Raw genomic sequence first — 144,179 nt, forward strand, 5'->3', positions numbered from 1 at the left:
AATCAAAATACTCTGAGAACAGTCAGAAAATAAGAGTAGGAAAGGAAGGTAAAAATCAGGAATCTTGAGCGACAGTACTTTATGGTACTTACTAAAGTAGTGAGGGATGAAATGTGCTTATCAAAAGCCAAAGACGGAACCTATTTCACTAGCTTCTAATGTGGCTAAAACTGGAAGATGGGCTGTAAAATAACATTTTTTACTCAAAGAGAGACCTAGAATGCCTTATTGTTTTTAATGCAGGGTTTGGAAAGGAATGGTTAAATGACTTAATCTTCTCTCAGTTCGAAATGTATTTCTGCTGCATATAGTTTTTATTTTTGTCATAACTCTTCTAGTTTAGCCTCAAAACTCAAAGGTCCAACAAATAGATTTTTCTTTATTTCTCTCCAACTGGTATTTCTAACATGAACTCTAATTTCACTTGGTGACCATCCCTCTACTCACCCCAAAAATACTCACTCCTCTTTCTCTGGGACTGACTCTGTGTTTCAAGGAACTTACAGAGTGCCAAGTAGTTAAGAATGGCTTCTGTCTTGGGTGGCCACTCTGCATCTCCTGCAGCAGCCTTCTGTGTTGCCGCCTTTTCTGGCCTTTGTGTGTTGACCCATGCTGATTGCTGTTGTGACATTTTAAAATATTGACTGTAAGGCTCCATGGGTCATGTTATGACCCAGTTAATGCCTGGGCCTTTCTTCCATGCACAAGTATCACTTTATTATTCTTGTCCATCCTGAGACTACAGAAACCCAATGGGGCCTTGTCTTAGTCTATTTTGTGTTGCCATAAAAGAATACTTGATGCTGAGTAATTTATAAAGAACAGAGGTTTATTCTACTCATGGTTCTACAGGCTGTACAAGAAGCCTGGAGGTGGCATCTGCTCAGCTTCTGGTGAGGGCCTCAACTGCATCCTCTCATGATGGAAAGCAAAGGAGAGTCAGCATAAGCAGAGATCACATGGAAAGAGAGAAAGTGGGGAGGTGTCAGGCTCTTTTTTAACAACCAGCTTTTATGAGAACTGATAGAGTGAGAATTCACTTGACCCCAGGGGAAGACACTAATCTATTCAGGAAGATTTCACCCTCGTGACCCATACACTTCCCACTAGGCCTCTGATCCCAACAATGCCACACTGGAGAATAAACTTTAGCATGAAATTTCGTAGGGGCAAACATCCAAACCACAGCAAGCTTCATATAGCTCAGCTCTTTACCTCTTCCTATTTACTCAGGAAAGGGGGAATTATCTATTTCTGGTATAAGAAAGTTCTATTTTGAAGCCATTGCTACCTTGAGGAACTTTCCCTTTCTTCATCTCTATTAGGAAAAATGAGGCAGGTGTTCTCTCTACTCTTGTTTTCCACAACAGATCGAGAGTCCTTCTGTCGTCTTCCTTCAAGACTTCTCTCAGCAGAGTGTGGATGCCCTATCCCAATAGCTTACAGTATCTATTTACTTATAGATTTTCTTCCCACTGTCTCCTTCTCCCATCTTTTGGGGTTGCTTTTTATCTTGGGATGAGAGAAGAGAAGGAAGGAGGGGACAGAAGCAGAAAAATTCACTTGAGTCATAAAATATCTATGTCTTGAGTTTCTTTGTGGGCTACATTTTCCTAATAAGAAATAGGGGCTTTTGATCCTCAAAAGACTGTTTTCTGTTTCTGTGAGTACATTTTTTTCTAGGAGTCAATGGATGCTGCATGATTTAGTTGCCTGCTATGGTTTGAATGTTCCCTCCAAAATTTGTATTGAAATTTAATTGCCATTGTAAGTGTTGAGTGGTGGGACCTTTACAAGGTGATTAGATTATGAGAGTTCCACCTTCATGTATAGATTAATGTCCTTATTATAGAAGTAGGTTAGTTATCATGGAAGTGGGCTCCTAATAAAAAGATGATTATGGCCTGATTTCCTCTTTCTGTCTCATATGCTTGTTTCTGCTTTCCACCCTTCCCCCATGTGATGGTCCTTGTCAGATGCTGGTATAATGCTCTTGGACTTCTCAGCCTCATGAACTGTGAGAGATAATTTCTTTTCTTTGTAAATTATCAAGTCTGTAGTATTCTGATACAGCAGCAGAAAACAAACTAAGGTAGAAAATTGATATTGGGAGGTATTTGTTTCTATAACAAATACCTAAAAATGTGGAATGGCTTTGGAACTGGGTAATGGCTAGAAGCTGGAAGAATTTAGAGCAGCAGGCTAAAAAAAAAAAAAGCCAGATTGCTGTGAATGGAACATTAAGGGTGATTCTGGTGAGGGCTCAGAAGAGAGCTGTATGAAAAATCTGAATCTTCTTAGAGATGGCTTAAATGATTGTGACCAGAATGTTAATAGAAATATGAACAGAAAAAGTTATGCTGATGAAGTCTTAGACAGAAATGAGGAATAAGGTTTTGGAAATTAGAGTAAAGGTCATTCTTGTTATAAAGTGGCAAAGACCTTAGTGGAACTTCTTTCACGCCTGAGGGCTTTAAGGAATACAGAATTCAAGAGCAATGAATTAGGATATATGGCAGAAGTAATATCTAAGCAACAAAGCATTCAAGCTGATTTCTGGATACTTTCAATTGTATTCAGTGAGATGGAGATAAAAGGAATGACTTAAAGGAAGAATTTATCATTAGAAGGGAAGTAGAATAAAAAGATTTGGAAAATTCACAGCCTGGCCACATAAGCAGTAAAAAGGTACATTAGGGAGAGAATACCAAGGGTGCAGCCAAGTGCCCCATTGCTAAAGATATTAATATGGATAGAAGACAGCCAGATCCTATTCATCAGAACAATGAGAGAAATACCCTTAAAGGCATTTCAGAGGTCTTCAAGACTGCCCCTCCCATCACAGCTCAGAGCACTAGGAAGGCACAGTGATTTTGGGAGATGGGCCAGGGTACCTTATGCAGGCTCACTTCCCAGTGCTGTCTTAAGTCTCTGTTCCCCACATTTCCACTCAGTGTCTTTTGGCTATGCCATCCATGGCTCAGGTGGACTCAGGTGCGGCTTGATCCACTGCTCTGGAAGGTATAAGTGACAAGCCTTGCCAGCATCTGTGTGGTGCCAATTCTGCAGGCATACAGAATGCAAGAGCTGTGGGGGCATGGAGCAAAGGATGTTAGGAATTGCCTGGGGGTCTGAGCAGAAACTTGCCACAGAGATGGAGCCACTGCAGAGAGCTACCACTAGGGCAGTGCCTGGTAGGGCCATGGAAGCTGGGCTACCCGTAAGAACCCAGAACTATAGAAGATGCCAGCATACAATGCTAGCCTGGAGAAGCTGCAGGCGGGGGACTCCAACCAATGAGAGGTGCTAGGTGGATAAACCCAGCAAAGCCATAGGGGTAGGGCTACCCGAGACCTTGAGGACCCAACCCTAGCCCCAGTGTGCCCAGGATGTGAGAGATGGAGTAAAAAAGATTATTCTTCAGCTTTAATACGTAATGTTGTTTTCCCTGTTGGATTTTAGACTTTCTTGGGATCAGTTACCCCTTTATTCTTATCTGTTTTTCCATTTTGGAATAAGAATGTCTTTCCTATACCTGTTCCACCATTGTAGTTTGGAAGTAAATTACTTGTTTTAATTTCACAGGCTCACAGCTGGAGGAATTTGCCTCAAGATGAATTATGCCTTGAGTCTCATCCATATTTGAATTACATAAGAATATGGACTTTAGAGTTGATGCTTAAATTAGTTAAGATTTTGGGGGCTATTGGTATAGATAAAAAGTATTTTGTAAATGAGAAGGCATAAATTTGAGGGAGTCAGGGGCATAATGCTATGGTTTAAATGTCTCCTCCAAAGTACATATTGAAATTTAATTGCCATTGTAACAGTGTTAGAGGTGGGACCTTTAAGAAGTGATTAGATAATGAGGGATCTGCCTTTGTGAATATATTAATGCTGTTATTGTGGGAAATGGTTAATTATCATGGGAGTGGACTCTTGATAAAAGGATAAGTTCAGCCTGATTTCCTCTCCCTGTCTCATGTGCTGGCTTTTGTCATCTGCCCTTCTATCATAGGATGATTCTTGCCAGACATCAGACCCATGCTCTTGGACTTCCCAGCCTCCAGAATTGTGAAAAATAAATTTCCTTTCTTTATAAATTACCCAGTCTGTGGTATTCTGTTATAGTGGCAGAAACATGCTCAGGCATTGCCCTAATGTCAAAGGGTCACAGGGTAACATAAAATATAGAAAATGACCAGTTAGCTAAACTTCAAATATTATTTCACCACAACACTGAATTCTGCAACCCAACGGAAAGCCAGCTTTATGTTAATATGACGAGAGGGGAAAATACTAGGTTGGATTGTAGGAAATTGCTGATAGTTGACAATTTTTCACTAGAAGAGCAGAAGAAGATTTCAATACAGAAGTGTGGTTTCTAATGCACTTTTTCACATGATGTGATCCAAGTAACTGTTCTTCAGAATTACATATGACAGGTGTAGTTGTGGGGGATAAGGGGAATAACAAGGTTACAAAATTGGCACTAATTTCAACCATTTTCCAAACTTTTTAACTAGTAACTCTAGAGGTGAGGTGCATTAATTTGATTTGATAACCAGCATATCAAATAATTAATTATTTAGCATATCAGATGATTGATTATATATATCAGCCTATGCTTGTGTGTTTTCTATCTTTCAATGATGGTAATGAATAATCAACCTGAATCAGCAGCAAATGAGAAAATATATTTTATTCAGAAAGTTATCATTCTCTCTCATTAGCCTCAGCCATTGCGGGCTTATGACACTTTATCACATATGCTAACAAAAACTTAAACTATATTTTTACATCATTTTGTGATGAGTGATTTGTTTTACTTGCAAAGCAGGGGAAGTATTCCTCCTTAGTAAAGGATATTTACACCAAAGAAATACACAGTGGGATCAAGTAAAGAGAAACTCGAGGCTGTAATCACTGTTTGTATAAATAAATAGAAATGCGTCTACATTTAGCAAATAGAGCAAAAAAATGGAAAATGTAAGTTGTATTTATGTAAAATAATACTAGGATTAGAATTCCTGTTTCTAAAGCTGAAATTATTTTATAGCGACAAAGAGAAACATATACATAACTACTTATAAAAAATATTTGAGTTTATATTAAGTGTCATCTGATAAATTAGACTTTTACAAAATGGCTATGCTAACCCAACTTTTTATATTAAAATTTTAATAATATAGAAACAAAGCTAATGAAAAATTTCATGCACTTAACTACTAATTATGAGTTGTACATTGGGGAAAACATTTACTTGAATTTAATTATAGGAAAGAAGAGAAACCAATACATTACTTGGAACAGCAAACCAAGGTGCTGTGTAAGCTAGCCATGTATCAGCAAACAAAATGCTGAAGAAACTGGAACTTACAATTAAAATAATGTTGGCAAAAGAAAATTGTCATTTTTTTCATGGATTGGTTATTTAACCACTGACTTTTAAAGTCTGTGGCCTCAAAGAAGATGACTGAGTTTATGTGTACCGTTTCAAGAGTTTTTGTTTCAGCATGGCGAAATTCTGATTAAATTTAATCCATATGACTGGAACATTGAATTAACTATGTTTTTCCTCAAAAAGCCAAAAAAATGCAGTAGCACACAAAAAAACAGGCTTATGTCAAGATCTTATTTTACAAAATTCCACCAAAATTTCTAGAAGCACAGTTTGGCGTCAGTACCTATTCAATAGGAAAAAAAATAAAACAAAACAAGCCGCAAAAACAATGTTTCCATTCCACTATTCTCTTTATTATATGATGCTTATATATATCCTCTAATTGTTGATCCTAGGCTATGTTAAATCCTCATTTAAAAGAATCTGTTGTTTTCAATATATTCTACTTCCTAAGGCAACAAAGTAGGCCAATGCATTCTTCATTGTAAAAATAGAAACATATAGAGAACGCCAAGAATTATTTTCTTTGCAGTTAATCAGAATGCTGAAGTAATCTAGAATAATCCATTTATTGAACTTTTTGATTGATGAAGTTTAAACTTTAATAGCTGAGACAACTTATTGAAAACTCACAGGAAGGTACCAAGAAGAAGAATGAATGATGACTCTGACAATGGCACCTTCTAAACTGGAGCCAGTGACCTCTCTCTCCAAACACCCTGAGGGGAAACTGAAGTCACCCATATGTATTCCTGCTCAATCCAACCTTTAGGATGGAAAAGAAATAAGGGGTGCAAGAATAAGAAAATAAATAGAAGGAAGGATGATTAAAAGAAAATGAACAAATTAGATGAGAAAGTGAAGGAATGTTCCCAGAAACTACCTTGGGTCACATTCAGTGGTATCTCTCTACACATATTACACAAATTACTACTTCATGTAAGAGGTTGTGATTTCAGTGATGTCTATAATATTTATCTTTATGATATAGTGACTTCTCAGACCAGGTATTTTATTGAGTCATTTAATATACCCTCAGTTATGTTATAAACATACTAGGAAATAAATCTGTTGTTTTCATGGTGCCTACTACACAGTGATGTACCAATGGTGATATTAACTGGGAGAGGATGGGAAACTAACAGAATTTTAAACATAGCTTATGCTGTGAGCTACTAAAATAATGTTAAACAATATAGCTATCTCCTTTCTGTTTCTAATAATGATGATTCACATAGCTTTTAGGTAGGTCACAGAGAAGTATAAGCAAAATAACTTTGTTCTAAATGACCTTGCATTTGTCATTTATATACATAAGACAAGCATTTCTGCATTATCAATAAAAAACCTGAAATAATTTAATTGCAATTTATAGAGCTACTGCTACTTTCAAAACCCTGAGCTAGCTATGTTGAAGACATAGAAGAAAGATTCTTCCCATGTTCTGCAAGAGCTCACAAACCATTTCATCAAAACAGAGCAATTATATTTAAGATAGAATATGGTGAGCAAGAAATTCAAATTAAGTGATGTTAGAGTTTGAGGAAGGGAAAGATTAATAAGAAGAAAAGACTTTTTAAAATGAAAAGCATTGTGTAAAATCAAGTTATAGAGTTGAAAAGGTAGAGTAGACTTCAACAGATACAAATGGTGGAGAGCATGTCATTTTAGGAAGAAACAATATATTAAGCCAAGGTTGAATATATTAGAATACACACAGAAAATGTTTGGGGGATGGCTGTGGCTGTGATTGCAGAAAGCTAAACCTGGTAAGGGAGGTAGGATTCAAGAAATGGAAGATTTGGTTGTGAGATCAAAAACCTGGAGGACTCAATTTACATTTATGCTCATAGTAGACATGGTTGGACAAGTAAGTAGAAGAGGAAGATGTGAATTGGGATTGGGCTGTTTGAGTGAGGGATTTGGGGAGTGGAGCAATTAGAGATGATGGCAAAATCTAAGGTGGAATAATATGTACCTTTGGAATCTGGGAAAAGTGAAGAAGATGAATGAAAATACTTCAAAGCCACCTTATATTAATTTTTTCTTAAGATTCCTAAGAAGTGATTTTTGGGGGTGGGCTTATATGAGCCTCATCCTGCAAGGAAGGTCTTATGTGCAGTAAAAATAAGAGAAACACAAGGCATAACTTGTGAAGGCTCCAGAGAAAGTGAGAAATCTGGGATCATGCTGGGATCCTCTTCTCTACCATCTCTTCAGGGAACACAAAGAATGTAAATTTGCCAAGAGGTGCTTCATCAGCCATCAGTCTTCAAGGGCCTCAAACTGAAGCAGTGTAGATATAGGGTGGTATAACTGAAATGTGTGGAGTATGGTTGGAAAGAAGCATTATTGTTTTTAATTCTTTTTACCTTCTTATTTGTTGAGAAGAGTCAAATAGCATAACCTTTTAGACTGCATTAGTCTGTTCTCATGTTGCTATTAAGAACTGCCAGAGACTGGGTAATTTTTAAAGGAAAGAGGTTTAACTGACTCACAGTTCCACAGGGCTGTGGAGGCCTCAGGAAACTTACAGTCATGGCAGAAGGAGAAGCAAACATTTCCTTCTTCACATGGCAGCAGGAAGGAGAAGTGCGGAGTGAAGGGGGAAACATCCCTTATAAAACCATGAGATCTCATGAGAACTCACTCACTATCATAAAAATGGCGTGGGGGTAACCACCCACATGATTCAATTACCTCTCACTGGGTCCCTCCCATGACACATGGGGATTATGAGAATTACCATTCAAGTTGATATTTGGGTGGGGACACAGCGAAACCATGTAATAGACTGATGTGAAACACCATTTAAATTTCTTTTTCAGGGGTGGAGCCAAGATGGCTGAATAGGAACAGCTCCAGTCTACAGCTCCCAGCGTGAGCGACACAGAAGACGGGTGATTTCTGCATTTCCAACTGAGGTACCGGGTTCATCTCACAGGGGAGTGCTGGACGTGGATGCAGGACAGTGGGTGCAGCGCACCATGCATGAGCCAAAGCAGGGTAAGGCATCACCTCACCCGGGAAGCGCAAGGGGTCAGGGAATTCCCTTTCCTAGTCAAAGAAAGGGGTGACAGATGGCACCTGGAAAATCCGGTCACTCCCACCCTAATACTGCACTTTTCCAACGGACTTCACAAACGGCACACCAGGAGATTATATCCTGCACCTGGCTCAGAGGGTCCTACGCCCACGGAGCCTCGCTCATTGCTAGCACAGCAGTCTGAGATCAAACTGCAAGGCAGCAGCGAGGCTGGGGGAGGGGTGCCCGCCATTGCTCAGGCTTGAGTAGGTAAACAAAGCAGCCTGGAAACTCGAACTGGGTGGAGCCCACCACAGCTCAAGGAGGCCTGCCTGCCTCTGTAGGCTCCACCTCTGGGAGCAGGGCACAGACAAACAAAAAGTCAGCAATAACTTCTGCAGACTTAAATGTCCCTGTCTGACAGCTCTGAAGAGAGTAGTGGTTCTCCCAACACGCTGCTTGAGATCTGAGAACGGGCAGACTGCCTCCTCAATTGGGTCCCTGACCCCTGAGTAGCCTAACTGGGAGGCACCCCCCAGCAGGGGTGGACTGACACCTCACACGGCTGGGTACTCCTCTGAGACAAAACTTCAAGAGGAACAATCAGGCAGCAGCATTCACAGTTCACCAATATCCGCTGTTCTGCAGCCACTGCTGCTGACACCCAGGCAAACAGGATCTGGAGTGGACCTCCAGTAAACTCCAACAGACCTGCAGCTGAGGGTCCTGACTGTTAGAAGGAAAACAAACAAACAGAAAGGATATCCACACCAAAAACCCATCTGTACGTCACCATCAGCAAAGACCAAAGGTAGATAAAACCACAAAGATGGGGAGAAAACAGATGAGAAAAACCAGAAACTCTAAAAATCAGAGCACCTCTCCTCCTCCAAAGGAATGCAGCTCCTCACCAGCAATGGAACAAAGCTGGATGGAAAATGACTTTGACAAGTTGAGAGAGGAAGGCTTTAGAGAATCAAACTACTCCAAGCTAAAGCAGGAAGTTCGAAACAATAGCAAAGAAGTTAAAAACTTTGAAAAAAAATTAGATGAATGGATAACTAGAATAATCAATGCAGAGAAGTCCTTAAAGGACCTGATGGAGCTGAAAACCACAGCAAGAGAACTACGTGATGAATGCACAAGCCTCAGTAACTGATGCGATCAGCTGGAAGAAAGGGTATCAGCGATGGAAGATGAAATGAATGAAATGAAGCATGAAGAGAAGTTTAGAGAAAAAACAATAAAAAGAAATGAACAAAGCCTCCAAGAAATATGGGACTATGTGAAAAGACCAAATCTACATCTAATTGGTGTAACTGAAGTGACGGGGAGAATGCAACCAAGTTGGAAAACACTCTGCAGGATATTATCCAGGAGACCTTCCCCAGTCTAGCAAGGCAGGCCAAAATTCAAATTCAGGAAATACAGAGAACTCCACAAAGATACTCCTCGAGAAGAACAACTCCAAGACACATAATTGTCAGATTCACCAAAGTTGAAATGAAGGAAAAAATGTTAAGGGCAGCCAGAGAGAAAGGTCGGGTTACCCACAAAGGGAAGCCCATCAGACTAACAGCTGATCTCTCAGCAGAAATTCTACAAGCCAGAAGAGAGTGGGGGCCAATATTCAACATTCTTAAAGAAAAGAATTTTCAACCCAGAATTTCATATCCAGCCAAACTAAGCTTCATAAGTGAAGGAGAAATAAAATACTTTACAGACAAGTAAATGCTGAGATATTTTGTCACCACCAGGCCTGCCTTAAAAGAGCTCCTGAAGGAAGCACTAAACATGGAAAGGAAAAACCAGTACCAGCCACTGCAAAACCATGCCAAATTGTAAACACCATCAAGGCTAGGAAGAAACTGTATCAACTAATGAGCAAAATGACCAGCTAACATCATAATGACAGGATCAAATTCACACATAACAATACTAACCTTAAATGTAAATGGGCTAAATGTTCCAATTAAAAGGCATAGACTGGCAAATTGGATAAAGAGTCAAGACCCATCAGTATGCTGTATTCAGGAAACCCATCTCACATGCAGAGAAACACATAGGCTCAAAATAAAGGGATGGGGGAAGATCTACCAAGCAAATGGAAAACAACAAAAGGCAGGGGTTGCAGTCCTAGTCTTAGATAAAACAGACTTTAAACCAACAAAGATCAAAAGAGACAAAGAAGACTATTACATAATGGTAAAGGGATCAATTCAACAAAAAGAGCTAACTATCCTAAATATATATGCACCCAATACAGGAGCACCCAGATTCATAAAGCAAGTCCTTAGTGACCTACAAAGAGACTTAGACTCCCACACAATAATAATGGGAGACTTTAACACCCCACTGTCAACATTAGACAGATCAACGAGACAGAAAGTTAACAAGGATACCCAGGAATTGAACTCAGCTTGGCACCAAGCAGACCTAATAGACATCTACAGAACCCACCACCCAAAATCAACAGAATATACATTCTTTTCAGCACCACACCACACCTATTCCAAAATTGACCACATAGTTGGAAGTAAAGCACACCTCAGCAAATGTAAAAGAACAGAAATTATAACAAACTGTCTCTCAGACCACAGTGCAATCAAACCAGAACTAAGGATTAAGAAACTCACTCAAAACCACTCAACTACATGGAAACTGAACAACCTGCTCCTGAATGACTACTGGGTACATAACAAAATGAAGGCAGAAATACAGATGTTCTTTGAAACCAACGAGAACAAAGACACAACATACCAGAATCTCTGGGACACATTCAAAGCAGTGTGTAGAGGGAAATTTAGAGCACTAAATGCCCACAAGAGAAAGCAGGAAAGATCTAAAATTGACACCCTAACATCACAATTAAAAGAACTAGAGAAGCAAGAGCAAACACATTCAAAAGCTAGCAGAAGGCAAGAAATAACTAAGATCAGAGCAGAACTGAAGGAAATAGAGACACAAAACACCCTTCAAAAAATCAATGAATCCAGAAGCTGGTTTTTTGAAAAGATCAACAAAATTGACAGACCGCTACCAACACTAATAAGAAAAGAAAGAAGAATCAAATAGACACAATAAAAAATGACAAAGGGGATATCACCACCAATCCCACAGAAATACAAACTACCAACAGAGAATACTATAAACACCTCTATGCAAATAAACTAGAAAATCTAGAAGAAATGGATAAATTCCTCAACACATACACTCTCCCAAGACTAAACCAGGAAGAAGTTGAATCTCTGAATAGTCCAATAACGGGCTCCGAAACTGTGGCAATAATTAATAGCTTATCAACCAAAAAAAGTCCAGGACCAGATAGACTCAGAGCCAAATTCTACCAGAGGTACAAGGAGGAGCTGGTACCATTCCTTCTGAAACTATTCCAATCAATAGAAAAAGAGAGAATCCTCCCTAACTCATTTTATGAGGCCAGCACCATCCTGATACCAAAGCCTGGCAGAGACACAACAAAAAAAAGAGAATTTTAGGCCAATATCCCTGCTGAACATCGATGCAAAACTCCTCAATAAAATACTGGCAAAACAAATCCAGCAGCACATCAAAAAGCTTATCCACAATGATCAAGTGGGCTTCATCCCTGGGATGCAAGGCTGGTTCAACACATGCAAATCAATGAATGTAATCCAGCAGATAAACAGAACCAAAGACAAAAACCACATGATTATCTCAATAGATGCAGAAAAGGCCTTTGACAAAATTCAACAACCCTTCATGCTAACAACTCTCAATAAATTAGGTATTGATGGGACGTATCTCAAAATAATAAGAGTTATCTATGACAAACCCACAGCCAATATCATACTGAATGGACAAAAACTGGAAGCATTCCCTTTGAAAACTGGCACAAGACAGGGATGCCCTCTCTCACCACTCCTATTCAACATAGTGCTGGAAGTTCTGGCCAGGGCAATCAGGCAGGAGAAGGGAATAAAGGGCATTCAATTAGGAAAAGAGGAAGTCAAATTGTCCCTGTTTGCAGATGACATGATTGTATATCTAAAATACCCCATCGTCTCAGCCCAAAATCTCCTTAAGCTGATAAGCAACTTCAGCAAAGTCTCAGGATACAAAATCAATGTACAAAACTCGCAAGCATTCTTATACACCAGTAACAGACAAACAGAGAGCCAAATCATGAGTGAACTCCCATTCACAATTGCTTCAAAGAGAATAAAATACCTAGGAATCCAACTTACAGGGGATGTGAAGGACCTCCTCAAGGAGAACTACAAACCACTGCTCAATGAAATAAAAGAGGATACCAACAAATGGAAGAACATTCCATGCTCATGGGTAGGAAGAATCAATATCATGAAAATGGCCATACTGCCCAAGGTAATTTATAGATTCAATGCCATCCCATCAAGCTACCAATGACTTTCTTCACAGAATTGGAAAAAACTACTTTAAAGTTCATATGGAACCAAAAAAGAGCCCACATTGCCAAGTCAATCCTAAGCCAAAAGAACAAAGCTGGAGGCATCACACTACCTGACTTCAAACTATACTACAAGGCTACAGTAACCAAAACAGCATGGTCCTGGTACCAAAACAGAGATATAGACCAATGGAACAGAACAGAGCCCTCAGAAATAATGCCGCATATCTGCAACTATCTGATCTTTGACAAACCTAACAAAAACAAGAGATAGGGAAAGGATTCCCTATTTAATAAATGCTGCTGGGAAAACTGGCTAGCCATATGTAGAAAGCTGAAACTGGATCCCTTCCTTATACCTTATACAAAAATTAATTCAAGATGGATTAAAGACTTACATGTTAGACCTAAAACCATAAAAATCCTGGAAGAAAACCTAGGCAATACCATTCAGGACATAGGCATGGGCAAGGACTTCATGTCAAAAACACCAAAAGCAATGGCAACAAAAGCCAAAATTGACAAATGGGACCTAATTAAACTAAAGAGCTTCTGCACAGCAAAAGAAATCACCATCAGAGTGAACAGGCAACCTACAAAATGGGAGAAAATTTTTGCAACCTACTCATCTGACAAAGGGCTAATATCCAGAATCTACAATGAACTCAAACAAATTTACAAGAAAAAAACAAACAACCCCATCAAACAGTGGGTGAAGGATATGAACAGACACTTCTCAAAAGAAGACATTTATGCAGCCAACAGACACATGAAAAAATGCTCATCATCACTAGCCATTAGAGAAATGCAAATCAAAACCACAATGAGATACCATCTCACACCAGTTAGAATGGCCATCATTAAAAAGTCAGGAAACAACAGGTGCTGGAGAGGATGTGGAGAAATAGGAACACTTTTACACTGTTGGTGGGACTGTAAACTACTTCAACCACTGTGGAAGTCAGTGTGGCGATTCCTTAGGGATCTAGAACTAGAAATACCATTTGACCCAGCCATCCCATTACTGGGTATATACCCAAAGGATTATAAATCATGCTGCTATAAAGACACATGCATATGTATGGTTATTGCGGCACTATTCACAATAGCAAACACTTGGAACCAACCCAAATGTCCAACGATGATAGACTGCATTAAGAAAATGTGGCACATATACACCATGGAATACTAAGCAGCCAAAAAATGATGAGTTCATGTCCTTTGTAGGGACTTGGATGAAGCTGGAAACCACCATTCTCAGCAAACTGTCGCCAGGACAAAAAACCAAATACCGCATGTTCTTACTCATAAGTGGGAATTGAACAATGAGAACACGTGGGCACAGGAAGGGGAACATCACACGCCAGGGACTGTTGTGGGGTGGGGGGAGGGGGTGGGATAGCATTAGGAGATATACCTAATGCTAAATGACGAGTTAATGGGTGCAGTGCACCAACATGGCACAGGTATACATGTGTAACAAACCTGCACGTTGTGCACATGTATCCTAAAACTTAAAGTATAATAAAAAAAACTTAAAAAAAATCTCATAACAAAAATAAATAAATAAATAAATAAATTTCTTTTTCATGTTTGGGTCTTTCTCACCCACATTCTTTTGAGTTTTTTATATTGGCTTCCTTTATGTTTCTGGGCTTTTTTTTTTTTAATGTCAGTCTACCTATATAGGACTCTTATCTAATCATTTTACCATATCTTTCTTAAATCAACAAAATCTAAACCATATAGTTTGTCTACGCTGTCCAGTATCACATTCATACAGATGATAAGTATAGGGGTTCAGATTCAAACCTGATCTTTTAACTCCAAGCCCAATGTCTCCAAAACACTCACAACTGCCTCAAAATATTGTTTTATTATGTGGCAGTTTTGAGAGTTGTGGAGAGATTGGGCTTGGAGTTAAAAGATCAGGGTTGAATATGAACCCTTATACTTATCATCTGTATGAATGTGGGACATTTTCTTAACTTGTTTTAGATCCTGTTTTATTACTTCAAAAAGAAAGGTGGTAAAATGATTCTGACAGCTATTGAAGAATCTAATCATCTCAAAGTGCCTAGGACTTAGACATGCTCCTTAGATGAATCTTTTTTTTTTTTCATTTCAACTGTAAGTTTAGAGGAAACTTACCTACTTTACCCACTTTATGTGATATTAATCACACTGTGTGCCTACAATGGTTAGCATCTCTCATCCATTAATAGATGGAGATGACATGAGCAACTGGAGAGAGTTCTCATCAGGAATTGCAGAGAGAAGACAGAAGTACTTCTTTTGCTGTCTATGTGAGGTGTATGAACTTCTTACTCTTTTGTACAAGAAATCCAATTTCCTAAGAATTAAGCAAAGCAGTAGCCCTTATTTTTCTAATATGAAACATTTTTTTTTTCCTGAGGAGCTGTGTCATCAGAAGAATATCCTTCCATGTCTTCTGATGGTGGAGTAATTCTATATGGAGGTGAATGTAATCTAAGTTTTGGAAGATAATTTGAGAAATAGTGCTAATCTAGTGTACCTATTTATTCATTCTCCCTGAATAAAATTACTAACCTAAGTAAAGTAGATGTGTGTGTATGTGCGTGTTGAGATAAGTAAAGGAAAAGAAGTGATCAAGAAGAGATCATAGTTCCTCCTCTTTTAGAAATAATGCCTGAGAAAATAACATAGAGATAAGAACAATACACTACAGCATATATAAAAATGACAATATAACTTTATTCAGCGTACTGCAGCAGTGCACACTTCATAAGTGATCATGGTCCTATGGAACCAGTGAGACAACTCTTTCAGAGAAAATACATCTTGAATGAACCTTTAACAGGGGAATGATAATGGGTTGAAAGACACAAGAGAAAGCTTTCTAGACAGAAGTCTTAAAAAAGATTGAGTATGTGAGAATTTAAGCAGATTCGCTTGCAGGAAAAGAGAGGTGGGAGAGAAAGACTGATGTGATTGGAGAGCTGGAGAAGACACAGTCAGTGGAGGGGTAGAGGACCTTGCAAGGTTTGTTTTTGACACAGGGAGGGACAATACTGTTTTGGGGTCCCTGCTGAATTCTTTCCAGAGAACATCATATCATTTAGGCTCAACTTTGGGGTAACTATGCTGTGACACTACCCACTATTTTGCAAGTGCTAACAAATGCCAAGTGGTTCCACCGGTCAGACCACTCAAGTTCGCATGACTTGTATCACTGTTGTTTTCTCAAAAGGCAGGGAGAGAAATTCAGGAAATCTTAAATCTCTTATTCCAGTGGAGTCCTGGAAATATATTTAAATGAGACTGTGCAGTTTTGTATCTTTTTCTACTTCTTGCACATAGAAAATTATATTTTCCCGGCTATTAGCAAAACGTGTCTATAACCTATATGTCATGGACAGATTTAGAATAATCTGTATTGACACTTACAAATATTTTTCTCCCTCAGAAGATCTGCCTTCACTCAGCATTACTCTGCAGGCAAGGTGTTCCACTTGCAAATATTCTTTCCATAGCCAAAGTGTACTATAGTTTCCAAGCTATCTGCCAAACCCATTACCTTTTTTTTTCTTACAGTTAATTTATTCCCCAGGCAATTTACTCTTTATTGTTCAGTTTAGCTTCCTATTTATTTATCTTTCTCCTCTTCTCCTTACCTCTCTCCCTAACGTCCTCCTTCCTTTTCATTTTGAATCATTGAGTCTTGTATTTGTGCCCACTTTCCTGCTCCAGATGTAGCTCTGGTGGGGAGACAGAGAAGGCTGACTTTGGGTTTGTAAAGCCTTTGTCTTCTTGGATACAACCTTTTACGGATTTGTTCTTTGATCTGCAGTTTCCACTTTACCTGACACCTTTCCAGTTCTTGACCAGTTCCACCTGAATCATATGTCCTGATCTAAATCCTGAAATTCCAATTTAACATATTTGTATGTCACCTGTTTGTCTAGGTCCAGAATTGAATGAACACTGCAAATGCTGTCTGAGCCATTAACAACTCAGTGGGGCTATCACTTCCTGTGTTCTGGACACACCCCAAATATTGATGAATTCTAAAGGTTTGCTAATTTTGAACAAGCAGATTATACAACTGGCTCATTAAATTTGTGATTATGTAAAAAATAGATTTTTAAAATCAATGTAAGTCACCTAAGCATTTATTACACATAACTTAAAAAATATAATTTGTAAATAATTATTGATTCAGGGAATATTAGAGAGTATCTAATTGAAATTATGTAATGCTGTCATCTTACTTTATTAGAACTGGAACCCTAAGTGATCTAAGATCATACTTTGTCGCTGGTGGAGCCAGGGCTAAACCCAAGTTTTTTAACACAGTGCTCTACAGATTATGGAACACGTTTTGAAACTTGCTTCTGCTTTCTTTCACAGTCTCTACTTTCAGGGAGAACTACTACCTTCCATAAAAAGCACTCTGGACTCTTGGTTAAATCCGTGGTCCTTGGGGTCTAATCAAGTAGAGGTCTACCACTTGCTGATTGTATAACCTTGGGTAACCCAGTTAACCTAGCTGAGTTTCAGTTTTCATATATTTGATAAAAAATAATAACATTTCTCTTACAGAATGTTTGTAGGGATCAACTGAAATATGGTACCTACCACAGAAGGAACAATAAAACTGTCAGCCATTATTATATACATCTCTAAATTTAGTAAGCATTTCAACTACATACTCATATAAATTCTGAAGGATAAGATAAACATTTTAAATCTAGAGATCCATCTGTATATTTTATTTGACTTCAATAAGAGAAAGAGTGAATTTCCCAAGTATTAGGTAATCATATGAACACTTCTATTTGGAAGCTTTGAAAATTATTTTATTTCTGAATTTTGATTCCCTATTATGCAATTTGATAGAATGTATAATAAAATGTACGATCACTGGTTATTTAAGCAGTCATATTACTAATCATAAGCAAAACATCAATAGAACATGGTGGAAGCATGTGCCCACTCATTTACCTAGACAAACAATCGTTACTCAGGGACACACTTTCACACTCTTCAACATTGCAGTTATGTGACAGCACTGTTTATAGATAAACTCAATATAGTTACTGTAAGGAAAAAAATTGCCACCATTTCATCAACTGGACCTATTTTAGAAAGGATAATTGTCAAGGGATTAACATTTACTTCTAAATAAATGAATTACAATTGAGATGGAGGAGGAATAGTTTACCATAGATAAGCAACAGATTTAAACAAAAAGTAATATGGCTGATATTGCTGGTTGTCACTAATAGCTGTTCTCTTCTTACATGGTTACAGTGTACCTGATTTTTAGCTGACTACATGGTTGCCTGGGACAAGTAATACATTTTTCACCCTCATCCGTAGTTAAATATCAACATGTGACTTAATTTTTTGGTAATAGAAGGTAAGCAGAGGTTATATGCAACTTCTGGGAAGTGCCCTTGAATGAAAGAGGCATGCCTTTCTTTGTCTCTTCTTCTATTCTGTCCACTGAAATGAGATGTGATTGCTGTGCTTGAACAGCTGTTTTGGACCATAAAAGAGAAGCCATGCATTGAAAATAGGAAGAATAGGAAGATATAAAGTGCCTTAGGTCATTATGGGCCAGGACCGCTCATATCCAGAAATGAACATTTATCTTATTTAAGCCACTGCTAATTTGAGCTTTCTGTCCTTTCAACCTGAATTTAATCTTAGCTTGATACAGGTTGAAATAAATAGGCTACTTTGATAAATAAAATCTGCCAGGGATGGGTCCTAAGATTACTCTTTGTAAATTTTAAGTTGACTTTGATCTATTCAGTAAAATCTCAACATAGCTCACTTATACATAGCTTCTTTAGGATATAAAGATGCCAACTTAACAATATTTTATGTAAAAATATTCTAATATTTGAAAAGAATTTAATCAAATGTTGAAGGAAAAAAGTGAAACAAGTTTTGGTGGCTGTTACTGGACTATTTCTAAATAAATCTGGAAGGATTTACTGTTGAATAATCTACTCCTACAGTTTTCATCTGTATTTCCAGATGAAAGGACTTGATGTAGTTAAATAACCAGTAAGTTTTGCATCCTTATCCTTAGCAACTGATTGAGGTTATTCCCAAAATGCCATTTATAATGCCATAATTAAAAATCTAGATGAAGAGAAAAACTTCACTATAAATAGCCTCATTTCTCTCTTTATGCCTCAGCTTGTAATATTTCCATTAAATGATGTAGAGGATTTGAGCTAGAGGGCATAAAACCACATTACGTTTAAATTACTGTAAGTATTACAACTGGTAACTATAATTACAAGGCAAATTCAAGGTAATAAAAATGTAAACATAGGACATTTTCTGCTTTTAAATTAGAATTTGAGTTATACTATAATTGCTTTTGGATTGACCGCCCAAAACTGTATTAGTCAAGTATTCTGAGAAAATATTATTCTGTCTAGTGTGTACCCCACAGTCACAAGCTATTGGCTTCAACTAAGGGACCAAACCAATTGCAGCATAGAGTGCCATAGTAATAAAAAGTCAAAACTCTTTATGATTATAACAAAATTCACTGTGCTAAATAGGAAATGCATTACACCTAAAGGATTTGACTTATATTATGCCTCAAAATTGTTTAATTATTGCAGTTAGGTAGAAATTATTGAAACATACAGGTACACAATAAATGTAGGCTGTACTGACATGAGAATTAGCCTCCAAAAACTATTGGGAAAAATTAGAATATGAAAGTTCTCTCCCTAAATTCATGTACATATGTACATATGTATATAGGTATATACAAAATCAAATTATTACAAATACATAAATTAAATCCTACATTTTATAATTAGTATTCAACTGAAGAAGATAGGTAAAAGCATGTTGAAGGGTAAAGGGGAATAAGAGGCTTTCTGTTCAGTTCCAGATAGTTTTAAGGGAAATTGGTAATATAATGTTAAGACATATTCACAATCAACTGGAAATTTGATAGCAGAAAGTACACATTAAGTTTTTCTAATTCTTTATAGTTACAAATGTTTCTGTAAGGATTTTAGTCACTTAAATGGCTTAGATAGCATGAAGGCTAAGAACATAGACTTGTTAGGAAGACCTGGCTCAATTTTAGGCTTTTGTACTTATTAATTGTATAATCTTGGGTATATGACTTAACTTTTCTAAGCTTCAATTTCTCATACGTAAAATTGGAGTAATCACATGATCTACTTCATAAAGTTTTGCTTAGGATTAGATGAGCTAATACATCTAATAAAGACTGAGTATGGTGCCTAAAGATTGTTAAATATTAGCTACTGTTATTGTTCCAGAGATAATCCTCAAGAATTTTTGCTTCAAATATGCCATTAATTCTTTAGCCTAACCTTAACCTTGACAACAAACCTGCACATTGTGCACATGTACCCTAAAACCTAAAGTATAATAATAAAATAAAATAAAATAGAACTAAAAGAGAAGAAAAAAACTTATGCTTTAACCTTAGTTTAAGGTTTGCCGTCGATTTGAAAATAGTGTTTGCTGGAAAATTGAAAGCATTATTATATTATAGACATCAATTATAAGACACTGATTTTGGAAAGTTGAAATTGTAAAAAAAGAAACTCGAAGACATTACATATAAAATTTGTATAAGTTCTATCTTTAAATTTAATAAAAATGTAGAATTGAATGGAGGAAAGTAGACTATAGAGTTGTATAAATTAAAAAAAATTAAAAAGCAAAACCTAAATGCTTTAGCTGACCCCAAGAGCAGTAAAAGCCAGAGTTGTGATTTAATTACTAAAGTTGTCAACTCAATCAAGCCACACAGTAGATGGGATTGACTGGCAGTGACCAAATCAAGGACTCAAACTCGCCCCTCGTTTTCATACTCAGTTCCCTTGGCTTCTGTGACTCCACATGCCCTTTGTTTACCTTCTACCTTACTGGCTGCCTGCCCTCAGTCTCCTCTGTTGACTCCTCTTGTACCTAATGTGTGATGTTGCATCGTGCTAAGGCTCCACCCTTGGTCCTCATTTCTTCTCTATCTACATTACTCTTTTGATAATGACTTTCAATGCCATCTATAAGCTAATGACTCCAGAATACACATCTCAGGCTCAGACTGCTATTTTGTATTTCAAACTCATATCCAATTGCTTATTTGGCATATCCACATGTCAACTTTACATGTCCAGGGGGAATTCCTGATCTTCTCATTTCTGATTAGCTTTTCCAAAGGTGGCAATCAGACATACATTTATTTCAGTGAACAGAGGAATGACTTTGAATAGAATGGGAGGCAGGTTTCACTTAAGCAGTTCCTGACTTGACTTTTCCCTTTAGTTTAGTGATTTTGGGGCTCCAAGATTTATTTTTCTTTCACACTAGAATATATCTGCATATAATGAGTGTATATAAGCCTGATTTCTTATGACTTGCTTTGATTTATAGAATATGAAAGCAGTGATAATGGACCCATTCTAAGTGTAGGTATTAGGAACCATACGTGCTTCTTTTTTCTCTTCTGTATCTTGGCCACCACCATGTGAAAAAGCCCAAGCTGGCTTGCGGGAGGATGAGATACCACAGGTTACAGAGAAAAGAGCTTGCAACAAGTCTCCTCAGCAGAGTTCATCCTGGATCAGTTCAACCCCAGCCAATCCACCAGCTGACTGCAGATTCAAGATTGAATCCAGCTGAGAAGAGTAGAAGAACTACTCAGCTGATCCACAAACTTATATATAACACATGCTTATAGTATCAGGTTGGTGCAAAAGTAATTGTGGTTTTGCAACTAAAAGTAATTGCAAAAACCGCAATTACTTTTGCAGCAACCTGATATTAAGCCACTAAATCTTGAGTTCTTTTTAACGCAGCAATGGCTAAATAGCACACACCAAGATGCTCAGCCAGTATCCTAGCATCTCTGAGCAACTGAACCCCCTTCCAGACCTGTGTAACTCCAACTTTCCTATTACATAAAATAATTACATGTCCATACCATCTCAGAATTGTTAGTAGGCTAGTGTGTCATTGGGAGCAGAAGGTATCCTAACAAATAAGATGGCTCATTCTGGCCAGGCACTTTGCTGGATCCTAAGAATACAAAAGTGAGCAAAACACACATGGTCTCTCTCTTGATGGTACTTTCAGAGCAACGGGGGAGACTAGAACTTAAACAATAAAAATAGAATTGAAAAATGTGAAAAGTGTGATTAGGGAAAACACTATGTGCTATAAGATTGAATAGCAGAGAGACCTTATTTAGCATTGCATTACTAAACCCCCTTTTATTAGTAATTGAAAAGACAAAAACTCTTTGGCTGTGATGTGTAATTCTAAAGGTTCAGACATGTCCAGGGCCTCTTTATAAGTTTTTTTTTTTAATTTAAAAGAATTATCTATTTTATTTAAAATTTTGAATTTGATGAAGTGGTTAATTGTAAGCTCTGAAGTTCCATAACCTGTTATAAAATCACTTCTCTTGTAATTACTACCTGGGCAAAATACTTAGCCCCTCCTTGCATAAGTTTTCTCATTTGTAAAATGATGTTATCAATATAGTACTGATGTTACAAGGTTGTTGTATGGTTTAAAAGGATAATATAATTTTTTAAAAACTCATCAGAGAGCTTGGTGCACAATATTACAATGATATTATTATTTTTTGTGAATTCTGCAAAATTACAGGATTATATGAAAATATCTTTGGCTAATAGCAGCATAGCATTTTATGATATTGATAAAAGAAAAACTTCAGCCAAATTAAATTTAAAGGAGTTTAATTGAGCAATTAATGATTTAAAAATTGGGCAGCCCCAAGAATCATAGCAGATTCACAGAGCCTCCAGGAGTGCCTCATGGTCAGAATAAATTTATAGACAATAAAGGTAACGTGATGTACAGGAATCGGAAGTGAGGTACAGAAGCAGTGAGACTGGTTACAATTCAGTGTTTGCCTTATTTGAACACAGTTTGAACATTCAGTAGTCTATGAGTGGTTGAAGTAGGGCCACGGGGATTGGCCAGCACTCAGCTATTGTTACAGGTGCATACTACTAAGTTAGGTTTTCAATTTTGTCTGACTATTAGGCTAGGTTACAGTCCATCCACAAGGACTCAAATTATAGAAGTACAGAGTCCTTCTCAGGCCATATTTAGTTTGCTTTAACAATATGTTATGAAAGTTTTAAGAGTCATACATTCTTTTTATATTCTAAAAGTATTCAATATTAGATTATTTAAAAGCCACATTTTAAAAAATTTTTTGATTTTTTTTTAAGTTCTGGAGTACCTGTGCAGGATGTGCAGGTAGGTTACACAGGTAAACGTGTGTCATGGTGTTTTGCTGCACCTATCAACCCATCACCTAGGTATTAAGCCCAGCATGCATTAACTTTTTTCCCTAATACTCTCACCACCCCTACTCTCCCCTGACAGGCCCCAGTGTGTGTTATTCCCCTCCCTGTGTCCATGTGTTCTCATTGTTCAGCTCCCACTTATAATCGAGAACATGTGGTGTTTGGTTTTCTGTTGCTGTGTTAGTTCGGTGAAGATAATGGCTTACAGCTTCATCCATGTCCCTGCAAAGGACATGATCTCATTTCTTTTTATGGCTGCATAGTATTCTATGGTGTATATGTACCACATTCTCTTTATCCAGTCTATTATTGATGGGAATTTGGGTTGATTCCATGTCTTGCTATTGTGAATAGTGCTGCAATGAACATACATGTGCATGTATCTTTATAATAGAATGATTTATATTCCTTTGGGTATACACCCAGTAATGGGATTGCTGGTCAAATGGCATTTCTGGTTATAAATCTTTGAAGAATCGCCACACTGCCTTTCACAATGGTTGAATTAATTTACATTCATATCAATAGTGTAAAAACGTTCCCATTTCTCTGCAACCTTGCCAGCTTCTGTTGCTTCTTGACATTTTAGTAATCGCCATTCTGACTGGCATGAGATGGTATCTTACTGTGGTTTTAATTTGCATTTCTCTAATGAGTGGTGATGTTGAGCTTTTTTTCATGTTTGCTAGCTGCATGTATGTCTTTTTTTGCATGTATGTCTTTTTTTCTGTTTATGTACTTCGCCCACTTTTTATATTTTTTTGTTTTTTCTTGTAAATTTGCATAAGTTACTTATAGATTCTGGATATTATACCTTTTTCAGATGGATAGATTGCAAAAATTTTCTCCCATTCTGTAGGTTGTCTGTTCTGCTCTGATGATAGTTTCTTTTGCTGTGCAGAAGCTCTTCAGTTTAATTAGATCCCATTTGTCAATTTTTGCTTGTGTTGCAATTACTTTTGGCAATTTCATCATGAAATCTTTGCACATGCCTATGTCCTGAATGGTATTGCCTAGGTTTTCTTCTAGGGTTTTCATAATTTTAGGTTTTACATTTAAGTCTTTAATCCATCTTGAGTTAATTTTTGTATACAGTGTGAGGAAGGGGTCCAGTTTCAATTTTCTGCATATGGCTAGCCAGTTCTCCCAGCACCATTTGTTAAATAGGGTATCCTTTCCCAATTGCTTGCTTTTGTCAGGTTTGTCAAAAATCAGATGGTTGTAGATGAAAGCCACATTTTAAACTATGCCTTGCAATGAAGATAGGCAAGACAATTTGGTTTGTATATTGAAATAAACATACATCACACATCTTGATAAAGATGTTTTGATTTTTGGTATATAAATAGAATAGTAAAACCAATGAAAGCAGATTAATAATTGAAATATCACATAAAATCACAACTAGAATATGTACACAAGGCTGCATCTTTGAAATCAGAAAATGTTAATAGATTTCCAATGATAAAAAAAGCAGAGATTTGAGGATGTATTTTTGGCTTGGTTTAATATTTTATCTGTTTTATTCATTTCATTTGTTCACTAAAAATATTTCTATGTATGTAGTGAATAAAATAAAACCATTAGTGCTTCTGAATTTTTTTTAAGTCTTAGTTCTTTATACAATAATGTAGTTTAACTCAAGTGAAAAATAAAACAAAAAATATTCTAGGAACTCAAGTCATCCTTATTTTCAAAAGTCATATAAAAGAAAATTCACTTGTGAATAATACTTTCAGTTCATTTTATTTCTATTAAGTTTTCAAAAACAATTTGGTTTTTATGTGAACCAGAATGATTTTGTCAAGTCAATTTATAATTATAAGGGACAAATAACAACATAGAAATGCGTAATGTAAATGAACTAGCCAAACATTTCCAAACATACGACAACCTTGTGAATATATGCATGTAAACAGACTGAAACAAACAGGGAAAAGCAATATCAGGAAAAGTATTAAGGAGGGATATTTAATCTATTCCATTTAAAATAACCTTTAATGTCATTATGTTATGATCTTGTAACAAATAAAACATACATTCAAAAAGATTTTTTAAAAGTCATTCTGTAGGAGACAATATGATTTTCAAGTAGTTTGTCATCTAATTATGGTTTTACTTCACCATGGAGTACTCTGACCTCAACCTTCCCCAGAGGTTATTTTGTTGGTTTCACTCTGCTAAACACAGTTGGATGACCCATTTTTTTTAATTATTAGGTTTTATTTTTAGAACAGTTTTAGATTTCAATAACAATTGGGAAAATAGTGTCAAAGTTCCATATACACAGCTCCATCTATTATTAAACTTTCACATTAGTATGATACATTTGTTACAATTAATTAACAGATATTGATACATCATTGTTAACTAAATTTTGTACTCTATTTTGATTTCCTTAGTTTTTACCTGATGTTTTTTTCAGATGGAGGATCCCATCTACGAAACCACATTCTATTTAGTTATCATGTTTCCTTAAGATGTGTTGTGACTGTAACAGTTTCTCAGATTTTTCTTTTATTTAACGGCCTTAATAGTTTGGAGGAATACTGGTCAGGTATATTTTAGGATTCTTTTCTATTGGAATTTGCCCAGTGTTTTTCCCAGGGTGATATTGGGATTATGGATTTTGGAAGGAAGACCACAGAGGTAAACTGCCATTTTCATCATTTCAAATCAAGAGTACATACTATCGACATATTTATGGCTTCTAATATTAATCTTAATCATTACTTTTGGCTTAAGTAGTGTTTGTCAAGCTTGTGGATTGTAAGGTTAGTCTATTCCTACCCCACACCCTTCAATCTTCTTTTTAAATGAAAGTCGCTACATGCAGACCATGTTTAGAGACTGAAAGTTTTGCCTTCCCTCCTTAAAGGTGAAGTATCTAGACAGTTTATTTGGAATTTTGCACAGGAGATTTTCCTCTTTTCCCCTCACTTATTAATTTATTTAGTCATTTGTTTATAGCAGTGTGAACAAATAGGTATTTATTTTATACCTTGCATTATCATCCAATACTACTTTCTTCATTTTGTTGCTTAAACTATTTCAGCTTTGGCCATTGGGAGCTCTTCCTGTTGTCTTTTGTGCCTTTTCGACATACCGTATCGCTGAGTTTTTAGAGGGCCCATTTTTAAATGTAAACTTCATTCTAATGCTAGAACATGTCTAATTTTTTCTGGGCATGAAAAGACACTATGCAATAAAAATAAAAAAAAAAACTGTCAAAATGTTGCAATGTTAGAAACAAGAGGGGATCATTGTCATAATAGCCAGACCTGAAAATTTGGGGGCTGTATAAGAAGGCTAGAAGTGACAAAATCGGGGTCCTCAGCATTATGAACACAGTAAACGTCTTTCACTGACAAGGAATCTGACAGTAATGTTACATTTTCTCTAAATCCTTTCTCCATTGTGCTGTCCATATTTAGCAAAATAAGAAGCTAAAACTAGTAAGTCTTAGCTTTTGCCTAATGTATGAATTAAAAATAGTGTAAACTACACTCAGCCATTTTTTGAATAAGACTTAACAGGAAGCCATCTGTATCATGCTTTAGAAATCACAGAAGTTTCAGTTTTTTTTTTAATTAGTCTTAGATTCAGAAATGCTTCCTCTCTGAGGGAAATGGAATACTCAAAATTTTCAAAACCCTGTTAAGTAAAATTCTTCACAAGTTTATAGGTGACATTTTTAAAGAAAGAGTTGGCCTGGCTATTCCACTGTTGGAGGTGAGTAGTAATGAGCTATTTCTTGAAAATTCCCAGGTTTTCAGAAAAAAGTAGATCAAAAGTCAAGTGAGGGAAAACCCTACAGAAAATAATATAATTTCCTGCCTTGTACAAACCCAAAAACAATGGAAATCTTCCATATTTCATTCTTAATCAATACAACTCTAACCATAGAAGCATACTATTGCCAGAAAAAAAAAAATGGATCTAAGGATAGTCTTACATGCACTTATTTGTAAAGTGAATTACTGCTCCACTCTAAGCACTAATCACCATGCCACTTCTTAGGAGCAAAAATACCACATGAAAGCCCATAAATGTTAAAACTGGAGTAGTTTCTCGGATTATACTGATAAGTCTATCTATTCACTACTTTCCAAGGTGGATACACTTGGAGGAAACAGTTTCAATTGGTTAGGAGAATAGGGCCTACAGTAAAAATTACCTGGATTCAAATCCCACCCTCTACCTACCATGCACAGGTTGTGTGATATGAGCAGTCTCTTTGTTAAAAGAAAAACTTCAGTCAAATTAAATTTAAAGGAAGTTAACTGAGCAATGAACGATTCTCAAATCCGGTAGCCTCCTGAGCCAGAGTAGGCTCTGCGATGCCAGTGCAGCCACATGGTAGAAGAAGATTTACAGGTAGAAAAAGGAAAGTAACATATAGAAAATGGAAGTGAGGTGCAGAAACAGCTGGATTGGTTACAGATTAGCATTTGCCTTATTTGAACACAGTTCAAACAATTGACTACATTTGATTGGCCAAAACTTAGTGATTGGCACAAGTGTAGGCTATGTTCTGTTTGCACCTCCGCTTGTTATAGTTCACAATATACAGAGAAAGCTATAAGCCAAACTTAAAATATGTAAGGAAGCAGCTTTAGGCTAAATTTGATTTAACACCCTTTAGTCTGTGAACCTCACTTTTTTTAAAAAAAATCTACTATTTACTTCTGTAAGTTGTTATGAAAACCTGAACATAAAAAATATTCACAAAGCTTAAAGTTAAAAATGCCAATATAATGTAACCCATATTTAAAAATGTCATCTGAGTCAACTGACTAACATCTAATCAGAACTTAAGATATTTGAAGATCAAGTCTCCTAAGTAGTGTGCACAATTCCCTCTTCTGTATGACACTTCAATAAGTTCATTTTTTGTTTATTTTTCATTAAATCTTTTTGATAGCTCTGTAAAATAAGTACTTTACAAAGCTTATCATCATCTGCTTTCCAGTGGAAGGAAATTGGACAGAAGGATTGTGAGTCTTCTATGATGCATCATTAAGTGAATGAGACACTACCAAATTTCTTAAATTGTATTACAGGATTCTGTCTGCACCTTCTTTATGAAATTAGTACAACTAGAAAATCACAAAATTAAAATTCACCAATTCACTACTATCCTAGTCATCACATTTCTAGCCTCTTATTTTTCAATAACGGATACTACAAACACTATTTTGGGAAGTTCTAACCTAATGTAGTTTTAGCTGATTTCCAAGTGAGTTCATGTAGCCTAGCATGTATTTCTATTGCTTGTTTCAAGCAGGCATTGCCTTTATTTCAGTTCATGATTTGTGTTTTAATGCTAAAGTAATAAAGGCAAAGCTCTGATAAGGAGGTATATGAAACTCTTTTGGACAGTATTTCCAAATACATCTGTTCTGTTATCATCCATTATTGTCTTCTTGATAAATGAAGTGGAAACTCTAAGTTGGTGAATTAGTACAAAGGAGACATTTTGCTTTCTATTTTAAAGCTGTAAGAGTGAAAGTGTTACATGTAAACAGTGGATATAATCTCTAGTTAATCCCCCCAAAAGTAAGGTTTTTTCTTTTTTTTTTTTGGTTTATAAAAATAAAATGAAAGACCAGCCTATGGGCTCATAGAAGTATGAGCCTTCTTACTGAAAGGCTGTGTGAGGAGAATATATTTACAGGAGAGAATGACAAAGAGAAACGGAGGGAATGAGAGTATCAGAGAAGAGTACCTAAGGGACAGAACTACTTAGAATTTTGGAAACTAAAAACAGGAGAAGCTAATGAATCATGCCCACAGCAAATCCACGTGTAAATGATGGGGATTAGTGAAGAGCAGGTTGGAATTCTGAAATGCTGCTCCATACGAGTTAATCATCTTTACCATTAATATCCTAGCTTCCATTTTTTCAGCACCAAATGACACAAATTAAGCCCTGTTCATTTATTCATTCATGTATTGATTCACTCATTCATCCATTTCTTATTTCAACAAAAAATTTATTACATGTCTACCAAGCAGAATCCCCCTCCCAACCCCCAATCTGTGGTTCCAGAGAGACACTTCATAATGTGCCTCACACTGACTCAGTTGACTCCCAGCTCTCTCATTTCTGTCAGCAAATGAAGCTGGAAAACTGCACATGTTCTTGAAGCTCTCGGCTCCAGGCACAACCCTGTACATCAAACACACCATGAAGAACGAGAACAGCTGGTGCAGTGAGAATCTCACAGGACTCCATTGCCATTAAGCTGGTTCAAATAAAAATCCTTTCACGATCCCTTCATCAAGCTTCAGGTCAGCTTGAGCTTTCTCAGCTCTTTCTTATCACCTTCCCAGGAGAACTGCTTCTCCTTAATGTGTTTGAGTGATTATTTCCTTTCTAGCTACAAGATAGACTCTTTTGGACCCCCTAGGACCTGGATAATTTATGTTAAGATATACAATTTCATTTCTCCCAGGTCTAAACTTGTGTTGCTGCCATCTAAATTTTCTTACTGTTAATCACATCAATCCTGTGTGATAGATCCAGAATTTTCTTAAAATAGATGTTCTAAGCAAATAATAAACCTCTCAGCAAGGGCCATTTGGGACTCTTCAATTTGGCTCCTCTCCCATCCACATATCATGTGTTTTTCTAAAAGTTCTGTATCATATTGAATTTTTTCTGATATTTATTATGTAGAATCATTCAATCAGATCTATTGGCTGAGCTTTAAAACTCTCAACTAATTCGCTAAACTAGTACACGTGACAAAATTTTATTAAGACCTTTCTTTTTGCCAGACATCATAGTGGATGCTGGGGTATGGAAACCAATGAAACAAAATATCCACTGTCTAGAAGCTTAATGTTTAGTAAACAGCAGAAAAACCAAGTGAGCAAAGTATCTATGCACTGGGATACTTCTTCAGGGACAAAACTAATTTGGCTACCCTTCTTATATGTTTTATGTTTCGATAGTTTAGTTTTAATTTTAAAAATTAAGAAGTAATTTAAACACTGTAAAGTTCTCCTTTTTTAGTGTACGCTTCCTCAAAGTTTGGCAAATATATACAGCAAATATATACATTTGTGTAACCACCACCACAATGAAGATATTTAGAAAAGTACCATCACCCCCAATGCTTGTATTTCTTTTTGGTCAAACTATGCATGTCCTGCTCCCTCCAACCCCCACAGTCCCTGGCAACAACTGTATAATTTCTGCCTTTATAGCGTCACCTTTTTCAGACTATCATATGGTATGGAATCATATAGTATATTGCCTCTTGCATCTGGACTTTTTCATTTAGCAAAATGCATAGATATTTTTCCACACTGCCAAGTATACCAGTGGTTCTTTCTTTTTTATTGTTAACTAGTACTCAATTATTTAGATACCACGGGTTCTTTATTTTCCAGTTGAGACACATTTGAGTTGTTTTAAATTTTGAGATACTAGGAATAAAACTGCTACAAATATCCAAGTGTAGACTTTGGTGTGGGGAATAGGATTTCAATTTACAGGGAAAACACTTAGGAATGAGATTACTGGATTATTTAATTAGTGTATGTTTAACTTTATAAGAAATTGTCTAACTGTTTGCCAAAGTAGCTGGGCCATTTTGCAATAATCTCAGCAATATATGAGAGTTCCAATTGTTTTATATACTAGTGAGCACTTGATATTGACACTTTCTTTTTTAAACTTTGGTAATTCTCATAGGTGCATAATAGTATTTCTTAGTGGTTTAAACTTTTGTATTGTCCTAAAAACTAATACACTTTAAAAAATTCATATATCTTCTTTGGGGAAGTACCTATTAAAATCTCTTGCTATTTATTTTTTTAAATTAAGTTTTGATAATTCTGTATAATGTAATTATATACATATATACATCTCCACACAGACACACATATGTCTAAAAACATTTGTGTCACTATAAAAGAAAATCTGAGACTGCATAATTTAGAAAGAAAATAGGTTTATTTGCCTCACTTTTCTGCAGGCTGTACAAGAAACATAGCTCTAGCATCTATTTGGCTTCTGGTGCGGCCTGGGTGGAAAGTGAATGGGAGATGTGTGTCCCGCTATCACTTGGTGAAAGAGAAAACAAGAGAGAATGGGGAGGTGCCAGGCTCTTTTTAACAACCAGCTCTTGGGAGAATAGATTGAGAACTCACTACTGCAGGAATGGCACCAAGTTATTCATAAGAAAAACATCCCCATGGCCCAATTACCTCCTACTAGGCCCCACCTCCCACCTCCAATATTGAAGATCAATTTCAACATGAGGTTTGGAAAGGACAAACATCCAAACTATAACAATATATATTTCTGTATAAACACGCACATTTTCTGAGTGGGCTTATCATGAGGGGATGTTGAATTTTGTAAGAGACTATTTCTGAATTGTGAATTAGGTATATTTTGTCTTAATTAGTATCTACATGGTAAATCATATCAACTGATTTTAGAATGGTGAATAATCTCTGAGTTCCTAAAATAATCCCCATTTGGACATGATATATTATTTTTTAATATATTACTGAATTTGTTTGCTAGCATTTTTTGAAAAATTTTGCATTAATACCCCTGAGGGATATTTGCCTGCAGTGTTCTTTTCTTGTAATCTCTGTGCCTGGTTTTGGCATCAGGGTAATCCTCACTCAAGTGTGCTATTTTATTTCCAAATATTTGGACATTTTCAGTTATCAGATTTCTTGTTTAATTTAGTTTCATTTCAAAATATACTTTGTTCGCTTTTAATTAGGTTCCAGAATGTAGTCTCTCCTTCTGAATACTAATTTGCATGTTCATTTTAAACAAATTTTCATTCTGATAATATTGGGTGGAGTGTTCTACAACTGTCAGCTAGTTCTATGTTGGTGATAGTGTTGTTGAGGTGATCTACATTGCAACAGAATTTGTATTTGGCTATTCTACTGATTCTGAGAAAAAAAAGTGCAGAAAGTCCAACTAGAACTGTGGCAATGCCAATTTCTCCTTTTAATTCTTTAAATTATTGCATTATGTTTTTGGAAACTCTGTAGTGGAGTGCATGAACATTTAGCATGTTTATACGCTTAGAGAATTGACTGCTTTTTCATTATATAATATTCTTCTTTCTTTATACCTAGTGACTTACCTTTTTAAAAAGGTTATTTTAATATTATTGTTGCTGCCTCCATTTTCTTTTAGTGTATGTTTTTCTATAATTTTAACTTCTTTATATTTTATATTTAACGCAGGTAAACTGTAAAAAGCCTATATTAAGGTCTTGCTTTTAAAAATCCAATATAACAATTTATCTCTTTTAATTTATGTCTTTGGATCATTAACATTTAATATGGTCATAAATATGTTTTGATTAAACTCTGCCTACTTGCTAGATGTTTTCTATTTGTTCCTTTTGTTCTTTGCTTCTTTTCCCTCTTTCCTGCTTTCTCTTGGGCTAATTGATGAATGTTTATTTATCTTTACTTGAGACTGTTATTTGTACCTTTTTTTAGTTGTTCTCCTTGTGTGTTATTGGGGTGAGGGAAATCGGGGAAATTGTCCTGGTAGATCATTCTATACTCCACTGCATCCATCACGTTATCTACCACAGTGTGTGAAGTTAACCTGACTCTTGCTCCTCACTGGGCTCTATTTAAGTCAGAACAGTTGGGGCTCTTTTTCTTACATTTTTTTTCTAAAGGAAAAAGTGAGAAGTGAGGCCCTCACCATCATGGGTGAGGCCCTCCTTTCTCGGAGATTCACAGTCTCTACTTGCTCCTAGCTTCCTCCCAGGAAACTTGATCTAGCTTGGGAGAAATGGGAAATTCTCTCACATCTTTGAAGTTATCTGTGTCCTAACTCTTCTCAAGGACTACATATTTGACATTGAAATCATTTTCTCTGATTCTGCTGTAACATCATTTCATTAAGGTAATAGATAATGTCTGGATTATGGAAAATTTATAGATGAAGGGGGAAAATACTATCATTGATATAACACAACACAATTATCCTGCCAACTCTTTATAAACTAGTGTGTAAATTCATTTTATGGTAGGGACTATGTCTTCTCTTTTTCTTACTAAACCTGCTGTATTAGTCCATTCTCACACTGCTATGAAGAAAAACCTGATACTGAAAAATTTATAAAGACAGAGGCTGAACTGACTCACAGTTCCACATCACTGGGGAGGCATCAGGAAACTTACAGTCATGGTGGAAGGCACCTCTTCACAGGGAAGCAAAAGAGAGAATGAGAGCCAGGATGGGACACGTCAGATGCTTATAAAACCATCATATCTCATGAGAACTCACTGTCATGAGAACAACATGGGGGAATCTGCCCCTATGATTCAATTACCTCCCACCAGGTCCCTCTCATGACACGTGAGTATTATTACAATTCAAGGTAAGATTTGGGTGGGGACACAGAGCCAAACCAAATCATTCCTCCCCTGGCCCTCCCAAATCTCATGTCCTCACATTTCAAAACACAATCATGCCCTTCCAACAGTTCTCCAAAGTCTTAACTCATTCCAGCATTAACCCAAAAGTCCAAGTCCAAAGCCTCATCTAAGACAAGGCAAGTCCTTTCCATCTATGAGCCTGTAAAATCAAATGCAAGTTAGTTACTTCTTAGATACAATGGAGGTACAGGCATTGGTTAAATACACCCATTCCAAATGGGAGAAATTGGCCAAAACAAAGGGGCTATAGGCCCCATGCAAGTCCAAAATCCAATAAGGCAGTCATTAAACCTAAAGTTCCAAAATGATTTATTTCAACTCCACATCTCATATCTAGATCATACAAGAGGTGAGCTCTCATGGCCTTGGGCAAATTTGCCCCTGTGGTTTTGCAGGGTACAGCCCCCTTCCTGGCTGCTTTCATGGGCTGGCATTGACTATCTTTGGCTTTTCCAGGTGCATGGTGCAAACTTTCAATGGATCTACCATTCTGGGGTCTAGAGGACAGTGACCCTCTTCTCACAGTTCCACTAGGCATTACCCTAGTGGGGACTCTCTGTGGAGGCTCCAACCTGACATTTCCCTTCTCCACTGTCCTAGCAAAGGTTTTCCATAAGGGCTCTGACCCAGCAGCAAACTTCTGCCTGGACACCCAGGCAGTTACATACATCCTCTAAAATCTAGGCAGAGGTTCCCAAACCCCAATTCTTGTTTTCTGTGTACCCGCAAATTTAACCCACATGCAAGCTGCCAAGGCTTGGAGGTTGTACCCTCTGAAGTAATGGCTCAAGCTGTATCTTGACCTCTTTTAGCCACTGCTGTAGCTGAAGCAGCTGGGACTCAGGGAACTCAGTCCTGAGGCTGCACAGAGCAGCAGGACCCTGGGCCTGGCCCACAAAACCATTTTTCCCTCCTAGGTTTTCTGGTCTGTGATGGGAGGGGCTGCTGTGAATGTCTCTGGCATTCCCTGGAGACAGTTTTCCCATTGTCTTGGTGATTAACATTCTGTCCCTCATTGCTTATGCAAATTTCTACAGCAGGCTCGGATTTCTCCTCAGAAAATGGAGTTTTGTTTTCTATTGCATCATCAGGCTGCAAATTTTCTAAACTTTTATACTCTGCTTTCTCTTGAATGCTTCGCCACTTAGAAATTTCTTCTGCCAGATACCCTAAATCATATCTCTCAAGTTCAAAGTTCCACAGATCTCTAGATCAGGAGCAAAATAGTACCAGTCTCTTTACTAAAGCATAGTAAGAGTCACCTTTGCTCCAGTTCGGAAGAATTTTCTCATCTCCACCTGAGACTGCTTCAGCCTGGACTTCATTGTCCATATCACTGTCAGCATTTTGGTCAAAAGCATTCAACAAGTCTCTGGGAAGTTCCAAACTTTTCCCATCTTCCTGTCTTCTTCTCAGCCCTCCAAACTGTTCAAACCTCTTTCTGTTACTCAGTTCCAAAGTTGCTTCTATATTTTTGAGGATCTTTATAGCAATACCCCACTCTCTGCAGTAGTACCAATTTACTGTATTAGTCTGTTCTCACACTGCTATAAAGAAATACCTCAGACTGGGTAATTTATAAAGGAAAGAGGTTTAATTGACCCACAGTTCAGCATTGCTGTGGAGGCCTCAGGAAACTTACAATCATGGTGGAAGGCACCTCTTCTCAGGTCAGCAGCAGAGAGAATGAGTGCCAGCAGGGGGAATGCCAGATGCTTATAACACCATCGGATCTCATGAGAACTCACTCTCATAACAACAGCATGGGGGAATCTACCCCCATGATTCAATGACCTCCCCCAGGTCCCTCCCACAACATGTGGGGATTATTACGATTCATGTTGAGATTTGGGTGGGGACCAGAGCCAAACAATATAACCCAGGAACTGAGCTAGTTAACAGCAGAAACGTAGTAAATATTTCTTGAATAAATAAAAACACAGAAAAGAGAAAGCCTAATTGACAGAGCAGGAAGAAATTATTTATAGGGAATATATTATAAAGTGTATTTTCCAGAAAGACAAAGAATAGAGGATAATCTTTAGACTAGTGGTAATTGATGTTTTTACAATTTCATTTATTAAGGGTCAAGAAACTGTTTATGGTACCATTAGTAGAGATTTCATCTTATGGTGTTTCTATTTCATTCATACAAGCAGAGTCTGTAAGAACTACAACATGCTTTTAGCAGCTAATATATTAATAGGTTGCAGGATCAAAATATATATGTATACTTCAACATGTTACAATTGTTTCTCTGTGTTAAGCTTAAAATGTATATGCTCTGGGGTCAGCTGGAGCAAACCCCAGAACTGCAGTTGGCACTGCTGGTCCATGGTATGAGTATTATAAGACATGTACAACAGACTGATGAATAAGGATGGAAGCTCTTGCAGGCTGAGAAACACAATATTTCAAAGTGGATTGGTTTAGGTCAGAGTAGTTGTTCTGTTTTACATGATATAAAAGGAAAAACATTTCTTCATTTCACATGGGATATAGTATCCTGCAATTTTATCCTCATTATAAAGCTTCAGCAAACTGTAATTCACAGGTTGGCATGACTTCAGTGGGTACTGACTTACTGAAGAAGAGACTTTTTAAAAAACTTTTATTTATATGTTCTGCACCACACTGTGAAGTGCCCCTGATGCTTTGTTTCTCAAAAGCAGGATTAGAGCACAGATGGGAGAAGAAAGGCACGAAATTCTATACTTTGAAACATTCAGTCAAGATTTATACTGTATCTCTAGTTACCTGGCGCCTCTATAATACCCTTCATTGGAGAATTTCAAAGCCCATAAAGCCTCACAGTTCTATAAATAGGTCAAATTTAAAAACAATTATCTGAGGGAAGATTAATCAAGCTGCATTGAAGGTGAAGTTATAATAAACAAATAAAAAGAAGGAGCTCTTTTTGCTTGTTTGTTTGTTTTGTCAATAAGATCTAATGTCAAATAGAACTAATCCAGTTTAGAAAGCATCAAAGCCTTAGTTTTTTGTTACTTCTTCTTGGCTCTAGTCCAGTTAGGCCATTGACAATTAAGGGAAAATACCAGTTTCTCTCTCATGTGTCCTGCATATGTATCCACAGTACAAAATAATCTCTACCACAACCACATCAAATACTTTTATTTTTAGTTGGCCTTTTTATACTTAACATTTTGGTAAATTATAATCTGACTCTTGCATAAACATATTCTAAAAATATAAGACAGTAGCTGTCTCTCCAGAAATAACCTTGTAAAATAAGTCATATTTTTCTTCAAAATGCAACAGATCGAAGAATATGGATATCTCCAAATATTAAATGAAAATTCTTTTAACAGTAAGGATGCTATTATATTGAAAAATTGTGGAAAAGAAACAGGTTATATCATACTATAAACCATGTGAATACTTAACTTTCTCTACTAAATATTTTATGTGACCAGATTAAATACGTTTTGGATTACTCATGTGCAAAAAACAATGTATTATTTATGTAACATTCTCAGTCAGGTTTGGCTAGTAAACCAGAAGCTATTCTGTATAAGTCAGAAATGAAAAGTTTAATTCAGAATTAAGTGCTTATAACTACTGTTGGAGGGACAAGTGTAAGGATGTTAGGAAAACCGCTATTGAAGGTTAGGAGTTGACAGTGAATATTTTAGACCAGAAGTTCTCAACTTGGGACAATTTTGTCCCCTATGGAACATTCAGCAAGGTCAGGACACAGTTTTGATTATCATGACTAAGATGGAGAAGTTTGCTACCGGCTTCCAATGGGTGAGGCCAGATGCTTTAGCCATATTACTTTGGGTGAGGTTTGGTGAGGCCAGAAACAGGTTAAGAAAGAGGAACCAAGAAGAGTTTTACAGTTCTGTTATACTCAGCAATTCCTTGAGGAGCGCATAGCATGCAATGCAGAGCCACTGAGAGGAAGCATGGGAGGCTTCTCTGTTGTGGTTTCCTGGAAAAGGAGCAGGTGAGGCAGGGCAGCAGGCTTAGGGTTGGTTAACTATGTTTGAAGGTGGCTCTCTTGCTAAGTTCAGGTACACTGTGACTATCAGAGCCTGTAGTTTAGGGCTGACTGAAGTCTCGAGATGTTTTAGACGAGCCAGGGTTTACTTGGGACCAGTCAGTGGCCATTTTATAGGCATAAAAGCATTAATTTACAGAAATTGGAAGTACGGTTAATACGCTGGGATGCTACTAAACATTCCACAATGCACAGCACAGCTTTCCCCTTCCACCAACACAAATTATGTGGTCCAAAGTGTCAACGACGCTGAGGCAGAGAAACCTTGTTTGAGATTCTAAAGCCCCAACGCAGGAAATGGGACTGCTGCCAATGTTGACAGTAAATGTCTCAGTGTGAAACATTGGTGAGGGGTGATGGTAAAGAGATTGGAGATCATAAGTAAGTATACGAAACCAGCTGTGGCTGCTTGTGGAGCTCTTGGCATGGTCCTCAAAGCCCATAAGAGTGAAGCAGGAGGTTGTGGAGAGATCTGCAAAGTTATTGCCTCTGATAAAGCCTTCTTATTTGACCCCGTAAGACCTTGATCTTTACTTCATTTCCTCTTTGAACTCCCCTACATGTTCTTCTCATTTACTGGGAAGGGGATTCTGAGAGGTATGTTCTTAGCCTTTGTTGTGGTGGTGCCAAAGTGCCCACAAATGTTATGGCACAAGTATCAGTCATGTTTGAAACAAGATGGATGATATGGTTTGGCTCTGCGTCCCCATCCAATTCTCATGTTGAATTGTAATCTTCACTGTTGAAGTAGAGACGTGGTGTGAGGTGAGTGGATCATGGAGGCAGATTTCTCCCTTGCTGTTCTCATGATAGTGAGTGAGTTCTCACAATATCTGATTGTTTAAAAATGTGTAGCACTTCCCTGTTCTCTCTCTCTCCGCTTCACCATGGTGAGACATGCTTGTTTCCCCTTTGCCTTCTGCCATGATTGTAAGTTTCTTTTTATTTTTTATTTTTTTTAGTTCTTCCAAAAAGAAAGGAGGGGATACATGTGCAGAACATGCAGGTTTGTTACATAGGTACACGTGTGCCATGGTTGTTTGCTGCATCTATTGACTTGTCCTCCTAAGTTCTCTCCACACACTCCTCACCCCCAACAGGCCCTGGTGTGTGTTGTTCCCCCTCTCTGCATCCATGTGTTCTCATTGTCCAATTCCCATTTATGAGTAAGAACATGCAGTGTTTGGTTTTCTGTTCTTGTGTTAGTTTGCTGAGGACGATGGCTTCCAGCTTCATCTAAGTGCCTGCAAAGGACATGATCTTATTCCTTTTTATGGCTGCATAGTGTTCTGTGTTGTATATGTGCCACTTTTTCTTTATCGAGTCTATCATTGATGGGCATTTGGGTTGGTTCCATGTCTTTGTTATTGTAAATAGTGCTGCAATAAACATATGTGTGCATGTGTCTTTATAGTAGAATGGTTTATATTCCTTTGGTTATGTGTATTACTGGATAGATATTCAGTAATGGGATTGCTGGGTCAAATGGTATTTCTGGTCTGAGATCCTTAAGGAATTGCCATACTGTCTTCCACAATGGTTGAACTAATTTACATTCCCACCAACAGTGTAAAAGTGTTTCTATTTCTCCACAGTCTTGCTAGCATCTATCGTTTCCTGACTTTTAATAATCACCATTCTGACTGGTGTGAGATGGTGTCTCATTGAAGTTTAGATTTGCATTTCTCTGATGATCAGTGATGTAGAGCTTTTTTTCTTATGTTTGTTGGTCGCATAAATGTCTTCCTTTGAGAAGTGTCTATATCCTTTGCCCACTTTTTGATTTTTTTTCCTTGTAAATTTGTTTAAGTTCTTTGTAAATTCTCCATATTGGACCTTTGTCAGATGGGTGGATTGCGAAAATTTTCTCCCATTCTGTAGGTTGCCTTTTTACTCTGATAAGTTCTTTTGCTGTGCAGAAGCTCTTTAGTTTAATTAGATCCCATTTGTCAATTTTGGCTTTTGTTGCAATTGCTTTTGGCGTTTTTGTCATGAAGTCTTTCCCCATGCATATGTCCTGAATGGTATTGCCTAGGTTTTCTTCTAGAGTTTTTATGGTTTGGGGGTTTACATTTAAGTCTTTATTCCATCTTGAGTTAATTTTTGTATAAGGTGTAAGGAAGGGGTTCAGTTCCTGTTTTCTGCATATATCTAACCAGTTTTCCAGTACCATTTACTGAACAGGAGATCCTTTTTCCATTGCTTGTTTTTGTCAAGTTTATTGAAGATAACATTGTTGTAGATGTGTGGTGTTATTTTGGTTACTTGTTTTTTTTGTTTGTTTTGGTTTTTTTTTTTTTTTTGACGGAGTTTTTTGCTCTTGTTGCCCAGGCTGGAGTGCAATGGCACGGTCTTGGCTCACCACAGCATCCGCCACCCAGGTTCAAGTGATTCTCCTGCCTCAGCCTCCTGAGTAGCTGGGATTACAGGCATGCACCACCATGCCCAGCTAATTTTGTATTTTTAGTAAAGATGGGGTTTCTCCATGTTGGTCAGGCTGGTCTCGAACTCCTGACCTCAGGTGATCTGCCTGCCTCAGTCTCCCAAAGTGCTGGGATTACAGGCATGAGCCACCACTCCTGGCCTTATTTCTGAGGTATCCGTTCTGCTCCTTTGGTCTATATGTCTTTGTACCAGTACCATGCTGTTTCAGTTACTGTAGCCTTGCAGTATAGTTTGACATCAGGTAGCACGATGCCTCCAGCTTTGTTCTTTTTTCTTAGGATTATCTTGGCTATGCAGGGTCTTCTTTGATTCCACATGAAAATTAAAATATTTTTGTATTCTAATTCTGTGAAGACTGTCAATCATAGCTTGATGGGAATAACATAGATTCTATAAATTACTTTAAGGCAGTATGGCCATTTTCGTGATGTTGATTCTTCCTACCCATGAGGATGGAATATTTTTCCATTTGTTTACATCCTCTCTTATTTCCTTGGGCAGTGGTTTGTAGTTCTCCTTGAAGAGGTCCCCCACATCCTTTGTTGGCTGTATTCCTAGGTATTTTATTCTCTTTGTAGCTACTGTGAATGGGAGTTCATTCTCATCATTTAGTTCTCGTTTGTCTATTGTTGGTGTAGAGGAATGCTTGAGATTTTTGTACATTGATTTCGTATTCTGAGACTTTGCTGAAGTTGCTTATCAGTTTAAGGAGTTTTTGGACTGAGGAGATGGGGTTTTCTAAATATAAAATCATGTTGTCTGCAAACAGAGACAATTTTACTTCCTCTCTTCCTATTTTAATACGCTTTATTTTTTTCTCTTGCCTGATTGCCCTGGCCAGAGCTTCCAATACTATGTTAAACGAGAGTGGTGAGAGAGGGCATTCTTGTCTTGTACCAGTTTTCAAAGGGAATGGTTCCAGCTTTTGCCCATTCAATATGTTGGCTGTGGGTGTGTCATAAATAGCTCTTAGTATTTTAAGATATATTCCATTAATACCTAGTTCATTGAGAGTTTTTAACGTGAAAGGAAGTTAAATTTTATCAAAGGCCTTTTCTGCATCTATTGAGATTATCACGTGGTTTTTGTCTTTGGTTCTGTTTATGTGATTGATTACATTTATCGGTTTGCATACGTTGAACCAGCCTTGCATCCCAGGGATGAAGCCGACTTGATCATGGTGGATAAGCTTTTTGATGTGCTACTGGATTCAGTTTGCCAACATTTTATTGAGAATTTTTGCATCGATATTCATCAGGGATATTGGCCTGAAGTTTTCTTTTTTTGTTGTGTCTGTTCCTGGTTTTGGTATCAGGATGATGCTGGCTTCACAAAGTGAGCTAGGGAGAAGTCTTTCCTTTTTAATTGTTTGGAATAGTTTTAGAAGGAATAGTACCAGCTCCTCTTTGTATTTCTGTTAGAATTCAGCTGTGAATTTGTCTGGTCCTGGGCTTTTTTGGTTGGTAGTCTATTAATTACTGCCTCAATTTCAGAACTTGTTACTGGTCTATTCAGGGATTCGACTTCTTCCTGGTTTAGTCTTGGGAGGGTATATGTGTCCAGGAATGTATTCATTTCTTCTAGGTTTTCTAGTTTATTTGTGTAGAGGCATTTATAGTATTCTCTGATGGTAGTTTGTATTTCTGTGAGATCAGTGGTAACATCCCCTTTATCATTTTTTATTGTGTCTATTTGATTCTTCTCTTTTCTTCTTCTTTGTTAGTCTGGCTAGAGGTCTACCTATTTTGTTAATTTTTTTCAAAAAAAAAAAAAAAACCCCTGAATTCACTGATATTTTGAAGAGATTTTCGTGTCTCTATCTCCTTCAATTCTTCTCTGATCTTAATTATTTCTTGTCATCTGCTAGCTTTTGGATTAGTTTTCTCTTGCCTCTCTAGCTCTTTTAATTGTGATGTTAGAGTATTGATTTGAGATCTTTCAAGCTTTCTGATGTGGGCATTTAGTGCAATAAATACCCCTCTTAACATTGCTTTAGCTGTGTCCCAGAGATTCCAGTACATTGTCCCTTTGTTCTCATTGGTTTCAAAGAACTTCTTGATTTCTGCCTTAATTTCATTATTTACCCAGGAGTCATTCAGGGACAGGTTGTCCCATTTCCATGTAATTGTATGGTTTTGAGTGAGTTTCTTGATCCTAAGTTCTAATTTGATTGCACTGTGGTCTGAGGGACTGTTTGTTATTATTTCTGTTCTTTTGCATTTGCTGAGGAGTGTTTTACTTCCAATTATGTGATCAATTTTAGAATAAGTGCCACGTGGCACTGAGAAGAATGTACATTCTGTTGATTTGGGGTAGAGTGTTCTGTAGATGTCTACTAGGTCCACTTGATCCAGAGCTGAGTTCAAGTTCTGAATATCCTTGTTATTTTTCTGTCTCATTGATCTATCTAATAGTGACAGTGGGGTGTTGAAGTCTCCCACGATTGTTGTATGGGAGTCTAAGTGTCTTTATAAGTACCTAAGAACTTGTGTTATGAGTCTGGGTGCTCCTGTATTGAGTGCATATATATTTAAAGTAGTTTTCTTCTCTTGTTGAATTGTTCCCTTTACCATTATGTAATGCCCTTCTTTGTCTTTTTTTTATCTTTGTTGGTTTAAAGTCTGTTTTGTCAGAGACTAGGATTGCAACCCCCTTTTTTTTTTTTGCTTTCTATTTGCATGATAAATTTTCCTCTATTCCTTTATTTTGAGCCTATGTGTGTCTGCACATGAGATGGGTCTCCTGAATACAGCACACCAATGCGTCTTGAACTCTATTCAATTCACCAGTCTGTGTGAATTAACCCATTTAATCCATTTACATTTAAAGTTAGTATTGTTATGTGTGAATTTGATGCTGTCATCATGCTGCTATTTGGTTACTTTGAACACTAGTTATGCAGTTTCTTCACAGTGTCATTGGTCTTTATATTTTGCTGGGTTTTTGCAGTGGCTGGTAATGGCTCCCCCCACTCCCCCATATTTAGTGCTCTTTCAGGAGCTCTTGCAGAGCAGGCCTGATGGTAACAAAATCCCTCAGCATTTGCTTGTCTGGAAAGGATTTTATTTTTCCTTTGCTTATGAAGCTTAGTTTGGCTGGATATGAAATTCTGGGTTGAAATTCTTTTCTTTAAGAATGTTCAATATTGTGTTGTCCTGGGTTTTGCATCAAAAATAACTCCAGATGTGTATCTGAAATGTCAGACTATTGGGATTGTGTAAAAGATAATTCTTGCAAAAGGATATGCCCCATTTTGAAAGTAAATATGCCATAGATTTAACAAATCAATAAACCTTTTAAAGGAACTGAACTGAAAATGTCTATATTTTAGTTTTTTTTTATTTAGGTTTTGTTTATTTAAACTGTTATTAATCCTATTCATTAAGGAAAGAAAAGTTAACGAAAAAGAAGGCTAAATAAATATTGTTAAATCATTCTTAAAATTATAAAATATTTCAAACCAAATGATAAGAACAAAATAAGTTGGAGAAAACACTTTTAAATGGTAAATATAACACTTCTACTTTATAATATACAAAGAAAATAAAACAGTCTATAATCCAAAGCTAATTAATTCTGCAAAATTTAGAAAAAGTTATACAAGAAACTTGTATAATATATTTAGAAATCTGTAAGAATGAGTGCACTGAAGAAATATTTAAAATTAAAAATAAACATCTAGCTTTCCCCAGTTTCTTTAATCTTTACTTCTATTTCCTGCTTTACCCTTTCTGGAAAGAAATGTTTATATATTTTTACATACATGTCTGTGTATTTATTTTTCACTTTCACAACATTAATATAGTATGGTGCTTTTTCCAAATCAAAATGTGTAGAACTTCCTTCTTCTTTTAATTATATGCATAGATTCCAGTGTTTAAATTTTGTATAACTACCCTTCCCAAGTTCCTTCTTTCTGCCCTCTTGCCATTATCAGCTTCTTCAAATCGATCATACACACAACAGCTGTGATGGTTAATACTGAGTGTCAGCTCGATTGGATTGAAGGATGCAAAGTATTGTTCTTGGGTGTGTCTATGAGGGTGTTGCCAAAGGAGATTAACATTTGAGTCAGTGGACTGCTAGTGGCAGACCCACCCTCAATCTGGCTGGACACAATCTAATCAGCTGCCAGCGAGGTTAGAATAAGGCAGAAGATGGAAGAAGAGACTGGCTGAGTCTTCCGGCTTTCATCTTCCTCCCATCCTGGATGCTTTCTGGCCTTAAGCATCAAACTCCAAGTACTTCAACTTTTGGACTCTTGGACTTACACCAGTGGTTTGCCAGGGGCTTTTGGGCCTTTGGCCACAGATTGAAGGCTGCACTGTCGACTTGGCCTACTTTTGAGGTTTTGGAACTCAAACTGATTCACCACTGGCTTCCTTGCTCCTCAGCTTGCATATGGCCTCTCATGGGAACTTACTTTATGATTGCATGAGTCAATTCTCCTTAATAAACTCCCTTTCACATATACATATATCCTATTAGTTCTGTCCCTCTAGAGAACCCTGAATAATACAGCAGTCAAAGTAATCTTTTCAAAATAAAAATAAATTAAAACAAATTTTTTTTCTTTTCTTTACTTTTCTTTTTTTTTTTGAGGCGGAGTCTCCCTCAGTTGCCCAGGCTGAAGTGCAATGGCATGATCTCAGCTCACTGCAACCTCTGCCTCCCGGGTTCAAGTGATTCTCCTGCCTCAGCCTCCCAAGTAGCTGACAGGCGTCCACCACCACACCCGGCTAATTTTTGTATTTTTAGTAGAGATGGGGTTTCACCAGGTTGGCCAGACTAAAAAAAAATTTTTTTAAATGAGGTCAGTACATAAAATACTCCAATGATTTCTTAGGAATTTAAAAGATACCTGACGAAGAGTAAACATTCTACTAAATATTTGATGAATGAAAGAAAAGAGGAAAATACAGCTTTACACTCAAGGAAGAAAGAAACAAAAGGAACAACTATTTTTAGCAAGTTCCTTTTCTGTTTTTTTTGCTACACAACACTGAAATGAGCGTATTTATTACATGTATTTAGGAATAATTTTGCAAAGATTTCCCTGGGAGATGCATGGTAAAGGAATCACTACTGTTGAAGATTGGCTGTGTAGTCAAAAGTCTGCCCTAATGTATGGCACCAATTTTGACTTTTACCAGTAGTGTAAGTGAATAGCTACTTCCCTACATCCTCACCAAGACTGGATATTATAAAGTTTTATATTTTGCTAATATGGAAGATCATTTTATTTCTTAGTAGAATAAGGTTGAGCACTGTTTTATATGCTTATTGGGGACATAATTTTTTGTAAGAAAGTGTCTTTTTATATCTATTGCTACACAAATAGCTGATGTTTTCCTTTGATTTTAATTATTCATATTTTCTTCACAGTACCCATACGTTTTTGATTTTAACAAACGTCTAAAACTTTATTTATGTTGGAAATGTGTGTTTAAACTACTTCAATTATTTGGTTAGTGTGTGGTGTTCTTGAGGTAAATATCATAGATTTAATAACAGTATGTGGTAATTTATTTCACCTAGAAAAACTGGCTGGGGAATATACTACCACTTCCAGCCATTCTGCATGCAGGTGAATCTTGGTTTCCCTATGGGCAATGATGTATGGAACTTATGAATAATATGGGCAGAGCAACAAACAGCACATAAAGGTGAGTAAATGACATTAGCCTGATATTTATGCAAATTACTGTTTTTTCTTATCTATTTCAGAAAGATTATAAATAATATACTCAAATTTTTTGTGTATTTTAACCTTTATATTTTAGTTTTCCTAATATTAATTTTGATATATCAAAATGCTATTTTTAATTGATTAATAAAAGAGGCAACATACAATTGTTCATGTTAATATTTATTCTTCATATTTATACAATCAATGTTCCTAAGCATTACATGTAAATATTACAATGCAAAATAGTTCTTCAGGTTATTTTTCCAATGCTTGCTTGAACTGCAGATAATGTTACTAATTAGGTAGAATTCTAAAATATTATTTTAATGAAAATGAGACAATGCTCAGGTATTTTACAAACTGTAATGCCTCTCCCCCTTTAAAAGAAGATTCTGATATGAACTGGTAACTGATAGTGAACAAAGTTATTTATATTAGTGATACATGAATGCTGAGATTTAATGAAGGCTTATGTTTGGAGCTGCAAGAAGAAAAAAAAGAAATAATAGGGTCAAATGTAATTATATACTTTGATTGCTGTTTTTCTATGTACAGTAAATTTTGTAAATTTGGTCTCCAATAATCATTTTTAAAAATAAATTACAAGTAGAAATACGTTTATATGCCATCACCGAAACCTGAATGTGTGTACAAAATCTGATAGTTTTATTTATGAAAATAAATGACTCATTTTAAGGCAGTCATTTGTTATCCTTGTATTTGTATTATTAAGAGCCAGAATCACAAATTTTTAACTTATTATCTTTTAATCATTATTTTAAAACATGAATTGAGGGGCTCAACTTTATTTTTAATGTGGGATGCAAGTTAAAGGACAATCCTTTTGATAATTTAAGGTGCTTGGAAATTTACTTTGATCTATTGATTTTAATTATAGTTAAATTGCTCTAGATTTACACAATAGTTTCTTCCACTCACACAGTCTTGGCTTTCGAAATTGGATGATTTTTGAAAATTATTTTGTAGTCATAAAAATAGTTAAAAATGCAGTCTTTATAAAAATACATGTTATTCACTCTGAAAACAATATGTTTTTAAAACTGTGCCAAGAAAAAATATATACTACTTCTTAAAAAAACATTACGAGTCTTGAATTTAATAGAAATCGTAATACATTATAACCAACCATTTCTACATAAGATGAAACAAAATAGCAAATCTTGAGTGTGTAGAACCACTTCCTTGGGTTGCTACCAAATCTAAGTAAAAGAGCATTTCATTCTTAGTAAGAGTCATGTTTGCTTAAGAGGAAAGCATACTTTTAACATTCCAGTGCTATGAAAATTAGAAAAAAAATACAGAGATTAGTTTGTTTTAGAGATGAGACTATAATAACTTGTAGAAGGTGATCCTCGATGTAATCTGATTTTTATCACATTGAGAAAATGACTGCTTGCTCAGTGTGAACTACAGGAGGACAGCTGTAAGCTTTTGCAAGTTATTTGCACTATTATAATCTTCTTGGCTGAACTTCAAAGAGGTTTCCAAGCGGAGTTCAAACTTTAAACCATGAAATTATCCCTACAACCCAATTAGAGGTTGAATCTGCATACTAAATCCCAGGTAGAAGTTAATCACAGAGTTGGTGATCACTTAAGGATTGAATGGCAGCTGTAGGTTTTTAAGTAGCTTTTCAAGACTATCTATAGAGAAGAATGCAAATATGTCTTCACATTATCCTTTATTTTATAGATTCCAGATACTTTTAAATTATTACTATGACTTTCTCTTTTATGAGTTTTAGCTTTGGCAAACTGTTGCTTAGTTTTATCCTTGAGCCAAATATCTACCAAGTTTTGTGTTAGTAACAATGCCGGAAACTATAGGTAATACACAAATCAAATTGGCTTTACTGAAGACATTTCTTGACTCATATAACTGGTACTCCAGAAGTAGGCCTGGTTTTAGGGTTAATTGGTTCTTCAGTTTCAAATATAAAAAGATTCCAGATTCTTTTTGTCTTTTGATCTGCTTACCTGCAGAGTTGGTTTCATCCTAAGATTGAGTGTACTTATGGTTATTGCTGCCAGAAACATTATACTCAACTTCATTCTTGGTGTTCAGTGGGAGGAAGTGCATGGCTTCCCAATGTCATCTCTTGAGAATTAAGAAATTGTTTCCAGGAGTCTATAGGAACCTTTTTCTCATCTCTCTTTGGTTATAATCGGGAAACATGCTCATTCCTAAATGAATCAATGACAGGTGCAGTGGGTAGGAGATACATTTATCTTTAGATCAATCAAGTTTATTTCTTGAGATTACATTAATTTTTCAAGCACCATCTCAACTATTCAGAAGGTGATGGGCAGATGGATATGGCGGGACTTGTCTCAAGATGCACTACTTCTGGCCCTTTCATCTCAACATCCATACACAGCACCCTTAACACACAACTTGAAGAATGTTCATTTTTACACAGTGTTGTCATCTAGCTTTTGAGGCTATGGTAAGGGCCCTTCAGTCTTTATATAGTTGAACTTTATTTTACTTTTAAATCTAATCTGATAGTTTTGAATTCAAACCATATGGATTTATAGCCATTACAGCTTATTAAGGAATGTTTTGAAGTTTGTCTTAGATTTTATTTCCATATTTTCTATAAATTTTCACATGTACCTACTTTCAATTGATGTAATGCTCATCATCACTGATCATTTAGTACCCTGAGTTTCTTATTCTGGTTATAAAAAATTAGAAAATGAATGTACATCCTTCTTACATTTTAAAGATGAAATTGTCATTTTATCACAAAAATTCAAAGCACCACACTTTCATTTTTCTCAAGGATAAAAGAAGCACAGACTTCATCAACACAATTTATATTCATTTTTCCATGAACATCCACTATATATAGCATTTATATATATGTGGCACTATACATAGCTTTTTAAAGACCATCTTAGTGTTGAAATTACTGTATAATCTACCCATTCTGATAATATAATTTCTATTAACCAGACTTCTCAGGGATTCCATTGATTAAATATGCACATACAGATACCACTGTAGTTGGAGAAGCAGCTATACTTAAGGAGAGCAATTTTTTCCAAATTAAATGTTGAGAATGAGGAAAACAGGCCCTCCATTTAAGGATAAGTACTAAAGAGTTTTCTGGTAGCAGCAAGCAGCAACCATTAGTTCAAATGGCTCAGTTAGGAAAACAACATAGCTCTAGTTCACAGATGTCAGATGTATGGTAGCTTTCATATTAGGCAGCTAAGACTATTGGTTCATTTTAGAGCATGTTCCCACAATATAAAATTTTGATATGTTTTATATTTATTGCATGGCTAAACATCCTGAAGATAAACATAGTTACAATTATATTAGAGCTAAACAGAAACATTAATATTATCAAATGTGAAAATGTAAAATATTAAATTTTCACAAATAAAATACCCTGGCATTTTAATCTTCATAAACATAGCACAATGACATTCAAATCAAGGATTTAAAATTTTATTATTTTATAAGTTTAAAGTTAATTATTTCTTTTATATTGTAGACATTATGATATTTTTTAAAAACTCTTCAAAATCTTGAACAACTTTTTTAAAAAACTCAATGAGTTGGGTATTTTTGTACCATGTACCTAGTGCCAAAATATTATAATTCCATATCTGAAAATTTATCTTTTAATTTTGGTAAGTTATTGACTATTTAAGAATGAACATAATCATTGATGAATCTTTTTCATAAGTACAATTGTACATAGTGGAAAACACTCAAATGCAATTAACCATTTTACTTAAATAAAATACACATAGAAAAACACAGATACACTTTTAAAGAGTCGCTTCTTCAGGAAGTTTAGTCTTTCATTGTTTGGGCAAATCAAGTCATGTTATAATGATATAGATTTAAACCTGCTTAGAAACAGAAGCCTGTATTTTGGTACTAAATGGTTTAAGTCTAATACTTAAATTATATTCTCAGTGTTATTTCTAACATGCTTGTTATTGTGGGTTATTTCTCTTCTTTTTAAAAACAAATTAGCCATGAGTTATAATTATGTCTCTGAGTGTAATTAATGTAAATATGGTGTGTGGAAGAATCTGACAGGGATACCAGAAATTGCCTTCAAAATACTCAGGGTATAAAATTCCATAGTGATTTCTGCAGCACTCCTCTTCATCTTGAAGGCATAATTGTGTTCATATTATTGTAACACTTTTAGTTCACATTTCAGGACTAGTTTCCAAATTTAAGATTGAAATTCCTGTATCTCTCAAATTAATCTGTAAGGTTTACACATGTCGAAATATGGCTTCAAAATTCAAGGAGTAAGGATTTTTACTCTAAGGTAAGTCTTCTTAAGGATTATGTAATGTAATTGTGTTCAACAATTAGTTTAGTGAGGCTTCAGAATGAATTTGCCATTCTATCATCTTTACTATTGCAAGTTTTTTTTTTTTTTTTTGAGACGGAGTCTTGCTCCGTCACCCAGGCTGGAGTGCAGTGGTGCGATCTCGGCTCACTGCAACCTCCGCCTCCCAGGTTTAAGTGATTCTCCTGTCTCAGCCTCCCAAGTAGCTGGGACTACAGGCACCCACCACTAAGGCCGGCTAACTTTTTTGTATTTTTAGTATAGACAGGGTTTCACCATATTGGTCAGGCTGGTCTCGAACTCCTGACCTCAGGAGATCCACCACCTTGTCCTCCCAAAGTGCTGGGATTACAGGCATGAGCACCCGGCCTATTTCAAGTATTTTTTAAGGTTGACGGTAGAAGTTTTTCAACTATAACACACACACACACACACACACAAACACACAGACAATGGTTGTATCAAACCCAACTCTTTCTTTGGAACTTAAAGGAAATACACAAAATTACTTTGAAGATTAATTTCAGTATGTTTAGCACTCAAGATTAGTTGTAAATCAACCAAATGTTTATATTCCTTCATTCATTATAAAAATAAAAAAATTAAAAATCAGTGTATGCCAGACACAGTGCTGGGAATTACTGGTGAACAATACAGATGAAACTCTCTGTACCCTGCACTCACAGAGTTTATAATCTGGTGAGGGGAATACACATTTATAAAGAATACTGATGTAATAGCTAAAAGGGAAAATAAAGCAAGAAGGGAGATACAACGTGTGTGTGTGTGTTGTTATATGTGTGAGACATGTGCAACTTTAGACATGGCAGCCAGAGAAGACCTCACTAAGAATGTGACATTTGAATAAACACCTGAAGAAGTGAGGGAGAGAGGCATGTGGTTACCTGTCCTTGAAGAAGGCATACCTGAAGTGTTTGGGGGAAGAGCAAGGTGATGAGGGTTGCTGGGGCAGAGTTAAGAAGATCGTGGTAGGAGATGAAGTCAGAAGACAATTGAAGGTCAGATTGTGGAAGGCCTTAAACACTATGATAAAGATTTATTCAGCCTAGGAGTGACCTGACATCTGTTAAAAGAACACTTTTGCTTCTTTGTGAAAAATAATCTGAAGGGAAGCAAAGGCTGAAGTGGAGACAGCAGTGGCAAGGTTATTGCAGTCATCCAAGTGAATGAGGACAGTGTTATGGGACAAAGTATGAGGAAGGGAGGCACTGAGAAGTATTTCTCATATATTTTGAAAACAGAATTGATGAATCAAATATGAGAAGTGAAATGCATGTTACAGTTTCTTCTGGGTGATATACCGTTATAATTGGAACTGGGAAAGGACAGAAAATAAAAATTGATGTTTTAGGATGTAAAAGGAATGCTGGAGTTAGGTTTTAGTAGATACAAATCCTAGTAGCTGTTATGTCTTTAACTAGCTTTGTGATCTCGAGCAAAATTCTTTCAAGGTCATGATTTATTGGCAAAATGGGAGTGGGTGCTAAAACTGGGCCAAATCACCCTACTGGAAGGGGCAATTAAAACTTTGTAAAGTTTTATTGGAACACAGCCATGCTCATTTATGTATTGTCTTTGGCTGCTTTTGCACTACAATAGCAGAGTCAAAAAGTTTCACATTGACTGTTTAGCTCCCAAAGCCTAAAATATTTGGTATCTGACCCTTTACAGAAAAGGTTTGCTGACTCTTAGACTATGAATTCAATGAAGAGAGGTTGTAAACGTGGGATTTTGAGTAGTTTCCTCTATGTAATATTGCAAAAGGCCTATAAAGAATTGTGTATTTTTTATGCAACAAATCAAAATCAGGTCATTAGTAACAGATGGCCAGATTGCAGATTGGAAAATGCGTGTGATTCCTTTACCATTAAAAGTGTATCCTAATGACAATGTATTTCTATATTTACTGGCATTAAGAGATGATTACAGTTTGTTTTTGAATTAAAACATAGGTCTTAAATACACAAACACACATACACACATGGATTTTCTCAGTTTGTTCTATTAGTTATTAATTTATTTACTTATTCCTTCATTCACTTCTTATCATCTATTCACTTATTCATACATTATTTATGTATATGCATAGGCTTAGAAACATGGAATGTTAGCAAAGTATAGTTATTGTTGGTGTTATTATTTTTGCTTATTTGTATTTTCTTATTTTCTTACAATGCAGGCAATTACATGCAAAAATTAAATAAAAGCCTAATGAACACATATTCTATGTCTCCGAATCCTCTACTGATCTAGAGCCATAAAGAGAAAGTTAAGGTTAAAGGCCAAGATTGATGAGTGGTAGATTATAATGGTGGATTATACAGTCATTAATATTAGTTTTATTGATTGCTTTGGCCTGTTCCAGATAGCACGCATATACATACCCTTCATGGGAAAAAGAAAGTAAAAGATGCAGACAGAAAGGAAAAGGCAGAATTCATTTTCACAATTTTGCCATGGGTACCTTACAAATAGCACACAAAGCTCAGCTGGTCAGAGAGTATGGCTCTTATATTAGAGCCCTTTGCTACCTTTCATCTATTCTCTTATTCTCGATAGTCTTTCATTTATTTATCTCCATGTTCCACATATAATTTAAATTCAGTATGATTTCTTGAACTTTGTCTTCATAAAATTGTGAATTATTATTTTCTATTGTGTAATCCCACTAAATAAGAAGGCATCCCTTGCCATATATAACAAAACAAACAAACCTCATACAAAAGCTTTTCAAAAAACAAAATGAGAATGTTTTCATTGGCAGATTGGACTCAGCAATGTGCAATAGTAAATGAATCATCTCTTCCTTCCAATTCAAATACTTATGTTCCTGAAAACAGTAGGGAAACTCAGCTCTCAATTTCCTGTTTAGAAAACTAAACAATGGTGAATAAAGTTAGAAAGACATTGAAGATGTTATGCAGGGTGATAACTAAGCTAAAAACTTGCAAAAGGAAAAACTAAAAAAAAAGTAAAAAAAAAAACAAAAAAATCTGATTTTTTTGGCTTTAGAAAAAACATAAAATGATAATAATCATCTCACTAATGATTCTTATTTTATTAAATCAGTTATTGATTGTGATGTTTGATTTCTTGTTTCTTTCATTTAGTAATTTGATAAATATTCAATGGCAACGTATTGTAACAGAGAAAGAATTTAATTCAAGTAAAGTTGGCTGAATCAGAGGGAATTTTATTACTACTCAAATCAGCCTCTCTGAAAATTTGGAGACTGGGGGTTTTTTAAGGATAATTTGGCAGGTAGGGGGCCGGGGAATAGGGAGGGCTGATTGGTTAGGTAGGAGCTGAAATCATAGAGAGTCAAAGGTGTCCTCTTGCAAAACTGAGTCAGTGCCTGGGTGAGGACCACAGGACCAAATGAGCCAGTTTTATCTATCTGGGTGGTGCCAGCTGATCCATCAAGTGTAGGGTGTGAAAAATATTTCAAGCAGCGATCTTAGGTTTTAAAATAGCGATATTATTCCTATGAGCAATTGGGAAGGTTTAGAATCTTGTGGCCTCTAGCTGCATGACTCCTAAAACATAATTTCTAATCCTGTTGCTAATATGTTAGTCCTATGAATGCAGTCTGGTATCCAGTAAAACAAGGGTTTGTTTTGGAAGGGGGGTGTTACATTATCTTTGTTTCAAAGTTAAACTATGAACTAAGTTCCTCCCAAAGTTAGTTTAGCTTACGTCCAGAAATGAACAAGAACAGCTTGGAGGTTAGAAGCAAGAGGGAGTCGGTTATGTGAGATCTCTTTCACTGTCATATTTTTTCTCACCATTATAATTTTTGCAAAGGCAGTTTCACTGCCATCATCAGCAAGGTATTGTTACAGGAAAGAGGCCCCAATCCAAACCCCAAGAGAGGGTTTTTGGATCTTGTAGAACTAATTCAGGGCGAGTCCATAGAATAAAGTCCATAGAGTTCACAGAGTAAAGAAAGAAAGTAAAGGAATAAAAGAATGTCTACTCCATAGACAGAGCAGCCCCAAGGGATGTTGGTTGCCCATTTTTATAATTAGTTCTTAATGATATGCTAAACAACAGGTGGATTATTCATGCCTCCCATTTTTAGACCATATAGTGTGACTTCCTGATGTTGCCATGGCATTTGTAAACTGTCATGGTGCTGGTGGGAGTGTAGCAGTGATGATGACCAGAGGTCATTCTCATCACTATCTTGGTTTTGGTGGGTTTTAACCAGCTTTTTTACTGCAATCTATTTTATCAGCAAAGTCTTTATTACCTGTATCTTGTGCTTATCTCCTATCTCATTGTGTGATATAGAATGCCTTAACTGTCTGAGAATGCAGCCCAATAAGTCTCAGCCTCATTTTACCCAGCTCCTATTAAAGATGGAGTTGCTCTGTTTCACATGCCTCTGACATTTCCCCTTTTCCTTTTATAAGGGAACCCTTAATCCTAAGGGTTGCAGAGGGATGAAGATCCACCATTTGTAACTTCTTCAGGCTGAAAAGGGGCGATGATATTCCTGCCTAACTATTAGGGTCTCTAGCGTTCAGAGTAGAAGGAGCTCAGTCAGAAAGCATCAGTATGGTGAAGGCACTTCATGACTCTTGAGTTCTGACAAGAGGTGATATCCGGAAGACTAATAAGTGTTCAATTTAGGAAAACATTGAGTAAGCTTATCCTCATTCCTGCACAGAGTATGACAGCAATATATTCTATAATAGTAAAGCAAAATAAATAAAAGTATCCCAACTAAATTAAAGAAGAAGGCTTTCTATGAACTGCGGGACTGTTGGAACTAAGCTAATATGGGGTCACTAGCTGATTTCAATGTGCCCAGAATTAGAATATTGATTCAGATTTTTACATTACCCATCCCTCTTGTTTCTTCTGAGCTGTGGCCAGAGATCACTAGTTGGTTCACAGGAACAAGCAAGGTTAACATAAATTGCAGAAACAAACTTAAAAGTAACTATAAGACAAGGATTTAATAACAAGTGTACCATAGTTTTTAAAACATAAGTTCTCTCTCTGGTTTCCGATTTTTACTAAAGAAAAATCATGGTAAGGTCAATTTTCTTTATTATACTTGGCCCGATCATTTGTATAAAGTGCAGCAAGAATAAATATTTTTCACATAGGCTTTTTGTAAATTGGCTTTGATGAAACTCCATCCCATAGAAGGAATCTCAAGTAAGACTTTTTTAAAGCTGAGCCCAGCCATAGGTTTGTACCCTCAAATACCTATGAGTTGAGTAAATTCATCTCCTTTTGGGGTCCCAAGATAACGTGGGGTTCCTGGATCTGACAGAAACTTACACTCAGCTGATCTCTTGGCAGAAACTCTACAAGCCAGAAGAGAGTGGGGGCCGATATTCAACATTCTTAAAGAAAAGAATTTTCAACCCAGAATTTCATATCCAACCAAACTAAGCTTCATAAGCGAAGGAGAAATAAAATACTTTACAGACGAGCAAATGCTGAGAGATTTTGTCACCACCAGGCCTGCCCTAAAAGAGCTCTTGAAGGAAGCACTAAACATGGAAATGAACAACCGGTACCAGCAACTGCAAAAACATGCCAAATTGTAAAGACCATCGAGGCTAGGAAGAAACTGCATCAACTAATGAGTAAAATAACCAGATAACATCATAATGACAGGATCAAACTCACACATAACAATATTAACTTTAAATGTAAATGGGCTAAATGCTCCAATTAAAAGACACAGACTGGCAGATTGGATAAGGAGTCAAGACCCATCAATGTGCTGTATTCAGGAAACCCATCTCACGTGCAGAGACACACATAGACTCAAAATAAAGGGATGGAGGAAGATCTACCAAGCAAATGGAAAACAAAAAAAGGCAGGGGTTGCAATCCTATTCTCTGATAAAACAGACTTTAAACCAACAAAGATCAAAAGAGACAAAGAAGGCCATTACATAATGGTAAAGGGATCAATTCAACAAGAAGAGCTAACTATCCTAACTATATATGCCCCCAATACAGGAGCACCCAGATTCATAAAGCAAGTCCTGAGTGACCTACAAAGAGACTTAGACTCCCACACAATAATAATGGGAGATTTCAACACCCCACTGTCAACATTAGACAGATTAACAAGACAGAAAGTTAACAAGGATACCCAGGAATTGAACTCAGCTCTGCACCAAGCAGACCTAATAGACATATACACAACTCTCCACCCGAAACCAACAGAATATACATTTTTTTCAGCACCATGCCACACCTATTCCAAAATTGACCACATAGTTGGAAGTAAAGCTCTCCTCAGCAAATGTAAAAGAACAGAAATTATAGCAAACTGTCTCTCAGACCACAGTTCAATCAAACTAGAACTCAGGATTAAGAAACTCACTCAAAACCACTCAACTACATGGAAACTGAACAATCTGCTCCTGAATGACTACTGGGTACATAACAAAATGAAGGCAGAAATAAAGATGTTCTTTGAAACCAATGAGAACAAAGACACAACATACCAGAATCTCTGGGACACATTCAAAGCAGTGTGTAGAGGGAAATTTATAGCACTAAATACCCACAAGAGAAAGCAGGAAAGATCCAAAATTGACACCCTAACATCACAATTAGAAGAACTAGAAAAGCAAGAGCAAACACATTCAAAAGCTAGCAGAAGGCTAGAAATAACTAAAATCAGAGCAGAACTGAGGGAAATAGAGACACAAAAAACCCTTCAAAAAGTTAATGAATCCAGGAGCTGGTTTTTTGAAAAGATCAACAAAATTGATAGACCGCTAGCAAGACTAATAAAGAAGAAAAGAGAGAAGAATCAAATAGACGCAATAAAAAATGATAAAGGGGATATCACCACCGATCCCACAGAAATACAGTTGACCATCAGAGAATACTACAAACACCTCTATGCAAATAAACTAGAAAATCTAGAAGAAATGGATAATATGGACAAATACACCCTCCCAAGACTAAACCAGGAAGAAGTTGAATCTCTGAATAGACCAATAACAGGCTCTGAAATTGTGGCAATAATCAATAGCTTACCAACTAAAATGAGTCCAGGACCTGATGGATTCACAGCCGAATTCTACCAGAGGTACAAGGAGGAAATAGTACCATTCCTTCTGAAACTATTCCAATCAATAGAAAAAGAGGGAATCCTCCCTAACACATTTTATGAGGCCAGCATCATCCTGATATCAAAGCCTGGCAGAGACACAACCAAAAAAGAGAATTTCAGACCAATATCCTTAATGAACATTGATGCAAAAATCCTCAATAAAATACTGGCCAACAGAATCCAGCAGCACATCAAAAAGCTTATCCACTATGATCAAGCGGGCTTCATCCCTGGGATGCAAGGCTGGTTCAACATACGCAAATCAATAAACGTAATCCAGCATATAAATAGAACCAAAGACAAAAACCACATGATTATCTCAATAGATGCAGAAAAGGCCTTTGACAAAATTCAACAACCGTTCATGCTAAAAACTCTCGATAAATTAGGTATTGATGGGACATATCTCAAAATAATAAGAGCTATCTATGACAAACCCACAGCCAATATCATACTGAATGGGCAAAAACTGGAAGCATTCCCTTTGAAAACTGGCACAAGACAGGGATGCCCTCTCTCACCACTCCTATTCAACATAGTGTTGGAAGTTCTGGCCAGGGCAATCAGGCAGGAGAAGGAAATAAAGAGTATTCAGTTAGGAAAAGAGGGAGTCAAATTGTCCCTGTTTGCAGATGACATGATTGTATATCTAGAAAACCCCATCATCTCGGCCCAAAATCTCCTGAAGCTGATAAGCAACTTCAGCAAAGTCTCAGGATACAAAATCAATGTGCAAAAATCACAAGCATTCTTATACACCAGTAACAGACAAACAGAGAACCAAATCATGAGTGAACTCCCATTCACAATTGCTTCAAAGAAAATAAAATACCTAGGAATCCAACTTACAGGCAATGTGAAGGACCTCTTTAAGGAGAACTACAAACCACTGCTCAATGAAATAAAAGAGGATACAAACAAATGGAAGAACATTCCATGCTCATGGGTTGGAAGAATCAATATCATGAAAATGGCCATTCTGCCCAAGGTAATTTATAGATTCATTGCCATCCCCATCAAGCTACCAATGACTTTCTTCACAGAATTGGAAAAAACTACTTTAACGTTCATATGGAACCACGAAAGAGCCCGCATCACCAAGTCAATCCTAAGCCAAAAGAACAAAGCTGGAGGCATCATGCTACCTGACTTCAAACTATACTACAAGGCTACAGTAACCAAAACAGCATGGTACTGGTATCACAACAGAGACATAGATCAATGGAACAGAACAGAGTCCTCAGAAATAATGCCGCATATCTACAAGTATCTGATCTTTGACAAACCCGACAAAAACAAGCAATGGGGATAGGATTCCCTATTTATTAAATGGCGCTGGGAAAACTGGCTAGCCATATGTAGAAAGCTGAAACTGGATCCCTTCCTTACACCTTATACAAAAATTAATTCAAGATGGATTAAAGACTGACATGTTAGACCTAAAACCATAAAAATCCTGGAAGAAAACCCAGGCAATACCATTCAGGACATAGGCATGGGCAAGGACTTCATGTTAAAAACACCAAAAGTAATGGCAACAAAATCGAAAATAGACAAATGGGATCTAATTAAACTAAAGAGTTTCTGCACAGCAAAAGAAACTACCATCAGAGTGAACAGGCAACCTACAGAATGGGAGAAAATTTTTGCAACCTACTCATCTGACAAAGGGCTAATATCCAGAATCTACAATGAACTCAAACAAATTTACAAGAAAAAAACAAACAACCCCATCAAAAAGTGGGTGAAGGATATGAACAGACACTTCTCAAAAGAAGACATTTATGCAGCCAAAAAACACATGAAAAAATGCTCATCATCACTGGCCATCAGAGAAATGCAAATCAAAACCACAATGAGATACCATCTCACACCAGTTAGAATGGCCATCATTAAAAAGTCAGGAAACAACAGGTGCTGGAGAGGATGTGGAGAAACAGGAACACTTTTACACTGTTGGTGGGACTGTGAACTAGTTCTACCATTGTGGAAGTCAGTGTGGCGATTCCTCAGGGATCTAGAACTAGAAATACCATTTGACCCAGCCATCCGATTACTGGGTATATACCCAAAGGACTATAAATCATGCTGCTATAAAGACACATGCACACGTATGTTTATTGCGGCACTATTCACAATAGCAAAGACTTGGAACCAACCCAAATGTCCAACAACGATAGACTGGATTAAGAAAATGTGGCACATATACACCATGGAATACTATGCAGCCATAAAAAATGATGAGTTCATGTCCTTTGCAGGGACATGGATGAAACTGGAAAACATCATTCTCAGTAAACTATCGCAAAGACAAAAAACCAAACACCGCATGTTCTCACTCATAGGTGGGAATTGAACAATGAGATCACATGGACACAGGAAGGGGAACATCACACTTCGGGGACTGTTGTGGGGTTGGGGGAGGGGGGAGGGATAGCATTAGGAGATATACCTAATGCTAAATGACGAGTTAATGGGTGCAGCAAAACAACATGGCACATGGATACATATGTAACAAACCTGCACATTGTGCACATGTACCCTATAACTTAAAGTATAATAAAAGAAAGATTCTCATAAACCTTTTATAACTGTTTACAATTTTTGTTAAAGAGCAGATCATATGCAGGTTTTTCCTCTAAGAAAAAACTGAACATTATTCCAATGTTCAGTTTACAGAAAAACTGAATAATACCGCTTTACCTTTAGCCAATCTCTTCACACATAGAAATTTTTTTTACAATTAATTTTTCACAAACCTTCTACAACTGTTCAAACTTCCAGCTTTATGCTGTTTAACTTAAAACAATGCTTTAACCCTTTAATCTTAGGCAAGAAAGCCACGTTCCCATGCCTTCTTATCATCTTTTACCAAAAACACATTTCACTTTCTTTATACACCTTATATGTACAACTGTTTCTTCAGTAGTCTCAAATACATGTTACAATGTAAGCTCTTAGCAACTTTTACTTTTGATGAAAAGCTTGGTAAATTCAAGATTTTAATCATGTACTAGGTGTGGAGCCTAGCCTAGGACACACCAGGCAGAAGAACAGATGTGGCTGACTCCAGCATAGCTAGGGGGCATGGCTAACTCCATATGTCCCCAGGCCTTATCTAGAATCTAATGTCTTCAAGGTAGTTAAATTGAACAATTTTCAAAAGTCAAAGAAGCAGTTTATGACCTTAAAGCATTTAGTAAACTTAATATTTGACATGCCTAATTTAGACCAAATTTACTAATCATCTTTACTAATCATCTTTAAAACCGTTTGTATTTCCCAAAGGCTACTTAACTCACATGAACTAAAAGTCATTCCACTTTTTACTTTTCTGACAACATATTTGATTTGAGCACTTGTTATTATTAAATCAATTAATCTAAGCTCTTTTATATTACACACACATAATACATATAAATACATAGACAGAAGATAAAGGACTCATTCTTTCCCTAAGCCAGGAATTGGACCCTAAACCCAGGCCATCATTGTGAAAAGAGAAAGCATGATCACATGGTTACAAAGTCAAGCTCCCAAGGACATGATTGACCAGAGGGAAACCTCATTCTTTACACACACACACACACACACACACACACACACACACACACACACACACATACGGAGAGAGACAGAGAAAGAGAGAGACCAGAAGTCTGACTGGTAAGAAATTCTTACCCTTTGCTGGCATGCCAGGCTTCTGGGTTCCCTTTCCCTGAGCAGCCCTCGTGACCCGGCTTGCTGCACCACAGCCCTGGGGGCCAAGCCACAACACAAAGGAAAATTATCTCTTTCCATTCTGGCCAGAGTAAAATACATGTGGCAAGACATAGACCTTAACCACTCTGCTTAGCACCCAATTGCAAACTGCCAAGGCTCAAACTTCCTCCCATCATCATTAATCCACCCTCCGACCAGGAGTTTCAACATGTGGTCTCTGGGCAAGATGGTCGCCCTGAGTAATAAAAAAAAGATAAAAAACGGAAAGGAGAAAGAAAATCATCGCCTGTGGCAGGATGGGGAAGGCAAAATGCTCAGGGAGGCCAGAGAATGACCCCACCATGTTGCAGCGACACAGAAAAATTCAAGCGGCTGCTGTCGTGAAGAGATTTTTTTCAAGCAGTCCCATCAGCTGTCGAGTTTCCCCTTTTGGGGGAGGAAAAAGCTTCCCATGTCCCATGATCCTGTACATGCCTAATCGTGTCACCCATTACCGTCATCAAAGACTGCAAGGCAGCTTAATCCAAAGAGAATAGCAGTTAACCTCCTGCGGTGCCAAACCCATTCTTAGCCAAGATGCACTTCACTGACAAGCGTCTCTAACCCCCTAAATCTTAGAAGGGACTCTAGTCCTCCTAAGTTGGGCCTCTAACCCAAGGTAAGTCAAGCGTCCTTGCCTTTTATTGAGAGGAGCCTTTAACTCTCTCTGTCCTAGGAGAGACTCTAACTCCCCTAAGTTGGGCCTCTGACCCAATCCCATCCCTTACCCAGATACATGCACCCCACTTACCCAAAGGCATCCAATCAGTGCTGCAGTCTGTTTCCTTTGGGTCCAGAGGTCTCCTCAGTATTGTTCCTTCAGGGTTTGCCAGAAAGATGTTACTGGATCCCACCACTTACCCAAAGTTAGCCTTTGGGTCGGGGGTTTCTGCACTATAGTCCCTTCATGGTTGCCAAAAAGATGTTACGGGAAAGGGGTCCCAATGCAGACCCCAAGAGAGGGTTCTTGGATCTCACACAAGAAATAATTCAGGGCGAGTCCATAGAGTAAAGTCCATAGAGTTCATAAAGAAAGAAAGTAAAGGAATGAAAGAATGTCTACTCCATAGACAGAGCAGCCAAGGGCTGCAGATTGCCCACTTTTATAATTATTTCTTGATGACATACTAAACAAGGGGTGGATTATTCACGTCTCCCCTTTTAGACCATACAGGGTAACTTCCTGATGTTGCCATGGCATTTGTAAACTGTCATTCTGCTGGTGGGATAGTAGCAGTGAGGATGAACAGAGGTCACTTTTGTCACCTTCTTGGTTTTGGTGGGTTTTAGCCAGCTTCTTTACTGCAATCTATTTTATCAGCAAGGTTTTTATGACCTGTATCTTGTGTTGAACTCCTATCTCATTCTGTGACTCAGAATGCCTTAACTGTCTGGGAACGCAGCCCAGTAGGTCTCAGCCTCATTTTACCCAGCTCCTATTTAAGATAAAGTTGCTCTGGTTCACATGCCCCTGACAGTATTCACTACTATCATCAGCATTTATTCACCATCAACTCATTGCAAGGCCCAGGGGTGGAGGTCTTGAATTTGTAGAAATATAAGTCCTAGGCACAGTCTTAAAAATGGCTTGGCTAATTCTTCAGTGTTGCCCATGCTTTCTATATTTATATTTTCAATGATAGAAAGACATTTGATCTAGATTCAAGATCATTGTCCTATATAAAAATGATACATTTTTATTCCAGAGATTTGTTTTTTAGGATGAGTTGGCAGTTACAATTTCTGCTTTCCACTTTGTTGGTAAATTGAGTGGAACTAGTAGTGATGCAGTTGATCCATTTTTTTCCCTAAAAGACCTTGAATGAACCATACTTGCTAAGTTTCATTTTATGCTCATTAAATTTTGCTTATTTAGAGGTTAATATTGATGTGTTAAGTTTGAGAGTGCTCTCTGTAAATGGCCTTTATAGATAGTTTCACATACAAATATGGGCTCTGTATGCATTCTGTTTTCCATCTTTTTTATATGTAAATGTTTGCCTACATTTTTGTTAGTTTCTGAGTTCCTGCTCTTCTTAAAATGATTTTTTCTGCATCAGATAAACATTAATTTACTTAGATTCCAGAATTTTCTTTAAAAATGTTGTGACAGTCAGTATATTAAAGACACTAAGGATATACACACTAGCCTTTCCAGTGTGAAGTGTGTACTTTTTCCTTCTTCTTAAATTTTCTCTTATTGCTTATCTTATCAGGAGAAATGGGATTCTAACCAGTCTGTGAAAATCCACATTAGCTAGAATAGTTTTATGTTCAACAACCCTCTATTTTGTTTACTTGCTTGGTGTTGAAAATTGTATTTATTCATTCCATCTTTATCATGGTAATTGAGTTTGTATTTACTCCTCAAAAATTAGATTTTTATTAATTAGTTTTTTTTTCTCCATAATCAGCTAACAGACTTTTACTCTCTGCTAGCTTCTGGCTGCTGTGTTTTGGACACGCATTTGGATGCCAAGCCAATTATTTTTCTCTTGATGGTACTTTTTCTGTATGCTTGGAAACTTGTAAGATTTCTCATTTTAGCTTGAGCACTTTTATACCTAGGTTTTATTCTCAGTGTATCCTGGAAGTCAGTGAAACCTTAAACTGTGGATTGAGGCCTTCAGCTCAAATAAATATTCTTCTGTATTTATTCAATTAATCCTCCGTTTGTTCATTTTACTTTTGGAATTCCTATTACTCGCTTTAGCTCTCTTGGATCTTTGTTCTACATTTCTTACATTTTTTTTTGGTCATTACTTCAATTTACATTTTGCCCTTTTCTTTTTGGTATTTATGTTACTTGATTTTCCATGCCATTCATTTAGATTTCAGTGGTAATTACTCTTTCATGTTGTCTGGTTTGTTTAGAAAATCATGTTTAATTATTTTTTTAAACCTGTAGAATGATTATTTTATTCTGCTTTTGCATCACTATTTTTTCCTGTATTTTCCACTTCCACTTGCCTCTCTCAGCTGCTCTATTTTTGCATGTTTTTTTTTTCCTATGGCAGCCAATTAAGTTATTGCATTTCAGCTCCCAAACTGTACCCATCTATGCTAGAATTTGTGATGTTGAAACTGCGACTTGGCTAATTTCATTTCAGCGTTGTCAGTTGCTTCTCCTTAAGCTTTGTCAGTAGGGGACGAGACACACACACACACACAGAGAGACAGAGAGAGAGAAAGAGTGCAAGGCAAGGCAAGGCAAGAGGAGTAAGAAGGTACTTACTATTTAATATTTTAATATTTTCTGTTTTCATCCTATTGGCTTTCTGTTACTTCCTGACAGTCTCTTTTTTCTATATCACCCTGGCAATGCATCTTCATGCTAGTAGCAGATGTGTTGACCCATAGCAGTGGTTAAATCCTGTTTGCAGTGTTTCCATCTCTGAAAACACGAGCTTTATCCTAATACCACAGATATCCCAGCACCAACTAACTGACACCCCCTCCTCAGAAGTCTGGGTCCCAGCCCCCCATGGCACCTCTTCCTCCAGCTCAGAGATGCCATCACCAGCCAAGCTGAGCCACTTCCTCAAAGGTCTGAATATCAGCTCTGTGGGGCGTCTTCTCCAAGTTTCAGTATGTCTAAACTCTTTCCTTGTTTCCCTTAGCCTTGCAGGGTAACTTCGCTGTATAGTTGCTACCTCCATGAAAACTCAGAGTTCTCTTTCTGACCTTTCAGTCACCTAAATAACATTGCTTAATTATTTTTTATCTTGAATTTTCTCTGTTAAAATAATTGTTACGGCTTCTGTCTCCTAACTGGACCCTAATCGAGACACTGACTGATCATTCAGTTTGCTGGAGGTTCTTAAATGACTGCTGTTTTCCTTTGTTAGCTCACTGGGTATGAAAGCTGGTTGTTGGAAGATCCTAAATGGCACAAGTCCCGATGGCAGCTGAAACACTGTCTTGTGGGCTGGTAGTATATGCACAGGACGTGCCAGTGCCATGGCTAGGTACTGCTCCCCAGACATCTGAGGTTGTCTCCGCCCAAAAGACAGAAAAGATTGGACTTTTCCCCAGGATGCTCTGCTTTCTGCTATTTGTCTGGGATCCCTCAAAAACTGGTGTCTGAGCTCTCAACCAGTCCATAGAAAAGAAAGCATCATATTAGTAATTAGTATCATCTGGAGAACTTTTCCAATGTCAGCCTCATACTTCTCAGCAGTATATAGGCCCTAGCAGCAATTTGACTTAGGAAGTGTAAATGAATTGGGAAAGGCATCTGCATTCAGGTGTTCGCGTTTCCAAACCCTCCCTCAAAGATTTTTCTTCGTTATAAAATCTATCAATGTATGTTATAAAGTCTATAATAAGATAGATTTTTTTAGTTTTTAATATGGACACTTTATGTAATATAAATGTCTTATTTGTAGTTAGGAGCTTACCTTTCAATAGGGTAGAAGGATGACTGGAAAAACTAATCTAGGCTACAGATGATTTTCTCTTACTTACGTGTTTTTAAATACTTTTCCCTTCTCCCAGTGAAGGCTAAAGGACTACCTGGAAAATTGGAGGGAAAGTAATGGACAAGATCAAAACCTTTGAGGCCCAAATGAATGATGCTTCTAAATGACTATCATTTGTAGCTGCACCACTGATTTATTTAATAGTATTATACAGAGATTACTTGCATCTATGGCTGTTTTTAGGGTATATATCTTTTTTTATTTTTCAGTGAGGGTGTTGCTATATTGCCCAGGCCTCCTTTCACCTCAGCCTCTCGAGTAGCTGGGACTACAGATGTGCATCACTGTGCCCAATTAGAATTATTATTTTCTTGATACAATATGTTTAAAAATATTTGATGGCAGAGACCAAATCCAACAAGAATTGATATTATAAATGCAGTAGATCATAATTAAGTTACTATAATCTGAATGTTTGTGTCCCCCAGCGCCAGTTCTTCTGTTAAAATTCTATCCTGCAAAGTGATGGTACTAAGGCTTTGGGAAGTGATTAGATCATGAAGAAAGGAGATTAGTACCCTTATAAAAGAGATTCCAGAGGGATCCCAAAGAGATTCCTTGCCCTTTATTCCATGTGAAGTTACAGTAGAAGAAGACTATCTTTGAGGAAGCAGGCTCTCACTTCACATTAAATCTTCTGGCCCCTTGATTTTGGATTTCCCAGCCTTCAGAATTGTGAGAAGTAAATTTCTATTATTTATAAACCATCCAGTATATGATATTGTCTTATAGCAGCCCAAATAGACTAAGACATAAATACTTGCTGGTTTTTATGTAACTGAAAACCTAAATTTCAATCATTTAGTTTTTATGATAGTTCTGTGAGATAATTACTCATACTTTCATTTTCTGGATTTGGAAATGGAGGCTTATATAAATTAAGTAGAGATTGACCTAAGCTATCCTGCTAATGCATAGCAGAGCCATATTTCATACTCAGTCTGTCAGACTCTAAAACCTGTGCCTTTAATCATTATCCAAGTTGCCCACCTTCAGAATTACTCTTTTTACATTTCTAATCACACTGTTAAATATTCTGAAATTTTATTGAAATTTAAGACTATCTATCAATTGGAGTATTCCATTGATATTATCATGAGGAATGTAAGTACATTCTTATAAAACCAAAGTGGTCTTTTTCAGTATAGGGAGAATATTATGTTTGGTAATAATAGCATTTACTAGTAATATTTATCTTGTGTGTGCTATGTTCTTGTCATTGCTCAAAATTCTTTTCAAATAGCAATCCATTAGTGATTATTACAGCAAAGTGAGGAAAGCATTATTGTCATTGTCTTCATTTTCACAAATGAATAAACTAAGGAACAGAAGATTTTTTTTTTTTTAATTCCAAAAGTGCCAGAGCTTGTTGGTAAAGGCATTAGAATTAAGATTGGAAAGTCTGACTTCTGTGTCCATGCTTTTAACCACTAACCTATACCCCAATGGTATCTTATTTGTTTCTCTAAAATCTTACTTAAATCATCTGGGTCACATGATGTTCATACTTATGGAAGAGTATATTTTCACATAAAAACTTGTTAGTTGTTAATTACCAATTGTTTCTTTTAAAGATCATATATTTTATATCTAGATTTTATCTCCCTTTCTCAAAGGCAATAAACTCTCAGATGAAAGAAAAAAATTCTTAGTATTAATTAGAAGATACAATGATACAATGTTTTTCTCTATTTCAAATAAACCAGTACATTATAACCTTAAAATAATTTAATAATGGTGTTTACATTTAGAATACAACATTAAAGAGTAGGTTAATTTTAAAAATTATTTTGATACTTCTGGCATATTATTTTGTAATTGCTTTTGAATAATGTGAAAATTTTTCATTTCTAAAATAAAATGTCCATTTGCTAGATTATTCTCATAATTTTGTTGTAATCATTATTTTAGTCCACTGGGTTTAGAAACTGAGGCTTATGGAGCATTCCATAATTTTTCAAAAATTATTCCTCTATATTTTAAAAGAGAAATAATCAGAAAGAGCATTGGTAGATTAGCTCCAATATTTTATCAAAATTAGGCAGAGGAGGATATGTAGAAACAATATCTTAAAATTGGTGTCCTAGAAATTGCAAGGCAATCATATCTTTGTATTTAAAGAATAACACACTGAATAATGATGCATTGGGCTAAAATTTCCTTTTTTCCTTATTTGAGTTGTTATTTCTCCAAAAAATATCATTTTGAAGAATATAATTAAAGTGCATTGCAGCACTACAATGGGGGCCATTGCACCTTCAGTTAGACCTTGGCAGGAGTATGTAATACAGATATCTTAGTAAGGCAGTATCTTTGTTGATTAAGATGGAATAAGAAGTAGGTGAAACTAACTTTATATGAAATTCTCTTGATGAACATTGAAAATAAATGGGTTTAACATACTCTGCTCTTAAACATGAATGAAGTAGAGAGGTTCTATTTTCTCCTTCAATGATTATGACTGCTCAATGAGTCATATAATCTACACATTTGAGGTAGTTTATTAACTTCAATTTCATTTCTTAATTACCTGGAGAATTACTCAAATGTCATTGCAACCAATCAATCAGCCAACCTTTATTAAGTATCTACTCTTTTAGGTTTGAGGGAATGCAAAGAAACTTGATATGACTCTTTCCTTCCAGAAACTTACACCCTAATAATCCAATAATATTCATAATTACCATTTGTTTAGAAGTTATCATGTACCAGATACTAAATGTAATATTTAATTTTACTGTTACAACATTCCTATAAAGTAGGTGGCATTAGTTCTACTTTGTGGATGAAAAAACAGACTAAAAACTATCATATCCAAATTCACACATCTAGAAATTGACAGGGCAGGGATGCAAATGCATAATGGCCATATTACCAAGAGGAATGTCCGGTGTACAAGCAAGGTTAAGATCCTTAACCTTGACTATGATTTCCCACTAGGAAACTAAAAATGAGATGGAGGTTCCTTCTATAGAGGTGCCTCATAGTGCACTGCTTTTTAAAATTTACATGTTTAACCTGGGGATTTGTTAAAATGAAGATTTTTACTCAGTAGATGCAATGATTCAAATGTTTTGCCCTCTTTGAAATTTATGTTGAAACTAAATCTCTGGTGCAGCAACATTAAGAGCTATGGCCATCAGGAGATAATTGAGTTATAAGGGTCCCACCCTCATGAATTAGATTAACTGATTATAAAAACACTTAATTGGCCAGGTGTGGTGGCTCATGCCTGTAATCCCAGCACTTTGGGAGGCCGAGGTGGGCAGATCACGAGGTCAGGAGATCAAGACGATCCTGACTAACATGGTGAAACCCCGTCTCTACTAAAAAATACAAAAAATTAGCCAGGCGTGGTGGTGGGCGCCTGTAGTCCCAGCTACTCCGGAGGCTGAGGCAGGAGAATGACGTGAACCTGGGAGGTGGAGCTTGCAGTGAGCCGAGATCATGCCACAGCACTCCAGCCTGGGCGACAGAGCGACACAAAGTTTCTACCCTCTGGAGGATGCAGCAACAAGTCGCCATTTTGGAAGCCAAGAACAGCCTTCACTAGACACCCATTCTGCCACATCCTTGATCTTGGACTTCCCAGTCTCCAGAACCATGAAAAAAAAGTTCTATTTTTTATAATGTACTCAGTCTGTGGTATTTTGATATAGCAGCACAAACTGACTAAGACAGTAGGTCTGGGTGGAGCCTGAGATTCTGCCTTACCTCTGAAATTCAAATGCACTCTCTAGTGATACCAATGCTCTTAGTCAGCTTACCATTCTGAATAATAAGACTTTAGGGGACTTTCAACAAGGAAGAACAAGACTATTATTTCCACGAGAGTGGAAATAATAATCATAAAATTTTGTAATGTACATGCCAGTTAATTCTGGCAAGCTTAAGACATGATAAATGTAATTTTAAATTCTCATATATATTTATTAGAAAATTAAGAAACAACAAAAATTGATCTATAAATTAGAGTCAAGATTGCCTTAATTCTGCTTCCAATTAAGATGGAGTAGCAGGGATTTGATTTACCCTCCTGCTTGAGATAACTAAAATACCAGACAACACATATGAAACAACAGTACTTAAGACGTTAGATATTATAAAAAGAAGGGCAGTGATATTTGAGAGTTGGAACACAAATGGTATAAGTCCTATGACTGTCCCAGCTTACTACCTAGAGAAAATTTCCAAGCCATAGGGTAGACAGGGAAAAGCCAGTAGAGATAAGTAGGAATTTCCATGTGCTTAGAGTTTATAGAATACCAGACAAGAGAGAGGACATGAAGAGAAGACCTCAGAGATCTGCAAAGGGTCCCCCTTGAGTATTCAGTTTAATAGTTATTAACCCATGCAGGTGAGAAAACTATCTGAGGCCAAAGAAAGAGCCACCCAAAATAATTTTCAGGAAAAGTAGCCATAGCTCAAACAGGACCAAGAATAGTGATTTCTCCTGACAGCTAGACTAAAAAAGCCTTAAAATTCACAGGTATCCGTTAAGAGTACAAAGAAGGGTCTTGGCTCAGTAGTAGGAAAACCTTAAAATAAATGCAGCTCTTGTCGTGCCTAACAGAGCTTAAAAGTAAGGCTCAAAGGGATCAAACTTTTAAAACAACTGTGATCCAGCACAAAGCTCAAGAAATACAAAAATATTTATAAGAATACAAAAATATTATAGAGCCAAAACACATGAAATTTACAATATCTGGTATTTAATATAAAAATTACTCAGCAGGCAAAAGAATCGGGGAAATATAACCTATAAAGAACAGAGAGTCTAACAAAAAATGACTCAGGTATGATGCAAATGATAGAAAAAGTAGACAAGTATGTTAAAGCAGTTATTATGATGATATTCCATATGGTTAAGGGGTAGAAAAAAATTAAATGTATTGAAAAGATAAATGGAAAATATGAAAAGACTAACTAAAATATAAAAAGTTTTAATTTGCTTGAAACACAGAAAGCAGACAATGACATACCAAGAAACACGATCAACCAAGAAATCTTATATTCTTTGTTATTCTTATTACTTCATTGTGTTAGCCAACACTGCCTTGAAAATGTGACTTAGAAGGAAAGAGAAACATAGGCAGCCTATAGTTCCATTTTCTTTTTTTTCATTCGTTAGTAAGCCAAAGGTCGAGAGTGTTGATAGAATATGTAGAATATGCACATATCAAGAAATGAAATAAAAACAGTAAGTTTTGTGCAGCATTTGTACTCTCCTGGTAAAAACAAAGTACATATGCATGTATGAGCTACTAAATACAAGTTCTACAATTTCAGTAATTCTGTATCTGAGTTAAATGCTCTTATATTTGCATTTAAAATAAGCATTTCAGGTAAGTTGATTAATGACATTCCTGACTTATGTGAATCTTACAAAATGGCACAATGCATACCACACATACAATTGAACCATCCAATTTTTACCCAAAAGCTTTGAAAATAGTTAGAACAATTAAGCCCTTTGCTAACTTTGCCACATTTTATTTAACAATTTAATACACATTTTTAAAAATAATTACCACAGGCTGCAGTTTTATATAAATCTGTTGAAATAAAGAAGATGGAGATGTTTGACATTTTCTTTCTTAACTCCCTCCATTCAACATTAAAAACATCCTCAACATTTGGGAAGAGAAGACAGTTTAGTATATAGTTCCCAAACTTTTTACCATCAATGACCTTTTTATTATTATGTTTTCCCACGTGTACTCCATATGTTGAAGAATCTGGTCTACCCAATAAAATGCCTTATTTGATTAAATTTTGTTTCCTCATTTTTCTTTTTCAAAGACAAATCTTTTTACTATCAATCTAGTCTTCTATCATTATGACAACCACCCTCAGTTAATATAATTTCAGCCAAAAAATAAAAAGATTATTATCTCCGTTAGGTATCCAAGAGTGTTGGCAAATGCCTCTGGGCTTTTTGAAATACTAAATCCTCACTGTTGTGGATCAGAAAGAATAGCCTCTCAATATCTTCTATCTTTGTTGCAGTGGAAATTACAAGAAAGACTGAAAATATGCAGTTGATCAAGGGAAAAAAGATAAGATTATAGGAATAATTCTGCTTCTGAGAGGAATACATGCCTGGTGACTAATAAAACCCAAAAGTTTCTTGGTACCAATGACCATGCAAATTCTCTTATTGATAATCTGTTGCTTATAGGATTTGCTTCAGAGAAAGCGAAAAAGAAATAAATGCCAATCCCTATCCTATTCAGGTTATTTTCCATATAACCTGCCGTTCTTCAGGCAGTGATAGATAATGGGGTTGCATAGGGGCTGGTACAGTACAAAGAATGATAGGCTACTTTTATTTTTCTTATGTTGTTTTAAAAATTGATAGAAAAAAGCTAGAAATCCCTTCAGATTAAAACAAAACTACTTTGTTCTGATTTTTTTGACAAGTTATTAATTGGCTGTTGAAGAAAAACTATCACCAGTGAGATATTTTAGGCATATGTGTATATATATATATATATATATATATATACACACACGTATATATGTGTATATATATATATACACACGTATATATGTATATACGTGTGTATGTGTGTGTGTGTACACATAAAGGTTTAAACTAGCTTTACTACCATGTTTGTAGTACATGGTTTCAGTTGTCTTGCTTAATTCTACTTGGTTATTTGAAGTCTCTGGCTAGATGGTTGTCTTAGTTCATTTAGTGTTGCTATAAATGAATAACTGAGGCTGGGTAATTTATGAAGAAGATCGGGCATCTGGTGAAAGCTTCAGGCTGCTTCCACAAATGGTGAAAGGCAAACGGGAGCTGTGCAGAGATCACATGGTAAGAGAGGAAGCAAGAGAGAGAGGGAAGTACCAGGCTTTTTTAAATTTTATTTTATTTTTAAACAACCAACTCCCACAGGAACTAAAATATTCATAATTCACTCACCCCCTCGTCCAGGGAGGGCATAAATCTATTCATGTAGGATCCCCACCCATGACACAAACACCTCCTCATACACCCCACTTCTCAACACTGTCACAATGAGGATTAAATTTCAACATGAGATTTGTAGGGGTGAACATTCAAACTAGCAATGGTACACTATTTTTCTAACTGACAGATAAATCACACAAGGTTTTTCATGCATTTTTGGTACTGTCCCAGCTCCTATGCAGCTCCAATATCTATCACTGCCCATGTACTTATAGGCCCTGTTTATTCTGTCTTTCTAAAATACATGTCTTGTGAATGAACCTTTTTTCCTTTTAAAGCTAGCAGGCCTAAGCATAGATGTTATCTTGTACTACTTCAAATCTGGAAACAAATATTGATAGAAAAATTCAATGTACTTTATTATAATCATAATTTAACTTTAAAAAGTTGTATGTAAGGGGTGTGTGCATTTGTGTGTGTGTGTGAAAGAGAGAGAAAGAGAGAGAAAGAGATTTCTCTTGTAAATCATAAAATATCTATTTGTTCCTAAATAAAGAGCTGTCAGGCTCAGCTTTCTAATGGCTATTCAACCAGTACCTTTCACATAATTGTTCCTATTTTTAATGGATAAGGGATAAACCCGTGACTCGTACCTTAAATATTTTTGTTTTTTATTATAAATAAAGAATAAAACAAAGGTTATAAATCAATTTCCTGTTTCTATAGCATAATTTCTCAACCTGTCTTTATGAGAAATTTATCTTGATTATACAGGTAAGTGGAGTCACAGTAAGCATCCCTTTTCAACTGTTTTATCTAAAATGTCCTGTTATTTTTTTGAATTATATTGTATCTGTACAACACCAGAATACTTGATTTAGAAAGTTAAAAATGAAAATAGTGGTTAAAACTACTTTTGTGCCAGATAGAAAAGAGATGTGAAGATTTGGTGAAGGTTTAATCTAAAATTTTCTTTTAATTTCTCCATTGTTTCCCCCTACAATTAAAGTTTTGTATGCCTATATTCTCATTTTTAAAAAAGAAGTTATAGCAGTCTTATTTTATGATCTTTTTATAACACAGTGGAATAATAAGCAGCACAATAAATAATGCAGGTTTCATTGGTATAGGCCAACTTACATTTTTTACTTCTAATTAAACTCTTTGAACATAAGATTGATAAAACCATTTGCTTGGACCATTTTGAAAAAGTATGGAGGGGAACTTACATGCTAGTACAAGATTATAGGTTGCTAAAAAGGATTCCAACTGGGAGTCATCTGACCTCACTGTAAATACTTCCAGTCAAGGGACACTTTTACCTTTAAAGGTAAATCTTTGAAAACAGTTGTTTTTCTGAAAAAGTTATGTTCGATCAGAAGTTAATTTAATATTTATTATTGTTTTTATAATCTTATTCATGGTGTTTAAAGCAGGTGAACAGCTTTTATCCCAGAACCGTAAAACGGACCAAGGTTTTAGTTTAGTTTTATAAACTAGTTTTCTTTTTTTTTGAGACGGAGTCTCGCTCTGTCGCCCAGGCTGGAGTGCAGTGGCGCGATCTCGGCTCATTGAAAGCTCCACCTCCCAGGTTCACACCATTCTCCTGCCTCAGCCTCTGAAGTAGCTGGGACTACGGGCGCCCGCCACCACACCCGGCTAATTTTTTGTATTTTTTAGTAGAGACGGGGTTTCACCGTGTTAGCCAGGATGGTCTTGATCTCCTGACCTCATGATCCACCCGCCTCGGCCTCCCAAAGTGCTGGGATTACAGACGTGAGCCGCTACGCCCGGCCTCTAAACTAGTTTTCTAGGTTTTCTAGTTTTATATAACAGAAGACCATGGAACAATACACTTTGATAATTTTTAAAAAGTACTATTAGATTTGTTTAGATTGTTCTCTGCATTAGAGTTTGGTAATTATGACTCAGGTTTCTTTTTCTGTTTTTTTAAAATTGAGGTGTAATTTACATACAGTAAAATTTACCCTTTTTTTTAGCATACAGTTCCCTGATTTTTAATAAATAGATACAGCCATGCAATCATCACTAAAATCAAGATATAAAAAATTCTATTCACTCCACAAATTCCCTCTTGCTTCTTTACCCACTGATCCTTTTTATGTCTACACAGCTTTGCTTTTTCCCAGAATGTCCTGTAGATGTAATTATATAACACGTAGCCTTTTGAGTCTGGCATCTTTCTTTAGTATAATGCATTCGGGATCCATCCATATTGTTTCAAGTATTAATAGTTTGTTCTTTTTTACTGCTGAGCAGTGTCACATTATATGGATGCACCACAGTTTATTCATTCACCAGTTGAAGGATATTTAGGATGTTCTCACTTTGGGCAATTACAAATAAAACTACTATAACATTCACGTACAGATTTTCATGTGAACATAAGTTTTGACTGTACTGTAAATATTCAAGAATAGAATTACTAGGTAATTTGATAATGGCATGTTTAACTTTAAAAGAAACTGCAACTCCTTGCTAAAGTGGCAAACTCTTAGCTAAACTTTTGCATCCCAAAAAGCAATGCAATGCTCTTCATTTTTCCCAGTACACTTAGTAATGTCAATGTCTTTCTTTCTCTTCGTTTTTAAAAGTAGTTTTCACAGGTGTACAATCATTTGTCATTGTGGCTTTTATCTGCATTTCCCTAATGACTAATGACATTGAACATTATTTCATATGGTTGCTTGCCATTGACATAAATTATCTGGTAAAGTGTCTTTCAGATGTTATGCTCATTTTTATACAATTTTTTGTTTTGTTATTATTGAGATTTGAGAGTTCTGTATATATTCTGGATATAAATACTTCATCAGAAATATTGATTGACATCTATTTTCTTTCAGCCTGTGGCTTTTTTTTTTTATCATTGTCTTAACAAGGTCTTTCGAAGAACAAAATTCTTAATTGTGATGAAGTTCAATTCATTATTTTTTCCTTTTATGAATGCCTGAATTCCTAGGTTTACAGATAGCCCTAGAAATAATTATTTCACACTGCTCATGTGCTAACTCTTCTTGTAACATTTTCTAATTTGCTATGTATTAACTGTTGATAGTAATTATATTTTCTAGGTTCAAATTTAATTTTATTCAAAAAACAAACAGAAAAATTCTTAACTGCAGTTTCTCCAGATTTTACACTCCTGATATCCAATTTCAGATTATTTTAAGTGACTCTTGGGCTCCCAGTCTACATCCTATAGAACCTTCACATATAACAGTAATTTATGCCTTGTAAAAGGGCAGAGGTGAGAAGATAGCTTTTACTAAACTGGAGGACAGCATATCTAAACTTTACTTCTAGATTTTCATACGTGCAATATTTTAGTCACTACTTAATACTGTCATTTGAATTCCCCAATAATCTTATCATATTAACTAATATAGGGCAAAGATCAAGAAATAGAAATAAAAAGTTCCTCACTATGATTTAAAAGAAAAGAGATAATACATATGAGCCAATAATTTCCCCATAAATGATCAGATTTTAGGCATAATAAAGATTGTATAAGTTTGAAAATTGATTTATTTACATCGACTGCTTTGCTTAAAGTCTAGATGTTCATGAGAATCTCCTACCACAGTCATAGGCTTACCTCCCCACACTAAGAAAATTTAATGACTATTTAAATATTGTATTTACATAAAAAACAGAGGAAGAGAAAGCTTGCTCGACATGAACACTGTCTACATATGACCAAAGATATTTAGCTTATCTAGTTTTACTGGCAACTCCATTTTCTGGAGGATGGTATATTGAAATGGAAACCTCAATTTCAGAAATCAGTCTCTTTTTATTAAGGTTAAAGCACTGTAGTACATAGTAAGACACTTCTCTTTTATAACCATTACAATGTCAGCAAAAATTTGAAAATCAAGAGCAGCTCCTGAAGGGAGTTTGTCCAGATTGAGTCAAAAGTTTGAAAGAGAGATGCCTAGTAAAATAGTTCTGTTAGAGATTCGAAGGGTGAGAGAAAATTAGCTTAGGGTCTGGGAGGCTGCTGGAAGTGCAGTGTTATTTCTGACTGAGGGATGGCTCAACTCTGTTCCAGCAAGGATTAAGTAGAAAAGTCAGTCAGGTGAGAGGGCTGTGTAAAACAGAATTCTGCAAGAGTTCATAAGATTGACAAAGCGATGAGGTTTTACATTTACCTGTAAAATATCTTCTTGGAAACAGTCTGCAGACTGATAGGTTTTAGTAGCTGAGCATGTCTTGAAGAACCCGCATGGATCGTACTCTGATGATTTAAACCAAACAAAAGAAATTTTAAGTTCTTGATGGCAAGAAGTCTGCCAAGAGTAAAAAGCAGTGACATTTCTGTTTTGGAGTACTGTGAAGCCATTACAATATAGGAACTATTAATCTCTGTTTGAACTTTTAGATCATGCATATTTTAATGTAAAAACAAAAACTCTATTATAGTCTGGATCCCATTATAGTAGCAGAAATTTGTACTACAGAAAGATTATCCATAAGGTGTATAATTATAATCATATTTTATAATCCTGACATTTTCCTTACTCTAAAACCTTAGGTCATTGTACAATCTTTCTCGGACTCAGCTCTCTAATTCTTAAGGTGAGAAAAATCAGTAGTACCTACTTACTAATAGTAGCAATGTATGTGAATCACTTAAAACAATGCCTGGTACATGGTAGCTGTTTTATTGGTATTACTCACCTTCAACTAGCTTTCTTCTGTTTTAGCCACCATGCGATTATAGACATTACCTATTTTCCACAACATTTTTAACAACTCAGTCAAATAGATCAAGAATCCTTGTCTATTTCATTGATATTATGAGACTCGGATAATTAATCATAAGCATCATATGACGGCAGATTGATCCATGTATTCATAGTTGTTCGGGGGGAAAAAGTAACAGATTCTGACAAATCTGAGAAAAGCCAGGTTTTAGTTAAGGCCAGGATAAGGAAGGATTATTCAGCTAAACTTCTGAGGATATAAGACATGTTTGGCAATTGTAGAACAGATTCCAGAAAGCTTGCATTAGCTTTGCTTTGGCAGTTTTACTGGGCTTAGTACCTATTCATTGCGCTTTTTTATTATTTTTATTCTAGGGAAAAATTTCACACACTTTGAAGAATTACAGAAATATAAGCTCTGTATTTTTATTTAGGGATACAACCAACAATTTACACATAAGATTCAAATTTACTGGGACTAACTCAGAGAGATGACAAAGAAATACATTCCTCCTCTGCTTCTAATTATAAGATCCTACATACCAGAAATTCTTCTTTACAATTTTTTCTTTTTTCTAGAGTAATGTACTTAAGCTATTTTTGAAGTAGTCAGACTCTGATTGACTGTCTTAAAAGCTATCATATACTGAATTCTTCATCTGACAACTCTTCATCTTTATTCCTTTAGTCTATGATGATAATAACATCAATATTAGTGATAAGAGCGGGCACTTATTAAGGCCTTATTCTATGCCAAGAACTAATCTGTACATGTCATGGTTTAATCAGCTAATCCTTATTATAACACTCAGACGTAAGTTACAGCTATCATTCTCATTTTGTGTATAGGAAAGCTTAAACAATTTACTTACTATCACAAGAATGATCATTTGAACCCGGGCAGTCAGACTTCAGATAGGAAACTTATTCTCATTATTTTCTGGAATAGACAACATGCATTCACTTGGAAACTCTATGCACTCATAACAATAGTTCCATTTACCTTGGACTTCAATATTTGTTTGATCAATGTTTCTCTGCCATTTCCAGACTGAACGTCCTTTGCATAGTTAGAGAAGTCAGAAGTAAAATAATAGAGCTCAGCATTTTCTCTGTCAGGACTTTTTCTATTCTGCCTAAACCCAAGTCCATGATTTTAGGCACTTCTTTGAAAATATCCATGATTCCTATTTTATTACTAACCCTGGGCCAATCCATATTTTCTCAGTTTCTGAGATCTGTGGAAAAAAATCAGTAACCATGTGGACCTGGGTCACTAAATATATATGATCTTAAATTTTAGTTGTATTTGTGGGTAGTTACTTCCTTTCTGCATACACTGCTATAACTATTTTAAGTCTTTAAGTATCTACTCAAGTCCAACATTCACATCTCCTTATTTGTCTTTTCTTCCAAGGAAGAAGACTTTGCTTTCTATGCCATAGTGGAACCAGAGCAGAATATCATGAATTCTCACCAGACTACGTCATTTCTCACCCAGCATGTCCTTTCCTTCTGTGCACACACGGGATGTTAGTGTACAACATATAGATCCCAGAATAGTTATTGAGTAATTTTTAGGTTAATTTTAGACTCAATGTAGTTTTAGACTCTAGAACAATACAATTATTGAAAGCACAAACTCTAAAGCTGGACTGCTTGGGCTCAAATAAGGATACAGTACTTGCTAGCTGTTTGACCATGAATAGGTTTTCATTTAATCACTTGTGACTCAGATTCAACACCTGTAAAACTGGGATAATAATTGTACTAATCATATTGGGTTATTACAGGTTGAGCATCCCTTACCCAAAAACCCAAAATTTGGCATGCGTTAAGATCCAAACCTTTGAGCTCTGACACGATGCCACAAGTGGAAAATTCCACACAAAAGTACTTAACACAAACTGTATTTCATGTACAAAATCATTAAAAATATTTTATAAAATCATGTTTGAGCTATGTGTATAAAGTATATATGAAACATAAATGAATTTTGTGTTTATATTTGGGTCCCATTCCCAAGATATCTCATTATGTATATGCAAATATTCCAAAATCTGAAAAAATCTGAAATCAGAAACATTTCTGGCCCCAAGCTTTCCAGATACTCAACCTGTATAAGGACTAAGTGAGTAAATAAGTGCAGACTGCTTGGAACAGCATCTATCGCACAATAAGTGAAGTGGTAATTATTATTTTAAGTACTTGTCTTTCAAAAATCAATATTAAGTTTGTCCTCCTCTGTGTGGCTCTCTCTGTTTTCCCGTGTGGAGTTCTTACTCCCTCTGCGTCTGTAATTCCATAGTTCTTTGCATTTTTGTTTTATTATAGTACCTACCACCTTAGAGTATACCCAACACTGTATTGCAATAAACATCTTAAGGGCAGAAGTTGTACCTTATCTTTGTACACTGACCACTCAGTTCAGGGACCCAAAATATCATGGAGTGAACTAATTAAAATGAAATTATAAAACTAGTTCTCATTTGTAACTGGAAAGTAAATATAATATTATTAATATGGGGTGGTCTAACTTCTGGATATTAAGTTAGTATCTGAAGCATTTATGTTTCATTAGGGGTGAATAATATTTTATTTAACTCTCTGGTGTGAACAACCAGGGATGTCTTAGAAAACACTTTTTTTACTTTGTATTTTTCATAACCTGAAGAAAAAAATTCAGGGAGTATTAACTGTAAATTTAAAATATCTTAATAAGATAATAAATAGAAATATTTTAAACTTTAATAAAACCTAGCTGTATTTAGTCTTATAAAATTTTCAACCTCCATAAAACTTTATGAGCTATTTTTCATGTATTGTATATCTACACATATTTACAAATAGAAATCTTCTGACTCACATATAAGTCATACACTAATGAACTTTGAATGATAGGGTTTGAGGTTATAATATTTTCACGTTATAGATCAGCAGTCTCAAAGTACCATCTGTGTACTACTGGGAGCTCCTGAGACACTTTCAAAAGGTCTGTGAGTTTAAATCTATTTTCATAATGATATAATGGTATTATTTTTCTATTTCATTGTGTTGACATTTGCAGTGATGATGCAAAAAGCAATGTTGTGTGAAACTGCCAAGCCTTACAATGAATCAGGGAAGTGACACCAATTCGTACTATATTTATTGCAGTCTTCTTCAGTACACAATCAGTTTTTTAAAAATTGCCACTTTCACTCAAGGATGTCTGATGAAACAGCAACTAGGATTGATTTTATTCAATATTCGTCCTTGAGAACATTTGATATTTTAACCTTTATGTGATAAAATTGGAGTATGCATAGAGCACTTCTGTTGGGTGCACACACAGAAATTATTGTACAAGTAAAAGTACTAACGTAATTTCTTCAACTGCAAACTAATCTAGATGTTTTTTTCATGGAGCACCATTTTTTCTTAAATGAATGTCAAGCAGACAAATTGGGGTTATTTAGATTTGTATATCTATATCTCGCCAATATTTTCTCAAAAATAAATAAAATGAGCCTGTCACCTCAAAGAAAACAACTGACAGTATTTGTTGCTAGTGATAAAATTCAAGCTAGCAAGTAAAAATTAGAATTTTAGAAATCTTGTATCCACTACTATGAGCTCCACAGCTTCTACTACCTAAAGATTTTTTGAATGAAACCATGATAATATTAATAATTTTTAAAGATACTGCATAATGAAAGATGTCAACATGAGGAGGATCTATAAGTTAGTGACCTTTCTGTATGACCAATGAATGATTTTACAAAATTATACCTGATAAAATATCTATTCAAAGCACAAGTTAAATCAATGGATTTTAATTTAATAGAGTTCAAAATATTGATTGATATGTTTACAGATTTCATAGTGCAACTAAACCTTAAGAAACTACTGCTTGTCAAATTTTGATGAAGTATCAAGGAAGAATACATGAAATATCTGAAAAGGCTTAAAATATTACCTCCCTTTTCCAACTAAAAATCTATGTGAGCCTGTATTTTCTTTATATATTTCAACCCAAATAATGTATCTCAATAGATCCAATGCAGAAGCAGATATAAGAAACCAGTTGTCCTCTATTAATACAGACATTTAAAAGGATTTGTAAACATGTAAAAGCATGTCACTATTCTTGCCAAGTTTTCTGGTTTGTTTTGGAAAATATATTTTCCACAAAAGTATATTATTTATGTTCACATGGAAAGGATTTGTTATTGTTATTTTTAAATTACTATTTCTGTTTTAATTAAATATTGATAGAGATAATCCACATAAACAAAATGCTTTGAAGATCCTCAGTAATTTTTAAAAGTGCAAAGGGTCCTGAGACCAGCATGTTTAAGAACCACTGCCATAGACAAATAGTTCCTGCAGCATTCCTGAGGCATATGGAAGGAAAAATCTATTTAGATTGTTTGAAAGTTCCTATTCACACTCAAATACATTTTGCAAAGGGAGATGGAATACCCAGTGTAAAAGGTTCCTTTATGAACAGTCATCTTTTCAAGCTAGGATAAATACGTAAGTACTACCCCCAGTGAGTCTGAAACAATTTCACAAAAGGAAACACTATACAAATTTCATACTAATTTTAATACTTATTTTTGACTATTATGTCAAGTATTAAAGTAGAAGTGCTGTATACTAAATTCTGTGCTGCTAAAAAAAATGGAGTATTAAAAAGATCCTTGGACACAGGAGCCTTTCACATTAGCTCATCCACATTATGATGGATCCTTTTTGAATCATTTGATTAAATACATGAAAAAAGCTTTCATTGATATGTAGACCTAAACAAAATGTTTTCATTAGAAAAAGAAATTGTTTATTTTAGAAAGAAATTTATACCATGAACTAATTCTTCAATGTGAAATTATAAAAGTACATTATGAAATTTTTAGTATCAGGGAAATAAGGGTTAAAATGGATCACATGCTACTGCAGAAATTTTGTTTCCCCGCTCCCCAACCTCCTCTGTATTTCCTGCTTTGTGTTCTTATTAAGAAAACTACTTCAAGGCTGTAGAAGATAGTTCTTGATGTCAAAATGACACTTCCCTTGTTTCTTTTGATTGAGAGAAGGCCTGGGACTTTCATTAGTCCCTGATTAGAGTTTTCAAGGAGTCCAACTATTGATTGCATAAAATTCCTTTCCTGTCATTTTCTGTAAATGTACACAATGGCTACTAACACATCCTCCTCCAGAGCCCACACTTTGTTTTCCAGGAGGAAGGCAGACATTCAGCTAGCAATCTGACCTTTAGAATTTCCTACATGATGTTGAGAGAGAATTGTCTGTTATTTAAAGATTTTTTTCTACCTACAACAGAGCTGATATTTAGAACTGAAATTTCCTAGTAGTTATAGCACATTTGGGTAAGTAGTTATAAAAAATATTCAACTCTTGCTTAGTCTTAATTATGAGGGGACAATGGGCTTGACACCTGGCACAAGGCCAGCACTTGAAAACCACTTACTGATTTCTAAATAATAACGATAATTAGAGTTCCTAGTTAGGTACATTAGTGCTTGCATGTATGTTAAGGATGCATAAAGGTTTATGAACTCTTTAGGGTCTAAAGGATAAAAGCTGACTATATGTGAAAGAGAAGCTGTACAATCAACCTTTCTGGATGTCTTTCTTCCTGTAAACTGACAAAATTCACAGCCTAATGCCTTACAGGTTTCCACACTCATGATTTGGATTTCTATTTAGAATTGCTTTTGCCTTGGCTTCTTCTTCTGTTAAATAAGAATAGTAATACCACAGGAATCTGTATGAAAAAGATAATGTGGAATAAGAGTTTGCAATTAAGATACTAATTAATTCTACAATCTCTTCCAAAAAAATCATAATAATAAAATTAAGAAATGATACATATTCAGGCTTCTGTTTAAAGTAGAGGTAAGAGTGGAAGACTGGAGAACAGAGACCAGAATGTGAGCTTCAGTTCTGATGCCTCTGCTTTCCTCATTTGAAATAGGAATAAAAATATTTGTTATAACATCTCGTCACATTCCCGTGTAAAAGCACCCATCACACTGTAAAAGCTCTACAGCTAGTAGCTATCTATGATTGTCATGGCTCTTCTCTTTACCTATTCAGTTCTTCCCATTCTTCAAGACACAGACCAAATCTCCTTTTTCCTGAGAACTATTGGGTCCATAGTTCAACCCCAAACGGCTCATTTTCTTATGAACTCAGCTCCTGTTGCACTTACAATTACATCAGATTTGTTAACTTCCTTATGACATCATTTAGATAATGATTACATATTTAACTTTTCCTGTATTTATTTCTCAAATTAGAATGTATGCTCCTTAAAGGTATCAATGATTTATTTTTCCTTGGGCATTTTGTAGCATATAGTGTCTTCTACATAATTAATGCACTATTAGTACTTGATTATTATATGAATGACAGGCTTCATGAAGTTTTTCAAGAGTTCATAAGACATTCTCATGGAATTATGTGAGAAACTGGAGAAGAAAATAACTTTATGAAACATTATTATTGTAAAATAACTTTGCATTTTTTGGAAGAGAGATAAATCATTGTAGTTTGGAGTCTGAAAGAACTAAACAAATCATCTAGCTTAAAATTTTATGTTATAGATGAGAAAACTGGAATTTCAGAGAGTTTCACATATTAAGAGAATCATTATATTTAAAAAATCACCGGCCAACCGTGGTGGCTCGCACCTATGATCCTAGCACTTTGGGAGGCCTAGGTGGGAGGATTGCTTGAGCCCAGGAGCTTGAGGCCAACCTGGGCAACATAGGGAGATCCTGTCTCTAATTTTTTAAAAAAATAATAATAAATATGAATAAGAATTACTAATTTTCATACTAGACACCTAGCTATCATTTCATAATTGTAAGTAATCATTTAAAATACATTTTCAAATAAGCAGAATTGGTCTAAATGTATGCCTCATAATAGATACATATGAGTTCTAAATATTATTTGAGTTTCCTTGTCATTTTATTCTTAGTTGTCATTAAACTCTAGCCACTGAGTTAATTTCTTGATTACAAATACTTTATTCCTTAAAGAGGAAAATCATGTCTAAATCTACATTTTTTTTTCCTGAAAAAGGCTTTTTATGCTACAGGTATTAATGTGGATTTAAACTATGACAAAAAAAGTTTCTGAAGATTTTGTGAAGGGATAATGCAGACATAACTGAAAATTTGGTATTTCATATATGTCACTTTGAGCCAGAAGGGAAATAGGACTAGGAAATATAATCCTGAATGGCTTATAGGGATGAAGAGTCATGCTAAGAAAACCATTGTTCCTAGGAATAAGAAAGCCATCCCTGTTATCTCTACACCTATCCACCATATAATGAAGCATCAGATTCATTACAAAGCTAGACTTGAAATCCTAGCAAGCCCTTTCTATGCTATTGTGCTCAATCTTTATAGTGAAGTCATTGAAAACACAAAAGTAATGACATACCTCAGCATCGTCAGAAGAGAATAACCTCTCTTATATTTTTATGGTACAGGTATCGATGTGGACTTTTCTTAAACTATGGCAAAAGATTGTATTGCTCATCCAAAAATTAAGAAGGAAAGGGTACTGTTGTTGTTCTTGTTTTGTTTTTTATTTTAACTCAAAAACAGTGCCAAGACCAATAAGCCTACTTATAAAATGTCACCTTTTAATAATATATCAGTTTTTGTGGTGATACAGAACTCAAAAGGGTCACTTAAACCTGTGACCACAGATAGTGTCAAATATTTTGAATCTGGGTTGAGTATTCTTTCCACAAGATTACAAGGCATGCCCAGACATCCATTATTCATTTAACAAACAGATATTGGACATCTACTTGGTGCCAGCACTGTGTTATGCACACTGTATTCCCTCAGGACTTACAAAGAGAGAGGCTGGAAAATAAAACATACATTCAGCTCAAGGAAGGCTGAGACAGGGTTTGCGCCAGGTGAGCCTAGAAACATAGCATTGTATATTCTACAGAAAGGTTGGCAGCCAGAGCAGGATCCTTGAGATAAAACAACTGATTTCACTTCAAACTCTCGCATGAACTCAGTGAGAGAATAAAAAAAAAGTGCTGTAGTAGGAAGGACACTGAATGGAGACTTTAGAATAATGGATTCAAGTCCCAGCTTTGACATTTATTGTGCATTTTTCACACCCTTAGGGAGTAGTGCAATGCAGCTTTAACCTCTCTAGTCATCATCTTCTCAACTGATAATGTAACAATAAAATCCTCTCTATGCAGCTTATATAGTTGGTGTTGGAATTAAGAAAATCAGTGTAAAAGCCCTTTATATATTTTTAAACACACTACAAATAGCAAAGTCTTATTCTTCAGGGACAAGAAAAAGACGATGAACTCTACTACCGGAGTATTACTTAACCAAATATTACTGCACACATGTATTTTACAACTGCTTTTCGTGAAGTTGAATATTTAAAATACTTTATGTTAGCTTGGTTTAATAAACTGAGAATTTATCAGTTTTGTTTGCCAAATGTATGTCTTGTTGGTGATCATAAGGAAAAATGAAAAATAACACAGTCTGAAGTGGAGAAATTGTGTTACTAAGATGTATACATTTAAAACATTCAATGTTACATGCAATTAAAAAATAATGGAAATGCTATTTTTGATATTCTATGTTAAAATTAAAAAGTGAATTTAGAAGAGAAAAGAATAAAAATTTTCCGTTTCTAAAAGAAGCAATTAAAAAAGCATTTGGTATATAATACACAATGATTAGCTTTGTATAAAGTATGTAAATGGTGCAATTACAATGTACAGTATAAAAGACAGTTTCCTGTGTTTTCCATCAAATCATCAATAATGGCCTTAGAGAAATTACAGGAACATTTAGAAAAGATAAATATATTCATTTGTAGCGGGGCTTGTACAAAGGAAAACATGTCAGATGGAAAATGATTGCCCATTTCTGATGATTTCATTGATTGACATGCAAAGTGCTTTTGACTATGGCAAAAGAAGCTTAGCTCAAATGTGAAATGCTTGACTGTTTCATTTGGAACATGCATTTTATTTTGCAGCCACAGCAAAAGAGATGAAATTCTGCCTGGTGAGTGTAAGGGGGAAAGATAAGCCCGTATATCAAGAGTTTCCTGCTAACCTTGCTACATTTCGTATCAGAAATAAAGTGGAGATTTGCAGCTTACTGAATTCTGAAGCCAAGAAAATGAGATGGAAAAAAAAAATTTAAAGAAAAACTACACACATTCTCTTTTAGTAATCACGTCTGCTTCTAGGGCATTAAATAGCTGTATAATAGGATTAACTGATAGACAGTTTTAACAGTGTTAAGTTATTGGATTCATGCCATATCTTATGTACACAGACATTTTTTTTTTCTCGTGGTCTTATTGGAGATTGAAATTTCAGTCTGATAAGAGGTCTCCTAAATGTAATAGTGACAGAGTTAAAAGAAAATTTTCTATCCAATCTTCCTCTTTCCCCATTCAACTGCACTTAAAGTAAGTTACTTCTATTTGTTTGGTATAAGGATATTTTAAGTAATCCTATACTAATTCAGGGAATAAAACAAACTGAAGTGAGTTTGAGGGTAGGATAAATCTGAATTTTATTCTTAATTTCTTGCATCCACATTTCTTTACATTTATAATGTGAAGTATTCCTCTGAGCCTCAGTTTCCTCATTAAAACTGGAAATATTAATAATTATCAGTCATAGTTCCTAGTTGTAAGAACCAAACTTTGCCTGATTAACAAGAAAATTAGCCTTATAATATGAGACAATTATGGAATGCTTTCTGCCTGCCATTGAGTCTTCTGAATACTACATACTCATCAAATTCCCACACTATTATCATTCCCTTTCACAGATAAGGAAATTTAGACACTCAGGGATTAACTTACTTACCCCAGGTCACAAGAAGTGGAGAGCGGGGATTTATTTTCAGGGATTCTAGCCCTAGGGCCTATACTCTTAACCAATACTCCACATTCTGTTTCTAGTTTATTGAAACAATATTGGGTACCTCACAGAAATATTGGGGGTGTTGGAAAATCAGACTCAAAACTTAGCAGCCAGGAACAATGCACAATGCAATGTGCATCTCATTGCTGTGGCCACCAACCTAAATTCTAAGGCTGTAAGCTTGTGCCGTTGCAATTTAACACACAAAGAGCATGAATTTTTCTGCAACTTCCACCTCTACCACTATCAATGTCATAAGCAACAACTGTTACGGCTGCCACCCCAGAGAAAGAAAGGCAAACTCCCCATCCTGAGTCAGGCTCTGATGAGGCTGTTGTGAGGATGGAAGCTGGGAGGGAGGCTGGAGAGACAGCTTCCAGCTTGGTCAACAGGACTAGGAAATACAATCCTTGATGGCTTGTAGGGATAAAGAGTCATGCTAAGAAAACCATTGTTCCTAGCAATAAGACAGCCATCCCTATTATCTCTACATCTATCCACGACGTAACAAAGCATCAGATTCATTACAAAGTTAGACTCGAAATCCTAGCAAGCCCTTTCTATGCTATTGTGCTCAATCTTTATATTGAAGTCATTCAAAACACAAAAGCAATGGCATACCTCAGTGGCCTCAGAGGAGAATAACTTCTCCTATATTTTTATGCTACAGGTATTGATGTGGACTTTTCTTCTAGTAGTGGAGTGATCACAGCTCACTGCAGCCTTGAACTCTCGGACTTAAGTGATTCTCTCACCTCAGCTTCCTAGGCAGGTGCAACTACAGACACCTGCCACCATGCTTAACTAACATTTTTTTTTCTTATTTTTTTGTAGAGACAGGGTCTCACTCTTGCCTAGGCTGGTCTCAAATTCCTGGGATTAAGGACCCTCTCACCTCAGTTTCCCAAAGTATTGGGATTACAGGCATAAGCCACCACATCTGGCCCAGGAATTTCCAGAGAAAGTCTCTTATGTTGGAAAAGCTAAACAAGTAACAAAATTCCACTTTAACTGTTCTAAAGTTGAACACAAATATTGTATATAAAATACAAATGGTTAAGTAATTAATTGTAATTGTTCTGGTGTCAGCCTACCTGAGTTCAAACCTTAGTTTTTTCTCACTAGTTGTGCAACTTTAGATAAACTACTCCACCTCACTGAGCTAATTGCTTCATTGTAAATTCTTGTGAGGATTAAACAAAATAAAGTTTGTAACTAAGTAATTCTATTTAAAGCACTACAAATGTTCACAAAGTAGAGTTAGCTATATCTATCTGCTATTAGGATAACTGGTTAGCTAAAAAGAGAAAAATGGCCATTAGCAGATGAATGAAGAAAATATGACAAATACCTACAATTGGGCACTACTTAGACTGAAAAAGATGGAAATTCTGTAATGTTCCCCAACATGAATAAACCTTAAGGATATTATGCTGAGTGAAATAAGCCAGTCACAGAAAGGCAAAAGTGCATCATTTCACTTATACAAGGTACCTAAAGTAGTCTAATTCCTAGAATCAACGCGTGGAATGGTGGATGCCAGGGGGTGGGGGACATTGAAGTTACTAATCAACAGGCAGCAAGTTTCAGTTGAGCAAAATGAATATGCTCTAGAAATATGCTATAAAACATTGTATTTGTAGCCAACAATAATGTATTGTAAACTTAATTTCTTGAGAAGTTCATTCTCAGGTTAAATGTTCTAACCACAATAAAATAAAATAAAAATTATTAATGTACTGATTTTTATCAGTTGACAAAATTTCTTGGATTCAGGTAAGTACGAAGTTCAGATAAATTTTCTTCCAACAATTAGGAAAATTCCATTGAAAAATCTGATCTATTTGTAAAATTGATACTTTAGAATTTAAAGAAATAAAATATGATTGTATAATAGGCAAATTTAGGTCTGAAGTTACTATTAAATCTAGAGCTGGGTACTTTCTCAAAATACCTGGCCCAGTAAAACCCAAAACACGTAAGTATCTTGGAACTGACGGAAGTCAAAACATAATCCAGAAATTTAAAGTTTTTTAGTTGTTCTCCTATAGTAGAAAAAAGAAGCATGGAAATCTGAATCTATTATACACTTATTCCTATACAAATATAAGTAAATGTGCTTTTGAAATGATACATCTCTCTCTGGAGAAACCTTCTGATTGGTATGCTATTGGGCACTGTCAATGGCTTTGTCTTGCTAAGTGTTTACATCAGTAACTTAGATATACATGCATAGGACATTCTTATCAAATATAGGCTGGATACAAAGCTGGAAGTGCCAAAGAATAAGATACTCTACCTACTGCAGGCATTTAACATAAATAGATGCAATTGATTAAACAGGGATAAATTAAAAGTCCTGTGTTTATAAGGAAAGAATCCAATTTCACAAGTATACAACATGTGAGTCATGGCTTAGCCTGTTTGGATGCAATGCTGATAGATCACACAGTAACATTAAGCAGAGTACAAAAGTCCAGATTCCACAACCTAACTTGAGAACTGTGGTGACATCGTAACCAACCCAGAGGCAAACATGAACTTCAAACCATCAAAACATCAAAGCACAGTCTCCAGAGGGAATGGCAAACCCAAGCCTATTTATTTTTTCAAAAATGGCCCCTCAGGCTTCTTCTGAACTATGTACAAGGCAGAAGAGGAGCCAGGCCAGTGGTGGGATACCTAGGGGACAGGTAGATACAGTCTGCAGAAGAGGGCTGGCCAGAAAGTTAGGCACTCATTCTATTCACCGAAGTTCCAGATAGGGTCACAGTCCTTAAACACTAGCTTAGGATATTGGCATAGTAACACCACAATGCAAAAGAAATCAAAACCTGTTTATATAAGTAGGGCCATTGAGGGTGATGGAATTTTGAAACCTGCAACTTAAAAATTGCACACAAAGTAACCCGGTGTCATCTCGGGTGAGCAGTAAAAATAACAACAGCAACAAGGGCAATTATTTCTCTTTTTTGGCTGTTACTGTGTGCTAGGCATTCTACTAGGTAATTTTACACTTGTTACCTAATTATTGCTCACAATAATAGTAGAAGATAAGCATGAGATTCTCCATTTGCATGTTAGAAAGATGAGATTAAGTAACATGCCCAAGAATTCACAATTCTAGCACATCCAGGATTCATTTGGTCTGCATGGTTCCATGAAATTTCTAGTAAGCATCACCATCTGTATCTGGTTAGCCAAAGTTGAACTCATGTGATGACTTAGAAGCCTGGCACCATGACTAGACTTCCAGATTCTCGATCTGAATAAGTGACTTAGTTGTGAGCCTCATAGGCAGGCAGAAAAGCACAAATCCTTAGGAATAAGGTAGATTTGAGAAAGCAAATTGAAGACCTCAGTGACTTTTCATGGAGTAGCTGAGGAAAGATAAAAAAACATTTTCTCCGTCAAGAAAAATATAAAGAAAAGACATGGCTAATTGTCAGTATCTATAAAATAAACTTGAAGGCAAAACCAGTAAGCTTTACATGCACTAAGTCTATGTTAAGGTGCTTTAAAAAGCGCATGTGAAATTAGTTCTCATTAATAGAAGAATTAGTGAGCCACACTAAGGAAAGCCATGCACAGACCCTGCTGAATTCCTATTCAATATCCATTCTCAGACAGTTTTCCTTGTGACTGTAACTCCAACTTAGTTGATGGTAGAAATGCATCCTACTAAAAGCTAGGTTTCCCCACCTTTTTTGAAAATATGGGCATATAACATGGGTCTGGTCACAGACAGTTGTAGGTACAGATCTGGGCATGTTTAGGAAAGTTTGCCTTTCAATATAGCCACAGTATTGAATATAGTTTCCAATATAGGCACAACTGCTTTCCCATTATTTTCCTCTTCCTCCTTCTTGGAATGCAGATGTGAAAGAATGGCCAGTCATCCCATGGCCATTAGATGCCTTGTGAAGGTAAAAGTCACATCCACAGAATAGTGATCCTTGGATAGAAGGAGCTTACTGGATATTAATGGCATTGAGAAATTTTTGCATCAGCTCTGGGTTGCCTTAATGTGAAACATCTTGTTAAGTGAAAACTTTTTTCAAACCACTAGAGTTATATTTCTGCTGAATTGAGAGAATCTCTAGCAAACAGTCAGGGATGGATTTCTAGGATCGAAATTTTTAATGAGGAATTTGAAGAAGATACCCTATTGTCTTTTAGGGTCAAGGGTTCCCAGTAAAGAAAAAAACATTGGTTGTTGAGACTGTATTTTTTAGGCTCCTCAAAAGCATTTAAAATTCTCCTTTTGTCATTACTGTTTTGAAATGTCTTAAAAATGTTTAAGGGAATATATCTTTATTTATGTTGTGTGGCTCTTAGCATGTCATTTTAAATCAAACACTTAGGTCTTATTTAAGCCTTAAGAATTATTTCCTCCTTTCGTATCAAGCCTAGTCCAAGCCTTCTGGATCTCTCTTAAGTGAATACTGAAATTTTCTAATCTAGCCACAAAGTCAATTAAGCCTTCCTCATATTTTGCATCCCTTCTTGTTGATTATTTGTTAGCTTTAACTCTGTATTCTGAGACTTCCTTGACTGATTCTTATAACACATGAATTCTCTTCTCAGCTACATTCATGTTGCCCTTGTCTGCTAGTAAGCTTTTATTATGGAAATCAAACGAATTTACAATGTCTATAGCTGATGTATTTTTGTGGATGCAGCAGATTCTCAATCTCTCTAATGATATCATTTGGAAATCTGTTTATTCCTATTGACTACATTTCTTTTATGTTCTTCAGTTTGTTCAGTTTAATACTTTTGTGGTGTTACTTTTCCTCAAACATTTGGTGATTTGTGGTGTTCTGGCCATCTTTTACTGGAAGATTCCTAATGCTGATCGTGGATGGATGTCAGTTCTGAGGGTTGTTTGAAAGAAAGGGCAGTCAGAGCAGGCGGCTGATCGCACTGACCTTGGCTTCATTTTATCACTTCTAAGAATCTGAAGTGGGAAACAAGATGGTTGTATTTGTTTTTTATGCCCTCGTGATGAAATATTCTAAATGGATTATCTAATGAAGTTCCATCTTGAGAACTAATGAATTCTGTATGACTGAAATAATTGCGAGATAGGTTTCACAGCAATTTGTTGGTAAGCTTTTCCTAGGCATTTAGGAAGCAAGAAAAACAAAAGAAAAGAACAAAGGGTAATATTTAAAACCTAGGATTGAATCCCAATTTTTCCCAATTAATTGCCCTTTTACAACTCAAACTATCTCCTCTGAATCTTTGTAAATCTGTAAAAAGAAAATTATAATTCCTAACTGAAGAATTAGCTCTGATGATAGACATGTATATAAACAAATCTGGATTTTAATAGCAAACTTAAATTATAATTATATAAATTATAAAAATATATAAATTATAATTATATATATTATATAATTAAATTATAATTCCTAATATTAGTATGATGCTAAAAAATTCATGAACCATAAGACAACCAAGATTATAAGCAGAAGAACAAGCATTCCAATTTTCCTTGATCTTGATCAGTCTTGGTTTATACCTGTTTCTCTAGGAAAGTTTTATTAGCTCATTCTTTCATTCAACAAAGTATCATGGTTTGAAAGACTATGCATTATATGGTAATCTTAGCATTCAATACCCCTGAGTTCTGTGATTCAAATGTCTTTAGTAAGACTTTGTCTATAAGAGTTGAACCAGCCTTGCTCCTAAGCAAGTACAGCCATATAACTTCTAATTAGAGAATGTATGGGAGCAGCTAAGTGCTCAGGTGTTCAATCGGACGAGCATAGATTGGAATTTGGACTTCCATGTGTATCAGCTTTATGAACTTTGACCAGGACTCAATCTCTCTGAGCCCCAATTTCCCCCTCAGTAAAATGGAGATTTATAAAATGGTTTGAAGACAAATGAGCTAATTTTGTTACACATTGTTTGGCATATATTAAACGATATAGCTATTTTCTGCAAAAGACAGAACAGGGTGTGGAATTTGTTGTAGATTTTGGCACCTTTTTATTTGTGCAAGTTAATTTTTGTATCCACATTTGGATTACACTATTTTTATACCCATGTGAAGTAGATCACACGTTTCCAACTGATTAATGCTGTCCTAGAATACACATACTATTATATTGAGAGGAAAAATAATGGTAATAGTCTCATCGTCATGTTCATAAGGGAAAAAAGAGAAGCTGAAATGTATGTCTACCAAAGCCCAAACCTTTCCACTGCTATTCAATTCACAACCCAGATGAGACTGAAACAACAGGGTCATTAAGGTCTCCAAAGGAAGAAAATTCCATGTTTATTTCTGATTTATTGATTTCTTCCATTATTCCAGCTTCTGGGTTTAAAATGTTAGTGAGTGAAATGGTTTTGTTGACATTTCCAATAGAGGTCCCATGCCCTCAAAGTTGCACACTATTTAAACAGGAAATATACCCTTTTAGCACTGAAGTAAACACAACTGGCGATGAACCACCCGCAGGCAGCTTTCTAACAAAGCCTCTCAAACCTGCCTGACTTTCCTGCCACATGGGCCAAGGAAGGCAAACATAGCCATGAGAAGGAAAAGCTGACTCTCATTCCCATTTGAACCAACCACTCATATTTTCAATTCGTAGAATTTTGATAAATGTCACTGCCCCAAGGTCACCCCCAGGGTGTTGAGAGACTTTTATCTTGCCAGTCATCCTAGTTATTTTTCTTTCTCCTCCTTTTAAGAAGTTTTTATCCCTAATTTTCACATGTTGTTTATTAACAAAACATGTACAAGGAATGCAGACTCTATATTTCAAACATTTCTAGCCTTCAAGGATGGGAGAAGACTTAAACAAGGGAGAAGGCTGGCTTCCAGCAATAACACAGCTTTAACAAATACATGAAATATTTATAGAACACATAAAGAACAAAGGAAACGGAGCACTTCCTCTGTGTATGATTTCTCTCAGTGTTTCTGTCGACCTGGTCTTTTGCCACTACATTTTTGCCCCCCGAGATATCTGTTAAGCAACAATGAGTGAGATGTACCTGGTCAATGTACTTTCAACATACCGTCTCTCCGATTTTGTAAAGGAAGAATCTCAGATGCTAATGATGATTGCATTAACATTTTCATTCTGAGAACATTGGTTTTTGGAGGAAATACACTGAGAAATCAAGGCCTCTAGTAAGTTGTAACTATTTGAGAAACCATCTAATTTTAAACTGCTAAAATATTACAATTACTATAGGAGAAGCCACATAAATTGAGAAACTGGCAGGGTGATTTTCTCAAAGTAAAAAAGAAAGTGTCTTCATACTTACAGTCCATTCCTAGGGTTGCTCTTACTTCCCTAGAACTTAGTTTAACAGTTTTGCAAGCAGAATTATTTGTTTAATTGACCACAGAAATTTTCATTATTTTTGTAATGAGAAAGAGAAATGGAGAGCGTATTAGAGATCTGCTTCTGGGGTAAAAACTGATATATAACACCTAAGATAGTAGCATTAATGGGTATTGTTACTGAAACTGAAGAGTTTCCTGGCTCCCTTTGCAGGGCCTGTGACAGGGGTGTGGCTGTCCACACCACCACTGTGAAAACCCCTTTCAGGAGCGGGAGCGTGCAGATGAGCAGGTGCAGGAGCCAGGGCAAGTGCTTTGGGGTCTGGCCCCATGGTAGTATCTAATGGTGGGTGCTTGTGACCCCAGTGTTACAGTGCTCTTTTAGCTCTGCTGTCCACAGACTGCTTAAGTGTTAACCAGCTCAGTACCCCCTCTGCTTTTCTGTAATGGGCCTGTGTGACAGTTTCTGTGTCATGAGCTCTTGTCCAGTGTCCCCAGGAGTATTGAGTCACACACAGACTTGAAGGGTGGTGAATGTTGGGGCTTTATTGAGTGGTGGAGGTGGCTCTCAGTGGGATGCATGGGAGCTAGAAGGGGGATGGAGTGGGATCTTCCCCTGGAGTTTGGCTGTCCAGCAGCCGAACTCCTTTCTGACTGACCCAGCTGAACTTCTTTTGGTTCTCAGACACTCCTTCTCTTTCTCTGCTGTGCCGTTCTGCTGTTCATCTGCTTGTCTCCTTGTCTCCTCATCTCCCTCTAGAGCCTGGGGTTCATCATTTATATAGGTACAGGATAGGCAGTGTGGTTGGCCAAAAGGCAACTTTTATAGCACAAAAACAGGATAGCCTGTCCTTATTTAGGGCTGCAGGTATCCAGGATTGAGAGTGGGGCCTTTGCCGAGGAACTGCCCTCTTCTATCTAATATTTCTCTGTCGCCTGTTCGTATACTTACCACATATAATTCCCCATATAATTTGATCAAACTTACATCACTTGCTTTATCTTTCCAACACTTGGGTCCTGCATTTGTGCAGTGTCATTAAAGTGCTATTTATACTTAATAATTGATTTTTACAATGCTAGTTTACATCCATTGTACCAGGAGCTGTGCTAAGTGTTTTACATAAAATATCCCATTTCATATTCACAGTAGTCCTTTGATATTGGTAAAAATATCAAATATAAGAACACCAAGATTTGAGAAGTCCAGGTGATTCGACCAAGCTGGGAGGAAGAGAGTCTTAGATCCCCCTGGATGTTCTCACTCCGCATGTATTCCCACTCCAGCTGGGACAATGGTGTCACTTTAGATTGTATCATTTCCTGTTTCCTCTCCTCACAAAGTAAAACGTCATCATTGATTCAGAATAGTATTTTTGAGCATCGAATTTAACCTGTTCGTTGTGTGAGTGTGTGTGTGTGTGTGTGTGTGTGTGTTGGATATACTGGCTTAAGACAGTGGCCAGGTGTGGTAGTTCATGCCTATAATCCTGGCAAGGCAGGAGATGCCAAGGCAGGAAAATCGCTTGAGCCCAGGAGTTTGAAGCCAGCCTGGGCAACATAGGGAAACCCCCTTCTCTACAAAGAATAATAAATTAGCTGGGTGTGGTGGTGCATGCCTGTAGTCCCAGCTACTCAGGAGGCTGAGGTGGGAGGATTGCTTAAGCCTGGGAGGTCGAGGCTGCAGTGAGTGGTGATCAGGCCACTGCACTCCAGTCTGGGCAACAGAGCAAGACCTTGTCTGGAAAAAAAAAAGAGAGAGAGAGAGAGACAGTAATAAGTATCAACGTAGTGTAGATTCTGGAATCCATATGCAGCTAGCAGTGGGAAACAGCCTCCTAGAGCCCCTTCTATTTCATAGCCCCCACCCCTCTTCCTCTGAAGACCTTGACTGTGCTGCTCAGTTTGTTTGGGAGTAGATCATTTTTCACTTATAAACATTTCCTCCACATGTGGTATTCAAATCATGGACTGTTATAGGAGATGTGTGTGAGCCAGGGCAGTAGTTTCAGAGAATCAAAAATAAGGCTTCATTTTAGCAAACAGCTTACAGAAGAGCTCAGCATGGAAGAAAAGGTATTAGCTGTACACATGTTGCAATTGGAAAATTAGTTTAAATAAAGTAATTTTAAACAAATTTGGTTGAGTGTAAGGACATGATAGTCTAAGTTACATTTCTGGACACATAAAAAATCTATTATAAACACATTCATGCAAAAAATACATACATACATATTCACCTATTTTTGAATTACTCTACTGTATGACCTAAGGAAATGTTACTTTTTTGATGGCAAAAAAGCTCCAAAAAGAACACTGTTTTAAATTTGGCAACCTACTTTCTCCTAACTCTATTAAAACTAGATGATCCCTTTAACAATGCAATGTGTGTATGTAATATGAGTGATCACTTCTTTGTTCAGTTCAGTCTTTTCTCCTTATGCTTCGTCTCAACTCTGTGTTGAAAATAATAAAGAGCACATGTTGGCTGCCTGGAGCCAGTCGTCTAGGCGACTCCTACCATTTTTATATTATTGGTTTGCTGGGTGTAATTGGCATTTATATAAATAAACTTCCACCTCATACCTCCTTTCCTGTTAAGGCTCAGATTAAAAAGTTCAGCTCCTTCGTGGACCTTTCCAGAACCCCAAGAACTGTTACCCTTTCTAAGCTTCAGTTCCCACAGCAGCTGTTGATACCTCTTTAAGAGCTCCTGGTACAATTGTCTTCTATCATATTTGAGAAATTTTGTATATTTTCTTTTATCCAGTAGTATGAATACAATATGTGAATACAATGTGTGAACAGGAGTTTGATTTATTTCTATTATTCTGTTTGTTAGTGTCAACAGAGAGAGTCAAACTCTGTAAAATATTTGAAGAGATATATTCTGAGCCAAATACGAGTGACCATGGCCCGTGACACAGCCCTCAGGAGGTCCTGAGAACATGTCCAAGGTGGTTGGGGTGCAGCTTGTTTTTATACATTTTAGGGAGGCATGAGACATCAATCAAACACATTTAAGAAATACATTGGTTTGATCCAGAAAGGCAGGACGACTGAAAGCCGGAGCTTCCAGGCTATAGGTAACTTTTCCACTTGACGACTGGTTGAGTTTGTCTAAAGACCTGGAATGATAGAAAGGAAATATTCAGGTGAAGATAAAAGACTGTGGTGACCAAGACTTTTTTGAAATATTATAGTGGCTGCCCTTAGAGAGAGTGGATGACAAGTGTTTCCTATTCAGACCTTTAAAAGGTACTAGACCCTTAGTTAATCTCTTTAGGATTGGGAGTACCTGGAAGAAAAAGATCTAGCTATGTTAATAGAGATTCTTTACAGATGCAAATTTTTCCCCACAAAGGACAGTTTTGCAGGGCTATTTCAAAATACAGCAAAGAAACATATTTTGGGGTAAAATATTTTGACTTTCTTCTTTGTCATATAGTTGGAAAGTAAGAGTCAGATTGGGAAGTAAGTCACAATATATATAGGGTCTGCTTAAATAGGAATTAGGGCAAGATGAAAAAAAAAATCAGAGCTTAGTCCTCAATAGCAAGACTAGCACTGTCCTCTGTGTGTATGAGTCATTTAAACTTATTGGCTAAATAACAATAGAAAATGTTTATGTTTGCACATGGTAGACCTTTATATAAATTATTTCTTCTAATCCTCAGAACTATTTTTTTTTTTTGAGACGGAGTCTCGCTCTTTCACCCAGGCTGGAGTGCAGTGGCGCAATCTCGGCTCACTGCAGGCTCCGCCCCCCGGGGTTCGCGCCATTCTCCTGCCTCAGCCTCCGGCGTAGCTGGGACTACAGGCGCCCGCCACCTCGCCCGGCTAATTTTTTGTATTTTTAGTAGAGACAGGGTTTCACCGTGTTAGCCAGGATGGTCTCGATCTCCCGACCTCGTGATCCGCCCGCCTCGGCCTCCCAAAGTGCTGGGATGACAGGCGTGAGCCACTGCGCCCGGCTCCTAGAACTATTATCCTCCATTTACAGTCAAGTAAACTGAGGCCCTGGGAAATGAGGCACTTTAGTTTTAAAAGCTGCTAAAGTCTACTGCTACATCATGCAGGTAAGTCTTTTTACTTATATTTGTCATATCACTCTTAACCTTTCAGAAAGCTTTAAAATTAAAATAATAATTAATATACCTAGTACTTTTATGACTATGTTAACAATTCATACCTGTTCTTCCTAATAGTCTACCTAGGTGATGTAATTTAAAGTTAAAGGGATACAGATAAACTTTGCTGACCCTAAAATTCCCTTCCTATTGTTAGATATGAGTTCTAAATTTTCTCTTCAAAGAATCAATATGTCAGTATGTTCAATTCTTTGCCTTCTACTTTTAAACATAACTTCCTCATAAAGCAACTTTTTCGATTACCTACTCCACCCTGACTCATTCCAATTACCTGCTCTGTCATAACCATTTTTCCTGCCAAACCACTCACCCCATCACGCTCTTTAAATTAGCCGATTGGAATTAGTTTAGCCTGTGCGGTCTAACCCTAGCCAATAGGGGAACGACACAGCAGCACGTGTGTCAGGGATAAGAACTACTTCGCCTCCCTTATCCAAGTGCGCGGAGTGTGATGTTCCCCTTCCTGTATCCATGAGTTCTCATCGTTCAATTCCCACCTATGAGTGAGAACATGCGGTGTTTGGTTTTTTGTCCTTGCGATAGTTTACTGAGAATGATTGCTCCATCTGTGAGGGCGCACCCTTCTATAAAAGTAAATTGCCTTGCTGAGGATTAAAAAGAAAATTTTATATTTGAGTGCTATTTCTTTTGTGGCACCGAAACTTTATTTATAACGCTACGTACTGAATTTTAAAAACGAAAAACCTAATACCCTCCTTTTTGGCTTGGAAATCAAAACTAGGATTTCTATCCCCAGAAGGCAACAGTTAAAATACCTTAAGCTATGACTTCAGGGAAACCTTCTAGTTATCTTCCTAAACTAGTCAGAGTAGTAAGCAGTACTGTGGCTGATGCTATGAAGCTGATAGAAAGAAGCATCTGACAGGTGAGGATGGTTGTATGTGGCAACCTCCAAGGAACTGTGGGAGAAGCCAGACAATAAGCCCTGTACTTCCAAAGATTTCAGCCCCCTTGTCATTGCAAGGGACTATGGACCATTGCATATGATGGCAAGAAACTTTAGTTACTAGTCTTTGAAACTGCAGGTTGCCTTAAAAAAGAAAATGTTAAGAGGTGTGTGTGTGTGTGTGTGTGTGTGTGTATTTTCTGGGAATAAGACAGGTAAGCACATTATTAAGCAAATAGGGGTGAAAGTTGTTTCCTAATAGGAGTCTTTAGCTTCAAAGGAAGACCTGATTTGACAAAAAATGAAGATACGTAGTTAAAACAGTGCCTATTTTAGGATGGGGCTGCAGAAAATTGGAACCCATCTCTACACAAAAGGTGATGGATGGGGGCTTATGATCATCAAGAATAAATATAAGGAATAAAAAGAGAGCAGCTCCCTTAGCTTTCTTTTCTCTGCTTTTCTCCTAGCTAGCCTGGGCTCTGCTTTGCTTGTGTCAGTCAGCTCTGAAGAACTCTCTGTCCTGTAATTTAGACTGTATGCCATTAAGTGGGATTAGTTCAGGGAAATTCGCAGGAATAACAAAAGACAGAAAACACGAGGATGATGGGCCCCACCCCAGGACTGAAAATGTGTGGAAACATCAAGGGAATAAAAGTGTGTCAGGTAACAGACTTTGTCTATTGAACGACTTCATGATTTTGATCCTACACAACTTCACAGGAAACATTAAATTACATTAATCCAAAATTCCCTGGAAATAATGACAGATAGAGGAGGAAAAAAGGTACGTAAAGAAAACAAACAAAAGACCTTGAAAAGCTATGAGAAAAAAGGGAGAAGAAAAGGGAACTAAAGCAGAAAAGGAGAAGGGTAACGTACTTTGCATGTTACGGGGAGATTGGACATCACTGCTTACTGCCCCAGAGGCTACTAAGAAACCTTTAAATGAGATTTCTTTCTGGCTTGGAGCAGTTTGAGGAATAAATGCGATTAATCATTATTTTGATTCTTATGAAGAAAAAATAGCACATCCATATAAACAACCATCTATCCAATTTTATTCAATGAATAGGTGAAAAAAAAGCTGTGACAACACGTCTATGATCGCAAAAACAGTTTAGTACTCAAAATATCAGAAGGGTGTTTAAAAAGCATACATTTGACGAAATTGGAAATGTGGCAATTTACTAGGTGGCCATCTTAAGTGAACTGCTTTGCAATATTTGTTGAATGAATTAAATTAATTTTGTGCCTTTTCTCTCAATGCCTGAGTTTTCTGGGATCCTATTCTGGACAATTCATCTTTCCTTTTTCTATATGTCATATTTTTGCTAGTGAACCAAAACCCATTTAAACAAAGTTTCATTGAATAAACAAAATAATACTGAGGTTAAAATAAGTTTCTAGCATTATTTCTGCAAATATAAATGGGTATATAAGTGACACACTTCTCTAAGACTTCAGTAGCAACTATTTTTAGGGGATATGATAAGATTTATTTTGAGTAAATTCAATTTGAAACCTCAAAATTGAAATAGGTTTGGCATTTTCTCATCACTGGCAACCACCCATGTTATTAAATAAGAAACCTGAGAACTATTTTTTCCATGAAATTTTTGAAATACCCACAAGTGGCATTAAATGCTATTTGGCTGTGCCAACACAGTCTTGAGTCTCTCTTGGCTGAAATGCTATCCAAGGACAAATGATCAAATGATGCCAATTTGCCTGTATGAAGGTTCATCCCCCCTATCCCCATCCCTGCTTTTTTCCCTTCAAGAATATGTACTTGAGATCAGTCCTAAGGAGGCTTCTTTAAAGCAGTGCCAAATGGCCATGTTTCAAAAAAAAATGTGCTATATATTGCGTGTGTGTGTTTAAATATACTCCAAATTCTTCTTTTCATGGGATAGTGCTAAGAAATTATGGTGCTGTAGTTCACTGAACACTTTCCGTAAGTGGTAAGGCTTTGCTGTTTTCATCAGCTACTATAAAAAATAAATATCTTTAAATCATAATATTGTTTATATTAAATTAATATTAAAACATTAATATCATTTATTTTAAATTAATTTTTAAGTGTTTACTATGTGCCTAAGAAAAAGACACAATTCCTACACTTAAGGAGTTTATAATCTTATTGGGAAAACAGGCAAGTAAACAGGCTGTTAAAATGTAGTAAAACAAATATAGTGACAGAGGCGAGAATAAAGTATTGTAAGGGCCCAGAAGAGAAGCATCTAATCCCACGTTAGAGAATAAGAAATGTTCAACGTTCACGGAAAGTATTTGAAACCACAGCAAGAACATAAACTTTTAAATAGCGATTTGACTATATATGTACGGTTCAAAGTTAAATCCACCAATTAGCTAGATAACTTTGAACAATTTCTTTATCTCCTAATTTTTGCTTTTATAAAATTGATATAAAAATATTGATTATAAAAGACTTCGGTAAATATTAAGTGCCTAGTGCCTTTTGCTTAGAAAATATTTGCTTAGTAAATATTAAGTGCCTGGTGCCTTTTGCTTAGAAAAACTTTTCCCTCAAATTTATATATAAAGGTATAAAACTTGACTGCATATATGCTCAGATATCACGAAAACAACCTAAATATTATGAGAACCAATGGAAAATGTACCTTTTTTTATCTTTTTAGTCTTTTATGCAATATTTGCCTATAAAAATTTTGTTAACTACAGAAAATATCAGGTACAACAATGAAAGTTAGGTCAATTTTTACATAAATGCTATTAAAAACTATATGATAGTGTTATCACAAATATATTTTGGGCTCAGTAATTTCTAAAATATTATTGAATCATAGTTTAAGATTCAACATACCTTTTGATAAGATGGGATCACTGTGTTATTTAATATAATATTTGTTAATAGAAAAAAGTTTAAGTGTATTGTATGTAGTTTCAATAAAACTCAATTTCCAAAGTCTTTACCCTTTCCAAAGTCTTGACACACTCACACAGACAGAGATTTCACAAACATGCAATGCCTAGGATATATTAGGTATAGAAAGAGATGCAAAATATGTGTAGATACGGTTCCTGCCCTCAGCAAAACTGATGTGTACATGGTGGAGTGCTTAATGGCAGAACATAGGTAATAAGGTGATGGTGAGATCATTGGAAATGGGCTTAACATATAGCTAAATAGACATGAGGTTCCTGGTTTTTCCAAAAAAAAATTATTAATTCTTGTTTCCATACTTGCCCCTCTCTAATCCATTCTCCACACATTTGTCACAGTGTTCTTTAAAAAATATTTATTATATCATGCATACTTCTTGTTAGACACACTATGATGTCTTTCACTGAACTTGGGACAAAGACTAAAATGAATACTATGGTCTATGAGAGGCTTCATGATTCGGCCTCTGCCTTCCTCTCCAGAATTATTTATAAATATTTTCTCTCCTTCATTATGCCTGAGCTCATATAGCTCTTCATTCTTCACAGGTCAAAATCTATTCTGCCTCAGATGCTCATACTTGGCTATTTCCCCAGCTTTCGTTTAATGTAACATTTAATCTTAAGCATGTCCTCTAGAATTAAACAGGTTTTAACAATCTAACTTTTAATGGCTACATGATTACAAGTGTGTATCATTATAGAAGGACATCTTCAGTTTCCCACACTAGAAATCATTCTTCATTTTTATGAAAAATTTTCTTTTAATCACTAATTTTCCTTTACTCTCAACCTATGATTTGGGTAAGACTGTTTTTGCTTGAAGTGCCACAGATAGATCCTAATTAGTTTAAACTAATCTACATATCTCTGCTTTCTGGCCACAGAATTTTTCAGGACAGGGCATCTGAAAAAATTTGAGTCAATGCACAGGATATTGTCCTGGGAAACACCATATAAAAAAATAAAGAAGAGGAAGAGAATCTTCGGCAAAGAAAGTTAAAATTATTGATAGCAGGTTTTGAATTCTGAAACATCAATTTCTGAAACTAGAACTTCTGGGGTTTTTTAAATTTAAATTTTTATAAAAATGCTATAATTAATATCTCAGCCAATCTTTGTCCTCCTGTCTGATTATTTAAGAAAATTACTAGAAATTGGATTAATGATCCAAGGATGAGATTATTTTTAAGTCTTTTAATAAATGTTCCCAATCTATTTTTAGTACAGTTGGTAGCAATTATTATTCCCACCATCAGCGGGCAAGGGTGTCTTTTCCAACTTGAAAAAAACATTCTTAAGAAGAAAACAAAATCTTTGCCTTGGATTTCTCAAGTAATTACATATAGGTAGTACTAAAATTAAGTTGGAAGCAATATGTATTCTAATACGTGGGAAAAAATAACAAAAACTTGAACCTATTTGAGGACAGATCATATCCCAATGTTTCTGACATCAGAAAAGTTTAGATAATTATGGATGGATGGAAATTAGTTCTAAACAGTAGAAAATACAGAAGAAATTGAGACTATATGGCCTAGGTATCTAATCGATGCAAGCATTTAGCCAACAGACAATCAGTTTACAGAATTTGCTTGTTTTTTAATAAGCATTTAATTTTAGTTGACTACTTTGCATTATACTCACATAAAAATGCTATAAAGCATATTTTATTTGTCTGAGCCTGTAGGCCTCTTTTGAAAACCAAACGAGAATCAGCCAATTAAAATTAAATAGTTGAAAAAACAAGCAAACTTGGCAAATTTGGTTATTTGCAGGATTGCCTGGTTTATTGGCTTTTGAAGAACTGGCTTTTCGCAAAATGATCTAGGCACAAATCTAATCGGTAAATTTTTATGAGGGACTTGCTAGGGAGCTATTCTTTATGTTCCCAAATAAGCAGATCTTATAAACAAAAAATGAGCTTGAAGGAAAGAAGGACACATTTTAATTGGACATAAAGACAAACGTGCTAATTTTATTTTTTTATTATTATTTTTTGTTTTTTATTATTATACTTTAGGTTTTAGGCTACATGTGCACAATGTGCAGGTTTGTTACATATGTATCCATGTGCCATGTTGTTTTGCTGCACCCATTAACTCGTCATTTAGCATTAGGTATATCTCCTAATGCTGTCCCTCCCCTCTCCCCCAACCCCACAACAGTCCCCGGAGTGTGATGTTCCCCTTCCTGTGTCCATGAGTTCTCATTGTTCAATTCCCACCTATGAGTGAGAACATGCGGTGTTTGGTTTTTTGTCCTTGCGATAGTTTACTGAGAATGATGTTTTCCAGTTTCATCCATGTCCCTACAAAGGACATGAACTCATCATTTTTTATGGCTGCATAGTATTCCATGGTGTATATGTGCCACATTTTCTTAATCCAGTCTATCGTTGTGGAACATTTGGGTTGGTTCCAAGTCTTTGCTATTGTGAATAATGCCGCAATAAACATACGTGTGCATGTGTCTTTATAGCAGCATGATTTATAGTCCTTTGGGTATAATTTTAAGGATGATAAAACATTGAAATGGGTTGAGTTTTCATATATTGAGACACTCAACTGCCTGCAGTTATCTCTAAATTTCCCTTCCAGGCTCACAAACATAATGTCTCATCAAAACCAATCCAAAGAGAAAGAAAAAGTCAAGTCAAAGACAACCAGAGACAGATAAAAGCTCACAAAGCATGGTCTGGGCAGGACAAACTACAAAGATTTTAAGCATTTCATAAAATTAGTGGTAGATCAGGTGTGGAGACAAACATAAATATGATGCCTATACCTGGTTCTCTAGAAGCAGAACCTGCTTGGCCATTCTGGTGCAAGTTCTTTATTGGGAGAGCCCTCTTGGGAGAAAAGGAGTGATCGAAGCATGCTGTGGCTTCCAATTTTACGTGGAAAAAATTAAGCATGGATGTGGTCTCAGTTGGAGTCTAGCTTCAGCCTTTAGCTTTGGGCCTGACCCAGGGACAGTCCTGGAATCTGAAAGTCATTCCTTATCAGTCAACCATTGTCTGGGGGTTGCTGTGACATTCCAAGTAGGATGGCTTTCATTGGCTGAAAGCAATTCTCCACTATAGAGGGCAGCTGTGAGCTATTAGCAGCCAATACTTAACAGGAGCTGCAGGATGCTGACTGTCTAAGTAAAGGGCCCCCGGGTGGGGGCATTGACAGCTTTTAATATATAATATAAATGTAGACTACCAGATGCATTTTTCTCTGGTCACTCTAATTAGTATTAAAAGCATTTACTAATTACCTTCATAATGGTGACTTTTAAAATTGTGTATTAATGCTTCTCAAATATTTTCATTAATGTATTTCTCATGTCATAAGGAAAGGAGTGAATATTGTGAAACAGGGAAACTGCTCTCTGAATGTCTAGCATTTCTTTGGCATTTTTTTAATTTGCAAAATTCAAATAAATTTCATCTTCTACTCCACATACACCTATGCTGATTTTGATGAGAAAATATTTGATGTTATAGAAAAGTTAATATATAGTAACTTGTTATGAAATATTTCAATAAAATTGATCCACCAGGAGGATGCTTCTGATCTGTTTTGTGGTTTACTTTGGCACCTTGAAGATATGGGTACCTAGGCAGTAGGTGGTTGGTAATCTGGGGGAGCTAACGTTTCTATTTACATTTTCATGCTTACTAAATTACAAGGACATATTTGAGACAACGGTGACCTTATTTATTTTGTTGTACATCAGTTCATGTTGTTGATATTAGGGCTACAGAATTGTTTTTCACTAGTAGATGGATCTAGCATACTAAAGATTTCTTAGATATGCATCTTTCCCCTATATATCTTATACTTATGTCATTTGTTCCATCAAAATATATTTAGACTTATATAGTTATTATCCTTAATGTAACCTGTGATTGTTTATTTGAATTTCACTCTGACACATGCAGTGGGAGTACAAAAAGATTTTAACCAATCTTACTTACTTCGTGGAATAGCAAATGAGCTGAGTTAGACCACAAAATGCTGGACTGGATTTGAAGACTGACAAGAATGTTAATTCTGACTGGCATCCGTGGTGTTTCATTTCAGTTTGCCACCCAAATAGCCAACAAGTAGTGCAAAGGTCACAAGAATTTAGAATAAAATAATTGACTAGAAACAGCTCTTCGAAGACACCCTCTGTTTCTCAGAGACACTCCCACAATTCAGGAGTCAAAGTATCCTGCAGGTATTGAGAATCCTGTTCAGTGATAGCAGCCAAGAAATGGGGCTGTTTCATCCAGTGGGCTTGGGCAGAGGCCACGTTGACACTCAGCTGTCTTCCTACCAATATGGAAGACAACACTTTCTATGCTGTAGACACATTTATTTCTTACTGCTGCATCAGGCCTACCATGGGCTTGTTACACAGAGACAGCTTAACTGTTGAAGATCCTTGAGTGAGCAGGCTTATTGTGGGGCCAAAATACAAAAAATAAATCAACTAAACCCATTTCTAGACCAAAAAAATCCATTATATAGGACTATTCTAAATTGCATATTAAAACACTGACTCCAACTAAGCAGAAGACTGTTTATCAATTTGTTGATTTCACAAAATTAGCCAAAGGCTAAATAATCAGTATGAATCAGTCAATATGCATAGACTCAGTATGTCCCACTAAATAGGGAAAAATCTTCCAAGATACCAGTAACACATTTTATGTGGCATATAGTAAGCAATTGCTACATGTATTTGGATAAATTATTATATTTTTCTGTGCATCTTTACTTCTGGAAACAAGGGTTTAGTTTTTTTTTTTTTTTAAGAAAATAATCCATTTGCTCCAAATTGCAGTTTATTCTGCCTCCAAAAAGTAAAGGATTTTTTTGTTTGTTTGGACTTTTAGCTATTGTCAGATAGTTACTGTCAGGAATTCCCTGCTACCAACAAGAAGCCTTGTATTTTCCATCCCATAGAGCTATTTTTCTTCTCTCTTCCTCTAACTCTCCTTCTCTCTGTCTCTGTTTCTCTCTCAAACACTCACATACATATCTTCTTGTGAAAATAGGTTTGGATCTCCAGTTTATCCAAATATTTTTGGACAACAATCCTATTCTAAAGAATTTCCGGCTGGGCGCAGTGGCTCACGCCTGTAATCTCAGCACTTTGGGAAGCCAAGGCAGGAGGATCACTTGAGGTCAGGAGTTTGAGACAAGCCCGGCCAATATGGTGAAACCCCGTCTCTACTAAAAATACAGAAATTACCCGGGCACGGTGGCAGTGCCTGTAATCCCAGCTACTCGGGAGGATGAGGAAGGAGAATTGCTTGAAACCGGGAGTTAGAGGTTGAAGTGAGCTGAGATTGCGCCACTGCACTCCAGCTTGGGCAATAGAGCAACACTCTGTCTCAAAAAAAAAAAAAAAAAAAAAAACAACAAAAAAGAATTTCCATAGGTCACTAAAATTTTCTCATCTACAGATCTGCCTTTGTTATTTGTGTATCTGTGTGTATCTAAGAATTTATTCATTTATCAGTGAGTGTTTATTTTTGATATCATTTAGAGTTAGGTCAGTAATTGTGTATCATGTGCACTTTTATTTGTTAAGTAAGATAATTCATTCACCTCTTGCATTTTACTTGTTCTTTATTTGTTTACAGGTAGGAAGCTGTTATATACCTATATATTAATCTTTCATTTATTACTGAAAGATAAATCAGACTAATTTAAGACATTTTGGATTTCCTTTAGAGGCTAGTGGTATACAGCTCAATCCAATTATTTTATTCTTTAAAATTAATTGTACATATGTAGCATAAAAATGAATTATTCTATGAGTAAATAATTTAATTTCACTCCCAAAACACACTTTAATAGATACTAAAAGATGAATAATGAATTTGATAACCATGGCCCTGTAAGTAAGTATATTGCTGGAGGAGATGCAGTATAAATTCCTGGCATAATTTCTTTAGGCTGATTTTATTATTAGCAAAATTATCTGAAAAAAGTTAAAATTGTATTAATTTGAGTTATTTAGTAAAAGAAAGCAATACTCAGTGGAGAATAAATTTTTGTTTCACAAAAAGCTGAATATAAGCCATGTTTATGTATGGAAGGAAATAAAAACCTGTTTGGACTACTTTATTCTGTGGCCTAGAAAATAATTCAGTAGCATTACTACAAATACTTGTTCACTGCGTTAAAACACAGAGATTAGTCAAGCACAGGTTGCTCATAACAACCAGGCTTGATAATTCACAGTAATATTCTTCCTGAACATTTTGAGCTTTGATTCTATCAAGATTTTTTCTCTAGCTTCAGAATCATTGTATTAAGGATTTGAGCTTAAATTATCCATTAATATCTTTCTGGCCAATGCTATTGAAATACAACACTCTCATATCTTCACTTTCACTCATCACTATACAATATACTCCTATTTTTAGTGTTATACTAGTTTAAGCCATTTTGAATGCTGTTTTTCTTTAAATACAGGTATTATTCCAGATTTTCACTTGCAAATGACAGAAATCCAACCCAATGGCTTAAGTGGAAAAAGGGAGACTTTATTGGCGGTGATAACTAAACCACAAAAAAGAGTGCAACCCAGTCTAAGTCTCAGATTCCCTCTCTATGTCCCGTTCTGTGTTTAGCTGTACTCTTCAGCCTTTCAGGGTAAAGTGGACACTTGTTTGTAACTTCTCCAGTATGCATGCCACCTTCTTCCAGATTTGCTGGAAAATCTATATGGTTCTGGAGACGCTAACTCTATCCCTGACATCAGAAATCAAAGTCATACATTTGACAACAAAGGGAGCCTTAGATTGTGCCACTAGCCTACTGTGACATTGGCCTTTTCTATATCACTGTTTTTCTTTTTCTATTGAGATAAAATTCACATGGCATAAAATTCACCCTCATAAAGTGTATACTTCAGTGCTTTGTAGTATATTCACAAAATTGTACAACCATTACCATGATCTAATTTCAGGACATTTCATCATCCCTCAGAGAAACTTTTCACACATTAGCAGTCATTTTCCATTCCCCTCCCCTTTTCTCAACTCCTGAAAATTACTAATCTACTTTCTGTGTCTATAGATGTACCTACTATGGTTTTCCATACAAATGGAATCATCCAATATGTTTTTGTGTGTGTGTCTGTTTTTTTTTTTTAACTAAACATAATGTTTCCATGCTCATTCATGTTGCAGCATGCAGCAATACTTCATTCCTTTTTATGGCTAAGTAGTAGTTCCAGTGTATGGATGTACCACTTTTGCTTATCCACTATCCATACTTTTATTCATCAGTTTATAAGAGTTTTTTTCATTGTTTCTTTTCAGTTGTTTCTACTTTTTGCCAATGATGAATAACATTTTTATGAATTGCTATGAAAATTTGTATACGTGTGTCTGAGTGGACGTGTGTTTTCATTTTGAGGAGTATATAAGAAAGGGTCAAATTGCTAGATCATATAGTAACTTCTATGTTGGTTTGTTAAAGAACTCCAAGAATATTTTCCAAGCCACTGCACTGCTTTACATTCCCACCAGCAATGTACGAAGTTTCTAATTTCTTCATAATCTCACTGGCATCTGTTCTTTACCATCCATTTTATTCTAGCTATCTTAATGAATTTGAAGTGGTACTTCATTGTGGTTTTGATCGGCATTTTTCTGTGACTACTAATGTTGAGCTTTTTTCATGTGCTTGTTAGTTACTGCATATCTCTTTGGAGAAATGTCTGTTCTTGTCCTTTGTCCCCATTTTATTGGGCTACCTTTTGTTATTGAGTTGTAGGAGTATTTTATATAGTATGGAGACTAGTCCCTTATCAGAAAGATGGTTTGCAGATATTTTCCTCCATTCTATATATTATCTTTGACCTTCTTTATAGTGTTCCTTGAAGGAAAAAAGCTTTCAATTTTGATAAAACCCAATTTATCTATTTTTTTATTTTATTATTTGTGCTTTTGGTGTCATATCTAAGAAATCAAGGCCTAATTAAAGGTTACCAAGATTTATAGCTATTTTTTTCTGTGGGTTTTATAGGTTCACCTTTTATATTTATGTTTGTAATCCATTTTGAGTTAATTTTTATATATGCTGTTTGGTTTGGATCCCATTTTATTCTTTATCTTGTGGATATCCAGTTGTGGCAGCACCATTTGTTGAAAGATGATTCTTTTCGCATTTGATTTCTTTGTACCTTTGTCCAAAATGACTTATCTATAAAGGTAAGAGATTATCTTGAACTCTCAATTCCCTTTCATTTATCTATGTATCTGTCCTTATGCCAGTACTACATAATTTTCATGGCTTTGTGGTAAGTTTGGAAATTGTACTAATTTTGGAAAATGTGATTTCTCAAATTTTGTTCTCTGTTTTTAAGATTGTTTACGCTATTCTTGCATTTTCATCTAAATTTCAGGATCCGCTCATCAATTTCCGTAAGTTATCTGGGGTTTTGATTGAGATTGCATTGAATCTGTAGGAAAATTTTGTTAATATAGCTATCTTAACAATATTAATTCTTCTAATTCATAATGATGGAAAGTATTTCCATTTATTTTGCTCGTCTTTAATTTCTTACAATGACTATTGTAGTTTTCAGTGTCCAAGTTTTCTACTACTTTTGTTAAATTATTCCTAAATATGTTACTATCTTAGATGCTACTGTAAATAATTTTTCAAAATTTTATCTTTGGATTATTCATTGTAATGTATAAATAAAATTGATTTTCATTGATTTTATTTAGACAATCTTCTATTGTCTAAATTCATTTATTGGCTCCAGTAGTTTTTATTATTATGACGATGGATTCCTTAAGATTTTTTTGTATCTCAGATCATCTATAAATAGAGTTAATTTTACATCTTCCTTTCCAATCTTGATACCTTTCAGTTCTTCTTTTTTGCCTATTTGTCCTGTATAGAACCTCCAAAAATGTTCACTAGAAGTGGTGGGAGCAGACATCCTTGTATTGTGCCTGATTTTAAGGAAAAGGCTTTCAGTCTTTTACAATTAAGTAGGATGTTAGCTGTGGACTTTTAATAAATATTCTTCATTGAGTTGAGCTTCATATTTCAAGTTTTTTGAGTATTTTCTTTTTATGAAAGGATGTTGATTATTTTCTAATGCTTTTCTTCTATGTCTATTGAGATAATCATTTGGATTTTGTGTTTTATTATATTAATGTGCTTTATTATATTAATATAGTAACTGCATTAATATATTTTTGTATTTTAAGTAATTCTTGCATTCCTGGGATAAATCCCATTGGGCTGTGGTGGATAATCCTTTATATACGTTGCTGAATTCAGATTGTTAATATTTTCTCACAGATTTTGCATCTATATTCATAAGAAGGATAAGTCTGCAGTTTTCTTTCTTGTAACGTTGGTGTTATGAGTTTTTATATCAGAGTAATACCGGCCTCATAGATTGAGTTGGAAAATGTTCCCTTCTCTTCTAGTTTTTTGGATGAGTTTGTGAAGGATTTGGTATTGATTTTTCTTTAAATGTTTAATAGAATTGTCAGTGAAGCCTTCTGGTCCTGAGTTTCACTCTGTGGGATGTTTTTTGATCACTAAAAGGATTATAAAGGGGATACTATGAACAATTATATGTGAATGTATTTGATAACCTAGATGAAATGATATCCTGGAAACATACAAACTACCAAAACTCAAGATAAAATAGAAAATTGAAATAGATCTCAAAAAAGTAAAGAGGTGAAAATAGTAATAAAAAAGACATAATAAGAAAACCGGAGATGTATATCCCTTATTAATATAGATGCAAAATCCATGATAATATGGATAATATCAAAAAGCATTTATTCATTTTTTATTTACAGTTATTTGTTGATATCTCAATTTGCTAAGACATTGCTCTTACATTTTCTTTTAGTTCTTAAGACATGGTTTTCTTTAATTTACTAACCATGTTTAAAATAGATGATTTAAAATATTTTTAGTAGGTACAACGTCTTGGTTTCCTCAGGTACAGTTTCTGTTGACTCACTTATTTTTACTATTTATTTCTTTTCATGTCACATAATTTTTATTTCAAAACTAGACATTTGAAATAATACAGTGTGGCAACTTTGGAAATTAGATTCTCTCCTATAGGTGTGTTTTGTTGTTGCTACTTATTGTTGTTATGTTTGTTTAATGGCTTTCCTGCACTAACCATTTGAAGCTGTTACTGGCCATGAATCCAAATGGGTCTGCAGCAACCTTAGTTCTTGCCTCCTCAGAAGAAAGAATTCAACTGAGGGGCGTAAGGCAGAAAAAGAGACTGAGGCAAATTTCAAAGCAGGAGTGGTAGTTTGTTTAAAAGGCTTTAGAAGAGAAAAGAAAGGAAAGGAAAGTACGCTTAGAAGAGCCCCAGTGAGCACTAAGATCAAGGGTGGTGTTTAACCTTAATCTTAGGACTTTATAGGCTGGCCCCTTTCCCGTGATTCTTCCCTTAGGGTGGGTTGCCTGCATGCACAGTGCCCTCCTGACCCTCGGAAAGTGGGCACATGCAGTGTGTTTAGGAAGTTGTGCACATGCCCGTCTGAGGCTTTCTTCCATTTTCCACCGGAGTGCTCCCGGAAGTTCGTACTCCGTCGTCTTGTCTCTTAATGCATATGCCCAGGAAGTTGCTTCTCCCTGGCATTTGCATTCAGTTAAAACAGTCGTGCAATAGGTGTGGACCATCAGGAAATGGCCTCTCCCTAGTGCCAGCTGCCAAGTTATCACTTTTAGAAAGGCAATGTGATAATTGCCCGACTGTCACCTAACATTCCTAGTGGTGGGGGGAGAGCCCTCTCCTTCCCACCTCATGCCTAATAACCTGTAAAAAAGCCTTTATTCTTTATTGTCTGTGAGCTCTACAGTCTCTACATATTGAGTTTAATGGCCAGTTAATGACTGGACAGAGATTCTTTAAGTCTCCCATTTTCTGAGTGGCCTTGTATGCATGTGGGGGTATGGCATCAGTGCTCCAGCAGGCAGTTTGCAGCTCTGCCTTTCCCTTCATTTCCTGCTCATGCAGAGGCTCAAGGTCAGCCAGAGGTGAGTGCTTAGAGCCTTCTTTATAATTTCGGGGTATACACATAGTCCTTGACATGCACATAGCCCATTGCATGCACATAGCCTCCTAGATTCCCAAGAATTTGTTGTAGCTTTTCAAATTTCCCCTTAGATATCTTAACCCCTAGGCTTTTTGTTTAAGTTCTTTAATCACATGTTGTTTGCCCCAGTTGTTATTGCCATATCAGGCAACTGCAGTGTTAAACAACTGCTGCTGATTATTTTAAAATGCCCTCAGGAAAAAGATCAGAGCTGAGTGAGCTTTGATTCAGGTCCAATAAACGCAATTTTTGGAGTTGGATTTTCCAAGGAATTTCTAGATAGGTCAGGGGGTGATGGTTATCTGAGAACGGGACTTTGAAAAAGCTCTAGCCCTGTACTCTCATCAGTGACTGCTAGGCTGCTGGTTTCACCATGATTGCAGGCTGTTGGTTTTCCAGGCTATTGCAGAACTAAGGAGAGAACTAAGGCTATTGCAGAAATAAGGGATGGGAATGGGACAAGTTAAATTGCCACAGGCTCACTGTTGTCACTGAGATTCAGAAATTATTCTTGAATAACACTCTTCAGATTGTTGCAAGTCTTTGGTTAATTCCCACAGTTCTGAAAATGTTGATTTTTAAAAAATGGTGGTGGTGTTCTTGTTGCTTTTAATGAGCAGAGGATATTTGAGGTTTTCATTCTGCCATTCCGACTGATGTCACCTCTCATCTGCCATTTACATGTATAAGAAATCGAGTTTAGTTTTTCCTTTGAACTGTAACCAAGAGCATCTTAACTCATACCCTTCTCTACTCAGTATAATTCATGACTTCCAGTTCTAACCTCCAGTCTGTTTTTGAAGAACTAGCTTCTAATTCAGAAAGTCCTGGGATAAATTCAACTGGCAAAACCTGGATTATCTACCCATGTTCTATACAATTACTAGGGAGAGAGTGTGCAGTCCTTTGATTGTTCCAGCTGAGTGGTCAGATAAAAGTAGGAGTGGAACCGTGTCTGGAAACCTCCACCTGGCCACATGATAACAGACAGGGAAAAACAGTTTTCCCAAAGTAGAATGATGTTCTGAATAGACAGGATAAAAAAATGCTCACAAAATGCAGTTTGTCATTCTCAAAAAGGAATTGTGATTTACTGGCAAAACCATGGCAAAATCAGGAGAGAAGCTATACCGTGCCCTCACTCTACTTTGGTTTCTTCCTTGTTCCACACTCCATGATTGTTATTATAACAAGCTTCATAACCCCAAACTCTGTGAATGAACTTTGTGGTCATGACTTCTCTGATCTGTGGCAATACTGAAGGGCCTTGATGTAAACGCTTCTGGTGGGAGGAGAAGGAAATACTAAAGAAAAAAAGTAAATACCATTCTACTCACCAGGAAATGTATACCAGGATTTTTCATGGATAGTAGCAATAATGTGATCAAGCATATGCTGCCAAATGTCTGGCACACCACGTGAATTCAAAAACATTAGGCAATCAAGCAGGGATTTTTTATTTAGAAATTCTGATAAAACTATATTCATGATTGCATTTTAATCAAGTTACAATATTGCCTTTGAATGTTATCGTAATTTCAGGGTTTAAATAGTGATTGTATTTTTGTGTTTCTTTTGCATTTAGAAAAAGTGATTATAACCTAATGAATGGATTTTGATGAAAATGGCTTTGATAAGTAATTAAGTTCGATTCTTACACATAATCATAAGCCAACCTTTTAAAGTTTAATGAAGGTTTTGCCTCAGTCCACTTTCTTATCTCAAAATGTTACAGACAATGCAGGCAATAGTGCTATTAATTAAAATACTGGACTATTCTTGATACAAATTATGACTAGGGAAATATACCAAACAAAGTGGAGGGGTGGGGTACCTGAAGTCCTTTGTGGGCTGATCCTACTGAGGCTAAGGGCATAACTTAAATGACTAGATCTCACATAAGAATCATTCCAATTCCCCTTTTCCTGTGTAGAAATAAATATTTCATGACTTTCAGGCTTTCTGAAATTCAATCTCGTTCTATATCCTGTCTTTTGGAGCCATTGCTGGTACAATCTCAGGAGCAACAGATAACAAGGGATTGATAATGAAAGTGAGATATGTGCTATAGCTATTTGATGTGTATTTTACCTCCCTTCCAGCTAAAAGATATCAGCGGGAAGACAAGGGCTGTTTCTCTGCTAAGCCCTTGATGATTATTTGGCAGAACAAACTTTTCGATTCATAGACTCTCAGAGATAGGCACAGTCTTGTTATCTATTCTGCTATTTATTTAATACAAGAATTGCTCTTGTATCCTTAAATTTTGTCATTCATCTTCTGAATAGATTCAATGACTGAAAACCACACTTCCTGGTGACACAATCCATTCCAATTGCACATACCTTTTAGAAACCTCTTCATTGTATAAGCTGCAATTTGACTTCTTAAAAGTTCAAACATTGCACTTGTTTTGTCTTAAGTGAATAGGGAAAACTGAAAAACTTATAGGCTCAGAATACTGAGAAACTTCATACTAGGTTTCACAGAAAGATTTCAGTTTAGATATTTTTGTTCAGGTAATAATTCATAATATTTGAAAAGTAATATAGATACTGCTTTTGCCCTCCATTGAGATATTTGACAGTTTCTCACTATTATGAATATGATGTGAAAATGTAGGCCAGGTGGTAAAATTAATCCATACTAGCTGGTTAAAGGCCATCCAAAGGATGCCTATTAATGGATTTCTGTTAACTTGGAGTTTGGATGCAAAGGTTCTTTTCTTGGCCCTGTCCCATTTGACATTTTTGTCAATAGTTTGCATTAGAATTAAGAAAGGATATATTTGCCAATATGAAGATGGCATAATGTAGAAAAGAGGCGCTTTTATGTATAATGACTAATAAAATCAGATTCAAAAATATCATAGCAAGTTAGATGTACAGGCTAAATCTAATATAAAAATTTAATAAAGGTAGACATAGTCCTTTTCAAGTAAATATTGGAGGTCTATAGCTTAGAAACATGATATGAAGAAAGCCTAGAAACTTTAGTTGATGGAAAGGATATGAGTGCTCTTATACAGGAGTTAGCAAATTAAATCCCACTGTCTGTTGATAAATGAAATGGTATTGAAACATAGCTGTACTTACTCATTTACAGCATGCCTAAGTCTGCTCTCACGCTACAACAGAACTGCATATTGCAAGAGGAATTTGAGGACCAAAAAGCAAAAAATATTTACTATCTGGCCATTTATGAAAAGTTGTGTTGGCCTTGACCTAATGCAAATAGTTTTTGTTAAAACATATAGATGGTCCATGTATATGGGGATAATAACCCCTGACATTTTTGACACTAGTGCTTAGTTTTATCCTTTTTAATAGTTTCAGTTCTGGACTCCACATTTTGCTAGGGACATTACCAACTATCCGGAAGACAGAGTTGGGAAATGTAAAAGGGCTGCAAAAAAGCCATGTTACATGAAGAACCGTGAAAGAAACTGGAAATAATTTCCTTAGAGGAGAGAAGATTTCTAGGAAGTAAGGTTGCTATATTTGTGGTTTCATATATGTGAAAAATAATTGCATAGAAGTTATCTGCTACATTATGAAGCTTTAGAGGGCAGACCTAGGAAAAATGGGTTAATGAAATATATGGAGTTAGGGTTTAACATATTAAAGAACAATCTACTGATTAAAATTATCCAAAAATAAATTCTATTGCATTGGGAGGGCATTGTTCCCCTCTGTAGAAAGAATTGAATCAGGAAGGTACATCCACGTTTTTGGATATGTAGACATGATCTTAGGAACAAGGAAAAAAAAACACACTCTTTGATAACCTTTTCGGTCCCTATAAATGCTAAGACTGTGCTATTTTATATCTGTTACCGACCACAACTCATCCAGACTTCGTTTTGTTCTGACTGGTTTCCAGCTTTGATCCCATCTGTTTCTTGTTTTGGGCCTGTCTGGTTTGTCAGGAATCCCCTGAGACACAGGCACCTACCACAAGTTTCAATTACCTAGTCCTAACGTCCATCTATAGGACTTTGCTCTTAGGTGCAATCCCACTTCAATTATTTTATCCGAATGATTATAATTCTGGCCTCAGACTGGATAGCGACAGCGTAGTCCTCATCTAAGTCCTAGGATCATGCTCATTCATGCAACAAATATCCATTTTTACTTTTTGTTTACTTTTTTTTATTAGCATCACTTCCTTGCTTTAGAACAACAAATATCCATAGACCACCCAACAGGTATTATTGTAGCACCTGGGGATATAGCAATATTTATTATTCATAAATGATCCTAATCTGGGCACGATCTTATATGAGTCACTTATTTTCTTGTCCACTTGTTGCCTAACAGGGATAATATTTATAATAGTCTACCACTTTGTACTGCTTAGAAATATCTGTTACATTTCACAAACACTGAAGTGCTGCATACCACTTGTTAGGTACTGTCCTAAGCACTTGGTAATTTTCGATCATTTAATCCTAATAACATGTCTACAAAATAGACCCTATTATCTATTATTCCTATTTTACTGATGAGAAAATAGAGACCAAAAGAAATTAAATAGCTTGACCAAGGTCATAAAAAAATTCTAGAGCCAGGATTCAAACACAAGTAGCTTTGCTAAAACCCCTGCTTATCATCACAGATGCTAGGTTGAGTGAAAGTTCCAGTGGCTTAGCTGGAGGTGTTTCCCTTTCCCTTTTCTCTTTTCCCTGATCTTCTTTATATGGCCCAGAAAGTTCTTTCAAGGAAAGCCATCCCGTGGGAGGCTAAATCCTGGAAAGTCATGCATCTTTTGAGTTTCAGCAGGTATTGGTCAGATAAGGTACGCGATGGAGCTTTGATTAACCATAATGTGGGAACTCAAAACTCTGCTTAACTTCACCATATTGATGTGTTAGAAAAAAGCAGGAGAAGAAAGAAGAAGAAAAGCAGGATGGGAGAGAATACTTAATTGTAAATGCAATCATATAGGAATAACAACTACATAACATCCACCAAAAATATTATTCAAATACTGTGGTCACTTTTAGAAAATAATATTGCTCATGTATTAAATTAAACCTATCAAATTTCTTCCATTACAAGAAAGTGTAGATTGGTAAGTTTTCATGCTTGTTTTGTGCCTAATTCCTGGGCCTTTCGCTCTTAAAATTGCAGCTGCTGCTATGGTAATCCATGCATTGTACTGGAAGCAGAGCAGAATTAATATATGCACAGAGATTTTTTAAAAGCCTGCTTGCATGCTTACATATCACTTTTAAGTTTGTATTTGTTCACAGACTATCTCCTTATAGGTATTGCCTAAGCTTTGGGCCCAACCTTGTATCTAGATTTCTATATTGTTGGGTTTTGATATGATTTCCTAATCTATCAGTTTTCTATTAATCTTTTACATATCATCATCACACTGGACAAGGTAGTAGTTTCAAACTAGTCACTCCCTATTTGTTTCTAGCTGTATTTCTCTTATATTTTGTATGGTGAAAAAACATTTGTAGTGCATATTTTACCTAATAGCAATGTATTATATGCCCCTTCTTCCCTTCCTTTCTCCATTCCTTCTTTCCTTCCTTTAGCATGTATCAAGAGCCCAACATGTGTCAGGTCTTGGACTAGGTTCTAGAACACAAAAATGAAGCATATGCCACTTGCTTCTCTATGAGCTCATAACTCAGAAGGGAATCTCTAATAATAGATAGTAATAAATACTGTAATGAAGATGTGTATGAGATACTATATTATGCTGTGAACCCTAGAGGAGGGGTGTTATTTGTTATTTATTTGATAAATAACACATATTCACTAAGGATTAGACATTGGGCTAGATGTTGATAGAAGGTGAGGATGCTGTAGACAACCTTTTGATGAGTTTTGCTGTGGGAAATTGCATCTTAATAGGGTATAGGGAAGGTTAAGTTGGGTGATAATAAGGCAAGTTTATGTAATGGAAAACACACAAAAGAGAAAGAAAAAATGCTGATGCAGTGTAACAAGAAAATTGAAGGATCAAAGTCCTTGAAAAGGATAGCAGAGGCTTGATCTAGGTCACAAGTGGTGGTGTTGATTAGATAGAAGGAACTATTTTTTTGCTCCTAACAGGAGAGAGGATAAATTAGGTATGTGGCCACAGACCTAGGTAGGGAGGGGTTATTGTGAAAAGATAAAGCAGTTGTCATACGGTTGCCTCTTTTTATGTATATAATAAGGTCACCACTTGTTAGTGAAGGTGGGAGACATGCTGGATATTTTTAGGTGCACATAGAAAAAATTGTTTTGGAGAGTAAAAGAGTGAGATTACTAGGTAGGCAACCTGTCCCAAGATTTAAGGGCTTATTTGAGACTTTGGTTTTAAATTTGAAGGAAGTAGAATTGAAATGTAAAAGTTTCTCTAGCCATGTCCTGCTATTTAATATGTGCAGTTGTAGAATCAGCAAATTATTGGATTGAATTGCTATAGTGTTTTCCGGAGTGAGTACATAAGAAAGAGGGATTAGCAAACATGTTTCCATGAAAGTAGTTATGGTAGTGAGCCATGAATATAAGCTATATGAGGAGGAAAGTGAAACATTAGTAAACAATTTAAAAGATAAACTTGTTCCCTTCAGGCAATCTGGGGCTTTGAAATCTTGCTTGTATTAGGTGAGTAGGATATGCCTTATTCGTGGGTGTATTTATCAACATAGGAAGGGCTTCTTAAACTCAGCATCTAAAAAAACAGCAAAGTGGGAATAACTAAATAGAAACTCTCTAATAAGGCCTATATTTCATTATATGTTACAGACAACGATCAATGAATGTTGGAGAATGTCCTTTCCTGCCTCTTAATCATTCTGAATCTAAACTAATGATAAACTTCAATCAGTGACATTGAAGGGATGGGTAAGGGATAATATAAAGAGTCCTCTGTGCATGCTAATTTGTTGTTACATGTGACCTAAGATGGTGGCTTCTTGCTTTAAAGACCTTACTAATCATTACAGAATATTCATATTCTCTGCTCAATAATTTGGAAATGACTTAGGTGCTATAACTCTCTGTGTCTCTAATTTCTGATCTCTGTATTCATGCATGCTGTCTTTAGTACAAGTATTTATTTCTGTAGACTTCGCTTGTTCTGTTCTTTATGGTACATGGAGGAAATTCTGAGAAACTTCATCAGTAGCACTATGAAACTCCTTCCATACAGAACAGTCTAGAACAGGCATTGTCAAACTGGGCTAAATCTGTTCTGCCATCTGCTTTTCTAAAGAAATATTGTTGGAACACAACCACGTTCATTCATTTCTGTATTGCCTGTGGCAGAGATTGACCATCGTGATAGAGACCATATGAGTTGAAAAGCCTAAAACATTTATTACCTGGCTCTGCACAGAAAATACTTGCTGACTTCTGGTCTGGAACAGCATTGTGTATATACCTCAGGTCTAATACTGGAAGTCTCCATTAGTCCTTCTTCAGAGGTGACTAGAGTGCACAGTCATAATGGCAGGGCCCCAAGGACTTCTGTCACTCACACTTCCTGTCCAGTCACCTTCACTGCAGCAACCTTCTTACCGAGGGGTGCTGTCACTGCTCCTGTCCACCTTCTGGCTGTTGGATGCCTCAAGAGTTCTTCCTGCTCTTGATAAGGAATAAACCTGTCAGTAGCATGTGGCAGTTTTTCAACTGATTTGGGAGATGATGCAGATTTTGCTATTTCTTAACTTTTAATTGTTGTGTTTTCTGGTTCTCAGTAGGGAGACATGAAGAAAATTGCTAATTCCCTTCAGTTAAATAACAGTTTAGATTAAGCAAGCAAGAACTTTTGCTCTTTAATAAAATGCAAAGTTACCATGCCTTTCTCCAGCTCGATCATTCATGCATCATAATGTGAATGAAGTTGTGGGAGTATGATGTTTATTCTCACAATAGGTTTAATTCTGAGTGAAAGCACTAATTGAAAAATCAGAAGAATTTTGTCTTTAAGAGCTCATGTTAATGCGTGCATTCATCTATCTGAATTTTGATGATCTCGGTTTTTTTCTGTGTAAATTCTTATCAGAATGGAGGGACTCTAAATTGTGCCCTGCTTGTAACTTTCATTTATGATTTGCTCTCTTGTTGTTTACCAGCCCTTTTAAAACTACATAGTGGAAAGAAAATGTTTTAAACAATGTCACATCCAGACAGTGATTTCTCAAAGCTTCAAGTGCAAGCTTTAATCCTTCTTCCAGGTTAGCCAGACTCAGGCTGCTGCACAGCACTGGGGCTTTTCAGACACATTAAGGATTCTGGACAGGCTTCACCCCAGACATCCTTGTGCTCCTTGCCATTCTAATGGTTGCATTTTGTCTCTGGGTGGAATCTTCTCACATTTCATTTAGGGGAAGTGATTTGTTTCCAGGCTACAGCTTCCCAAAAGCTATGATCACGTGGGTTAACCGACATTAATTTCTCCATGCATCCTGTTCTGCAGTCTATGGAGACGGAAAGCAGATACTGCTTAGGTTTTCTGTCTTATGTCCTTTTGTGTTTTCATCAACTTTTTGTTGTGCAGGAAAAGATTAGGAAAGTGGGAATCAGGATGGCAAGAAAAGGAGAATGAAGGGAAAATAAATTGCAGGGCAGGACTTTTTCCTCGTCTTTTTTCTTTTTTAAAATTTAGCCATTAGGGACATAAAGAAAGCTAACTCAAAATTCACCAGGGCTTTAGGACTGCAGGGTGAGGATTTAGGCAGCGTATTCCTTCAGGCTTTGCTATACCCACACATATCCTGAATTATAGATATAAACCAGGGGATGAAGATGTGTGAAATTATACAGACCCATGGAAGTTTCTCCTTCTCTTTTAGGGGCAAATCAATACATTATACCTAGAAAAGTCTTTTTTTTTTGGTATGTTTATGGTAACTTAAATATCCAAAATATTCATGTAGATTTCTGTACCCTTGGCCATAAGAAAAATCTGCTTGGCAGTAGGAGTGTAGAAAGAAAGATTCACTTTATAAAATCTGAGTCAGAAAATATTGATCAGAATTGTTAGAACTTGATAGTTTAAGATTTATTTTAGTGATCATAACTAGTTTAAGATAGTTTCACTTTTCTGATAAGAAGTTTAGGGTTATGTAGTTTATTTTAGTTTTTAAGATCAAAAGCATATATTCCAATTTTAAAATTTTACTTACTTAAATTAATCATTTTCTTGGCAATAAAAGTGTACATTTGTGGGAAGATTTGTATGACATGAATAGTCATTCACCTTAAATTAGGAAGCCAAAGCCCCAGTGAGACACGCAGGGAAGGACTCTTGTTTAAACTTATTTTATCCAGTGAAAATGTTGGAAAATGAGATCCAGATTCTGGGTTCCTTAGCACTTCACCATCCACCCACCCACTTCACCAAGCACTTTTGCTTGTTTTAACACCTAGAGATTATCATCATAGAAAAGAGTAATGTAACTCTAAGTAGACTATCACTAATACTTTAGCCAAAATTACAAATTAATATAATTATAGTCTTCTGACATCTATCACTCATTCATATATCCACTCACTCAACAATTATTAAGTGCCTATTCTGTGCCAGATTTGGAGCTACATACCAAGGAGAGAAATTGAAAGAATTTCTTATCCTCAATAAGCACAGAGTCTTTTTCTATGATGCTGGCAAATTAATCAGGAGACCAAAATAGCAGTCAAAATATTTCATTCTCAACGTTTCTGATCGGACAATAATTAATAATTCAATAACTCCAGAAATTAGGCAATAATTATCCTAAAATCAGTTTGGTTTTGTACATGGCATTTTAACAGATCTAGACATGGGGAAACATACAGTTATTAATGGAATGGCATTTGAACATTTATTGTGTTCCAAGGAGTTATTGGAATATTAAGTAAAATATTAAGTAAAATAATCAGGCATTATAAATGTGTAAAATAATATTGGTACAGAAGAAAAGTCAGTAGACTTATTGAAATTAGGGGTTCGTATAATTCTTCTATTTCTCTGAGAGCTCAACATTCCCAAGAATAAAGGCTGTGATGAGACAGCGAGAAAACCACTAGACTTGGAAACACGTGTCTGGGTCTGAGACCTAAGCTTTATCATTTACTCAGTAAGAGACTATGGGTATGCAATGTCACATTATTTTGAATCTGAGTTTAGGATTTTTTTTAGTGGTCCCAACAATAACTACTTTATTAAGTTACAGAGAGAACAAGGTGAGATGCAACAAGGGAAAGCACTTTGTAAACCATAAAATTGAAGAGATTACTTATATTAATAAACAATAAGTATAAGGGTATTTTATGAGCACATCTTTTTTTCTGCACAATCTTCTACAATGCACAAATATTCCTCCTTAATATTTTTTCATTTTCCTCTTCCCTCTAATGCTTGGTTAATTGCCTTAATTAAAATCTTTTTTTGTTTGTTTTTTTTTATTTTATTTTATTTTATTTATTGTTATTATTTTACTTTAGGTTTTAGGGTACATGTGCACAATGTGCAGGTTTGTTACATATGTATCCATGTGCCACGTTGATTTCCTGCACCCATTAACTCGTCATTTAGCATTAGGTATATCTCCTAATGCTGTCCCTCCCTCCTCCCCCCAGCCCACAACAGTCCCCGGAGTGTGATGTTCCCCTTCCTGTGTCCATGAGTTCTCATTGTTCAATTCCCACCTATGAGTGAGAACATGCGGTGTTTGATTTTTTGTCCTTGCGATAGTTTACTGAGAATGATGTTTTCCAGTTTCATCCATGTCCCTGCAAAGGACATGAACTCATCATTTTTTATGGCTGCATAGTATTCCATGGTGTATATGTGCCACATTTTCTTAATCCAGTCTATTGTTGTTGGACATTTGGGTTGGTTCCAACTCTTTGCTATTGTGAATAGTGCGACAATAAACATACGTGTGCATGTGTCTTTATAGCAGCATGATTTATAGTCCTTTGGGTATATACCCAGTAATGGGATGGCTGGGTCAAATGGTATTTCTAGTTCTAGATCCCTGAGGAATCGCCACACTGACTTCCACAATGGTTGAACTAGTTTACAGTCCCACCAACAGTGTAAAAGTGTTCCTATTTCTCCACATCCTCTCCAGCACCTGTTGTTTCCTGACTTTTTAATGATGGCCATTCTAACTGGTGTGAGATGGTATCTCACTGTGGTTTTGATTTGCATTTCTCTGATGGCCAGTGACGATGAGCATTTTTTCATGTGTTTTTTGGGTGCATAAATGTCTTCTTTTGAGAAGTGTCTGTTCATGTCCTTCACCCACTTTTTGATGGGGTTGTTTGTTTTTTCTTGTAAATTTGTTTGAGTTCATTGTAGATTCTGGATATTAGCCCTTTGTCAGATGAGTAGGTTGCAAAAATTTTCTCGCATTCTGTAGGTTGCCTGTTCACTCTGATGGTAGTTTCTTTTGCTGTGCAGAAGCTCTTTAGTTTAATTAGATCCCATTTGTCAATTTTGGCTTTTGTTGCCATTGCTTTTGGTGTTTTAGACATGAAGTCCTTGCCCACGCCTATGTCCTGAATGGTATTGCCTAGGTTTTCTTGTAGGATTTTAATGGTTTTAGGTCTAACATTTAAGTCTTTAATCCATCTTGAATTAATTTTTATATAAGGGGTAAGGAAGGGATCCAGTTTCAGCTTTCTACATGTGGCTAGCCAGTTTTCCCAGCACCATTTATTAAATAGGGAATCCTATCCCCATTGCTTGTTTTTGTCAGGTTTGTCAAAGATCAGATAGTTGTAGATATGCGGCATTATTTCTGAGGGATCTGTTCTGTTCCATTGATCTATGTCTCTGTTGTGGTACCAGTACCAGGCTGTTTTGGTTACTGTAGCCTTGTAGTATAGTTTGAAGTCAGGTAGCGTGATGCCTCCAGCTTTGTTCTTTTGGCTAAGGATTGACTTGGTGATGCAGGCTCTTTTTTGGTTCCATATGAACTTTTAAGTAGTTTTTTCCAATTCTGTGAAGAAAGTCATTGGTAGCTTGATGGGTATGGCATGGAATCTATAAATCACCTTGGGCAGTATGGCCATTTTCATGATATTGATTCTTCCAACCCATGAGCATGAATGTTCTTCCATTTGTTTGTCTCCTCTTTTATTTCATTGAGCAGTGGTTTGTAGTTCTCCTTGAAGAGGTCCTTCACATCCCTTGTAAGTTGGATTCCTAGGTATTTTATTCTCTTTGAAGCAATTGTGAATGGGAGTTCACTCATGATTTGGCTCTCTATTTGTCTGTGATTGGTGTACAAGAATGCTTGTGATTTTTGTACATTGATTTTGTATCCTGAGACTTTGCTGAAGTTGCTTATCAGATTAAGGAGATTTGGGGCTGAGACAATGGGGTTTTTTAAAATCTACTACCTGCCCGTTTTCTTCTCCATTCCTCTTCATTGTATTTGTAAGTCAAATTTGACATTAGTTATGACTGATATATATAATCACAAGGTGAGCCATAAAAGTAAAATCATAACAATGTGAATTTTGGTGCAGTAGCAGAGATCTCAAATCCTAGAATCTTTGAAGATGTTTCTTCCTAATTCTCTCATATTTGGGTCTAATTAAAACTATTCCCACATACATTAGATTTTCACAATAAATGAAAATCCTATTTTCATTTTAGGATTGTTGATGTTTGCAAACCAACATCATGGTTTTCTGTCAGTTTTTGTTATAAATATAGAATGTTTTCTAAATATTTTGGAAGAAGTAGATTATTCGTAGAGCTACATCAGCAGTTTTTTTTTTTAACTAACCTGGGAACCTCCCTCTCTATTCTCTCAGCATTTTGCTTTTACATTTGTTATAACATTTAGCACACTTGATTTACAAATTGAATGTTTATCTTCTTTTTTTTCCTTTGCCTTAAAAAGTTATTCAGGATAGAAATCAAAATCAAGTTTTTACTCGTCTTTCTACCATCAATGCTTATCCTAATGATGGCAATGATGGCAATGATGTCCAATTATGTTTGTAAAGTAAGTTATTTTCACTGAAAATGTAAAATTCATGTACAAGTAGCTTTTCAATGACATTTTTAAAAAGTGGTGGTTTTTTTTTGGTAAATAGGAAGCATTCTATATGGCTTTTTTGTTATAGGTTGACATTTATATATCATAATCATATTATTTTACTAATAGTTATTGAATTCTTATTGGGTTTTACTAGAGGCAGTAAGGAACCTACAGTGAAATATTCACAATATTAAAACTACGCAACTTTATTAACACACATGAGCATTTGTGCAGATTATTTCCGTTCTACGCTAGGTACTCCATATAATAAACTTTGTTACAAGAGAATATTAAAATGAAACCTACAGAAGTCAAAGACTGCAAACTTTAGTAAACGATATAAAAGTTGACTTGGATAAATGAAAAAGCATTATGTATTATTAGAAATAAAGCCTCTATATTATACTAATATCAATCCTATTGAAATTATTTCATAATATAAAGCAATCCCAAGCGACATTTTAATATGACTTTGGCAGATGGTATTCTTCACAAAATGATTTAAAAGTTTATTTGAAATAGTAAATGAGCAAGAATAACCCCAAACTTTACAACGAGGTACTGGGATTTGTACTAATAGTAAAACATATAATAATTCTAAAATCTTTAGAGTAGAGTGGTATTACTGTGAAAGAAGCAAAAAATAAAATATATCATAAAGTCTAGAAATAGAACCAAGTATGCTTGGTATAGGATGAATATATTAGTATATTATAAAAATCTGCTGCAAACTAATAGGAAAATTATGTATACTTAAGAACAAGATCTTTTCTCATAAAAATTCTATACACATAATTAAAAGGTAAATAGTTGTAATATATAGGACCTTTGTTAATAAGAAAAAGGTCAACGTTCTAACAGATAAATATAATAGGCAAATAGCACACAGAAATTTGCAAAAGAAGAAAACAAATGTACCATAAACACATGGAAAACATGTCAAATTCCCTAATAATCAAATACATAAAAATTAAATTAATTATAATATTTTCGCATATTAGGATTAATAGCAATGTTTAAAAATAAATTCATTTGGAGTTAGTATATATGTAGAAGGTGGGTTTGCTGAGCATCTACAAAATATGAAGAAATTTAAACTCTTCACCATTTCTTGCTGCTCACAAACAAAAGTAATTTTTAAATGTAATATCAATACAAATAATGAAAAAAAGCAAATGAAATGGCCACATTAAATAGAAACAAAAGTATATGGTAATGCTTTTCTGGAGAAAAAAATAAACAATATTTACTAAGATCTCTAAAAGTAAGCACTCTCATCGGCCTGTCCAAGTCACACTCTTAGGAATCTTCCTTAATTAACTAATTAAGGATGAAGACAAATAGTTATCTAACAAGATGTTCTATGGAGCCTTGTTTATAATGAAGAAAAATGGAATCTAGTTGAGTGGGCCTCCATAGAGAGATTAAACAAATGATGGTAAAGCCTGCAAGGGAAAACTTCACATTTAATGACATAAAGGGATATCTATGATATGATATGGCATCTGGAAAACAGTATTTATGATATATAGGAGTTTTGCAAAAAGTTTCATTACACTAGGAAAGGGAAGTATAATATACAAAATAATGTTTTTGGTGACTATTTCTAGGTAGTAGTTAAGACTAGGTAAATATATGTATTTTCAAACATTTTTAAATTAAAAATGTATAATTGTATAATTAGGAAAAAGTCTATTATTTTTAAATAAAAATAAGACTATGACTACTATAATTCATTTTTATTTCTTAGGAAAATATTTGCTCTTTGCAAAAGTTCAGACAATGTGTGTCTTCTGTTTTATGATTCCTGTCCCTAAGTTCTACTTTCGAGGTTTTATTATGACTAATTGCAGTATATGTGCATTATATATACACTTATCAAAGGCATCATCCTCAAAGAAATTTTCTAATTGCTCATGTGTGCAAATAATTTGATAGTGCATATACAGGTTAGCCAAGTTGTGGACTGATCAAAAATTTAGAGATGGCTGCTTTCAACGTTACCCTCAATGTTATAGTCAATAACCTCAATGTTATAGTCAAAAGTGTTACTGTACTTTCCCTTACTCATATACTTCTCAGGCATCCCCTCAAGAAAAGGAAATGTACTTAGTCTTATGTCAGGTAATGATGATGAATGGCACTCAGTCACACAGAGCACACTCTGTCATTGTAGATTATATCCCTAGATGATAAAGTAAGCAGAATTTTTGGGGGATGTGGGCTTCAGTCCTTCCTTTCATGACATCTCTGTGCCTTTCTAGCACCTGTCTAGGAAACCAGTGCCCTTATGAGTTAATCTCTTAAGCATGACCATCAGTCCTCTGCACTTGCTTTGACAACTAAGTCTTTTAAAATGTTCTGGAGAAATTTGCATTTCTCCAGAAATTCCCTGGGAGAAGCAACAAACTAACTATAGTTTAGACATTAGCTGAAATCTGAGTAAATTATTGCTCACTATTACTTCACAGACAGCAATGAAGCCCAAATAACACCAGGCATGAAACAAAATGAAGCATTTTGTGGAGATGATAAATTAAGAAAAATGTAAAAAAAAAGGAAGAAAATCTTTGCTTTACTTCTATAAAATTGTATCTCAATATCCATGAATTGTGACAGGATATAATTCTAAGTTGCTGGTGTAATTGTTCATTTATTAAAAATGAAAACTAGGGTGTTATTTAATGGATATAATTTCATAAATGAGCATCATTTTTACAAGTCAGCATTTGGCATCGTGTACTGATGTTAGTGACTTGGCTGAAAAATGTAATGTATCTGGTAGCTTCAATTTAAAACCGCCCAGATTATTTTAGCACAGCCCAAGTAGATTTTTTTCTAGAAGTTTATCTCTAGATTTCCCATTTATTTGTTAAGAGTTGTGGGTCTGATACAAAAACAAAGCACTGTACTACTTCAATACTGGATATGCCCCTTCCCCAAATTCACGTCTTAGATGAGAGTACCCGAAATCTTTCTAAAAAGTCAGCATCTTCAGTTCCTTGAAAATCAGGTCACTTTGTGGAAAGGAGATTCTGGAACAGAACATCTTGGCAATGAAAACGATCAATTGGCTTTGAATCAGAACAACATTTTCTCTTCATTTAGTTAATAATCACTCTTGACTTTTCTTCATTGGCCTTTTTTTTTTTTTTTTTTTTTGAGACGACGGAGTCTCGCTCTTTGGCCCAGGCTGGAGTGCAATGGCGCAATCTCGGCTCACTGCAAGCTCCGCCTCTGGGGTTTACGCCATTCTCCTACCTCAGCCTCCCGTTGTAGCTGGGACTACACGCGCCCGCCACCGCGCCTGGCTAATTTTTTGTATTTTTAGTAGAGATAGAGTTTCACTGTGTTAGCCAGGATGGTCTCGACCTCCTGCCTCGTGATCCACCCGCCTCGGCCTCCCCAAAGTGCTGGGATTACAGGCGTGAGCCACCGCGCCAGGCCCTTTATCTGCCTTTATATGGAAAACGCACCACTGAGCTAATTCAGTGCCAGGTCTATGATGTAAGATGCTTTTATTATTCTGACTTTGTAGTAATATGAGGAGAGAGCAGCTACTTGTGAATTCTGAAGGAGGCAGTGTGCAAGCTTCCATTAACACCGATGAAGTTCCTGAAGAAAAGGAAATGTACTTAGTCTTATGTTAGGTAATGATGATGAATGGCACTCAGTCACACATTTATCTCTTTTAAAAATGGAACTTCTATCCAAAGGCTGAGAGGTTGTTCCTTTATAAAGCATCTACTGTGTGCCTGGAACCTGGACAAGGAACAGTGCAGACATGAAGGAGAATAAGATCCCCATTCCCAAGAATGTCACATAAGGCTGGAGAGAGGAAACTACATAATTGTGATATAATGAGATTTTTATTCTATTATAGATATAAGGGCAAGTCTTTCACTGGGAAAGGGTTTAAGACATCTCCACCAAAGTGCTGAATAAATTGGGAAAAGGAAATGGAAAGAATTGGTGTTTTAGGCTATTGGAATCACATGAGCAAAGCCACTATTGACAAGTTCTACTTGGTAGAAAGTAAACACTCTGCAAGACTTGCCCACCTGAGTAGCAATGGAGCCTGAGATAACTGCATAGTTGCCAGAGGTGTATGGGAAAGCTCATGTTTATCTTCCCATGTTGCATATCAGCTGCATTTGCCTGTTCCTTTTCCTGCATTCCCCCTGAGGGTTGAGTGATCTCTCCAGTATGCCAGATTTTTCTCTCCAGGTTTCTTTTGTACTGCATTTTTGGGGATGGTTGCTGGTTGCAGTTGGCTTTCCTGCTCAATGGTGTTTTTTTCTACCATGTTTGCTGGGGTTGTGCCAACTGCAAGTTCTGCTGCTTCTTAATTAAATTCTTAATCTCTATAGGCTTATAACAGAAAGTCTTTAGTTCTTGGCTGCAAGAAAAAAGAATGTAAGAACAGCAAATAATACACAAAATGAAACCATTCATAATTGTTTTAAAAAAATGGGAAAGCTAGCAGCTGCTCAATTCCATTTATTTCTGTTATCTGCAGAATTTCTCATGGAAGGCAAGAATAATCACTATACTCAGCAGCTTGGGAAATGCAATTTTATATAATACACAGACTTCATAAAACTGCAAAATAACAGGAAGTTAAGCCATATTTGAATGCAGGGAAAAACTGAGACTGGAGAAAAACAGTGTCTGAATTTGGCTTGAAATAGTAATATGTCCAAAAAGCTTTCAGTATTCACAGACATTCATCCATCGTTGCTTGTCTTACTGAATATTTTATTAGCCCCCATTCTTAGATGAGGAACTAAAGAATTCAGCATGTTCAAGTTCATATAGCAAATCAGCAACCATAGTCAATAACTGAATTCTGATTTTACATTTCCCAAACCCATGACTTATTCCCCCGTGTCACAGCTCTCATTTTTTCCCACACTGTGACCTACCAGATGGCAGCCGCAGCTGAAGCCAATGTCTGAATACTCTTGTGCGATGTCTTTTTTTTTTTACATAGATGCAATGTGATATTGCCATTTCCTTTATTAATATGAGTGCTGCTTCTATTGGGAACATTTCTTTCTATCCACCTTCTAGGAATATTTTTCTAGTAAGATTTAGTGTTTTCTAATCCTGAGCTTCCAGATGATGGAATACCCATCAAAGTTTGTTTTCCATTTTCTATTATAGATATTTTCCATTGCTTTCCTTTTATGGGATAGCGTCAGTGATTTTCTGTCACAAAGCCTTTTTTCCCTGCATTTATCTGCTTTCCTTGTCTTAGCAAATATAAGAGCTTTATAATTAGCTTCTCCCCTCCCCCTCCCCCTCCTCCTCCTCGTCTTTCTTCTCCTCCTTCTCCTTCTCCTTCTTCTTCTTCTTCTTCTCCTCCTTCTTCTTCCTTCTTCTTATTTTTGTGAGACAGCATCTTACCCTGACACCCAGGCTGGAGTGCAGTGGCATGATCATGGCTCACTGCCCTGGACCTCCCAAACTCAGGTGATTCTCTCACCTCAACCTTCTGAGTAGCTGGGACTACAAGTGCGTGCCACCATACCTAGCAAACTTTTTTGTACAGACAGGGTTTCGCCACGTTGCCCATGCTGGCCTTGAACTCCTGGTCTCGAGTGATCCTCCTGCCTTGGTCTCCCAAAGTGCTGGGATTACAGGGGTGAGCCACTGTGCCTGGCTATCTAGCTTTTTCAAATACTATAACTAAATCGAAGTATTTGGCTCTGTGTCCTGTTACCACACTCCACACTTCATCTATTTCTATGCTTATCTACCTCTTCTTTTACCCAGTCATCACTAGATAGTGCTTGTACACAAGGAACTATTCCAGATGGTATGAAGGAGACAAAGATTCAGCCACCAAATTCTTTATTCTGTAAATTTAGTCTGCTAGGTCAGCCAGGACATTTGTTTGTCCATTCACTTATTCAATTATTCATTCATTCTGCAAATTTTTCTTGAGCAGCCAGTACATATCAGGTCCTGTGTTACATGGCAGTGAACTAAATAGTTGCTGCCTCTATCCATCATGGACTGGATAACAGTGAAGAGCTCTGGTATTGTTGCCAGGCTGACATGGGAAGTAGAGTTTAGTGAACTCATAGGAGCGGCACCTCCTTTGTAGATAGGGAAGGCTTCTTCAAACAAGATATGTCTGACACACGAAACATGAGCAGCAGTTAGCCAGTTGAAGGCAGAAATAAGTGCTGCAGGAAGAACATACATAAAGCCTCCGAAGAGAAAGAAAACTTACTGCATTTGAGAATCCAAACAAAGTTTAATATGGCTGCTTCTGGAGTGTGATGGAGGAGCTGGTGAGAAATAGCCTTCAGCAGAAAAGTGGGTTGGAATTAAAGAAGTATTTTCTATTTAAACTACTTAAGGTAGTAGAATTCTTTTTTCTCAACTATATATATTCACTGTATTGAGGAATTGTTGCTATACAAAAAGCTATGCATATTTAATATATATAACTTAATGAGTCTGAAGATAAGTATATGCCTATGAAATCACCATCACAATCAATGCCATAAACCTATCCATCACCTCTGAAGGTTCCTTCTTGTTCTTTTATTTGTTATTGTTATTATTATTACTTGTGATAAGAACACTTAAGATCAACCCTCTTAGCAAGTTTTTAGGTGTACAATACAGTATTGTTAACTGTAGGCACTATGCTGTGGGTAAACCTGCAGGACCTATTCATCGTGCAAAACTGACACCTTGTGTCTTTTGACAAACACCTTCCATTTTCCCCTCCCCAGCACCTGGCAACCACCATTCTACTCTCTACTTTTATGAGTTTGCCATTTCTAAGATTCTTCATATAAGTAAGTGGATTCCACAGTATTTGTCCTGTGTCTGGTGTATCTTAGCATTGTGTCCTTCAGTTTCATTCAGGTTGTCACAAATGGCAGGATTTCATTCTTTGTTAAGGTTGACTAGTATTTCAATTGTATATGTATACCACATTTTTTTTAATCCTTTGGTCTGTATTTTTAAAGCTCTCTCTGTCTTCTGGGTAGAGAAAAAATTAAATCAGTGGTTTTCCAAATGTTTTCGGGACCAATAGAATCAGCATCATCTGGGAACTTGTTTGAAATGCAAATTTTCTTTTTTTTTTGAGACGGAGTCTCGCTGTTGCCCAGGCTGGAGTGCAGTGGCGCGATCTCGGCTCACTGCAAGCTCCGCCTCCCGGGTTCACGCCATTCTCCTGCCTCAGCCTCTCCGAGTAGCTGGGACTACAGGCGCCCGCCACCACGCCAGGCTAATTTTTTGTATTTTTAGTAGAGACGGGGTTTCACTGTGGTCTCGATCTCCTGACCTCGTGATCCGCCCGCCTTGGCCTCCCAAAGTGCTGGGATTACAAGCGTGAGCCACCACGCCCGGCCGAAATGCAAATTTTCGATCCTCTAGATCCTCAGAATCAAAAACTATGGGGATAGGAGCCCACCACTATGTGTTTTAAGAAATGTTTCACATGATCCCAATGTATGCTCAGGTTTGAGAATAGCTAGATTAAAGAGGAACAAGATTGGGGGAAAAGAGACTATGTAGGATGCTGGGACAATGACTCATGTACAATTTACCTACGCATAATTTTAATGTGAGCTAGAAGACTCCAGTGTCATGTCAGAGGCACACATCAGCTGCCATATTTGTTTAGAGAAAGCAGGTCAGGCTGAAGGATAGGCTTTTTAGAGAAGGAACCATTGAACTGAGCCTATAGTTTTAACTCTTAATTTACTGTCCTATGTGTTACCTTTTCTGACTATATTCATAATCATAGTTTTGAAAAATTGTTAACTGTAATACCACTAGCTTGATATAACTAGTGACCACTGAGTTGTGCATTATCCTAGTGAAAAATTTCCCAACTAAACATTCTATTGTCATGAAAATGTGTGCAAAATCAATTAACTTTTATATCCTTATGTACATTAATAAAATTTACTAAAATATAACTCATGAATCATATCTGAGCATTGCACATCTGTTTTTAATGGCTCATGTATATATAACCAAATGATGATGTCCTTGGCATTCACTGGAAACTCATGCTTGCTAGAGAAATTAATTGTAACATTGCTCGTGCAAAGCATTATACCTGATTTGTCTCCCTCCCTCCCTCCCTCCCCTCCTTCCTTCCTTCCTTCGTTCCTTCCCTCCCTCCTTCCCTCCCTCTTGTCTATTTGAGTTGTGACCATTATAAACTTTTAAGCAGAAGCTACTCTCTTTTAACTGTGTAGCATAGAATTGGTACAAAAAAAAAATTAAAAATTACATGCTATTTTTCTTGTATATAGTAAACTGGAATCTTTGCAAAGTTTGCATTTCTTTCATGCTCCCATATTTTCTCTCTGGCTTGCCAAAATAAAATCTACTTTTTGCTTTTTATTCCACATAATTAGCACATATTTTAATAAACATTTCTGACATTTCTTAATGCCTCATTATACTTGATTTGTTATCAGCAGCATCTGCAATATTTATTTCTAGAAATGGTGACATTGAAGTTTGGATCATCCAAGTCTTAAAAAAGAAAAACTCTGGGACTTAATCATTGTATATGCACTATGTGTGTTTAGCTTTCTTTTTTTCTCAATTTAAATCTTCTAGTATAAAGTAAGGCCAATGTAAAATATTCAGAAAAATCCTGTAAGAATTGAGCCTAAGAAAGCTGAACAGAGTGAACTTTGCCAAGTCTTTTAAAAAGCCAGCTGTATGCATCTGCTTGTTAACATGTAGCATTATTCTGAGCTGGGAATTGTGTATGCAATTCACAGTGTACATGGGCTGTTTGTCCTGGGAACATATATTGTGACTGCCAAAACTAAATAGAGTTAGCCAGTTCCCATGAGTGGAACATGATGGTCCTGAAACAAAGAGAAAAAACTGAAAATAAAAGTGACTGTTCTGATTGTTAGAGTGGAAAATCAACCAGAAACAGAAGAAAAATATGAACCGAAACTGTTTAACTATTTACAAAACATTTAAATTTAATGATTACTAACAATGACAAAATATTGTAGTGTACCATTTTTCATTTTGGTAAATACTTTGATAAATAACAGGTTTAGAATATTAAAAGTAATACATGATATTCAGTAATGTAGTATAACAAGCTATATTATGAATAAAAATATTCATACTTAGTTTAAAATTATAATTAACACTTGTAATTGTTTATTTATGCTAAATATAGAATGAATCTTAGATTCTTTTGAATGACAGATTGATTAGGATTAGGTTCAGAGGCATACAGCAGAAACAACCAACCAAAAAACCCAAAGAGTGCAGGCTTAAATAAGTAAAAACCTAGATAAGCAGTCTGAAGTAATTGGCCCAAGGCTGGTGTGGCAACTCCAGGAAGTTTTCAGGGCCTCTAACTTCACACTCTAATCCTTGACATCTCTCAGTTCTACTCTCTTCTTCAAGGTTGAAAGAAGCCTATAGAACTCATTATCAAATCTCTATTCTTGACAATAGGATGGAAGAAACAAGAAATAAAGGAGCCCCCCTCCAACAATTCATACCCTTCTTCCCCTCATATGCAAATATTTGCAAATTACCTTTCCCAGATGCAAATGTTTCACATAGCTGCAATCATATTGTATATGTAATGTTGTACTTTCTTCTTAGTTTATAACCCAAATTTTTAATTTAATTCATAATTTCATCTATTAGTCAATCTTCATGCATTCAATAAGTATTCATTGATTATATTCTTTCTATGTGGTGCTAGGTGTAAGTGGTGAATAAGATATGGATTCGCTCCTCATAAAATTTACATATTTAGGTGTTAACAATCTATACAGATTACAGTTCACAGGGACATGACCTTGGACATAGAATGCCATGATATTGCAATGTGTGTTTGACATTTATCTGTCAATTTTCCATGGATCCTGTTTGGGAAAATATGACTCCTAGTGAGAAAATGTTGATCATGAGTCTCCACTCAGTGGACGGGGATGGAATGATGCTCCGGAAGAAATGATAAGCTCTGCTTCACAGGTCACACAGATCACACACAGAATGTACGCGTTCATTTTACTAGTAAACAGGATGGTTTTCTACTGATCAGCCAAGAACTCATTTCTGGGATTACCAGACTGCATTTGTGTTTTCTTATCATGTCCCTTAGCAACAGTGACAGAGAGTCGCTGCAGTACCAATGATTGCCTTGAAGGCCTTCCTTGTTTTTCCCTTCCTGGGATAATTCCTTCAAATCTTTCATGATTTCTTGGAGTTTCTCTGCTTTTGTTATTGCCTGCCCTTCCAATTATGACTGGGAGTTCTTATAAATGGTTCCACAAAGACTATGTGGAAGAAGATAACTTTGGATAATTATTAGAGAAAGTAAGGGATGTTGTTGTGCAAGTGAAACAATATTGTGTTTAAAGAATTTACAAAATTTATTTCAAGCTTAGCTGTGAAATAAAATACTTTTTGCTTGTTATCTTTTGAGTAGATAGTGAATGAATATACCAGTAATGAATTCTTAGTTTTCTAAGTTAATTTTTATTTTAGAAATTTTTAAAAAAATTACAACATTCATAATTACTATAGAAAATCAGAGAAAGTTGTTAGAGATGAAAAATAAGATTGCCTATAACTCAATTATTCAGAGAAAACCATTCTAAATATTTTAATGGCTTATATATTTTAACTACCTCCCTATATACATATAACATTTTTTAACACAAATTGCTTATAATTTGCCACCTGTATTACCTACTCTTATCAATCAAAATAAAACTTAAGCATCCTTCCTTACCAGTAAATATATATAACGTACATTGCTATTTTAATGTCAACATTACTTTACTATTTGAATGAAACATTATTTATATATAGATAGTCATGTTTATTTTTTGTACTATAAATAAAACTTTAATGGAATACTTATAAATAAATGTTTGCATACTTGTTAATATTTCCTTAGGAAATATTTTTAGAGATAAGATTTGTAGATTAAGGGGACAGCACACATTTTAGTACTTTAAAACATAAAACCAAATGGTTCTTCAAGAAAGTTGGACCAATTATAACAATCACATCCTCAACATGGCATTTTGTTTAATCACTGGGGATATTTGAAAAAATGTTAATTTATTTTAAAAAATTTTATTTATTTAATATTAAGATTGAAGATACCTGCCTATTTTTGGCTACCTTTTTTTGCAAATTGTTATAAGATTCATTTAACTATTAATTTTTAAAGTAATTTAGTCTTTTGTGATAACATCAGTATCATGCCTTTGCATAACAGGCAGTCGACACATATTTACTGGAGAAGGAATGAAAACAATTGAGACTCTTGTATCACTGTAAGGGTATCATTATAAAGAAAAACATTACTGAAAAGCTTTAGAACTGCCAATTAGTTTTACTGATGGCAGCACCCAAAAGGAACATAGTTCCAGATAGTTCCTGCATTGTTTAATGTCATTTAACTAGACAGTGAATAGAGTTATTTGTAATTTAATTTAGCATAATACAACAGTGCTGTAAGTTGGGGAAACTCTCTTAAAAGAAATTAGGACAGATAGAGAAGAGATGAAAAGATGAGAGTTTAGAATTTAATGTGAAGAGTAACTATCATTAAATGAAAAAATTATGGCATTGATTAAGTAGCTCCATTTTAGACTCTTGGATGGAAAACTCACATACACATTTCTTGGATATTATTTAATATGTTGGTACTTTCTGCTATACAAGAGCTCTATAGGCAATTTAATATCCTGAGAAGATTTCTGTGAATTTTATTTGTGACTGTAGTACTTGTTTTTCTATTGCCCAGAGGCCAGCAGTTTTCCAAAATTATACAATGATTGATACCACAGGATAATTTAGTCTTTCTTATTATGCATGTTTACTTAATATGGTACAAAGTTGCTCTTAGAAATGACCCCTGTGCCCGATGAGCTTTAGAAAAGCATAAAACAATCACAATTTCTTTGAACTAGCATTTTATTTTTATTTTTTTATTTTTTTATTTTTTTTGAGACGGAGTCTCACTCTGTCACCCAGGCTGGAGTGCAGTGGCGTGATCTCGGCTCATTGCAAGCTCTGCCTGCCGGGTTCACGCCATTCTCCTGCCTCAGCCTCTCCGAGTAGCTGGGACTACAGGCGCCCACCACCACGCCCGGCTGATTTTTTTATATTTTTTTTTTAGTAGAGATGGGGTTTCACCGTGGTCTCGATCTCCTGACCTCGTGATCCGCCCGCCTCGGCCTCCCGAAGTGCTGGGATTACAAGCGTGAGCCACCGCGCCCGGCCACTGAACTAGCATTTTAAAAACCACTTTTGGTTTCTATTAATTTTATTTTCAATAAGATAGATTTTCTTCCTGCTGTACATTTGATGATACATAAATTTATTAGCAATGTGACATACTAATTGAACATGAAATGTAGCAGGTGATTACAAACCACCTGCTAATACATTAGGTACTACTAATACATTAGGTACTAGTACCTAATGTAATAACACTGGTATTAAAAATAATTGGTTTTTGGATTCATTTCCTTCAATAATGACTATATGTTGTATTTAATTCACTATCAGTTTTCTTTAAATGTAGGTAGTTGCTAACTCATTGAACCACTGCCTTGGTATAAAAATATGATGTTAACTTTGGAATAGGGAAAAAAAAAACATAACAAACATAACAAAGGAAATCTGTTTCTTGGAAATTCCCATGGGCCAGGTATGTCGGCTACGTATCCAGGTGAGAAGCCCTTGCAATCACATCAGTTCATATCACAATGTAAATAGGCAGCTGTTTGCTTTCACCTATAAAAGGAGAATGCTTGTTTGGTAGTGAAATGTTATACATTCAAATTAGTTTATCCAATGTTCAATTTCACTTTTATTTTGATATTAGTGGAGAGCAATTTTGAGAACATTGAGACTTATTTTGCTTTTTTTCATCAGTTCATCTTGATTCAAACTATACTGAACTTTAAAATCAATTTATTTCATTTAATTTGAAAGCTGAAATTTGGTATATAAGTTGTTAAGAGCCATAGAACCATCAACTGGCCACTATGTCAAATTTTTCTTTGGGAATCACTCTATTTTTTCTAAAGACTGTAATTGAGATAAGCCAGTAGAGTGTTTTGCTTTTTTAAATTCCTTCCTTGTACTCATATTCTATAAAGTATCTAGATTTGCCTCCTGTTACATTTAAAATGCATTGCCATTAACTGTTGAGATAACGTGGATCAGTCTCAATCAGATAAGGGATATGGAATTTTCAAAAAGTTTATGGTATCTGTTTATGGTATTAAAGTACATTTGTGATTTCAAAACTGGATTTGCAACCTAGGTGCTACAGCCACCGCCCATCTTGTTAATATGCTCTCACCCTTATTGAGCTGTTTGGCTGGGAAATTGCTAATTTATCTCCCTGTGCACAGCTGGGTAACTTTCAGTGCAGAGAGAGAGCCTGTGTTTATTGGTGATGGAGGTAAAGGAGGGAAAGAGCAGGTTTGGGGAATTCAGATCTACGCTACTTTTGAAACTGTGTGGTACGCAAAATCTAAAGAATTTACCGGCCTGGTAGATAAACTACTTATACAGAGAAGAGATAACAGAGACCCGGCATGCTTTCCAGGAAACAGGCAGCTGGGAAGAGAGGGAGTGATTACTCCCCAGCCAGCCTTGCTGAGAAGTGCCCGCACAGCTGAGGACCATGCAAAGAGGATGACAGATCTGAGTAAGGCAGATGGGATCTGCTAGCCACCACTGACTCTAACAATAGGCCAAAAGGGAAAACTGCCACTGTGTTCCCAGACAGTGAATGAGAGGGGCTGGCTGGCACTGCAGTCCCTGCATAGAATTTTAAAGGAGGAGTGGGCTGATCCATGAGGGAGGGATATCATAAGCACAACTCAATTCAGACTTGTGCCATTATCTTGGGCTGGTGGGCTGTTAATTTGGGTAAAGAGTCTGTGTTCACTGGTGATGGGTGTCAAGAAGGGAAAGATTATGTTTAGGAAAGTCAGACCTATGCTACTCTTGCCCTGCCTTGTACTCAATACCTACAAAAAAAAAAAATAGTTTTCATGGACATCTATATCTGTTTATCCAACCATTCTTTCCTGAACATTTATTGAGCGGGCAGCCAATACTAGGTAAACTACTAGGCCTGCAGGACAAAAACAGTAAGACCCAGCTCTGGCCCAAACCTCTCAAGATCTAGTAACGAAAATAGACATATAAAACAAGAACAAAATAAATGAATAAATAAAGTCAAAATGCAGTAAGTTGTACTAACTTCAAACCAGAAATGTGCTAGAAATCCCAACTATACCCTTATACCTTGTGCTTTTATTTGTAGACAATGATTGGGAGTCAGGTTTTAGTGGCTCCATTGGCTATTCATTGAAATAGTCCACCTGCCCCAATTATTGCACAAGAAAACAATGACTTAACTAATTTCACTAATAAAGTGCCCTATAAATCTTCTAATACCACATGAGGTAAGAGACATGTATCCATATTTGGACAGATGAGGACACAGAAAAGGTAGATAACTAGCTTAATGTCCCACTGCTTGTTTTATTTATTTTTTGAGACGGAATTTCGCTCTTATTGCCCAGGCTGGAGTGCAATGGCTCTATCTCAGCTCACCGCAACCTCCGCCTCCCCTATTTAAGCAATTCTCCTGCCTCAGCCTCCCCAGTAGCTGGGATTACAGGCATGCATCACCACACCTGGCTAATTTTGTATTTTTAGTAGAGACGGGGTTTCTCCATGTTGGTCAGGCTGGTCTCAAACTCCCAACCTCAGGTGATCCGCCTGCCTCAGCCTCCCAAAGTGCTGAGATTAGAGGCGTGGGCCACTGCGCCTGGCTCCACTGCTTGTTTTAATAAGTTTGTAGGAGAGAACTGAAATACGTAATAATCATAAATATAAGTCAATGTAAGGTGATGAGGACATTACTTTGCTAATTTTAGAGGAGTTGTTTCTTGCAATAAAAGCTTCTGAGTCAGAGAAGGATGGTATTTCCCACTAAAGGGATGGTGATGGGTAGATGGAAGTGGATGGAAGAGAACAGCACTGAGGGGTCATGTGCATGAGAATTGAGGGTGGGCGCTGGACACAATCCATAGCAATTAAATTCTGTAGATAGTAAAAACCTCCAGATGATTTTTAAGAAATCATGCTGAATAAAGTACCCTATAAATCCTCTGAGCTTTCCCTAAAGGAAAACTCACAGTAAAGATATATATTATTGCTCAAAGTTGTTTGACTGATAGTTCCTTACGTGTGAATCAGTACAGAGATCAGGCCACAGGGCTGTTTCACTGTATGCCAGTCACATGAACATTGCTAACAGCATGTTGCCTGTAAAAAACAGTTTGGAAGTGAGAACACCCAAGTTACACTCCAGGTTCTGAGCAAGACATGTCCTCTTTCTGGGCCTGTGGTCCCATGAGAAGTTGGATTTTAAAACCTCGACAGAATATTTCAGTGGCCATAGACAAGAAGAAAAGATAATCAGGCTAGTGGTTCAGATCAGGGCTAATCTGGTGTGTGTTCTTTAATTTTCATATTTTAGAATGCTCCCCTAATAAGCACCATATCTGAGCTGGAAAAACCCAAGCACAGTCGTTGTCCATATGCCTCCAGGGCTAGGCATAGTCATAGGAATATCATTTCTCCATTATAAAGTTCCAGTAGGAAAACACAATGGAATGAGGGTAAAGGACCGCCTCTTCCAGGGATCTGGAAAGAATATGAAACAAGGGAAAGACGTGAGCCAAGTCTGCTTGATTCCAACTTTATAGTATTATTCCCATTGAGTACATTTCTACGATGACACTACCAACAGCATTCTTTGTAGATATTATACTAAGCGTCCTTGCATTTGACCATGAATACCGCAAGATCTGGGGGCTTAGCAAAAGAGACTGGTGTACATTGAGAGCCCATGCTGTGATGGACATGGTGCTAGTCACTCGTGCTGTCATGTGCTTTACTTACCTCTCATTTATTCTTTAATACCAGACACAGAAAGGATAAGTAACTAGCTTAATGTCTCACTGCTTATAAGGTCAGATGTGATATAAAAACACTACCTTCTAGCCCTCAAGCCTATGTGTGTTTGTTTTATATCATCCCATAAGAATGCTTTTCACATAAGGCTACTGTGTTAGTACCTATAGCACCCACTGGGATTGTAAACTGAAGGAAAAGTTTATTAGGATACTATAGGATTAAAATTATCATGTACCTATCTGTCAGATATTATACCCTGCTTGATGAAAAGGCACAGCATTTTTATTATGGAACAATATGAATAATTTATCACTATACAGTCATGTGTAAATATCATCGTGCTTATTGCGTTAAATAAGATTTTCATGTCAGCTGCATCTAAGAATTATTCTCGAGCTCATTTCAATTTATGATCTTAGATGAATCTGCACAGTGATTTTAAAAACCATACAATCCAATAAATAAGTAATAGAGAAATTTCTTCCATGACCAGACTTTGAGAAGGAGGAAGGAAAAAATCTCTGCACTATTTACATCTATGTATCTCTAATTCTTTTTTTTAATTTTATTATTATTATACTTTAAGTTTTAGGGTACATGTGCACAACCTGCACGTTTGTTACATATGTATACATGTGCCATGTTGGTGTGCTGCACCCATGTATCTCTAATTATTAACATAGTGCCTGGAATCTTGGTGGTGATAAATATGTTGTTTTCATAAAGGTAGAGGTTTGCCAGTTGCAGTGGCTCACACCTGTAATCCCAGCACTATGGGAGGCTAAGGCCAGTGGATGGCTTGAGCTAAGGAGTTCAAGACTAGCCTGAGCAACATAGCAAAACTCCATCTCTACAAAAAAAATTTAAAAATTAGCTGAGCATGGCGGCACATGCCTATAGTCTGAGCTATTTCGGGGGCTGAGGTGATAGTATTGCTTGAACCGGGATGGTGAAGGTCGCAGTGAGCTGTTATTGTGCCACTGCACTCCAGCCTGGGTGACAAAGTGAGACCCTGCCTTAAAAAAAAAAAAAAAAAAAAAAAAGGTAGAGGTGGTGGTAGGGTGTGAGTGCATGTATTTTCTATCATGTTCTCTTAAATACATTTAAATTAATGTCCACCAAGAACAGGTGCATTTGGTGAATCGCGTCTCACATTAGGTAATCAGTACAGCAGTTTTTAAGAGTGAAGGCTGTGAAGTCAGGCTGCTCGGATTTGAATCCCAGCTCTATGATTTAGGCAAGCCTGCATGTTCTTTAGCCTGTGATAGGGGTTAATAATAGAACCAGTGTTCTATCAGAGTTTTTGTGAGGATAAAATGACTGATGCAAGTAAAATACTTAGCTGAGTGATTAAAACATGGTAGGCCTCAATAAATGTTTAATTTTTTATTAGGTGAAAGAATTAACCTCAGATTCACTATTGGCCAAAGAAATGTCTCACAATGCCCTATCATTAAGGATATAGAGAAAAGTAACTTCTAGTCTGATCCAAAAGATCATATTCTGCCCTTGTTTTCTGAACCCCATTTCTGAAAAAGAGACCATGGCAATGAGAAAAAACAGGGATTAAAGCATACTTTTAGGAATTATTACTTTTTCATTATTACTTTATTCTCCCTGATTTCTAAGTCGAACTAAACCCCAAGCCTTCTCCAATCTTTTGATCAACTCGAAGTTTAATCCTTTCC

The 144,179-nt window shown here is 36.1% G+C and overlaps 1 long non-coding RNA gene across 1 annotated transcript; it reads left to right on the top strand.

Moving 5' to 3' along the window:
- The first annotated feature begins 62,235 nt into the window (after positions 1-62,235).
- On the top strand, positions 62,236-121,299 carry LOC129480225 (uncharacterized). The gene is made up of 9 exons (XR_008656945.1): positions 62,236-62,290; positions 64,158-64,238; positions 76,970-77,013; positions 80,074-80,133; positions 86,196-86,224; positions 98,393-98,490; positions 99,940-100,135; positions 116,822-116,982; positions 120,248-121,299. It is a non-coding gene; the product is annotated as an uncharacterized lncRNA (long non-coding RNA).
- The last annotated feature ends 22,880 nt before the right edge of the window (positions 121,300-144,179 follow it).

This window comes from Symphalangus syndactylus, chromosome 4 (assembly GCF_028878055.3).
Source record: "Symphalangus syndactylus isolate Jambi chromosome 4, NHGRI_mSymSyn1-v2.1_pri, whole genome shotgun sequence".
In the NCBI taxonomy this organism is placed as follows: domain Eukaryota; kingdom Metazoa; phylum Chordata; class Mammalia; order Primates; family Hylobatidae; genus Symphalangus; species Symphalangus syndactylus.